This window comes from Galendromus occidentalis, unplaced genomic scaffold (assembly GCF_000255335.2).
Source record: "Galendromus occidentalis unplaced genomic scaffold, Mocc_1.1 scf7180000077469, whole genome shotgun sequence".
NCBI lineage: Eukaryota > Metazoa > Arthropoda > Arachnida > Mesostigmata > Phytoseiidae > Galendromus > Galendromus occidentalis.
Window position 1 is genome coordinate 69,685 of NW_003805457.1, and position 123,575 is coordinate 193,259.

At 52.0% G+C, this 123,575-nt stretch overlaps 5 protein-coding genes and 1 non-coding gene across 6 annotated transcripts; 3 read left to right on the top strand and 3 right to left on the bottom strand.

The window, feature by feature from the left end:
- Positions 1 to 22,501: 22,501 nt before the first annotated feature.
- On the bottom strand, positions 22,502 to 24,107 carry Sbp2 (SECIS-binding protein 2). Its single transcript, XM_029111781.1, has 3 exons — positions 23,355 to 24,107; positions 22,962 to 23,264; positions 22,502 to 22,877 (listed from the first exon to the last, which is right to left on the bottom strand). Exons 1-3 carry the CDS (start codon positions 24,105 to 24,107, stop codon positions 22,650 to 22,652), a joined length of 1,284 nt encoding a protein of 427 aa, XP_028967614.1. The 3' UTR covers positions 22,502 to 22,649.
- A 1,388-nt stretch (positions 24,108 to 25,495) lies between these two features.
- Positions 25,496 to 29,456, bottom strand: LOC100905003 (kinase suppressor of Ras 1). The gene is made up of 10 exons (XM_029111782.1): positions 29,262 to 29,456; positions 28,718 to 28,928; positions 28,506 to 28,615; positions 28,282 to 28,415; positions 27,920 to 28,189; positions 27,582 to 27,759; positions 27,053 to 27,463; positions 26,526 to 26,611; positions 26,141 to 26,424; positions 25,496 to 26,043 (listed from the first exon to the last, which is right to left on the bottom strand). The coding sequence occupies exons 1-10, from the start codon at positions 29,454 to 29,456 to the stop codon at positions 25,496 to 25,498; spliced, it is 2,427 nt and encodes an 808-aa protein (XP_028967615.1).
- Positions 29,457 to 31,310: 1,854 nt separating this feature from the next.
- spas (spastin) lies at positions 31,311 to 37,484 on the top strand. The gene is made up of 4 exons (XM_003744489.2): positions 31,311 to 32,400; positions 36,179 to 36,280; positions 36,441 to 36,827; positions 36,967 to 37,484. Exons 1-4 carry the CDS (start codon positions 31,311 to 31,313, stop codon positions 37,179 to 37,181), a joined length of 1,794 nt encoding a protein of 597 aa, XP_003744537.1. The 3' UTR covers positions 37,182 to 37,484.
- A 1,570-nt stretch (positions 37,485 to 39,054) lies between these two features.
- On the top strand, positions 39,055 to 41,022 carry LOC100905289 (segment polarity protein dishevelled homolog DVL-2-like). Its single transcript, XM_003744490.1, has 2 exons — positions 39,055 to 39,236; positions 39,831 to 41,022. Exons 1-2 carry the CDS (start codon positions 39,055 to 39,057, stop codon positions 41,020 to 41,022), a joined length of 1,374 nt encoding a protein of 457 aa, XP_003744538.1.
- A 2,082-nt stretch (positions 41,023 to 43,104) lies between these two features.
- On the bottom strand, positions 43,105 to 43,204 carry LOC114828286 (U6 spliceosomal RNA). Its single transcript, XR_003777111.1, has one exon. It is a non-coding gene; the product is annotated as a U6 spliceosomal RNA (small nuclear RNA).
- Positions 43,205 to 49,070: 5,866 nt separating this feature from the next.
- SNF4Agamma (SNF4/AMP-activated protein kinase gamma subunit) lies at positions 49,071 to 117,061 on the top strand. Its single transcript, XM_003744475.2, has 16 exons — positions 49,071 to 49,683; positions 69,214 to 69,363; positions 69,545 to 69,612; positions 69,829 to 69,987; positions 70,091 to 70,261; positions 72,156 to 72,255; positions 92,205 to 92,226; positions 106,662 to 106,810; positions 113,360 to 113,448; positions 113,619 to 113,872; positions 114,594 to 114,772; positions 114,941 to 115,021; positions 115,131 to 115,253; positions 115,396 to 115,636; positions 115,794 to 115,998; positions 116,200 to 117,061. The coding sequence occupies exons 2-16, from the start codon at positions 69,304 to 69,306 to the stop codon at positions 116,336 to 116,338; spliced, it is 2,040 nt and encodes a 679-aa protein (XP_003744523.1). The 5' UTR covers positions 49,071 to 49,683; positions 69,214 to 69,303; the 3' UTR covers positions 116,339 to 117,061.
- The last annotated feature ends 6,514 nt before the right edge of the window (positions 117,062 to 123,575 follow it).

Here is a 123,575-nt window from a genome sequence, read left to right on the forward strand (position 1 = left end):
TCGCTGAGCTTCCTCTCCAGCAACAATGACCGAACAATGACAGAATCTCCGCGGTCGATCAATGACACTGGTGGATCGGTTGTGAGATTAGCTGTCGACTGAATGAGGTTCGGATAAGAGTTATCTCAAGCCTCTCTTCGCCTCGTCGTCGATTCATTGTCGTAGGTACGCTTGATGAATGTAGGTTAAAGCCTTCGGGTCGTTGAACTCGGCGTACCGACCTTGAGACGGGAGGGTTGCTCTAGTTGGCCGACCAGAAATCTGTGTCGAAGCCAAAAGCGTCTAGGCGAGGAGAAGACGAGATCGTCGATCATTTAGCTCGATAAGCATTGTACGACCACACATCGGCAGTCAATCTGCAAGTCAGATCGATACTAACATCCTCGGGTTCCTCCAGCGGGTACTACAGAACGGGATGGAATTCCGGAATGTGGTACGATACAATTTTTTTATTCAGAAGTCTACCTGCCCGGAGACGCTGCCCTGTGCGCGATTCTGCGTTGCGGATCGTGTTCCGCTCGATTATGGCAATCGATTGGCGTCGCGAGAGCTGAATGAGATGAAACATTTAAGACCGAAGGACCCCGCCAGGCGAAACACGTATTCATGAAATCTTTGTCTCATTGAGAACCGAAATGAATTGATGCGAGTGCCGCGTGCCGATTTCTTCGTCGATTCGACGGGGAAGCAGAGAACGTTCCGTGGCTCGAACCGCTTTCGATCGCGAGAAACATCAGCTGCTGACGTTCAGCAGGACGAGCAAGCTGAACTCACGTAGTGCATTGCGTGCGCCGCATCGTCGGACCGAGTTGCGTGCCCTTTCTCGTGGACCAGACCGTTTCCAAGACCGCAAAGCCGATGAGAGTCTTCCCACAGTCCCCAATTCCACTTCGGACTCTAGCACAAACAGTGAAGGCGAATTCATTCTCGAAACACCTCGAAATCGCCGACGACGGTGGAAACGCTGCGAGTCGGCAACGGAATCCTCCGTGTCGGACCCTCTTCAAAAACAAACTGGGCAAGGAGAGCAGTCATTAGACACAGCGAGGAGGAGTTTTTCGTTTACAGACGAAATCAAGGATGCCAAGCGCCTACGTACGTGCTCCAGCGTCGGATCTCGCAGCAGCCGCAGTAAGGGCGGAAGACACTCGTGAGAGTATTCTCGCGGAGTGGCTCGCTGGCGGTCGCGCTTCGGCATCTTGCGCTGAGTAGGCCCAGAAACGGGACGATGTCAAAGGATTTTGGAATCCATGAGGGTGACCTCCCTGGCTGGGGAGCATGAGGGCTTAAGGTAGCGACCCTGCAACCGGAGCTGTTTTGCGGAATCCCGGACTCCTTGGGATCTTTCGGAGAAGATCGCGGACCGTCGAGAGACAGAATCGCATAATGAACCGATGTCGAGCAAAGAAACGAACTACATAATAAATATCCCGATCGTCTCTTGCTCCGTGAACGCGCTGCAGACTCGACGCCGGTAGAAAACACAACGAAAAACACACAGACGCCAAACTTTCGGCGCTTAATGAAATCAAAGGCTGGGCCCAGAAGCGCTGCTCGGTCGCTGATCTGAACAGTCTACATGTTACCCGTAACAAGTTTGTTTCCCATGGTCGAATCCGAGAAGAAGAGCAGCAATTATTCAAATTCGCTCTGCACTAGCCACGTTTCAACATTCGGTATCGGTTAACGATCAATGATCTGGATGTCATCCGACCCCGCGAATCATCCTGCCCTTGCTTCAGTCAACATTTGGATGGGGGGAAAAATGATGACTGGCGCAAATTGGAGGAAGAGCGTTGTAGCCGCGAGCACGAGGAGTTTGAGTTAGGGGTTCTGAGAAACAGGGAATCGTGAAGCCTCGATCGATATCCTCTCCGGATAGCAACGGATCCCAGCAATAATCTGACTCAAAGAGAACCACGGAATCATGGCGGTCGATAAGATGGAAGGACCGGGGAGCAGGACTTCCTTTCAGCACGACTGTACGATCGTCCCGAGCCGGTATCGGGGAAACGTCGTGGAAAGCTAGGGAAAAGTAAACGCACTTACGCAACGTCACACGAGATGGCGTGAGCAATGCGGCAGCGGAGAAAAAAGTCGGGCGCCAATGTGACGGCTCCACTTCTCTTTAGGCTCCTGCCCTCTCGGCCCAATTTGCCAGAAGACCGCTGGTGATGAAGAAGTTGAGAGAGGAATCCGACGCATCGGATCGCCCAGTGCCGCTAACTTCAGCACACAATCAGAAGATCATTGCTCACCTAATTCTACACACTCAATCCGGCTGTCAGTGTTCCGTTTACCGAAGGCGCATCTGCTTTTGCCATTTAGCAATGTGGTGCTGCTGCACCCATCATAGTAGTCTTTGTACCGACCATTCTTGTCGCTGAAAATCGTGTTCGAAGTTCGAGCTCGCTCACCCTCCTTCGAGTCTCTCGTCCCCGATCGTCGTTTCTCGGGCAAATGGAAGACCGCTCGCTATAAGTGCTCGTTACGAAAAAAAAGAAGAGCAGGCTCTGTTTCCATTCGAACCGAAGTCTGAGCTCCCAAGGGAAGCGATGCAGATGGCATCGATTTGAGATTCGACCTCTTGTATAGTCTTCCGTGTGTTCTGTACGTTTTCGTATTGCCTGGAGCCCGCTTGCCCGGGACCTCAGCCAGCGGCTCCGCACTGGGAGTCGCAATCTAGGAGTTGGTGATCCTGACGAGTCGGGACGGGAACTGATCTCTAGAGGGTATCTCCTCGACGCTGTCCCGCTCTGGCTTCGGTTTTGATGAGTCATTCTTGGAAACTGGCCAAGAATCCTCCCGCACTACCCGGAGCTGTAGACTGGCCTGCAGTGAAAGTGAAAAGCTCCTGCTCCTTCACTGACTTTTCAAAGACAACTCTCTGATTTACTGCTCTCGCCCGACGCTCGACGGTGACCACCGACTGGGACCCGGCTTCTGTGAACTTTACAATATGTGTAAGTGGTCCATTCTCGCGCATTGAACATTGCTTCATTCATATGTGAGATAAGAGGAACCATTCGCGCCTGTTTCCGAGTTCCCATATTCGTTTTCCCTCTGGCTGCATTAGTCAACGGCTTATTCCGGTATTGACGCAGTTTTTGAATCTACCGTGGAAACTGACTCATCCGCTGGGGAAGCCCACCGGATTCGGATGAATTAGTAGCCGCAAATTGGTCCCTGTGTCTCATTCAATTACTAAAGCGCTGTCGGATGACTGATTGTGAGATGAATCTCTAGGTGAGAGCGAGGTTCGCACAGAAACCCAGGGATTGGCTCATCTTTCGGAATGTATATGTTGTGGAACGTTATTGATTCTCAAATATTAGAGAAAGCAGGAAATACATCCCCGAAGATGAACATCTAAAGCGATTTACGGCTCGCTGTTTCAGCGAATTGTGGCACGCGTTCTCACACATCGCTTCATTGAATTCGGAACATCTCTTGGCTCCGTTACAGGTATCCACGCATGGTGCCAACGATATCCGGCCATCGCCATGAAGTTTTTCCGCCTTCGAACATCGAGGAAAAGGGTCCGTACGGTCGAACTTCCTCAGAGTCAGATTCGGCTTTCGAGGCGAAGCCAACAAAGTGGGACATTGGATCCAGACGTCTTTATCGAACTCGTGTGCATCCAGACCCCATGCGTCTATCGTTCGACAATCCGCGCGTAATCCGATCTCGACAGAAGAGCGGCCCGGGAGATCAAGAGGGAAACGTAATCCACCGACTGATTGTCTGGTGTGGACGGACTTGTCAGAGGGGTACGACTTCGGGCATCGAGGAATTTATTAAATGCAATGGGATCATCGAGATGAGATCATCGGTGCCGACGATCGAACTTCGGTACCAGATAGGCTCTCCGAAGGTCTTGTTAGCTTCTCACACGGTGATGTCAGCGACGAGCGCGCGCAGGTAATCCGCGCGCTGATGATGATAATCTCTTGGCTGTGAGTCAGCGTACACCCTCGCAGCGCACTCACTGAATCTGTTGTTCAGCTGTGAGAATTGATGAGAGGTTCCGTCATGACGAAGGCAAAGGTCTGCCGAAGGTCAACCAAAAAAGCGGTCCAGGAATCGAAAGCCAAACCGCTGAGTCACAACAATCGCTCTCAAGACTCGACGATCACGAGCGATTCGGGAGGCAGAACTTCCGATCACATGATGTAATCGATCGAAGTTGAAAAACGGAAGCTCCTCTCTGAGCCTCGACTCCGGGGAATGAGAAATCGACGCGAGCGAGGTTCTGAACGGTTTTCATTGATTTGTATCTTTGACGGAGGCGCGGGAGTCTAAATGACCGGCTCACTGAGGGGATACACATATGTATGTTGAAGACCTTTGTCCCGAAATCACGGGAATATTCATTACGGTCGGTCTCTATGAACTCGACTGGGTTGGTGAGCGTCGACCTCGTCCTTAAGGGCATAATAATGAACGCTCCGAGAAGATATTCTGGAGAATCTGGGGACGATCCGTCGCGTCGGTAGTTTCCGCGACGATGCATCTGATGTCACTGTCTCGAGCGTGGATACCTTATATATGCTTCCCGTCTATCGGTTGACTGTATCCCTGTTCTGTGGCTGCTCGAGGAAACAGCGAGCATTCGATCTTGTGATCTTCTACTCCTCGATACTGTCCTGCCTGCGAAAGTATAATAGATGCGAAGGACCTTGTCTTCTGTCGCACACAGAGAAACGGTTTGTGTATTTGATTTTCGATGAGGGGAATTTCGGTGCTCGGGATGCATTGACGGAGGGAGCTCATCACCGGGGAGCATCGGTACTCGCTCTGGAATTCCGCCCGACAGTGCCCGCAGTATCGACATATCTCAGAAGCCTCAGAACGGAATTCAACGGATCGCACGGAACAGCAAGTAAGTACGAGCGACTCCGAGCTCGGAGAGAATCGAAAATCGATACGCTGAAGGGCAGATCGCAGATGCCCGCTGAGGAATCCCTCGAGGATCGGTCCTCATTAGCTTCCTGCGATCATCTGCTGTACGCGCGGCGCCTGAGCTATTTTCGATTCTCGTTCAACTTCCACGGGAATCTACTGGACATCTCGAGACATCTTCATCGGACGCTTAGGCGCCCGGTCAGATCTTTGCTAAAATCAATTACCGGGCCTCAACGGGCCAATGGCCAGCGTACGACTGGCCGGCGCGCCGATCGTCAATATTAAAATGTCATATATTATTGAACAAGCGAATCGTACTGAGCCAGCTGCTGCACTTACCGCCACATCACGTGAAATCCCCTCCTTAGAAACGGTGATTAAGGACTGTTAGGTAGGCGTTACCTATCTCCTTATTTCACCGGGAGCGATTACGACATTTTTCTTTCCGAAGATAAAACCAGTGCTCTATGCGGGTAACTCGAATGGGTGCAAGATGAGACAAGTCTCAGACGGTACCTGGCGTACAAATCGATGGCGTTCTTCTTCCACCAGGCCCGAATGAGACCCAAAGCTCCTTGGCATGTGTTGGGTGTAGTCTTGCCGTAGATCGGATCTCGTTCGGGCTGAGCTTCTCGTTCAGGAAAGCAAAGGCGGAATTCATAGGACGAGGACTGGGACTCCAGTAGTCACGCTGAGAGAATAATGGATCTGCAGGATTTTGAGTTTCTTTAAGGAGTCCATTGAGCCCACCGGCGGGGGATCAACCACCCAGGATGGAGCATACGAGAAGTCGAAATCATCCATGGGGAGTTCGCTCCGAGCGAAGTTTCTGACCCGCGTGGATCTTCTCGAGAACCCCAAGCGAGAAATCTCTACGCATAGAATCCTCCGCGATCGCGCTAATCGTTACGTAGTACAAGTGTACGAAGCATTTCTTGATGACCCAGCGCCGCGTAGACGCCATGGATACAATTAGTCGCGTATTAAAGAGTACAGTGACCACTTCGGACGAACACCGCGGTCCGCCGTCGCTCCCGTTCGTTGGCTCGAACGATCGATTCGTCCGTCCATCTATCCATCAATCCATCGATCGTCCGTTCAGTTTTGCAGAAGAAAAGCTCCTGACCTGCTTACGACTGGCCGGATAATATGAGGATGAGGCAGTCGAAGGGTGAAGCGCTCTTTCCAATCGACGACGCTTCATCAGTGGAAGCCTCCCGCTCGGGAAATTGATGCTCGAAAGTCAGTTGAACTCTTACGACGACGTCGAGCTCAAATTGAGCTATTTTATGTCGGCCATTTATGTCAGCTGTGAGATTTGTTGTTCTTCTTTCGATCTTCGGAAAACCGACCGGATGCCCTCACCCGGTCAATCGTGACCCTTCAGTCTTTTACTTCACTGGATTCGCTTAAAGCTCTCGGAATAATTACATAACGCAACGTTTGAAGCTCACCGATGCAACTACGGCTCGGAAGACATGCGGTCGCGGAGAGATCCTTCTTGTATAGCGTACCTGCACGCAGAGTCCACGTATCGGCTTAGAAAGAAGGAAAGGTGACCTTCTGGGTCATCAACCCTTCTACGACGCTATTTCCGACGAAGCGACCGTTATTATCGGATGACGGATGCAATTAAATAATTCCCACTCGGAAGGTGACTTCTCAGAAGCGGCGCAGTAATATGTCCATGGTAGGTAGTACCGCGCCGCGACATTCGGTCCGCTCCCCAAATCGGTCGGCGAAACCAACATCCTGATCATCGATGGCCCCCTTGCCGGCATCGGTAATCGTGCCGAGTACGGGAATCGGGGGATGGAGCCGCAGAACTGAGATTTCCAGCCACACGCCCGTTCACGTCCTTCCGCTCTCTATCAGTACTCGATGGTCACGAATTGAGGTTTGCTATCCTGAAAGTCCAAGAGCCAGAGTCCGGTCCCGACGGACCGACATCTTCCCTCAATACGTCCATCGATGTACAGAGCTCCGCGTCAAACTTATTCCATATCACGATTTAGTGTGAGATAAGGCACTCCTTCGCTCGCGGCGACTGTTATTCAATCGACAGATTTTTAATTGGTCCGTAACAGAGACCGAATCATGCTAGCCATTGATAGCCTGGCGGACTGACGGACTGGGTGTTATCGTTCATGACACAGTTACCCGTAGTTCCGTGGAAGAAGGAGATTCCGAGCGATTTGTTCCCGAACACAACAGAAGTGCTCTCAGAATTCCCGGATAACAGCTGATAGTGCTCCACCGACTCCCCGGACTTATCGCGCAGCGGTTCGGCCAGGGCACCCTTCCATCGCCCGAGCTAAGCCGTGAAGTACACATGTATCTCTTGATTTGATCCGTCTTTGGGTAAGCATCTGCATGTTTATTCAGATCGACGCGCGAACAGCGACGGACATCCACTTGAATTCACCGTGCTGCCGAAAGTCAATTCGGATGTTCCTCTTCAATCTCTCCGGGAGTTCTGCTTGCCAGACGAAGACGGACTACCGCCCAGTCGAATGACCTCGGGAACCTCTGAAGGTGCTAAGCTCGGGAGCTTGATCTCCCCATTCCTCGGAAGGAAAGGACAGATGTATTCATGAGGAAGAACCAGCGAATCTTCTTTTTAGGAGGTCATTCTGTATCAAGCTTCGACAAGGGAACTTCCGCACAGCGTCGCTACGGAATATTGTCGTGTAAAATTATTGCTTCATTGTCAAGGGCTCTCCGGAACCGTTACAGACTCAGATCGTCGATACGCAGAGTGAGACGATTCCACCAGTATCTGACATTCGGTGGATCGGTCTTCCCCGATCGACCAGCTCCGAACTAGCTCCCGGGCGTGTCGGATCACGACACTGCGACTCACCCCCGTCGTTCGGCCGCTAATTGATCAATATACTCCCGTATCGGTGCTTATTAGAAGAAATCGATGACATCTGATACCGGCCATGACAGGCGGGGCCCGGGATTCCCCGTCCAGACTGGAATCAACGCATGGACGAAGGTGTTGATGTAGGTCGCCTGGTCGCGACCAAGGCCTAGTTCTTCGATCAAAACAAAAATAAAAAGGCCACCATTGCCGAAGACAAGCGAAAATTCGAACTCGTCTTCTGTCTCTCGCGACTCGCAACGTCGACAGCACCGGTCATCGATGACAACGATTCTGGGCCACTGATGGTGACAAAAAATATTTTCCTATTTTTCCGTCGTGGCCCCTGCGCCATCGACGAAGGCGATCGAGGAACAACGGGAAAATTCATGGATTGCTCTGGAAGGGAAAAATCGAAGATTTTCTTCTGCCGTTGAAGTTGAACGAGTCCAATCCGAGTTCTGCATTTCTCTCGCGGCGCTTCATCCCTCATCTCTTTCTTTGCATTGTCCTCTGTGTGTTTGTGGTTTCTGTATAAATATCGTCATTGCATAACGAATATGATGACCTCTGAAAACGCGAGTAGAATACTCAGGAAGTCCTCATCGATAATAATGGTTAATAATAATCAATGGTTCCGAATATCGACTCGGAAGATCTCTGACTCGAGAGATCTGATCCCGAATTCAGCTGACTGGGAATGAGTCTTTCGATTTTCTGTCTCTTCGAACTGACTAAATACGCGCTGCGACCACCAGCGTATCGATGTCAACGATTCTCGGACTACCGGACGACACAGCCGATTTCTCATGAGCTTCTCGGCCATTACCGTCGGTTGCAAGCTTTTGGGCCGATAAAAATTATACCATAAAATCATAGCTGTGGCTGAAATGATGAACGTACCACTCCCGGGTTAGGTCCCAGTAAGCCGAAAGTTCCTCGCCGAAACCCGGGACACTGGGCACTGGGTTTCGGGTAGACGAATTTCGGCGTTCTGGATTTCGGCGTTCCAGGTTTCGGCTTTCTGGGTTTCGGCGTGAAAGTTTCGGCTTACTGGGTCTATACCCCACTCCCGAACGGCGATGAACCAGTCGAGCGGGCGAGCGAGCAGACAGGTCGTCGGTGCGCAAACGTTTCGGAAACTCAGGCTTTCGATTATATTTCGTTCAATGCTTCCACACTCGGAGCATGAAGTGCACGTCAAGAGAAGTCCCATTGGGTAAATTGGGGAAAGAATGGTTTCGGCGGGAGAAGGAATTCATCATATGACAGAGTGGGCCGCAGTGGTGATCGCATGACCCGGGAAGATGCGGAGAACTCTGACGACAGATTCCGACCCTCTTGTGTTCTTGGTTGTCTTCCATCAGTGAAGTTCTGGAAAGAATGACGATGAGATCATGAAAAAAACTCGGACAGATCGTGTCGAAAGCCAACAGGAGCAGTAACCTCACTCAATGGAAGAGTTGTGATCTCAGCGATTAATTCGCGGAGAAAGAAACAAGCGGTTGGGTAGAGCAACTGGGTATGCATGCAAGCGACCGAACAAATCAACCACGGACTAGAGGAATAGGCGGGCGGACAGCGGCCGGTAGCGATCGCGGGAGATCGGGCGTTTAAGCGGACACACGAAAAACGGACAGCAGAGGTTATCGCTCTGCTGCGAGAGGAGCTGCCACAGCGGCCATTTCTGATGGTGCCTGGTATCTCTGCTTAGAAATGTCGATCACGGTCCAAGATAAACATTAAGGTGTATGTTATGAAGGATAAGTGGCGATGGTACTGCTTTAGTTGGCGGCAATTTGATCCTAATTGCCTCCGAAAGCGAGATGGTATTAGTGCGGGTCACCTCCATTCGATGGATCGTCCTATGAGGGTCCTCAACTTCGGCCTCAAATCGAAATTGAATTCTCCCGCGCCGGCAGAGCTCAGACTGACAATGAGAGTCGTCCCAGAATTTCAAGTTCACTACTAGAGTTCTTGGTTTTTCTTCATCCTGAGTTCGCCGCTTTCGTATCGGACTTGTCTCGGATCCTAGTTCGAGTGGTTGATGCGACGGATAAATGATCACCTCTTTTCCCGACTTCCCTCTGACTTCCTCTGCTCGATTGCAGCTCGAAGACGCCGGCGCCGTTCTGTTATCATTTCATCCTTGTTTTGTTGTAATTGGGTCCCTCTCATAATGACAGGCCGAGAACGATATTTATTGACCCATGCAGAATTCGCGGCGGGGTCGCCGTAATGTTCACAACCACATCTTCTCGCGTCTAGAAATCGCAGCTGATTTTTCATCGAACTTTCGGACTACTCTCCATCATACGTGTGCACCGGAATCCATGCGCATGGGAAATTCTCTGTGCCCCGAGTTCTCGCGGAATGGAGAGACATCATCCATTCACACCGAATGTTTCGGCGAAGACTTTTTCCAATAGCTCAATAAGTCCTGGCTGTTTTCGGTGACCGATGAAAATAAGAGTAGGGTTCAAACACCGTCGAGCCATGAAGCATGGATGGGCCTTCAGAGAATGAAAAATCGCTGACGCGAGGTAACGGACAAATCAATTGATAGTTTCTTGACTTAATTGCGGCGCCGGGAGCCAACTCCGGTACATCGAGCCGTCGCGTCGGGGAGCCGCGGCTAAAGACGCACAACTCAATTCGATGTGGGCGCGTTCCGCGCACTCATGCAAACACGGCGCCAAACCACACCTTACCGAACTCGGCTTTGCTTGACTCCAGTCACACAAGAAGTCAGCCATTAGTTCCCCTACGGAAAACTTCTTTTCCAGCTCATTTGGTCCTCTGAGAATTTCGGCGCCCGGCGAATGACACCCAAGAACTCTTCGACGGAGCACCTCGCGGCGGTAGATGATAGTCAATACCTGGTGGGGACATTTTTCAAAGCGAAGAGGAGGCGAGTTATTAATTTTGCTACTCTAGCATTATTCCACCTAAACGTGTTCTCGATTTATTGCTCGGCGAGGGACAGCGGAGGGAATCGGAGGGGATAATATCAATGATTGAGGTCATTGAGTTTTATGAGCTTGAAACGCTCCATGAAAAACGATCCTGTTCCGTCTTTCGAACCAATCTATCAGAGCTCATTATATTGGATTAGAAGTTCTGTCGTGTCGCGTCGAGCGAGGGCTCGACTTCGCGAAATTATGTTGCGACAGGTTCCCTGATGGTAGCCACGGAGTGGCGAACGGTACTTGAGAGTACACAAACGAAGCATGAGGGATATTTCGGGGATTCCCAGCACTTTCGACGCTTGTCGAAGAGAGGAATAATTTTGTCCGGAATCGGGATGAAATTCCGAGAGGGTATGCGGGCGAAAGGTTTCACATTGTTTCGGTTATGTACTGTCCAGTTGGCGCGCTTTCGTCGTACATTCCCGCTGTGCCGACTTCTGAACTAGAATGAGGCACTTGATAGATGCTGCGATTGATACCTGTCCGCTCGATAGAACGGCTGATCGATCGAAGAGGATTATCGGGACCTATCGCGCAGCGTCTCCCAACGGCCGGTCCAGCCGACCGACGGAGGTGCTAAGAGCGAAAACGCTCGTCACCCAAGTAACGGATTACGAGTCGAATTAATGGTCTTGCGTGGGGGCGTATCGATCTGAAGACGCGCCAAAACTCCTGAACACAATTTTTTCCTCGGGCCAAATTGAGCGAAGGTTAGGAGCACGAGTTACCGGTATCGGAAATCTGGTGATTGTGCGCGAGGCTGCCGTGCCGCTTGCCGACGAAGGAGGCATCGAGTCGGCGGTCCCTGTACGAAGTGAAGTGAGAAGTAAGCCGAGGAAGACGAAGACGACGACGAAAAACTTCGGACGTAACACAAGGTTCGATGACACTCGGACCGATCGCATTTTGTTTGGTCATCGAACAAAAGCCATCGGAGTCTCAATAGACAGACAGCAAGCTAGGAGCAAGTAGTGGACGAAAGAGCCAATGCGAGCGAGGGGGCAAGCGAAGCTGACTGAGCAAGAAGAGTCGAGAATCTCAAACGAAGGAAGTCTTCTGGATTTCTCACGGAAAACGAGAAAACTCATTCGGGATAATTAACAGTGAGCAGATGGGGCTGACTGTCGCAAACAGAAGTCGTGGGCCCTGAATGAAGATCGATATATATACAAGGCTTCGATCGTCCCCAATATGGACTCGCGTGAGTGCTCGGCTCGAATCAGTGACGTAAAACAGCCATCGAATGGAAATATGAGAGCCAATGATTCCGCTGCCGCCGGTAGTCGGTCACTGAAGGAAAAGACCCAAATTCTGGAAGAAAGGAAGGGAAAAGTGGAGACAGATGAACGGACGAACGGACTGATGAATGAATGGAGGATTGATAGATTGATGTACCGATTGATGGTCGAATTTCGTTTCGGAATCGCGGTCGCTGCTCACAAAAAGTCGGAACCGAAAGAGCGATTGAATCGACAGAACCTTCATCGTTACGCTAAGCGGCTGATGGCAGCTGCTCTGTGTGTGCGATCACTCATCGACATGGAAGACAATCGTTGTTGTTGTCGCCGTTCCGGTATCGGAGAGGCATTGGACGCGGAACGTAGGAACGGGGAATGTTTAGGACGCAGAGTCCGAGTCATTTCCAGCAAGCGATGGCCGATCGAACGAGCAAACTCAAATGACTCGCTACAGATGTTACATTCCTTGAAAAAAGGGGCCATGAGAGACACTGTGATGACCCGCGCCACAGAAGACCGTTATATTTCGCTCATACTTGCCTTCGAATTATCCCACTTTTCCAGCCGGGATTCCATCGACGATGAGAGAAACCGATGGAATTTTTCCGCCTGCCAGTGCATTGATTCCCCTGTTTCCAGCGCTACATTCTTCGTCGTTGTCGAGTTTGCTCCTCTCACATGACCAATCAGAACAGCTGAAAATCAAATAAACGAATCCGAGACTCCGACACGCACCGTGTGAACGTTGTTCGGCGTCGTCCATAGAACTCCGCTTAGAGACTGCAGTCATTCGGAAAGGAGCTGAGGGAACATCCCGACCGACAGAGAATGTCCCTTGATTCTGACATCGGAATCGCTATCAGAAATTGTCATCGAAGCTCGTGAGCGTCGCCCCGGATATTTATGAGATGGATCACATAAGTGAGTCATCTTCTCACACCGATATTTGGGTCAATTGACCATCTTATCGGAGATGCATCGAGACTGTCGGATTGATTCCTGCTCGACTTGGAATTTCGGGTCACGCGACTGATTGGACTCTCTCCGACCCTAGTTGCGCCCGGTATGAAGGGAACGACGCGAAGCTTAATGAGAGGAACTCAAATTCCTCAGGGCCCTCGAGGCGCTCGTCCCTTGGAGTTCAAGATTCATGATTGGATTGAAGACGTGTTCCTCCGGTGCGGTGCTCACTCAGTCAGATCCTTGATTAGTTTGGTCGAGCGTTCGTCCGACCGTCCGCCCGCCCGCTCGCTCCGGCTGCTAGGCGATTTCATTAGATCGGGACCGTTATCAGCTACGTGATCACAGTAATCGGTCAAAATTGTGTGATTCTCCCGTTTTAATTCTGCGGCTCGGGAGTGAATTTAACAAGCAACACTTCCAACAAATGACCGGCCTCGTAACCAAAGCACCGCTCATAAGCGAGTGCCGACCCAAAAGCGTTGCGGCTCGGAGTAATGCCACTTCTGTGACTGATCGACTGATGTAATCTGATCCCTTGGTAATCATTTATCTATCCGATGATAATATCTTCATAATCGTCATCCGTCTGTTGAACTAATCAATTCGGAGACGATGGACTGAGCGGCCGGGAAACATGACAGCGGCCAAGCCCCTACCGAGTCGTGTATGCTCTGCGAACCAGAATCCCAATTATGAACTTAGAGAACAGAGATATTAAATCGTGGGAATCTTCACTAACGTAATACCGTCTTGAAAAAATTGAGGCTTACTCTCGGGTTCCCAGACAGCCATCCGCGGCGATCTCAAGTCGAGCTCATCCGGTATCGGCGTCGAGAATCCTCCTGGGGCTATCGAGCTCGGCTCCCTTCATGACGAGCTGAGATCGTGTGACCTCAAGTTCGCTGTTCGCCCTTTGCTCAGAAAATTCTGAGGATCCGCAGCCGGCCATCGATCCGGTCTTGCCACGGCTCCTGAGAGACTGCCTCCCTTTTTTCCTGTTGTTCCGGCCGTCAAATAAGAAAGATTTGTTGGCATTGCGGATGGTACTCATGGAGGCATTTTCTGTTTGTGAGTCGCTCCTCGAGGGTCAAACCCTGATTCGTCCGTATTATTTATATGCTCTACGTGTGTTTATACGGCACCTATATTTTCCATTCGTTTGTTCGCTCTGCCGCTCGCTCGGTCATTACACTTGAGCCGGAGATACTGCTAACGAAAGAAACCCCAGGTAGTCGGTTAGATATCCAGCTAACTTAATGGTTATGTAGCTGAATCGTAAGCTGTAATCGCTGTGATCATAATGCTAACAGCTCTCAAAACGCCTCCCTTGCTTGCTTGTCAGAAGGTGTGCGCTGGTGAGAGTGTGAGCACCTGCTTCTAGCGAAGTCCACTCACTGACTGACTGAGCGTCCGACTGATTGACGACCTCCAATTGCGGGATTTCTAGCCGAGCGACCGCATCGTCGAGTTCCAAATGGACGCCGCGGAGCGATTAATACTAAGTCAGGCTCGTATAAATGATACTGCTCTGTAAATCAAGTTTTCCTGAAAGGTAAAGGAAGAAATGCCTCTGCACGAGACTACAGTCAAACTATCTGTATGCCATTATTTTGATCGGTGGACCTGCTCCGGATCGAATCCCGTGTCGAGGGTCCAAGTCTCCTGAGCACGAGGTCTACTATTTGACCTGAACGAATCGAGGAATGAATGTTTCGCGATTGAACTATGTCGATTCTTTGTATCACTCCTGACCCAAGTTTTTTGAAAAGCTCGGAGTCAGTAACTAATCTGAAGACGGTTGATCAGATCTCTAGTTGACCGAATCGATCGTTGTGGATCTCATCAACTGAGCTCGGGTTCTCAACAACGTGATCGCTTCTGAACGATTCCCGTCACTCGAACATCGAGTGGGCAGATGAATATTCTCGAAGAAATCGTTTCGACTCCGAAAACGATCACATGGAAAGCGAATATGCTCTTGGATGATGCTCTATCATCAGAATGCTCACAGCTAATTCGTTCGAATCACCAACGTCTCGCGAACGGATTAGCGCGCAGTATCCTCGTTGATGGAGTAAGTCTGGGGAACCTTCGGCCGTCACTGCGGTCATTTGAGTGAGCACTTCGAATTCATAATGCACTTGAACTTCATCCAGCACTGTGGTTTTGGTACATCCGGCGGCTCGCTTGATCGTGGAGATTTTTCAGCCTGGAATATTTCATAGTTTCCGAAGATATCGTTTTTGAGATTTGCCGTAGACTTCCTGTGTTCGGTGCATTTGAATGCGCTGATTGAAAAGACGGTGACTCCTTGAAAATAAGTGTCAAGACAGTAGATTTTTATTGAATAATGCTCCGAGAGGAAAACGATAGACAGGCAGGATTTTACATCCACAACACTCACGGTAGACTTCTTGTTCACAACTCACTACTCATTCCTCTCCGAATCTATGCGCATACGCCCGTAGCGTGACGCGCCTCATACGCGTGTCGCACAACATCTCCGACCGCTTCACAATGACTGCACGCTCGCGCTCACGTCTTCTAAATAGTCTATAGCATCACATCGAAAGAGTCGAAACCTGTCGCAGGGAATCAACTGGGTGCCTAGGGAGTAAGTACTGCCAGCTTCATGAGTACGCGCCCTCTTCTGACGGAGGGAAACTCCCTATTGAAATAGGCCGCGAGCTGACCGCCGCAAGCGATTCCAAATACTACTCTAATGAGCACCAACTACGAGATGACCTTCTCTCAAATATCGGTGAACATTCAGCAACTCTCGCTTTTCAGCTTCCCGGAATAAGTTCGCTCTGTGCGCACGAAAGAGAACTCAACTCAGAGGATCAGAAATGTAGCACTCCGCTCCACGTCTCGAGGGGAAGCTCCAAGGATGTCAACAGATACAATAAATAGCTCAGTTTCTCCTCTCATGAGAGAAAGAATATAACATGGTACCGCTGAGTACCAGGCTCAAAATACAAAAATGTCGTCAAAGTAAATAATGTAAACGTCATCGCTACCTCAAGCATGTCCGTTCTAGCTCACAACGCATCCTTAGTTCCCGAATAAGTTATCTGCCTTGGTTCCCTGCATTGTCTAGATCACGTTGGATTGCGTGAAGGTATGTCAATGTACGTATGTCGGTGTCGGTCATATGTTTTGTGCTCGATGCGTCAAATGAATTCCGAAAGTGCCTGAAGTCTTCTATCCACTCTACAGGGGTACAGAGCGAACAAAATCCCCCCAAACCCGATTGGAGGTCCGTTCGACGATACTCTTCTTCAATCTGTCCACCGATCGAGGAATCACGCTTCCATATGATCATACACGGTTCTCCCTTTGCTTGCGGAATCTAGGGGGTAAACTGTCTTGGAAAGTCGAGTATTTTTTGTTCTGAGGGCCACCGTATCTGTCGTATTGGCGACGATCCTTCGAATCCTGATAGCGTGGTCCGGGTGATTGCGCGCGACGATGAAAATTCGAGTTATTGAAATCGTCTTTCGGAGGCGAACGTCGTCCCCCTCGTGGGCCTTGGTTTCTTCCGTCTCGTCTGAAAAATAATCAAGAATCAAACCTTCAATCATCGCGCTTTCGGGTGTCATCCGCGTTCCCGATTATCGTTTGCCCAAATATCGTTTCCGCGATTATCGTTTCCCCGAAAATCGCTCCCCCGATGATCGTTTCCCCGAATATCACTCCCCCATTGTAACGGGCCCGAATATTCGCCCACCGGTCTGGCGTGTCCCGAAGGGCGCCCGAGCTGAACTCGTGTCACGAGTCACGAAGCCCGTACTGCTTCCTGAGTACGAGTCGCGAGAGATCTCGCTCATACATTGTTCATCCAGGGTTCAATCTCTTCTCGCAGAAATAAGAAAGGTCACATCAAGCCGACCTAAATATGTGAATAATCATGAGAATGATTACTGTCGAGCAAATAAAAATTGCGCCAAAAGGTTATCCCAATAGTTCGACTACTACTGAGAAAGTACTACGATTTCAAGTCATCGGGGTCGGATGGGAAAAGAAAAACCACTCACTGGCGCTCCCACGGCCTAAAGCTGCCACCGTTGCTCATTTGCCCGCTGCTGGACTCGCTGGTCTGGCGGCTGCGTGGGTTTCTCCATGAATCCTCCGGATACGCGCTCACCCTAACATCCACCTCGGGTGGCACTGGCGTCGGCTCGGGGATCGCAGGAGTCAGACAGAGTTCTTCTAGAGGGGGTGGGGTCGGGCACTCGCTCCAATCTATGCGCGTCGTCTTCTCTGGAGCTTTTCCGGTGATTTCGGCCACTTCTGTTTCTTCGGGCTCCTGAGCTGCTCCGCTGCACTCTTGTGGCGAGTCTGAGCTCACGACAGCGCAGTTGACTTCTGCGGGCTCTTCGGAAGCCATGTCACACCAGTCTACTTTCGATGTGCTTTGCTCCACGGAATCACTACGGACGTCGAGGGGCCGAGATCCATCCTGATTCTCTTGCTGCGACCACTTTTTGCTCTGAGATCTACTGCGCCCCCTCCGTTGTTCACGTCGCGGTCTGTCGGACCATTGTCGCCGACCCGAGGGACTCTCGTTTCTCGATTCCTTTCTGTCCGCGTCACTATCGAGTCGCGGCGTACCTCGACCGTCGGGCTCTATCCAATTCTTCGGACAGTCCGCCGAGGACTCATTCCGCGATTGGTGCTGAGGATGGTGGTCTGTGAAGGAGCCGCGTCTGATGCGAGAATCATTCGAGCGGGCGGAAGATACACTATGAAGACTGTCGCGGGAGTCGTTCAGGAAGCGGCGACGGCTATCTTTGAAGCCGCCTCGCTGGAAATCTCCCTGCTGGGGGTTCGGACCTCGGCGCCAGCTCCCTCCGTCGTTTTGGCGCGGACCATTCCGCCAGTTGCCTTGCCTGAGGGAAAAGATATTTAAGATATCACAGCGAAGTCATCTGACGAGAGGGAATCGACACGATTCCTCTTGACCGACCTCTTATTTCTCTCCTCGTAATCGTGAGCGTTGAGGTCTCTCGCTGCTGCTTCCCTGAAAGGCCCGGGAGCTTTTTATCCGGAGCGCTCTCCGGAACCTCTAGCTCGGGATGCTCTGTCCCATAGTCAAGACATACGAGTCACGAGTAGAACTCCTACCTGTATCTATCGGAGCGTCCACTGTCAAAAGTGCTGCGAGCGTTCCGATCTTCTCGTGGTCTGTCACTGTAATCGAGGAGAGGGCATTGTGTTATTCAATACCGCATTTGATTTGAAGGGAATGATCCGTCCGCCTCGAATAATTTCGCGAATTACCCGTCCCGAATTATCGACCTAGATGAATACCTTCCATTCTGTGAGTTCGCCGAGCTGAAGCTCCTGTGGTCGTCTCCGTGGGAGTCGTACCTGCTGGAGGAAACCGATATTGAGGAGCTCGATACTGAATCGCTCGGACTTCGTGGGGTCTCGTTGAGATTGAGGCAAAGCATGCAAAGTCGCGGCGCGGGATTCCGATATAAGAACAACTACTGACCTCTCGTCGTTCCTAGGACCCCTGTCGAGACGTCCTCCATTTGACATCGAGGAGTGCCTGAAATCCGTCCAATGAGAGACTTAAGCTTTGGCCTGTTTGATGCGAGGAGCCGGAATGAAACTTCGAACGGCCATCTGCAATTAACTCAGCTGAACGGACACGGACCTGTCATAGGAACGACCGTTGTCGCGGGAATTCCAGGAGTCTCTGGCGCTGCAAATCCATTCGGCATAGATCTCAGTTGAGAGTGTATGCGATATCGAATCTCGGGAGAAAGATCTGGAAACTCACCCGTTGTAAGTGTTGAATCGTCCGCCGACGTGGTTCCCGCCGTTCAGACCATTCGCTGATTGATGCCTGAAGATGAAGACCGGAGAACTTCGATTAGACGATTTCTCATACCACGGGAGCTTCGATAGGAGCGCCCGAAATTCTAGCAGTATGTACCTATTCACCATTTTCAAGCAAAGATCGAACCTGGAGAATTCGTTTGGGTGATTATGATTGCTATTCCGGTCGTTGTTCGCAGAATAATCACTGATCTGATGGTTGTTGTTCTTCATGTGGTTGTTGTTCCTGAGAGGACGATTCTGGAAGTTGTTCATTTTGTCGCTCGAGGAGCGGCTGAAAAGTGAAAGTTAAGTTAGCTACAGACAACGGACTTCGGGGCATGAGTCATGGTCATCACATGATCATCTTGCTCAACGACTAGTTCTCCACCTTATGTATCCCGGGGGTCCACGCATAGTCATTTCGGCCAGTTTCTTCTCGACCGCCTCCATGGGATCAATTTTTTCTGCGGGGAGAATTCCAAGGGTTAAAACTCTCCGCAATGACCGGAAAGGCGATTGTGCGGAGGAGGAGAGAAAATCATATAACCTGCATGCTCCATCACTGCAGGTGGGGATCCAAGTTTCACGCTGACACTGGAGGTGGAGGTATCACGAGAATGTGTCAGCTTTGTTCTCTGCTCGTTTTTCGGTCCTGCTTGGTACAGTGGTCGCTCCTGCCTGGTAGAACGCCTTTGACTCGAATCTGTGGAGGTTGCAAGATGTTATGATGAATCAAAACGAATAATCAGCTTAGGGTCAACGAAAGATCGTCGCCCAAAACAACGGACAGATTGCCTGCGAATGAATTATATAATTATATAATCGAGAATAAGTGTCGCTGTGTCCTTAAGACGGGCGAGCTCCGTGAATTTCCCATGGGGTACCGCTCCGTAAACTAGGACGACCGTCTTCGTCGAGTTCCCTCATGTTGGATCGACCTCGTTACTCGCAAAGCTCGGCGGGAAACCCCGGGCGGGCGACGGCGCGGATCCCTGCCGATCAGAGATGGAGAACAGCGATACAGTTGGTCGGCCGGGAGGACTGACTCAGATTACGACGTCGGAGAGCGACCGAAACCGAGCGAAATTCGAGCTCACTTATGCTCAGAGTCGGCGCGCGAGTTGGTGCCTCTCTTCTCACCGATTGTGAGTGAGATCAAAGAGCCGGATCGGCGAGACTCTCACCGAAACCCTTCATTTTAGGGACGAGGACGTCGAACATCGATCCTGAGTTTCAATCTTCCACAGACTCGTCGAAGTTTTTCGCAAAGCCACAGTGATTGAATCATCATCATCAGCCGAGAGGATCCGAAAGGAAGTTCTTAGCTTGAGTCAAGACAAGAATGCTCGATCCATAAACGACCAGCGCCAAGTTTACCCGAGATATGCACTCATGACAACCAGTTGGTCTTAGACTTGATTGCTCGGGATGACATTTCCGTTTTACCTTCCCCGTTCCACATGAGATCCATCATCTGTAGACGGGATTAGACGACAGCGGAGCGTATTACCATCGGAGTCGATTAAATATTCACAAGTCCCGCCCAGGCCAGCAGTCTCCCCGTTCGGTACAGTGTTCCTCGCATCTCGTCCTCGCACGGAGAGCAATCGGACACTGGGAGTCCGGATCTCGGCCAGACGTTCACTAGCCATGAACTCCTGGATTCCGTTCACCTGCCACCTACACCTGCTCGCCAAGCTCCCGGTCGTCGACGCTGAAAGGCGACGCTCACCTTTATCGGCCATTGTAGGCCACTGGATATTCGTCTGCGAAGGACGACGGATGTTTTCCGTGTCTGCACAGGGCTTCACTGTCACTGATTCGCGAGAGTCTAAATTTCACATCGATGCAGTCACATTATGGCGATGATCTCGGGTGATGTTTTGGAGGCGACGGCAGCGTCGTCTGGCACTCGGCGCGACCACTGGACGCCTTCGCCCGCGACGCAGTTCGAGAACAAGGTCTGTCGCGCAGGGGACACGTTCGCCCCACCTGTGGCGTAATTTGCGAGGATCCTCGTCAAAACTCCATTGAGCCACGCTGAGCTTACTACGTCGTTTTCGGCACCGAAAAAAGGCTCACGGGGGTCCCGGGAGCTACTTCGTCGATGAGTCGATTCCTTGAGGAAGTGGCTCGATAGCTGTCTTGAGGCGCTTAGATGTCCTGAAGCTTCTGGTCGCGGGGCACGGGTTGACGAGCCTTTGACTGCACTCAAACAGTTGGTATGGCTTGTTGTGGAGACGGCGGCGGGCTGCTTCTCACCACTGCTGATGATCTTCGTCGCTGTCCCTCAGTCGTCGTCGTCGTCGCCGTCGTGAGTAGTGGGTAGTGGGCTGGTTGGTGAAGGCAGCTGAACAATGAAACCTCGGTCGCCGGCCGCATAGGTTGTGTTGCTTTCACGGGCACGGTGCTTTCCGGGTGACGCAGAAATTTCAGTATGTATCGCCACAGGACATGGAGTACAGGGAGAAGAGGGTGAAAAATACAAGAGAAATAGAATCTCTTGATGGGAGAGGGTCGATACATTGATGTCGATGATCTTTGCTGCGATTTATTGCGGGGTCGGGCGATACACTTGGTGACTGCTTTGTCGTTCCCCTATCCCCTACGTTGATGCGTGTCATCGTTATTCTCCCGGGTCGAACTCCCAGTCAGCGAAGAACGGAGCGACCGACGTTTGAGGAGCCTCAGGGCGATTCACTAAATGGTCTCCGGATTATCTTCCCAGCCTTCTATAACGTGAAAGCGTCTCTAAGCTCGGCTCAGGAGGGTTACTCTCCGGGACGGCTCGGAGGTACGCTTTGCATCGTTTCGGGAAGCGCGAAAACACACGAGTCTTCCCAGAACTACCTGATGCCGAAGATGACCCTTAACGGAAGGATCGGCAATGGAGTCTATCGGGAGCCTAAAAAGCCGCTTCAAGCAGTTACTTCCATGTGGTCGGACCAGGGTGATTCCCGCTGGCTCGGTCGGAGAAAGTCCAGGTTCATCTTTGCCGTTAGCAGTCCCTCGGCATTTTCTATCGGAACTCAGAATCCTAGGATATTACAGAGATGGGATGAGTGATCCGCGAAGTCGAAGAATTCCGAACGTACAACTGCTGCGACGGCGGAGTGTGGCCGAAATGACGGGCTCAGCTTCTCGACGACAGGTTGTCTGGATCTGTACTCTGGACTGGCGCCCTACGCTTAACGGGTTATGGGAAACTTCCGTTGTGTGGATGGACGGAAATTCTTCACGTAGAGGAGCAACGAAATCTGTAGTTCTTCGCTGTGCCATTGATCCGTGAGATCCCGTATCGTGGTTCTGTGGCGATCGCTGCGAATTCACTTTCATGACCCCGTCCCATAGTTCAGACGCATCATAACAATGGGCCCCTGCACCGATCGCTCGCCAGAGCTTGAGGACACGCAGGACACCCTGGTCATCGAAACGTCGCGAGAAGTCGAACTCACCGGGAGATGAAGTCCGGTTCCTCATTCAAGTTATCTACCTCGACGGTTTGACCTTGATTGGAATCTACGAGAAGTTCAGTGACAACTCCAGCACTCGGCATACCTCGACCAGAACGATCCGCAGATAGATCGAGGCGTTCGAATTTATGTCGATGATGGGCGAGCTCTCTTCCGTGCCAGCGCAATTAACGAGATTTCTTCACGGTCCGTACGGTAATCGTAAGAACCTAGCGCGAGAATCGGGAATTCCCGAGCTCTTCAAGAAACATAACATCTTCAAGCTTTTCATTTTCATGAATCGACTTCCACAATCGATCTTTCGAAGAGCGCTTGAGGGGAATCATCTGGCGACGCATTCCGTAACGGGGCCCAAATTGCCGGGCGTTATGTACAAAAGATTGTCGATTCCCTGTGCGGATCTTCAAGTTGAGAATAGTCGATCAACTGAAAACTCGAAACGACCTCGTCGCGTCGTCGACGTCCAAGTTTCCAGATCCTGTTGAGCTTTCCTCTGTTGCTCCTCTTGTATCTCTGTCTGACTAACTCCTTCAGCGAGGTTGTCCAGGAGGCCCAGTGGTTTGACAATCTCCATAATTTTTTCGAATTGCTCGTCTCGACCACTCGGATCCGTTATCGCGATGCACGCCACCTGGAAGCCGAATCCTCGGTTCGTATCATGAGCCTACGCACATTCAGAGCTCGATATCGAAGCCCAGCAGGTCTCTTTGCAAACCTTGGATGGCTTCTGGGAGAGCCTCTTCAATTTGTTGCGGGACAGCGCAACCACCACAGGCACACGATATATTTTAGCTTTCGCGAGCAGATCTTCGATGAGTTCATCGAGTCCTCCAGGGCCAGCTTCGAGATCTCGCGCCATAATGATCATTTTGACTCTCTGGCCTTGCATGAACTTGACAGATTCCTTCAAACCGAAGTACATGCGCTGCCGCATTCTAGCCTTGATCTCGTCTTTGCTATAGAGCCGGTCCTGGAACCTCTTGAGCCCGATGATCAACTCGGTTGCCAGTTTCTCCACCTGCGGATTCCGTGAGCGAAATTTATTCTGATGTGAGTCCTACTGCGGGATCAGGAATTCCTCAATTTATGAGTCGCGGCCAAAGTTTACCTCTTTGAGAGATTCACCCTGGAGATCTGCCTTCAAGCGATCCATGGTGGGCGTTCGGGTTAACGGTTGTTCCTCCGATACCGTTGAGGATTTCACTGAGCAGCTCGCGGGAGCCTCGGACTCTCCCTCGCTGGTTCCTCGGATGGTTGCCGGATCAGCGAGTGGCACGTCACTTCGACAACGATACGATTGAACGTTTGCCGCAGTCGGGGAGGATTCCAAGCTCCTCGATGGAGCACCTTCGGCAGTTCTATCTGTACCGACATCGGCTCCTCCTGCACCTGTCTTCGTCTCGGGCTCTGACCTCGCCTCACACAATGGATTGTCGATTCGAACACCGTCGACTCTCGATAAGGCGGGCAGGTCCCCCGTCTCGACAGCTGCCTCTCGGGCTTTTTTTTCGCGGTGATTCACAACAGACTTCTTCAACTTTGACAGCTTCCTGTTGGCATCGGAAGGCCGGATGATTTTCTTCTTCCGTGTCGCACGCTCCACCTTCGCATGCGGAGCATCCGGCTTGCCGGTCGGCAGCGGTCGTTGCAATCTCGAGAGAGCGGTATCGATGAGAACGGCTTCGAGAGAAACGTCGTAAGCTCTGCCGAACTTGGGTCGACTCGACTTCGGTACTCCAACTTCCATCTTCGCCATGCTCTCAGATAAAGCCTCCGTCTTGTTTCTCGGGGGCTTGCTCAGCATACTCGCGTAAGTTTCTTTCTGGACGAACTCCGCGGCGTGAGGGGACAGGGACGACATTTCCAACAGCACAGTGTGCGCCGGGCACACAGAGACGGACCTGTGGCCGGTATGGACCCTTGCGAAGGGAACACAGGTGATTAGAGGAGTCGAACGAACTTGGCAAAGCTTGACTGGAACTTCGCAAGGGCATGGAACAGGCTTTCTACCGTCGGTACCTGCTTGTTACGCGAGAACTTTGTCGTAGGTCTCCATCACCCCGCTCAATATTTATGTTCGAAGCGCGCGACTTCAGCGTGGAGCGTTTCTATGTGTTCCAGGTGCACTTCTCCGCCGTAGCCTTGAATCCGGCGAGTGTCGAACGAAATGACTACCGAAGGGAGAACACACCGGAGAGCCACCGTAGAGCAGTACGTACGTAATGAATTCTACATGGAGTAAAACTCCGCGAAAAAGAAATCCGTGGTCGAAATGATCGAACTTAATGATGCTGGTGATTTTTGCTTGATGTAGCAGTTCGGGCGGTCCCCCGGTTCTTAAAGTTCATTTTCATTTCCTTGAGAAATCAGGGATCGGCGTGGAGAGTTGAACTGGATTACCTAGACTGACGAAGGGTTCCTTGGGGCTCAGGAATGCCTAGTCTGATCAACCTCCGGAGGGTACACATCCTGACTAGTCGCCCCGCCGTATACAATGCGCTGGCGCCTCTGGCGTATTGCCTACGGCGGCCGAGTTGTTCCCCTCCTTGATCTTTGGAGCTATTGTCGGCGACTGATTCTCGGTCAACATCGACGTCATGATTCTGCCGCGCGCCCGAGCGTTTAACTCCAGCTGTATCAGAAAACTAAATCACGGGAGCCCTTCCTGGCAATGCTCCCGGAAATATCCGGGACGCAGCGCCTCCGGGAGGATGGTGGGCAGATCCCGACAGCAAAATCGGATAGATTGTCATCAGATGCGAGAGGCTGAGGAGACCGCTGAGCAACCGAGCGAACGACAGCCGCCAGTCGCCAGAGCTCTATTTATCGATGATCCGCTATTCTCTTCCGAGGAGGATGATGGAATTAGCTGACTCTGAAGAAAACTTAAGCGATTTCAACTGTTCCTGCTTTACGTCTGGATGGTTTCATTGACACGGGCTCGCTCCCATCCAGAGGACACATCAAGGTGATACTCCTTGTTGCTCTGGGCTCCGCTCCCTTAAACTGCGATTGAGTGGCTCTGATGATGTACAAGTAATTCCTTTCATTGATCCGTGCGGGAAGGTCTCCGCTTCAGATTCACAACAATCACTCATCATATTATTACAGACGCGTATGTTGAGTTGAAGTTTCCGTCTTGCGGTAAGTCACGCCTCCTATGAAATTCCTTGATGACGCGATACCGGCTGTTTGTGAACGTGGCAGATCCTCATGCTCATTACGTTAGATTACATTACAATAATGATTTCAGAATGTCGACTCGTTCGACCGAGTCACATCGGTCGGTTGGGATGGACTTCGTGAGAGTTTCCGTTTAGGAAGTCTTTCGAGATGACTCTGAAGTCTAGTGAAATCCGGCCGGTCGTGATCTTGATACGCCCAGCAAGACATCAAAATATCTTTGTACTCAACGATAGAATAGAGATTAGCTAGCGGGGGCTTGATACCCTTCGAAACTAGATATATGATGCTTTCCGGAGGTTGATCCTGGAATGGCCAGGTACCGGTGAGCAGCTCGAAGAATACAGTTCCGAAAGCATAGACATCACTCCGAGTCGAAAATGAGAGATCTGGGTGCTCGATTCCTGGTCGAAGGTCCTTGAGGAGTTCTGGAGCCAAGTAATAGAGCCATCCGCGAGGTATGGTCAAGTAGTTTCCTCTGCGGCCTTCTTGACAAAGCTTCGCTACCGAGAACAAACCGAAATCGGTGATGACCACCTTTCCGTTCTCGTAGAAGATATTTTTTGTCTTGAGATCCTTATGCAAGATACCTCTCGCATGTAGATAGCCCATGCCTGCAAGGAGATACCCGTCGACGATTCTGTTATTGAGTGCCTCGATTGAGGCTCGAATTACTGGAAATCGGAATGTCCAAGTCGCTCTCGACCGTACCCAAACAGATTTGCCGAGCTATGCTTCCGATTCGGTTGTGATTGAACTTGTCCGTCTGATAGTGTAGATGCCGATAGAGCGTCAGTCCTTTGCACAATGATGTCACAATGGCTAAATTCGGTGGTTTCACGCAAGCTCCCATGAACAACACGAGGTTCTCATGACGCGTTTTCCGGAAATTCGCAACTTCCTGCTCGAACGTTGCCATGATCCCCGCTTGTCTCCGAGGCGACGCTGTTTCCATGTTCAACATCTTGACCGCTACAGCACCGTGCCAATTGCCTCTGGAACAGGGGTAATCGTTTTCCATATTCCCCGCCTCTAATCTCCAGGGGAACGAGACGAAGCGAGCAAATGAGTGGTGCACTCTTTTGAAGCTACTCACCTATAGACGACTCCAAACTGGCCCTCCCCCAGTCTCTCTTCCAGGACGACCTCATCAAGTGGGATGTCCCATTCGCGGGACGACAGCTGTGGAGATCACGAAGAATTATATACATCAACAGCCATCTTCTCTCGACGTAGGAACTTCGAGAGGAGCTTTCCATCGCATCGAAGAGCAGCAAGGGAGGACCGTATAATATATTCCAGCAAAGGAGACGTCAGCCATCTAACGCGTTTCGACTCCAGACATGGATATCTGTATGAGTATTATAACATAGATGATCGCGGCATCAACAGAATAATACACGGCTTCACTACGGAAGTTCCGGATCGTTCTCCACTCGGGACAGAGGGTTTGTGGGAGGTGAACTCGAGTAGACTCACAGCGACCTGAGACCGAAATTCCAGATATCCCGCATCTGATTCCGGTACTATTGTGCCCTTAACCATCACGCCGGAGATATTTTCAGCCGCGTATAGGGAGGTTTTGCTTAGTGCCGTCCGAATTCCTGCCAGAAAAAAACTCACACAAACGCTTTCGGAATTCGAGTTCCCAGAAACGATGGTCTGCTCTGAGTCGGTGATAGAGCCATTCTTCACATCTCCACGAATCGAGAGGTCTCCCTGACTCTGGCGCTCTTCGCTTCCTCTTCTGAGATTTTCTTGGACTGGAAACTTGAACTTGCTGCCTATGAGTCCCACCATCACTTGTGGCGAACCGGGGGCCGAGGAAGCGCAGGACGACGTCGTGCTCGAAGAATCTCCAGCATGCTGAGAAGACCATCCTCGTGAGAAACCCGCGTATGCGTGCTTCGCAAACCTCCCCGCCGACGGAGAATGGCTTCCGAGCGGGCTATTGAGATTTTCGAATGCGCCTTGCTGGTATCTTCGCGCGACGGCGTCGAGGAGCTCATTCAACAGAGCACAAGTCGGGGGCACCTGCGAAACATCATTCGATTGAAATCCGACGAGGTCAGCGCAGTACCGGAGGAACTCGCGGCAGAGGGGCTCCCGATGAGTACATGCAGCGGGGCAATCGTCGGGCTCCGGATTCTACCTTTTCTACGCAGTCTCGATGACAACGGAACTTGCACTCTCTGCATTTGTACCCGAAGAACATGGGTTTGTCACATTGTTGACAATTGGTCACCTTCACGAAAGGCGAGAAGCGGTGACGCATCTCGTGGTTCATGCTCGGGAGTCGGGGAGAAAGAGGGAGAGACTGGCTGGTAGGACTTGGAACGAATTTATCGGCTGCGGGAAGAGGACCCATGTAACGACAAATCCGGCCCAGCGAGCACTAGGGAGCGCTTCAATTCACAAATATTGATGGGACAACAGACTTAGACGGTCCGTTGCGGGTCCCGTTTCGAAGTCCGAAGGGACCGCCAAGACTCACATTGCTGTGAAGGATGACGAGTTCTCTCGGAATCGCTGGTGAGGTAAGCGTCCGAGGAAGCATCGGGCGAAGTCGCATACGATGGACTCCTTGACGGCGAAGATAGCTCAGTGGAGCCCGGCGTGGGCTCGGTCTGGAGCCTTCTCCGGGCGTAACGATGACCTTGTCCTCGATCGGATCGGAGCTGATCCAGGCGAGATTTCGTACCCGTCACACCTTCGGCGAAGCCTGGATAAGCTGAAGTTTTCCGCGGGATCGGAGGCGTCCTGCGAAAACACGATCGAATGATATAAACACTTTCAGATCCGTGATCGTTAGGAATGCCCGTTGCAGATTGCCACGGTGTGCGGAATCTCACTTCGTTGCGCAACGTAGGCTCGGCTCCGATGGAATTTCAGCTGCCGTCGCGTTGAGGGGGATCCCAGGCTTGGCTAGCGGATCTCCTGTCTTTCCCAGGTATTCCCAGCTGAGGTCCTCTTCGTAATCTATAAACTGGGAAACATGCGAATCATCCACGCTATTCGTGATCCTCCACATGCCGGTTCGACTTTTGAATAGAATTTCGTAGGCTTGCGCCCGAACCTTGCCCGCTGGATAGTCCGTGGTCAGATATCGATTTTCGATCATCCGAAGGTTTCTGAGAGCGACAGTAAGATGTTCCCGGTCCTTTGCCCCTGCATCGCAGAGAGCATCTGCAGAAATGGGACAGCATAAACAGATACTGTCTGGATTTCGGAGATCTTCGGTAATTATTCTTTCGAACTCAAGCTCCACGGATTGGAATAGCCTCCCACCTCTTATTTGGTCATCCGTTGTCTCGAGCAATCGGTCGAAATTCCCAGCCGTCAGCTCTTTGATGCTCTCTGCTCCATCGTTGGTGAGGCCGACGACTTCGAGCCAGCACTCCAATTGCGGGTAGCTCTCGAGCTCATCGTGATAATCACCTTGAGATGCTGCTTTCCGGCGGTGATAAATTTGCCGGGCTGTGTACTGAAGACAGACAGACTGAAAAAATCGAAGGGAAGGACTAAATCCTTCAGGAGGCGAACAAGTTCATTCTATGAGCGAATTAGCTGACTGGGAATTCCCGCTTTCAAATCAATGTCGCAACAACTTCTGTTTGTCATGCGGGTGAAACTTCACCAGAGATGCCTCGAGATTCGGACCGTGTACCCTCGAGGGCCTCGAGACGCACATTCTCTCGATTTTTAACGACGGTTCCCGCTTTCCATGCGTCGACAAGACTTGTTTGGAGTGGAAAAAGAACGCTTGACCGCGATCCCAGCGAGGAACAACTGATAGAGTCCGCACTGAAAAAATCCGTCTATGGGAGCCCACCTGAGCGCATCGAACGGCTTTCCGAACGATTTCGGATTCGGGACTTGAATTGGTTCTGAAGTGCACTATCCGACGGCGCCAGAGATCGATGGAGAACTGTAGCAACTTGCAGGCCTCGAGCGGTCTGTATTCATAATCGTATTTGATTATGCGAGTGTTTTTCACTTTTTCCAACTGTTCTCGGTGTTGTTCCATCGCACATCGAACTCTCAGGGTCGGCAGACGTCAGCCGGTCGCGCAAACGCTTGGTTTTCTCTCGGGTCGTGCAAACATGCGTCGCAAACATGCCTCGGACGGCATAAGGGGCGACTTCCATCGATAGCAGAATTGGTCCCGTAGATCATCTTGTAGACTGGACCGAGAGACCAGTGTCTGCTTTTTCCTTGTTCAAATGCTTTCGCTACATACTTATCAGCTACAGCTTACGAATCCGATAGCTTGTAGTACCGGTAGAACAATTGCCCGATTCCCATTCTTTCATAAGTTATGAGTGTGTTATGCCTGATGTTTCAATTTATGTCGATAGCCAGTCATAACTCACAGCTCGAACGCGCCAATGGAGGGAAAACTAGCGGGCAGACCCAGGCAGCGCGAGCTGCCCCAGGATCGCGCGGCGCGGATCAGCATATAGATCGCATTCGACCGAGGTCGACAACACGGAACCGAAACATGTTGTCGACAAAAAAAGAATGTCACCGGCGGGGCAATTAGATTACGTGAGCTCTTCCGGATATCTGGAGCCTCAAGTGAGAGAGCTAAAACTATCGACTCTCCAAAGGCTCCGACTAGCAACGGAGGAATCCTGCAGGACTGTGAAGGATGGGATTTTCTAATCTCAAGACATCGAGAGCCGAAAGTCGACCCTCTGGAGTTTTCTCACCATCTTCGAGGATCAAAGATCTCAGCCGAGTTTCGTCGAAACCGACTTGGGTCTCGGGGCAACCAACGGAAAATCCCTCGAATATTTATTCGCTCATAAGCAAAAATCATCAACAGGAGCGCTGGGGCGGATATTCTGCGATTCCCGATGAAGGAGCTCAACTTGAGGATACTAGCTCGCACCCTGCTCCAGCTCTGATCGTTGTTCGGAAACCCCCGATCGCAGTGGGTGGGACTTGTGCTGCTTGACTTCACGCTCTTCGGTGAACTTGCCGCAAGAAGCGCGCGCTCCCGCGGTCTGGGTGTAGAGAGTGGGTTGTATTTTACCGTGAACTTGACTCTGAGTGCGCGGATGGCGATACAATCGATCGACGGATCGATCCCTATCCCCTGTCTGAGGCTGACTCGTCTCTGTTTCTCCCTCGAAGCGAATATTCTCTCCCGAGCCGCGACCCCATCCTGTTGGCAGCTCCTTGAGGGACCGGTCCTGAGGGCCAAAGCGAAAGAATATACGCCGAGTTCGATGCTGTGGCCGAAACGAAATGGTGTCAGCGGGAATAGAGTCTCGGAATAAGCAGCAACCTCGCTCCGGTAGAGCTTGTCATGAGTCCTGAGAGTCGGCCCAAAACTGTCGATAGACTATGAGCGTTAGGGGTTACCTTACGATCGAACAATGAGAATGTCTCGGTAGCTACCAACCTTCGAAAACGGGGAGCGGGGAGGCTGCTCCGTGGTGGGAGAGTGTAACACAGGATAACAACGACCACTGCGACGACGACTATCCTCTCAGAGGAGAAAGGGCGAAAGCTGGAATGCGTTCGACTGTAGACTAGACGTTCGCTGCCCGGATCAGATAGACTTTCTTCGTTGGAAACGCAATTAATCGACGTTTTTCGTTCGTTGGTGTTTTCTGTCGCGTCGTTGTTGAGTGATTTCAACGTGTTTCTACTTGTTCGTCGGTGCTCCACTGACACTCTCCGCTGTTTTGAGAACTCATCTACCTAGGTTCAGGCAACAGTTCGGCGAGCTAACGAGAATCAGCTGGTCGCGTAGCGAGGGAAGATCGAAACTGACTCCCCGCGTGTGCTTTGCGATTAGGTTTTTTTCGCTGATCGAGAGACCTGGCTGTAGAGCATCGCTCCGATGGCGTGTGTTGCAAGCAGCGCGCAGATGAAGCCTACAGCTGACGCGGGACGATCATTTCCAGCCGTTCTGTTGCACCTCTCGAAAATTGTGCTTTACTACTCGTTTTGTGTGATTCGATACATCGTGACTACCTTGTGGCGCGTGTTGAGCCAGCGAGGCGAAGCACAACAGGTTGTGGTGCCTCGCGAGAGACTTGAGGAACAGTTCTTCGCCTACTATACCCGAGGCTATTCCTATTTGAAAGAAGCGATTGAAGCCGACGAAGCCGATTCCGATGGAGGAGGTGCTCACGAGGAATTCCGAGAACGAGCCATCTACTTCTATACTCAGGGTATCCGAGATTTCCGCAAGGGACTCATGGCCGGCGACGTGTTGGCGAAAATCGCCGAGTCCGGCGAGGAAGTCACGACCACCCATCAGAAAATGTCCAAGTTCGTAGTGCTGGCCGAGGAACGGCTGAGTTTCCTCGAGACAGATGATAACTCTCAACAAACGAACAGCTTCATTGGGCCGATCTCCGAAGGTTCCCACGTGAGCTCCCGACGCAACTGGGAGAAACCCAATCAGCTCATGCGGATGTCGTCAGATCCCCATTCCGGACCGAGTTGGCTGCAGAAGAATGAGGCGAACGAAAGAGAACCTTGGAGACCCCCGGGAAAAGTTCCTTCCAACAACAAGTGCATTGTTGGAGGCACACTAGTCCGTAAAAACAGTGTGCCAAGGGAGCGTTCACTGGGCCGAAGCGCCGAAGCCACCGGTCGAACGAAAATCGACACCGGCTCTCTGCCGAGACGCTTCGTGTCAGCTCCGAAAAGAACCCCCTCGACTGCATCGCTCGGTCTCAAAAACCAAGTCAGCTCTTCAAGGAGTCTGCCTGGAACGCCGAGCCGACTCAGTCTGCATGGATCGATCAAAGGCATCGAACCCAAACTCGTCTCGATCATTGCTTCGGAAATCATCGACAATGGACCGAAAATCCGCTTCGATGATATTGCCGGCCAAGAATTGGCAAAGCAAGCTCTCAGAGAAATGGTTATTCTTCCGACGCAGCGTCCAGATCTTTTCACCGGCTTACGGAAGCCCCCAAGGGGTCTGCTGCTCTTCGGACCGCCAGGTGAGAGATCGGATCTTAAATTCCGTCTTGGTTTTGATGTTCGTGGCTCGTGTTTTGCTCTTGTTCGCATCGAGTTCCGGTGTTGCGTAAGCCATGGTTTTCCGTTCGAGTGGATAGTCGTGTCGTCTTGCCATGAGTCGAATTTCAGCCGACTTGATTTGTTCTGACCACTTCATTGTCATGACCGCTTGTAACGTCCGGATACGGTTGGTTGGCGATAAAGTCGCTCATTATTTAGATGGGAGGCACCAGATTAGAGCTCGTGGACCATCGAGAGATTCTGAGCGCAGCACTCTTTCAAACTACGTGACCCTCTGTATCTGATCCTTCCAAGAGTTTCAGGAAAGTTATTGGGAATACTCCGAAGCGCTCCAGCAGCGCAAGCGCTCATTCTATCAGACGCTGTGAGCTTCACAATGCGGGGCCGGCCGCGGAGCCCCAGAGCAAGTTTTGTGCCCGACCGAAGGCCGCTTAGCGTTGGCTGGCGGTGCGGTGGTGATGTCCATTGAAGTCAAGGGCAGAAATGGCTGAAGTTTAGATCACAGGAAAGCCGTTTGCATTGAGAAACTCAAATGATTCCTTTTGCGCGTTATAGAGACGACTTCGCGGATCATGTAACTCAGTTGCGTGAAGATGACGACGCGGACAGTCGCATGAGGGGAGGGTTTCGAAAGACCATCTCGTTCACGTTGTGAACTTACTTCTCCCGAGGAGCTCAGCGATACTTCTCGCGTGAATCAGCCCCTCGGTTTTCGACGCGGAGCGAGCCGAGGGCTTCACAAGAGTTCCACTCGCGACGGAGAAGACATGCTGAAGACTTTGCTCTGGAGCAGTTTCACAGCTTACAAAATTAGTTTCTGGGAATCGAAGTGTTTATTGGGTCCAGCTTGCGAGGCTGCGCATGGAGGCGGTTCGTACCTCGTCAGGAACATTCCTCCCCACAGAATACGGCATTCGTCCACATTTCGCAATCCAACACGCCGACTGAGAAATTTCGCATGAGGAGAAAAAAAACTCCGGTGTTTCCTGAACTTCTTTTGTCAGAGTAGAAGAGCTGAGCTGTGTCGCAGAAGCGAGCGTCCCATTCCGCGCCAATGTTTTCTGTTCGCCGAGCCCAGATGTTGTTCTGGCGTCAGTCCAGTTTGTCTCGCTGCGTCCGATGAGCACGCCGGTGGTCTCGGTAGCTCGTCGAGAGCTATCGTCCACGCAACGCGATTCGGCGGGCAACAATGCTAATAAACATTAGTGCTGAATTCTTATGAGGAGCGGACGTAAGAAGCTTCCCAGGACGATATCACGATATTCGACACAACCCGCGACACGGTCGTCCGCGATTTACGTCCATCAGCACCGACCACCACACCCACGTGGGTCGAATGACTGGCGAGTCGCAAGTGAGCTGTTCCGCGGGGATTATCCCCCCCGCCCCGCAAGGAATCACTACGAACCAAGAGAGACATGTGCCGTTTGCAAACGATGATCGATAGCGTACGGAATTTCGTGGCGCTAACGGTATTCCACCACCACACTATCGTGGTTCCCGGCCAGATCTGGAATGTTTCTTCTCGACAATGATGATGTTTTGTTGACTCTGCTCGCGTGTGGGTTGTTCTAAAATTTTGAAGCACCGCCTCGGACCGGAAGCGATAATAAAAAGCCATCGACTATTGCTGTTGTTGTCTGAAACATATCTGGAAGCTAGCTCAAGAAAGGGATACCCTCATTCAGATGAGTCCGCGGGAAATACGTGGCAAACGATGCCCCAAGTCTGTCGGGACCAGGGGAATCCTCCCCGAACGAGGTGGAACATTCTCCTCGAACCAAGCGGTCCACTCGCCGAGAAAAGTTGCGCAACGACGGCTATTTGTTCTTCGGTGACACCCCCTTCCACGAAGACGACGATAGCGGTTGAACCCTTTCGCTTTGATATCGTCTCCCATAAAATGGCTGGAGGAACCGCCAGCTACCAGAGTCACTCCTCCTGACATTGTGAAACAAACGCGATTCATCTCGGGAATGGTGTTTCCAGCCACTGGAAAATATTTCCCGATGTCTTCGTATGTACAATTCAAGCAATCAGACGTCGCTTGCAGCAAAGCTTGGCGGAATGCCTTCCGCAGCTTTGTTCAGTGCGTTTCGCCTGCGCGTTCGAATCGATACTTTCGGTCTCGGCGTTCTCTAGTACCCCCATTCACTGCCGATCCCTTGCGGATAATAATCGAGGCAATTCAATCTTCTTTTAGTCCGAAGTTGAAAGTTCGTCTGGTGGTGCACGGCTCGAATCCGAACGTCGGCGTCGGGATCGCAACTGGTAAGCGGGTCGGCAGAGACCCGGCTCGAAGCCAGCGGTGCGAAAGTTGTTCTCTTGAGTTGTACGCGGCTGTTCCCCAGAATGATTCCAGATGGTGATTGAGAGCGAGTCTTCATCTCGAAAATCTCCCTCAATTTCCATGATAATTGCTCGAAGCCAACGGACCGGTCGGTGTTGTTCCAGCGCTGATCAAGCATTCCGAAGCCTTAATTTCTGGGATTCCATGATGTTGTCTAGATATTCCGGGCAACGTAGCTCTTCCAAAGGGCACTGAGCCCTGGAACATGAGGAGCGGCCGGCGGACGGGGAAACATCCAGCGTTCGCCAATGCTTGAGCAAGTCGAGACATTATGCTCAACCGAAGTGGAAGACTTTCCTCAAGCTGGAACGAATGACCGACCGACCGACTGACTTAGAAGCTCTCTGTCTGCCTGATGAATTTATAATGACAGCCGACGTAGTCCGCTCGACCGCTAGATTTTCGGGGATCCACACGATTTGCAGCTGTCTTCCGCGTTGAGATTTTCAGCTTCCCGCCAGGAAGCAGGAGCTGCTCGTTCGTAAGCCCAAGAGGTAATCTGAAAGCTCGAGTTCTCTTTATCCATGGGCGTGGACATCGTCTGGCCATTCCCCTCCCACGACAGATTTACGCACATGTCCAACCTGATCGAGCCTCGCTGTCTGTGGGCGCCATAAAAAAGATCCCGACCGGAGCTCGTGAATCTGAGACAGCTACTTGCTCTCCACATAGAGAGTGCCGTGAGTGCTCGGCGGAATATGTACGCCGTAGAGCAGCGCTCGAAAGGATTCGCCCTTGACAGAAGTGAGCTCGAATGTAGAATCGATCCTCGGCAGCGTCTGACTGACTCCACCTAACGAGACGATTACCGTTGTACGGAGTTCTACTCCTCGTATAATGAATGCTTCCGAGTGACCTTGACCCGACAATCTCGTGCGTGTCTCTGCGCAGAGTCTGCGACCCGATTGAGCCAGAAGCTCATCGAGATCTCGCGATAAGACCTCGACCCTACGTTCCCGGGGAATCGACACTGATCGTCGCGCGATGTAGCTGAGGATCCCACCGCAATCCTATGTCTTATCGATGTAGATATCTCCGGCGTTTTCCTGATTCCCTCCATCGGTCAGTATTGATCGGCGCCGCCGGTCGTTTTCCGGAGGGAAACGTGAAGTTGATGCTCTGATCGCGTAGTTCACCCGATCCCCTATGGAAGTGCATCCTAATACCGTTGAGGCATTGTTTGACGAGAATTCATGCGATTCCACACTCAGCTGATGCGACGCCATCGAGGACGGAAGGTCGTCATGGGTTGAAACAGCTGAGACGCCCGGCGGAATATATTTATTCACCCTGAACGACATCAGTCGAGTCAATGGATCCGCCTGTGCTGTTGTAGCGTGAAAAGATCAAACATAGTAAAGTCTTTCAACAAAACCATTTCGTTACAGGAAACGGAAAAACGATGCTTGCTAAGGCCGTCGCTCACGAAAGCTCGTCAACTTTTCTCAATATATCCGCAGCTACGCTCACGTCGAAGTATGTCGGCGAAGGTGAGTTAGAGCCGTGCGGTCCATCTATTGTATTTACGTTTGTGAACGCGCATGTAAACGCTCGAAGGGCATCATGTCCAGCTCGCCGTCCTGGTGTCACGTACTCTCATGCCCCATGGTTTCCGCTCTCAGGATCGTTGACAAAGAACTTCATCCACAGGAGAGAAACTAGTTCGTGCATTATTCGCAATCGCTCGTGAGTTGGAGCCATGTATCGTGTTCATAGACGAGGTAGACTCGCTGCTCTCTTCGCGCAAGGAGAGCGAGCACGAGGCTTCACGAAGACTGAAAACAGAGTTCCTCTGTGAGTTCGACGGACTGCACGGGTCCGGAGATGAACGGGTGCTCGTGATGGGCGCCACCAATCGACCCTTTGAGTTGGACGATGCGGCCCTCCGTCGCTTTTCGCGTCGCGTTTACGTGGGTTTGCCTGATGCGACTACTCGGGAAACGCTCCTGCGTCAACTCCTGAGAAGTCCTCAGGTATCTTCGTACCTTTCCGACGAAGATCTCCATATTCTCGCGCAGTGGACTGAAGGATATTCAGGTGGGGTATCCCCTAATCATCATTCGTTCGAATATCGGACTTCTCATATTCGCTTTCCATTCGTTCGTAGGCCTCGCGTGACTGTTCCCAGCGATTCATTCCGGCAGCCGTAACTGACGTTCTCTCTCATTGTCCTCAGGAAGCGACCTCACAAACCTCGCGAAAGACGCCGCGCTCGCTCCTCTGCGAGATTTCGAGCCTGAACAGCTTCGAAGTCTCGATCTTCACCACGTCCGCGAAATCTCTCTCGTAGACTTCCGTCAGAGTTTGAGCAAAATCCGAAAATCTCTCGATGAACGAAGTTTGGTCACTTTCGAGAAGTGGAATCACGAGTACGGAGATGTGACAATCTGATCAGAATCCTGCGTGCGGCGATCTCAGAGTATAGAGCCGTTGGCCTACGCACACACCGAACTATTCAGAAGAGTGTTCTCGAAAATTGCGGAGCACAAATATCCCCGGACGACACGACCCCCTGTGATCCCTAGAGAGTCTTTCCGAAAGGTCCAGTCTGTGAAACCTTCTGAAAAGCCAACAGACCGAGGAAAAATTTTCGAAATCCAAGCTCCCACAACAATCAAGCAATCACATCAAATACCGCTGTGAACAAATCAGATATGAAGTGGAGGAAAACGTTGGTGACTAATTCAGAGCGAAGAAAAAATCTCGAATTGGTTGGAATCTTCAGATACAGAACATAAACATATATGTGTGTATTATCTATCCGAGAGTCTTCAACACGGCTGGAGACCAAAATGCTCATCGCTCTCGAACGGTGGGGCGGATCGAACGATTAATTTTGTAACAGATAGCTTGCTTGGAAACCGTGCTTCATAGTGCAGACTAAGCTTTTAATTAAAGGCGGGGAATGATTCCTGGAAACCAAACTATTTACATTTAAGTAGTTGACGGAGACGACACGAAACAGCTACGGAATCGCTCGATGAGTGCTGCTGAGCTATTAATCCCCATTTCGTGGAGTATAGACCGTCGCATGTCATGTTCGGGAGTGTCAGAATCCCGGATGAGGTTTCTTTGGCGTATAGCGATCAGCGCGGACCTAGTGTGATAGAACTTGCGTTCTATTGAACAAGTTCATTTGCTTTAAGAGGCTTACACCCCAGGTCGAGAAGTCGGCAATCAGAGAGAGGAGAGAATAAACAACGGGTTATATTTTGGAAACGATTTTCAATTTCCAGTGTCTTGAGTATATGTTTCGAATCTTTCTTTAGGAGTATCCGGGTTTCTCTCGAGACGATTCGAGGCGACGATCCCGTCTCTGCCGTGGATCCAATCGGTAATTCTTCAGAGACGGATGCCACACCGTGCACTATACGATCTCCCAGACCGGTGCATCTCGGAAGTTCGAACCGAGAGCCGTTTCCCCTGCGGGCAGTATCTCCCCGGGATCGTGGCTCCGGGAGGGTACAAATGGATACTTGCCCCTTTTTTATATTATGAAGATGCCGTACTATGGTACTATGCATATCACACTCTGTTACTGCATCCGTGAGCCCATGTCCGTCTTGTTCGTAGATGGTGCCCGTCAAATACAGGAACTTTCGAGGGGGTCCGCCGGGCCTCCGCGGAGCTCCAAAGCATCGTTCTCCAAGCTATTCACCAGAGTATATTCCTCTAAGACAGCGAAACCATCGATTTCCATCGAGTAGGGTACGAAGGATGTTCTGGAACGCAAGAATGTAGTTCAATCCGAGAGAAATCATTTTCCGGCAGAACGATAAAAGGCTCACGGAACCCCGAGAGTTCCGCGGCGCCCACTCAGCGAGACACTGAACTTTAGAGCAAGTCCGCCTGAATAAGATCACACAGACAATGCACGCTAAATGGAGTAGGCTCGGTAATCAGTAATCAGAGCGTGCCCTCCTATTGGAGGCAATACGGCAATATGGTGTTCGCGCTCCTTCCTGACTCGAGTGCCACTCGGTCAGCTCGGCCGAAGAACTTCTTCCTTTTTTTCGCCTAGAGGCTCGGATAAGAAAGAGCCGCCGAGAGAGAGAAGCCCCTCACAAAAGATGAGCGAATGGAACCCCACGCTAGAACCCCAACAATTGCTAGAAGGAGTCGTCAAGCGACCCGAGCTGCTCTGGAGGCCATCGAAGCTCGGTTCTCGGCTGGTCGTCAGACCTCAACCTGGATCCGGATTTGTTCGAATACCAAAACTTCATCGAATTTTAAGCTGTGGAGTTGAGGAGCAGTTATTCCCGAGATGGCGGGAACTAAAAGGCGGAAAGTGGAGACGAAAGTGTGTTTCCACATCGACGAGGAGGAAACGCCTTATCTGGTGAAGTTGCCTATTGCGATCGGAAAGTTGACGTTGAAGGACTTCAAGCGAAGCTTGCCAAGGACGAATTTCAAATTTTTCTTCAAATCGGTCGATCCGGAATTCGGGTAAGTCCAAGATAACTGACCGTCTCACGCGCCATTCTAGTCCTCGAGCGTCGAGCGTTGCAGCGGAATATCGAATGCTAATTAGCGCCGAACTGGTCAAGTCAAGAAGACTCGATGAAGGGCTTTCCGATGCTCAAATGCCCCGAGGGAATCTCGTTCGGAAATCTGCTCGTCGAGTTTCCCTCTAGTGAAATTCCGACCGCTCGAAACTCTTCAGTCTTCTGCATACTGTGAATTTCTCGATCATGAGCGTATCCACGAGACAAGGGTCTCTCAGGCTCTCTCTGCCGAGGCACCGAGATCAGACGCCGGAGACAACCCGGTAGATGATTGTGTTTGCACAACATGCTCGCCGAGAGTGGGAATACATCGTAAAATCAGCGATTCCTGCTGTGTCTTGGGTGTAGAAAGCGCCGAGGAACGTCACCCATCCGTCCAAGGGCTGTACTCTGCGGAACACCTACGCAGAGCGATAACCTCCCAGGGCTGAAGCCAGGAATCCGAACTTTATTCCTTATACACATAACCTCCTGCGCTCATTCCGCCCGAGAATCGTGATGACCCTGGAATTCCTCTAAATTATTGATTTTTCAGTGTTGTGAAGGAAGAAATCACCAATGATTCTGCGGTACTACCGTCGTTCAAGGGTCGCGTCGTTTCATGGCTTGTCACGGAAAAGATCACGGAGACGCTAACGCGCCACGCTCCGCTACGTGAGAGCAAGCAGCTGGGTCAGAAGCAAGCCGCGAATAACATTTACGAGAAAATCCAAACGCGAGAGAGGCTTCGTTCCGTCGGCTCCAGCACGGATTCGGAATCGATCGAGTTGAGGAACATTCTAGAGCCATGCAGTCCAGACCTCTCGTCTCGGATGACCACCCGGAGTTTAGAGACTGTTTACACCCACAGAGCCGGTGATTATGAGAACTATCCCACGCTCGGGCGACACGAGGTGCTCATGCCCAGCGAGGCTACGAGTACTCTAGGCGCCACCGAGGTGGCCGGAGACGACCAGAATCTCATCCTCGTCGAGCTGACTCTGACCGAATCTACACCCAGCCTCGGTATCCATGTTGCGGATTCACCGGGAGGGGATCTCTTGATCGACAGAATAATCGAGGGCAGTCTGGTGTGCCTCGATGGTCGCATAGGCGTCGGAGATAAACTTTTGAAGATAAACGGCACCCCGCTGCAGCATCTATCAAGCTCAGAAGCGACTAATGTGATGCGAAGCATCACGAGCACAACTAAAGAGGTGGCGCTCCTGATAGGCAAACGGAGTCAGAGCCCTTACGGAAAGTTCATTCGGCCCATCGACCCGGGCGCTTGGGTCGCTCATACGGAAGCCGCTCTCCAGGAAGGAACTTGGGAAAACGACTTTGCGCAAATACCTTTCGCGGCTGCGACATCCACGATGGAGCTGACGCCCCCATCGTCCACCGTGCATAGCTGGGGACCTGACGGTACGGACGAGAAGTCCGTCGAAGATGCGCTTTCAGAAATAGTTAGTGCGATGGCAAGAGCGAACTCTGGACTCAGAATAAAGGATAGGAAATGGCTTTCATTTCACTTCAGAAATGCTGCTGTAGGTACTGAAATCGTAGACTGGCTCCAGCGATATGGAGCGTTTGAGAGGAAGCACGCGAAATTGCTCGCGGAGAACATGTTCAAGGGAGGTCTCATCAGGAATCCATTGGTGAAGAAGCGTTTCAAGAAGAAAAGCATCTACACCTTCTGTGAAGAGATCGACCAATTATATCAAAAGTCTTTGGACGAGCGGATCTAGCAGGAGAGAAGAGAAGAGAGCTCTTGCGGCATCTCTCGATCAGTCCTCAGTCGAATTTAGTCCTCAGACTGGCGCTAACTGATGTTCCCTTTATTGGTGCTGTGATTTTAGTTATAAATCAATGTTTATGCATGGCAAAGTCTATGTGTCTTGTCTGACAGAGATATAGACGAGCGACGCGAAAGACGGTCGAAATTGTTCATCATCGTAGACTGGATCGCCGAATGTGTGAATTGTCTTCTGGATTCCCAAAAGGATCTAAGATCTCGCTCGAACCTGGATCGAGAGTATCTGATCAATGGCATCGGACTCAAAATCAAGAAACTCTGAACTGCGTCCCGACTTATCCGCGATTAGTCTCGATCGGTCACTCTTCGCCCGGCGACCTCGTGTGTCGAAGAATAAAGTCAGGTTACCTCTGGTACTAAAGTTGCTGATTTCTCAGTCGGGGTTTCTCCGTACTCGAGTCGGAAAGTCGTAGTTTAATAGTTCCCTACTAGTCAGGTCGTGTAGCAGTTAAGTTTTCCACTCATTCTCTCACTGTTCAGAGACAGCATATTTTTGTCCTGTGCCCTAGCTCTGTCATCGAGCCTGTTCAGCTCCCGGCAAATCCTCGCCCAGGACTAGAGGGATCAAAAAGCAACCACCCAGGATCGTTTCGCAGAAGTGATCCACGGGTTTCGCGCGGTTGCCGTAGATCTTCAGCCAAAAGCTTCATTCAAAGTTCCGCGAGTCGCAAAGTGAGCACCATGAGCTTCGTGTCAAGGGGTCTGAATCTTCATAGGGATCAGACTGTCTTGACTTTCTTCAAGGCATTCTGATTCATCTAGACACCAGCGTATTTAGGGGGTGGCATTTCAGGCCCGTGCCCCACACCAAGATTTTCTGCTTCATACTACCTCCCCTCGCTGAGGAATCTGAGTGTCGCGACTTCATCAATCGTCTCAGAACGGAATCAAACCACGTTGTGCTTAGTAATTTGGCTCAACCAACATGATTTTCAAGCTCAAACCCACCGGCCGACGACCTGCTCCTAATCTGTTGGAATAAGATGGCACCGTAACGAAAGCTGTGTATTTCTGCGTCGCCCCACTGAAAGGATTCTCTTCAGCCATCAATCTGGGAATCGTATCGTTTTGTTCAGACGGACTTCTCTCCAGGATGAAGGACGAAAATTCGAGGAGCATCTATCGGCGATTCCTCAGGTGCCCCTAAAGGTCTGAGCGATGGAGGAGCATTCCCAGAGACTCAAGGGGAGAACCTAGGGAGTTCCTAGATCTCTGTCCGCGATCTAGCCCCGGTCTGCCACCGCGCAGCGACACCGAGAAGCAATCCGAGACACACCGATGCTCTCTCGAATTCTCTGCCATCAGTCTACCGTCGAAGTCTCACGCTCAAACACTCGAAAGCCTCCTCGAATTCTATGCTGTAAGTTCACCAGAAAAGTCCCACTCCCGATGCCGTTTCTCTAACTCCCCATACTTCCAACTCATGCAGAATGATCCCGTAGCTAATGAGGCAGACGTTTTCGGCTCAAATATCAGCTGGAAAGGATTTATATAGGTAGCACCTCAAGGAAGCACAGAGCTCTCGATCGCATGTCATCGCAAGCCGCAGTCCGTCATGCTGGAACCGATCCCAGAGTTCCTCCACTCGATCCGGACTGACGCGGAGCTGTTGCTGACGAATGTATTGCCGAAAGCTCAGAATTGGGCGCATATCACGACATTACTTGCGAAGCATCAACCGTATCCCCTTGTATCGTGAGGGGGGAAGGGGGCTTCGATCCCAACGACCGGCTCTCTGAAGCGTGGGGTGTCTATCATCGCCCCGCCGCGCCGTAGGAGATTCTCGCGGAGCCGACCAGATTGTGGTACCAACGACCGCACTTGCGGTCTGGAGTCGAGGGAAGAACTGGCCGTCCGATCTCGACTGCGTCTTCGAGAATCGTCGCGTGGTTCGAGCCACCGATGCCAGAGTCGGAAAAGATATCATCCGAGAATCAATGAGGTGATATCTCGGAGCGGGCGAGTGATCGCAGTGTGTCGCCCAGGACTATGCGACCGGGATGAAATACTGAAAAAAAATGTGGAACGCTTCACGATTTTGCGTGTCATCCTTGCGCAGGGGCCATGCTAATCTTCTCTGTATCGTTCCAATTTTAGTATGTGTACCGAAGTACGACTAGTAGAGAGCCCATCTATCTATATATACTCGCCTCTGCGGCTCCTTCGCCGAATCTCCCTCGAGACGAGATTCGAGCTCAAGTTCCCGGTGGTCGATGCCGAGTGGGACTCGGATTACCCTGCCGCCGGATGATCGAGGATCTCTAGTGAGTTTCTATAAGTATTCTCAGGTTTTAATCACACTGCCAGATTGGTAAACCGCGTTTTTTTACCTCCCGGGCCTGCGAGCTGTTCGTCGAGGATCGTCTGCTAGACTCGTGTTTGGCGCGCGTGTCGTCGGCTCTATGCACCTCAACCAAGAGCCAACACGACCACAGGCGGGACTCGCAGTGGAGAGCATGGCGCTGGCGGTCAAATAGCCGTACCACGAATGTGATTTGATTGAATACGGAGAGGGCGCTACCAGAGAGCTCGGGGGCGGGGCTAGCACATTCGGTACTCAGGCCCCCTTTCAATGTTCAATGTTGATTCGGCTGCCGCGATTTCTCAGCTCTGGCGCATCTAACACTGAGCCCCTGCCTTCGTGCGGACACGGGCATGGAAGTGCTCGTATGCGTGATCGGAAAAAAAATTGTCAAATCGTCACTCAGGGGGAGCAGAATGAATTCAGGGAACCCGATCTGGAAGTTCGAGTCTGTCACCTTCGAGCAGGGTCTGTCTGCCTCTATGGGTCGGTTTGGAGGGTTCTCCAATGGGATGCGGGAGAGACAAACGTTCCGGTCTCGGCTCTCTCCGTCCTGAGCGTGGCAGAGCGAGAGAATCACTCGGCTCCATAGGTGACATCATAAGCTCCTGCTCAGAGCCCGGGATTACATCGAGGAGCAATCCAGTCGAGCGTGATTGGGAGTTCGAATGAGCCCGCATCTAGGTTCGGAAGGCAACCATCGCTTCCAGCCCTTATGACGGTGGTTGAGAAGTCCAATCAGCTCGCAGCGGGCGTATACGTGAAATATATGGGTAATAACTCCGCAATCGCGGATTGTGATCACGCTGGAGCTGGTGGTGACATTGTTGAACGCGACAGAGTCGGACCTTCGACCTCAAAAGACACCCAGAGCGCTTTTTCGGTGTTCTCGTAGAACGTGAGCTCGCGGATCCCTACAAAAGGACATGTGGGATGTGCGGAGAATCGACAACACTGTCAGATCCGGTTATTGTGGCAACCGCACGGAGTGCGGTCTGGATCACAACGACCGAGATGTCGTGCGGTCGACGGGTTAACGTTTTCACTGGTTATGAGCTCGGAAAGATTCTCGGATACGATCGATAGCTTCATGCGTGCATAGAAGAGGAGGAATGCAAGCACTGGGAAGAAGAAAATGCACATGCAATCAAGTCCCAGCCCTGGCTATGGACCTTGAGGACTGGACTTATTTGTTCGGCGTTTTCTTGACATCTTTCGTCCGAAATCACTCCGGAGACGGGAGAACGCGCGGAAGATGTTCCCATGAATCGCCATGAGCGGATGTCAATCGAGAGTGGTCATCCGGGCGCATTGGGAGGAGCTCGCAGGCCGAGTTAGGGCGCGTCAGATTCTCCGAAACGACATCGGACCGGTAGCTTCGCATTGCTATCAGGTATGCCGGCTAGTCAAGAGCGAACACGCTCGGAAACGACTGCAGCAGTCAATTCCATCGAAGAAGCGAGAGTAGACCGCCACCTTCTGGGGATGACATCATGCTCTTCGGATGGATATTCGGAGATGGGCCGAGGATACCATCGCTCGTGGATATCAGAACCCGTCCACTATGTACATAGCCTGCGAAGATCCCGCTGTTTTCGCGATCATGAGGAAAATGGGGAGACCGACTTCTTCGTTGGAAGAACGCGGGCAGTGTGTGACTCACAGCGATATGGACGACAGGTAGATGCGCGTATTTTCGACCGTTCTCCATGAAGACGGATGGAAAAAAATTTCGATACTTTCCTCTTCGCGGTTACGTGTTTTTGATTCCGCCGACGAGCAATGCGCTAGACGGCTGTCTCTCCTTTATGGTGCTTGACTCTTGTTACGCTTTCGACTGAACTTCCGTCAATGCATTGCTTCAACGATTGTCGTGATGGTGTGACATGCCGGCTCCTTCTTCCTCGTGGGGAAACTTGGTCGACATACGCTGGAAATTTCGATGAGGAAGACTCTCGTTACGCTTTCGACTGAACTTCCGTCAATGCATTGCTTAAACGATTCTCGTGATGGTGTGACATGCCGGCTCCTTCTTCCTCGGTTTGATTACTCCCGGGAAACAAGGACGGGAACCGATGTATTGCCCCGTCTCGTGTAAACCCACTTTCCATTCGAATCTCGAGACCATTCAAGACCCTTCGAGAATTCGACATCCCGTCTGCTCGCACACCAGGTCGGATATCCATTCACAGAAATCGTTGCTGGAACGAGAAGTCGTCCACAGCCCCGCGGCTCCTCCAAGGTCCTCGAAGATCGGCACGAAGATAATTATCGATCCTTGACCAGAGTCTCCGGAGAACCCCCCACGAATGAGTTCCGACGTTCCGAGTAGACCCATGGAGGACTCGTGAAGCGATTCATGCGGAACGGGCTCATTTACTTCTCGGGCGCATGAACGACCAGCTACGAAAAATCATCGAAGGAAAAAGTTGTTCCCCCACGCGATATCCCATTTATTCGACTTATTGAAGGGAGGGCGAATCCCGGGAACTTCGGTTTCTTCAAAACGAGTTCTTCGGTTTCCCGTCACCGATCGGTCTCGTTTCCTCCGGATCACACCGCTTTCATTTGTCCCTTATGTCCCTTATGCCGGCAAGAAAACCAGATCTGGTTCTCATGGCGGCAAGACCCCCGTCGGAATTCGAATCTCGGAATCGAGGAAAAAACTAATCTTGCTGGAATCTTCGATCGATGGTGCGAGAGCATCAAAGTCTGATGCTCTCCCAGAAAGTTACTCTCGGTCCACCCAAATGAATACTCCTGACTCAAGAGAGACACTGCTGCCTGTTTCTGAGCTCCGAATTGTGGGCTCCCTTGACCTCCGCTGAGCCATTGCTCTCGAAGAAGGCGTTTCCACGGACGCTCTATTCCTTGATCGAATTTCGAATTGTTTCCGACGTAAGCGATCACTGACATGTAGTGTAAACATCTCGGTCAACGACCGAGCTCTCGAAAGAAACAGCGCCGGAGAACGCTGAAGCCAGCACGGGGAGTAGTCTCGGGAGAAGCATCAAGTCATTCCTCCCACCTCCGAACTCTGAACCTCAAAACCACAGTTTCCTTCGAGAAGTATTCCTTGCGGTGTCATGGTGAGTGCTCTTATTTCCAGACCGAAGTTTCCAAAGATTCGAATAGAAGCGATTTCGCTCCAGCCGTTGGCCGAGCCCGTTCGGAACAGCGTCAGTGTGCGCAAGCCGTGCGGAGAATGAGTCGCGACTAAGCTGAATGATATTCCCTGCGCGATGCACGAAACATTCCTCGCGCGTTTGGTGCGACAAGCGGGATCGCGACTCGGCACGTTCGGTCCGTCTTCAGCAACAAATTATAATTTGAGGAGACGTCGAGCACGCTAATATGAACGGGACGGTATGCATCGATTCCTAGCGACCCTGCGTCTGTCCCGGAGTCTGGGTATGTGACGTCTACGAATCTGGACGAGCAGGGTTCTTTCGCGTCGACCGCAAAAGCATTGAAGGCATTCTTGGGCCATGATCTTCGGAGAGAGAGAAGGTTGATCGTCGCAACAGGGAAACGAATGAAATATGTTACGGTATCGTAATACAGCTCCGAGGAAACTGAAAGAAACGAAAGGACAGAAAACTTCAGAGGACTGTGCGGTACGATGATTTCAGGCATATATTTCGGCTCACTAAGAGTTTTCGTTGTGGAAAAAAAGGTAAAAAAAAGTGGGTGCGTCAAACATTGTACGAAGCTTTCATCGACCAAGGGCAAACTCCGAAATTCCATCCCAAGGGCGACCGACCGCCAAGTGACAGATTTGATCCTGATCCATTATTTTTTCGTGTCGACAACGATAAGCCGCATCAGGAACACTTTATCCGACGACGCCTCGTTCGACGTTTTGTTGACAGGGTCTCTCTCGAGGCCCTTCGAAGAATTTAGTCGTTCTTCTTTTCTTTGAATACAAATCTTACGCAATCCAGTTAGGTCAATATGATCGATATCCATTTTTTCGATCTCCGCGCTGCTCGCGATTCGATTCGCCATCGGGTAAGTCCATGGTCGTCGCGATGAGATGTGTGAGCGAGGATTTCCCCCTCATGATTATTGCGATCATGTATGACTATTCACCATCAACGCGAATCGTGGTTCTATCATAGAATTGAGCGATATCGCCGACCATCCGAAGGATCAGGCAACATGAAGCGGCCTGGGAATCGAATCACCGCTATCTATGAAAGGAATACCGAACACTGGTCCGATCAATGCATGGGCAGCTACACATAGTCGGCGGAAGCTGTCTTCTCTGAGGAACATGAATCAGTGAATCTGATCCTTTGATCATTGATGATGGGCAAGGCGTGAGAGCACTACCTATTCACAATCGTCAGAAGCTTTCCGAGAGCCACCCTTCACGCATCCCGTATAGCTTGGGCTATCGCGAAGTTCAGCACAACTCGGGCTCTACACCTACTCCTGATCCGGTCGTGTCGAATCAATTTCATCATGGCTAGGGCAGCTTGCGACGCGATGCTCACCACAGTATGTTAATTGCCGCGAGCGAAGCGGGTCGGAAGTTTTTCCGACACCAATGATCTCGGAGGAAAAATCACGGTCGCGTATCCGCATCATACCGTGGAAGAGCAGGGATATAGCAGTCATTAACCCGTGATGTATCGCTGGAGGCGACGCTACCGTCTCGGCAGAGAGACGGGCTAGCTATTGGGGCCGTCAACTAGGCAACCACCTGGCACGTCGCTAGAAGCTCTACCTCGGATTATATCTGCCCCCAAACAACGGATAACATCTCTGGCCTCACATGATTTATACTCGGTCGAGAACACATATTTTCTATCGCAATGTTTACGAAGAGAAAGTATTCAAGCCGTTTGCCGATCGAATGAATTAGGAAGCGCTTTTCCATGAGTCTGAATCACTCTCGGGTGGGAGGCTTCGCAGGGGATAGAAAGCACCGGTGGCTCCGCTGAGAGCCCGCTGCGGAACCTTCCTCAGACATTCCGAGAGTAAGTTACGGTCTCCTAGGGGAGTCGATAGAAGTCCGGATAGCCCGGCCGCTTTCTTCGTCGTGGAATATCAACTTTGAGGTTCAGCGAGGAGAAAGGGGGAAACTTAGGAAATTAGAAGACGGGTGCTATAATGACCAGAAGCGGACCAAGCCGTCTTTGCTCCGGGAAGGGATCCCACCGCTAATCCGCTCTACCCCCGTCATCTCGCTCCTAATCAACATTCGTAGCGGCGAAGCCCTGGAGTTCTCCGAGCGAGACGCACCTGGTGCGCCCCACCCGAGAGCAGAAAAGGTTCCCTGACTTGGCAGACTTCGACAGATAGCAAGAATTGGAAAATCTTAGTAAGTTCCCAGCTAGTGTCCAGTGCTCCGACAAAGCTGTTGGACTAGTGAGCGACAGACGTTAGCTCGGCCTGGAGAGCGCAACTACTCAACGACAGACTCTCTCAGGAGACGCCAAGAGGCTCCGTGAGAGGAGGATAGCGTTCATTGGAAAGGGCCTCCAGGGCCCGGTGTTATTGCCAAGGGTTTAGGCAACGACCACAGATGGCGCTACCGAAGTCCATGCCGCGTTGTTTTGTTCGCCAGGTCTTCTCTCCCGCGATGGCTTCCCTGGCTCGTGCTGCTGCTGGTTGCGCACTACCATTGGATGACTGACTGACTGAGTGACTGACTGACTGACTGACGAAGCGCTTGACAAGCGACCGCATTACACGTTCGGAGCCTGTACGTCTCCCAAGCTGCCAGATAGTAAGCTAGGAGGTCCTCTATAGTGGAAGGTGCAACGCGGCAAGGGGCCTGGTCGACAGGGCCCGTTCATTCACCGCAGTCTACGGTGGCGGCGGTTGTCTCCTCGGCTCCATATAGCCCTTTCCTTCGGTAGGGAATCCCCGACGTAGCTCCTCCGGCAGGCAGCTACGTAGATTTATTGTTAGCTGACTTCGAACGTAATTCCTGCCTGTCTCGAGTTTCATGGAGCTCATGTCGATCGCGCGGTCTTCGGAGCTCTAAATCGGATGGTCGGATCCTTTCGTTCGGACCCCGGAACGGCTGTCCGCGCAGCCAAACTGAAAGAAGCTACGAACTCACAGCCGATCGATCGGTGGACGCATGTGGGGAAGAGTGCACGAATGAATGTCGATGTGGAGTAATTGATCGCGAGAAAAAAACTGTCAGCTGTGCGGGAGTTTCTGGTGATTCGAGTGATTCAACTCATCGGATGAGCGCTGGAAGTTTTGGGAATTTGCGTGGATTCAAAAAGTGTGATCTCTGTTGCGGACCCTTCGCCGAAAGTCGTGAGCCTCGTGAGTATATTTCGACGTTAAGACTTAATCCTCCATGAATCGCCCCGGTGGGTCTCGGGCGTGATTCGAGTGAGCGCCCGTCTGTTTTGCACGGTCAGACATGAACGTTTGTCGGAGTCTCCACATTTTTAGAATCGGAGCAGCTTGGCCTCAAGCTCTCGACCTGCACTCGATGCGGTATCCCGATACCCAGCCTCCGATTGAAGATGAGAGCCCCCAAGCATTCGACAGAATCACTCTCTAGCTAGGAAATCGGAGAGAATCAGGAGCGCGAATCCATCGGTCGTTCACAATGAACTTCCATGGAGAAGCCTGCTTCCTGCGAGTTGAATGCAGTTTTTTTTATATTCATTCCATTCTCAGAAATCTGTGGCTAATGCTTTCTCATCAAAACAATGATCTGTGGCACAGCTGGCCCCTTCCGACTTCCGCGCATAGAAGGCACTGATGCTTCATGCGAGCATATTGCTCTGAATGCTTGGAGTGACGGTCTTCCGGAATCGTATGCGTTGGAGAGACAGGTTCCTGCTGTCCTCTCTACTCGGAAGTGGTTGGCCACCACATCATTTTTTTATTCCGCTGGCTCGTCATATGACTTTCAACCGGGAACCAGCTGAACGTGATCCCAGAGAGAACGAGAGAGGCGTTCACAAATCGTACGAAAGTAATTGTCACCCTCATCCGTGGACGGCTCTTCCATTTCTTGAAATATGAATCACGCCGTAGGTCTTATATTTCATTCCGGAGCCCATGCGGTCGGATTTCTCCATGTCAGACAGGCTGACTGATTGGGCAATGGATGTCAACAACCGGAGCGCGACGATTTTTCGTAATATTATATCATCCTGATCTGAATGATTCTCTGCGTTTTGCGGTGAACTCGTGCTCTGCGGATCAGTGGGATATCTCTCGAAGGAAAAAAAATATCCTCGGTGTCTTCCAATGATGGTGCCGATGGCCTCGCAGCTGTGTGCCTCGTGATCGAGGCCTAGCTACCGCCGGAATGCCGTGCACGCGGCCAGCAAGCTTGTCCCTACTATCGATGGGCTCCTTCGCCCTCCTACGAGCTCTCTATACGATCCCGCTCGGCAATCACAGAACCATGTCGTCGATCCTCGCCTGTAGTTGTTTCTCTCCCTTCCTCTGATACGTGACATACACGTTATATACACATGATATATAACGTACCCATATCCTTCGGCGCCGAATTCACGTTCATCTTTGTTTCGAGCTCCCACATCAGAACACGGCGATGACCGTTGCGGGTGGAGCCGATCAGCGCTCATATGTCGTCCCTCCCCCCCCTCCGCATGTTATTTCTTCATATGCGATGGAGAATCACGCACTCCTTCGCACTCATGTCCATGAAACCTCAGATCGAGCCCGTCGAGTTCCCTGCAGGGAGCCAATAAGCCAAGATCAGCCAGACATCGCGCACCCAAACTTGGCGGTCTCTGTGTACACGACTGAGGCATTTGTGTTCCCACCGTATTCTGGCATCGCTTTTGTTTTCGTTGAATGCGTCTGTCTGCTCAGACGCTCATTTTTTCGTAATGTTCTACGGCCACACAATCAGACCATTGGACCGCCCCTCGATCTCCGGACACGCTTCGTTTTAGGTTGCGAGCGGTCGACGTTTGTGCTCTCTGACCACATCGTCCGACCGACAGATTACAACCTGACCGAGCGGACGATCGGCCGCTCGACCGACCGACGGAACGCGTGGAAGAGTCAAGCTACGTCGACTGTTGAGCGGCGACTTTGTCAACCCCGAACCATCCCGACCCGAGAGACCTGACGGCGTCTCTCATGTTTTAATATGCCCGATCGCAACTTGGTTTTATTGTTCGCGCAATAACTCAGCTGAGCCATAACCATGGCATGCACGAAAGCGTCAGAATCAATTACGCCGAGGGTCCAACTCGTTGCATCGGAGCGTCGTTACTGCTGATAGAGAGGAGACATTCGTTTTCGTTTGGTGTGCGGTTTCTCCTGCGGTGGCGGAAGACCAACGTAAGGAACAGACGTCTTGAGACGCACATTTTCTGGCGCCGTGGATCTAGTTCGGTTTCATACGCTTTGCCGGTCAAGTTTTCCGCCCGTCGAGTTCTTCCGTCGCCGCCGCAGAGTCGTCGCTCGGCTCCGGTCGCCCTTCTGTTCTTTCTCTGCATTCTGTGGACGACAGCAACGCTGCGCTGCCAGAACTTTTCTACTAATGTGAGTGAGAGGATCCGTCTTTTCGGAGTGAGCTCCGCAGTCGACATACGGCCTGTCGCGAGGTAACCAGCACTCATGCTGTCGGCCGCTACGATATCCCTACCGCCAGATATCTGAGCCCCGACACAGCGTTAGCCCGAGGGCATCGATGGAATATTCTGCCTGCGCTCTCCCTTCCTCCACCATCCAGTCTTCTCGCTTTCATGACGCTCTGCGTTCTGCGTTTCGGCACAACTATTGCTTTACCGCCCGTGGTCACCTTGGATCTGTGGCGCCGGAATGATAAGTTTACGTCTACGACGTTTCCTCTGCGAGATGATCGGAATAATATTTTTTTCACTGACTGAGATGGAGATTTTTTTGAGGAGTGGTATATTTTTCCCGGAAAAATGTAGGGAATCGCTTCCTGAATTCGCTCGCCACCCTGGGTCCGACGGAGCTTAGACGCCACCGTCACCGAGGTAGATAAGAGGACAGTATCGAGAGGCGTACCGTGATTCTAGGCGAGCTGAGCGGTTGGTATCCGAGAAATCTATCGATATCTCATGTAGAGCTAGATCGGATACATTCACTCATACCCAACGCAGTGTCACGAGTGCGCCATCCCATCGGTAGTCTTGTTGACTTCCCGAGGACGGAATCGGAGAAGCCTTTGCTTTGCGGTGTGTACGTAATCACCCGGAAGCTTGCTTGTTCATCCACCAGCGAAGCGATGCCTCGTGGGAGGAATTCGATGTCGACGCTCTCGCGGTTTGCTCCCAGCTCCACAGATGGAAAGACTCGAATGATATCACGATCGAAAGGAATTACCTTGTTCTTCGTCAGTGCGAGGGGATTGTCCGGGAATTTCCTAGGGCTCTTTCCATCCTCAAGCCCGAGATTTGGATATGCAGACATACTGTGGAAGAATTTCAAAACTGCTTCATTTCATAACTCAATATCGAGCCATAGTCACTTATTCATCCGCGCTTTTTCGACTTTCCAGAGAATCTTATCGACTTATTTTGTTTTCAAGTCACGGCACACGGAGCCGGTTAGTCGGTAGAGGCATCGAAGCAGGGCGGCGCGGTGTCCGTCCCCACAGAATCGAGAAAGAAATATATCCATTCTCTCTAAGATGTCGGACGGGATTACTCGAGGATCAATGGGTCAAGACCTCTGTGCGCCAGTCAGAACACAAATGTTTTCTCTGGGGAAGTCTGTGCGACTCGCTGCTGGGTAGCTACTTATAGCCGTTCGATCACTAAAATCAATTGCTCACAAATGAATCCTGGAGCGGTCACTTCATGCTGTGGATCAGACTTCTGACGCCCTTTATATTTATCAATTCCTTAAGCTCTCCCGCGAATCGCTCTCGAATTTTCCGCGCCACTCCAGAGCGTTCCGCTGGATTTGGTGAACAATCAAAGCAATGGTGTCTCGCATTGACGATGTCGTTGATATGTCCTCGAGCCCCGCATATATGATCCATTGCCACAAGTCGTCGAGGTCACTTTGAACAGGCGGTCAACTTCCTCGAGAACGAGCGGAGATTGTCTGACAGTCGCTCCGAGCCCGGCGACGGCATCTGCTAAAAGGCGATTTTGTACAAGTCAGAATCAACTGGATCGGTTCTATCACGAATCACGAACATCAAAGACACTCCTTGACCCGAGAGGAAGAGATACAGCGTCATGCTTCAGCCGTTTCTGAAAACGCGAGGAAACTCGTCACAGCTTTTCCTCCATGACACACGCGACAATTACAGCGATTCTGAGTCTCGCTGAGATGTCAACGCGTGTGTGATAATTTAGCGTTCCCTTTCTGCTTGTAATCTGAGTGAGGCTCGGAAATTAAGCTCCTCCGAGGCCAGCTGTTGACGAGTCCGTCGTCCCTGTGGCGTTATCAAAGTATGCACTGAAAAAATAGGCACGGCAACGACACCCAAAGCATCAGCAGACCTTGAACTTCGGCGAGCATGAACGAAGTCGGGAGCGAATGCTGGCTTGCATCCGAATCGGTGCATTATTCGTGGAATGCGTTCGATCGGACGACGTTTGCGGAATTCGACTGCGTATCGAAACCTCTATGAAAGCGACTGCTTAGAACTTAGTGGGACCTTAGTCCTGTCGCCGGCGTCATAAATTATCAACTTCGAATCGTTCGGACTAGGAGGCGCGATAAAGCTCCAATCTGTCGGCCGATAAATTCATCGCCGGTTAGCCGTGACGATGTGAGATCCGGCGGCCGCGCGGCTGGCTCGAGTTACTTCTCTTTAGCATTCCAAATCGTATCGGATCGGCAATGTGTGCGTGAGAGAGCTGTGTCGCGACAAGGAACGAGAGATACCGGACTAAGCAAGGCTACACGGCAGATTTTCGGGTTCCTTTCCATTGTTCAGTGGCTCCCGGTGTAACACTTTCAGCTTCTCCCGCGGGCTCTCCCTGTAGCAGCGGTGTTGTTTTTCGATAGCTGCCGGGGAATGGAATTTCTCATCCTCGCGATGAGCGAAGAGAGGGCCGGGAAGGATCTTCCTTGCTGGAGCCTTTGTTCACGATTCCGATCGGCCGTGCTCCTGCGGCAGCTTCCTTGAGGCCCTTCTTGAGACAAAAACATTTTAGATATTATTTATGGAACATCCTGAATTTTCAAGTCGCTTGGAGCGCTTTCTCCGGTCTCGGTCGGACAAGTCAAACGATTTCGATAGCCTGCGCTCGTGTCGGTCTGCGGATGCCATCAGGAAAGTCTGGAGTGGAAGGCGCCGCCGTGGTAGTTGTCCGGTAATTCTCCCCAGGACTTTGCTCCAAATGTCCGCCCAATGTCCTCTCGTAGATCCCTCTTACGGAAAGAACGTACCTGTCAAAAGAAGCTGAGCAATCGGGCAGAACGCGGAACGAGGGTAGAATGAATTATTTCTACGTGGTAGAACATCCGAATCGAGTTAGTGTTGTTCTCCAACGTTGAACGATTGTGATCGAGTGCGATGACGTATTGACAGGTTTCCGCGGACTTGGAACTGCCCCACACGCGACGACGGCATCCTTCGGATCGGCAGGAGCTACCTTCTATGGAATCAGGCAACTTACTCGATTTAATCAGTCCACGCTCAGAGTGAATTCGGATGTCGTCGGAGTTGTCGGGGCTGCCCTCTCGGGGAAAGAGCCGACTCGTAGCTGGCCTTGGAGGGGGGGATAGCTCGAAGGAAAGCGAAGCATATATTCTCCTACGAGCCTCACGGAACGGAGCCCACCAAGACGCCTACGATTGGCTTCGTGACCCCTTAATGAGAGAGGGAATTTCCAGACTCGCAGACGGAAAGAAATCGTCCGTTCCCCAGAGCGTTCGCGATGGACCATGCACAGAGCTCGTCAGCTAGCGACCCGCAGCCTTATCTTGGGAAGACACCTTTAGCAGCATTCTGTGTTGTTCCTCAATTCCCGCTTTATTATTTCGTCGCGGAGAATTGGATCCCATCTGTTTACCGTCAGCTCGCCCCGAGATCGTAAGGTCGGGAGATATCCGTCCGCGGATGCTCCCGCAATTTTCCCCGCTTCCTGGAGTCGGGGGTGATTGGATGCTCGAACTCTAAGCGTGCCAAGACCTAATCGTTAACTGCCGACGGGTCTGGGGGGGGGCATGATTTTCTCTTTCAGTGATGAAACAAGTCACAGAAGAACTCGTCATGTCCAGTCAGGTCCGACGGTTTTCCGGTGGAGCACCATTTATGGGCTGCCGTAAGCGACGCTTTCTGTAAGTATCGCTAGTCGTACAGAAAAATTCGACCTCGAAGCGCCGAACGGTTCTTTTCTCGAGCTGCATTAAGGCGTCACCGGGAACACACCTTACGTCATACAGAATAGAGCGTGTGCTTCAATCGTCGAACACCTTTTCGTGAGTGGCTGCCGCCGCTGCTCCGGACGCGTGAACGAAGGGTCTTATTGCACAGATAAGAGACGCTCTACAAAGCGCTGCCAAACTCATTGAGAGCGGAACCTGCCAAAATACCATCTCGAGAAGCGACCGTGTTCTCTCGTTTTCGAGTGGCTGGTCGGCCACCGAGATGAATGGCTGACAGTCGACCGATCAGGTTGACGCTCACCAGTCGAGCGACAGTAGGTATACGCAATTTCCGAGCGAGCAATATCTCACCTTCCACCTTGGACGTATCGATCTCTCTTGAGGACGGTCTCCGCGACGCGGACGTTCAGAGCAGGAGTCCTCGATTTCACCGCGTGGAAAACATTGTTCCAAGGCCATCCGATGAGGGGAAATTCAGGCACCGAATCGAGTTCCAATTTCGCCCTCGATCCTCCCGCTCCGAAAGAGGGCTGTTCTGGCAGATCCGGCTTCACTACGCGGATGCCGGACGATCCGTTTTCAAAGATTGGCGTACACTCCTGCATCTCTGCCCATCACGTTGGTTGTGCTTTGCTGAAAACATGGGGAACGCGATCGAGACGATATCCGACGATAAACACCCACCGAACAATTACAGTAAGCGGGATCGGCTCGGCGGATTCCTCGAAAAAATGAATCGATAACATTCCGGGGAATCGAATCCACACCAGCTGTTTGCGATCATCTGCGGGAATGAATCTATTTGGATGTTCTGACCGCGCAGCACTGACCGTAACTATCGGAAGTCGGATTCTCTCTGCGGTTCCCCGAATACTTCGGAACAAGGCTCGTCTTTGTTCCGATCCGTCTGTGGGAATACTGAAATCTTTATGGGAAGGCTGTGCTCGCTCTCAGACTGAGAGACGGATACCAGGATTCGAGAAATGTAATCCCTAGAAGCCGCCTCTGCAATCTTTAGATTAAGCAGCCGTGAAACTTTGTTTTGAACGGTCTCTCCGCTCCCTCGTGGCTCGCGTAAATAAAACCGTCCTCATGCCTATGCCGGAATTCGTGACGAGAATCGGTTTGTTGTCATTTCCGCTAGAAGGCCTCAACGGGAGACGTCACGGTCGGCAAGAGGAACCCAGGGGAAACTCGCCCGGCAGAGAACTAAAAATATGAACCGCTTTTGAGCTGTGTCTCTAAATAATATCGATCGGTCTACGTCATCACGGTGGGATCGAGAGAAATAAGAAAACAGAGTTGCGAGGCGGCCGACGGATGTCATTGCCAGCGTGCTTCCGATCTAATCATGTTCGGATTTTGCTTGGGATTATCGCGAGGCTCAGCGCTCTGAGGCGTTCCAGCGCAAAGCCATTGGCAATGAGAGCGGCGTCAGATTAATCCGCTAACCTAGATCGTCGTCGGGTTCCTTGAATCGATGAGCAATCAGAGAGATTGACACATTCGCAAAAATAAGTCGGTGTCGTGAGTGAACGTTCTTCGTTCCTATCGTCGGCTGATAAATCGTTCAAATCGGTGGCCTCGGCACTGCGGGTGAGAGCCGACCCGGGTAGAGGAACGACAAACGCATGGATGGATGAATGGATGGATCGGAGGGTCGGTTGGCCGTGGCAGCTCCGGAGAGTTTTCGTTCGAATCAGGAGATCGGTATATAACTCTTGCCATGTTCGCTTCAACGGATGTTGCCGCGCGAAGCCACACCCCTGACAACTCTCCATCCAATCTCTCCGCAACGGAAACTGCGTCGTGGTCGGGGATGGTTTCGGCCACCGGGCAGCTACGCGGATCACGCTTTTTGCGGTTGAGGAACAACCTTACGTTAAATATTTGTATGAGGGGATCGGCGTATCCCTGTGACTCGCGGAGCTCAACGCGATGTTCAAGCTCCTCGGTCAGTGACGTATATACATAGATGGAAAGATTATTCTTCCCAGTTGGAACGAGCATCGTGTTCACGGTGGCGCATGGCAGTTCTTAAGATTAAGCTGAGCGAGGATCAACGAACGGACAACGCTCGAGCTTCTCCTTCCACTCGAGCTCGGATTCAAGGTCAACATTGTTTGTTATTGCTGCGGCGATCACTGCCCACGCTCCGAAACCGCTGGGTGCGGTTGACACGCGGACTTCTCCACTCGGTTTCCCGACAAAGACGGAACATCTCGTTGAAATCACGGGGAAGCTTTGCATTTTTAGCTTGAGTCACCCGTTTTCCATTATGAACCACCCTTGATTCACAGATACATCCGCAGGCAGGCAAACAGCCAGCCTGCCAAGCAGGGAACTCGAGCAGCGACCGAGCGAGCGGGCGGGCGGTTGTTCGGTGGAAGTGATCTTCATAAAAGAGGTGATGGAGGTAGTACACGTTATGACGTTCCATCGAACGGAGACGGGATCGCGAGAACTTTATCCGACGCGTAATATCATTTGATATTGTGACTGCCTGGAGAACGAACCATCGGGCAGTCAGGAGCGCAGCTCTGATCTAATTTTGCTTCATGAGCTTTCTTGTGGTCGACAATAATTCAATAATAGGGTGTCTGAGGGCATGTACCGTCGGTTCTTGAACTTTCCCCGAATTCAACGTCAGAATAACGTCTCTCGGCAGACGGGCGAAACTTGGACTCCAAGCTCTCCAATTGGCTCGTCTGGCTTCCCTTTTCACCATTTCAAGGGCAATTCATGCTGAGATAACAAGCAGTCTCTACTCTTGACCCCTGCTCGTGAATGGGAGCCCCTAATAGACAGGAGCGTCCCTCATTCGTTTGATGCTACACTCTGCTTGTCTCGAGCAGGTGCGGTCAGGAACGTGTGAGAACAATGTCAACAGATCTCTGGGTGGGATGAGCCGTGCCGCAGATTCGAGGACCTACTCGAAAGCGATACACCACATGACGTGTCTATCCTTCTGTGTTGCCATCTTATCACCGCGGCTGTACTTAGATCTCCATCCTCGGCGTAACGGGGCTTCGGCGGCGGCTTTCAATGGCGGTTTCCGTTTTGGGTCGTCGGTGAAAGCGTGACCTGGCGGAGGTTAGCGACAAGAAAAATGCAGTGCTGCCTTCTGCATCGGGTTCACGAGTCTCTCGAAGCTCCGCGGAAAATTCGCGACGAAGTCAAAAAGTCAGAGAAGCGGTTTTCGGATTGATTGCCCTGACTATGAGAAGCCGCCATGTCTTCATTATACTGGGACATACGCATCCAGAGCTCAGAGTCCAGGCTCTCGACGTCGATGTTGCGTCGGCGGACGTCTGCTCCGGAAATTTCTGTCTCCGAAAAATTCGGGGTGCCGAAAATCGAAAAATATTCTTTCGGAATGACCTCGGAATACGTTTCGGTGAAAGAGAGCGATTCCATTGCAAAATTCTGGGCGATCCGCGACGTGTTGATCCCTTTCGAATTTCAAAGTCAGAAATGACAGCGCTAGATCCGCCGTCGACTATTCTCCGGGCAACGTGTACGCAAACAGAGAAGGGCTCCAACGACGCAGTAATTGCTTTAACCCTTATGCTTGTGATCGTGCGTCGTCCGGAGCGGCGGAAAATATGTTCGTACCATCGAAGGTCCTCGAGAAATAGCTAGAATGAATTGATTCGACCTAGATTCGGCCCCAAGAGAACACCGAATTGTGGATTTTCATTCCATTTAGAGCCGACCGATTCATCTGCGCCACATCACGAAAGCCGGGGAATCTGCCGAGCTAAAAAGTTCTCTCCCGAAAGCAGAGGTCGCTTTCGCTCCTGCCGAAGGGTGTCTTGGAAGCTCCGACGGCGGCCGTATTCTGTCTACTTTCCCTATTCCCGTAGACGTGGTCAAAGTTCGTGAGTGTTCTGGTTAGGAGACGAGCCGACTCGGAGGCCACTGTCTATGTCATCAAGAACCAATGCTGACGCTTGCGACTATCGACTTGAGTAGGCTTTGCCGACGATACCGGCTCGACTCTATTCGGCAGGACTCGACCAGTCGGTCGACCAGCTTAATGGGCGTTTGTGTGCATTATAGAGCAGTGACCGCTAATACGAGTCTTTCCACTGTTGTCAGTGACGCCGAACTCTGTAAGGCCGACGTGCCTCCAGAAAGTGCGACCCAAAAACAACGTAAGGTCATGATGATAGACTCCAGCACCGCGCTCACAATATCATCAGCCTCGTTATCGGACAGAGCCTGCAGTGTAGCGAAGGACAGTAATTAGGTCCAATCGCTTAATGAAAAGGGGCTCGCGCTACGCGAACTCTCGAACCTAGTTCCGTCGGATGCCATGATTGTTGAGTTTTCCATTTTTCCCCGGAGACATTCTGATCTTTCATCTCCAAGAGGAGACAGCAGTGCTATCCGGCGATAAATCATCCGACCGTTGTCTCTTATCGCTAAATAAGTTCTCTGTATCATTCGTTTCCGCCGCTGACTTAGTCGTTCACTTCGTAAACCGATCAGCTCGCCCCGCACCGAAGTCTTCCCTCGGTCAACGGGCAAGCGGTCTTCGATTCACGTGACCAATCTCGGCTTCCGGCTCGTCACGGACTAGCCGGGCAATCCTATGAGAGTTCGGATTCAGTTCAGTGTCGGCGGTGGAGAGACTCCTTCGCGTGCAATTAATTGGTGGAAACAGGCACCTGGCCCTCTCCGACAAGATTCCGGTCATCGTCGCGATGAGGATTGGCGGCAGCGTGGCATCTGCTCCTCGCTAGCTGCTCCGTTTCGGTATTCCTCTTGCTGATACGGATCGAAAGTTCGGGAGTAGGCGAGTACAAGTTTTTTGGAAGTCGCTCGCTCCCTATCATCCCGCGCTCGAGCCCCTCACCATCTCCACGACGATCTGTAAATTGTCGCGGTCGATGTTTTTCCATTCCTCCGACAGAGGAACACGGCCAAGGCCGGGACAATGGCGAAGCTCTATTCCGTAGTCCCTGAACACTCGCGTAGACACTCCCGTCTGCGCTGCGTTGCCGGCGGGGAAAACAAACTCCGATCATGTCGGGAGCAGCTTGTATGCTTCCCAATCTACGGATTCTGCTGGAATTTCCCGTTCCACGGACAAAATTCGGCTACAAGCCACGCATAATTAGGGTGCGACGTAATCACGTACGGTATCCGTTATTCGCTACCCGGGAACCCTCGCAGCATTAGACCTTTCGCCGCCCTCGACTCAAAGCGAACTGCTACAGAGTAATGAACATCCGGAATCCCTCAGGCGATCAAAACCAAAGTTCCTTTCGGTCCGCAGATACCAACGATTCACCTCTGGAGAGAGTTCAGGGCCCGACTAGCGATGAATATCTCATACGATCTCTGGAAGCGTTCTCTGGAGTCTCGGAGAGCGCTATCGTGTCCTGAACTTCCTTGAGATATGCGCGTCTAGAAAGCCTCGCCGACCGAACCCTTCTGAGCACGTTCCAAAATTCTCCTCTCCGGCCCTTCTGTCGATCAAACAAACATGATTCGCCATGAGGCCCTGCTCCATCTAAAGACGGCCATGAGGAGCTCCGGTGGAGGGTTCCCGACGTTAAGTGTGAGCTGTCTCGTTCTATCTCAGCGATCAAAGTTATATCTCCGAACCACCTACCCAGAGGGGGTGGACTTCAACGGTGGACGGAATCCCAAAGAGAGTCCCCAGAGCTGTGGCTCGCGTGTTCTCATGATCGGAAGACATTAAGATTGTTTACGCCATCCCTGGATCAAGTCCCAATTGAACGTTCACTGACGACCCCTGTCCAGCGAACTTTGGAGCCGTCTGTGCTTCCCAGTGTTTGTTCCTAGCGGCCGAAATGAGGGCAATTCGTTCCGCTCTGAGGTCTCTCCGGTGGCCTCGGATGGCCTTCATTTCAAGAAAACAATCGCCGACCTTTCACACTGGTACTTTGCATTTACAGAGTTCTCTGTATGTCGAAAGCTTCGAGCGAAACTGATGTCAGGGAGCGGATTCTGCCCCCTAGAAGCTGACACGCGATCGATGACCACGTGACTGTGTTTTGCATTTCGTCAGCCTCGACGAAAACGGAATTAATCAGAACATGATACAAAGCAGACCCGTACGCACTAAGTGAATTATGAACGGAACAACAGGCGCGCCGTGTGTCATGAATCTTGAATGTCTCTTCCATCATCAGGGTTTTCTGCCTTCCCTCACTGAATTCCTCGGAGTGCCGACCGAGACAGTCTGTGTCGGTAACTCAGCGTCGCGCGAGTATGGCTCGCGTTCAAAATCAACGAATTAAATGGAGCTTCGGAGGGGTATGGATCTCCCGGAAAACTTCAACCCTGACGAGCTAAAGGAGCACCGTCACCCCAGCTCCGACGATCGATCCTGCCAATGCAGAATTTCAGGAGCGTGACTCTACAGAAAGTTCCCAATGAGCGAGGCATCTCTCCCGGAGCTGTTGTCCTCGAATCCGCACAACAAGATTCCCGAACGAATGCGAACAGGAGTCCTGTTCGTTTTCGTTTATCCCAACGACCGGAATCTTCGACGATACCGATTCTAAACCGAGACGGCGAGGACTTGGTCGCGGACGCATTATAAATATGCGCAGGTGAACAAGTCGAGATGATTTCGCGTTTCACCTGCCTTGAACCCGGAGTTGCTCAATCCATCCGCCAAATGAAGTGCAGGTTTAGTCCAGATGATCAGAGCTCGAACGATGATCAGAGCTCGGGCGTCCAGGATTCGATTGTCTGGAATCCAAGGAGCCCCGGAGAACTCCGTTGTACTTCCTGCATTTCAATCGGCTGCTCAACTGATACAAACCCCTCGAGAGCCCGACGGGAGCCGTGACTATCCGACTAGTCCGCAATACCTTCGGACGCCCCGAGGCGAACTGTCAGCTCGACGATCTCACCCAATTTCGCTAGTCGATTGAATTGCTCAATTATCGACGCAAAAATACCTCGCAGGAGCGAGGTCCCTCTCAGGCAGGAGGGTTGACCTGGCTCTTCCGAATCGTTCTCTTCATATTATGGATTCCTAAACCGCCTCATATCCGAGTGCCCCGGCGCTGGAACGTCTCTCATCTTTGTCGAGATAATTCGCACATACGGGTATGACGTGGCGAAACTTTCGGTCGTGTCTTTTTTTTATCACTAGTGGCTACACCGATTCTTCATCCGTCGCCACTTGAGATCGGAGCGTGGAATCGTGCTGATAACGCGGAGTTCCGCTGTTTACCCGTTCCGGAGTGCGATTCTCCAAACATCAATACGAGCACAAAAACGTAATCTGCCCTCTTTGGAGATCATTGCAAGAGCAAATATGGACGCGGAGCTCCCTCAAGCGTATAGAAATTCCGCGCAGGCATCCGAGTGCTATGTCGGCTCCCGAGGAGGGACTCGCCTATCCGAGCTGGATTCGGAGGGTCTTCCTGCTCTGTTCATAAGGAGTCCCGTCGGAAGTGAATTCCATTGTCACGACGTGAAGTCCGGAATCTGCGAACCATCCCTGACAAAATTCGCTCCATTCCGATGAGCCTCTGCGAAGTTCGCGCTCTTATCCCACTATTTGGCGCGGCTCGAGGAATCTTCGCAAACCGCTTCCCATACGCAAAGTTGCGTATAGGATCGAACTCGCCGCTTGCGAAGATCTCCACTTTGAGAGAAGGAACGCAGTCATTTCGAGGGTTCGAACAATCACTCGAACTTGGCGGATCAAGTTCCGGCACTGATTTACGGCTGTGGAGAGAATGAGGAGAGTTTTGGATCATTCCCTGAGATCCTTGAGGAACCTGTGTCCCGGGAGACGGATCTCTCCTGACTTTCAGGGGGAGAACAGGTTTTTCCGAAAGGTCCTCGGGACGCACGCCACCAAATAGATAGGAGCACGAGAGAAGCCTCATTCGTACAAGAGTCAAGAGTGATGCGGTCTCCATCAGCTCCTCCGAATACCGTCCGAGAGAACTCCTCGGCTCTTTGGCGGATATTCGAGTAACTAAAGTCGTCGATATCCGAAGACTTCCTAGTTAACCGCTAGATCATGAGTCATGTGGTTATGTGTACTGAGCAGTGAACTAAACCAAGGAAGACAATTTTCTCTCACACGCTCCCCGACCTCGGAAAAGCGCTCGGGAGCCTAATCTGAACCCGGGATCGAAACTTCGTTTGCTCAGGACGGAACCAGGGGGCGTCGTAGTCTCATCTCCAGTCGAGAACCCGCGACTATTTGAGTTTTGGGAGAAGTGCTCTCGCAGCGCAACGAGACGGTCCTGGTGGGAAGCGATGCGCGGCCCCTGCCTCCGCGAAAACTTCGTTCTAATGTGACGTGAATGATCGGTTGTTCCTCGTGAACCGTAGAAATGTGACCCGGAGTGATTTACCAGCCATCGGTGTCGCGTAACACTGTTCGCTTGGAGATAATTGCCCATCATGGTGCTTCCTTCCAACTGTGGAGTTCCTCCACAAGACACGACTTCGGTATGCCTAAAGCTGTGGAGCTTGTATCTGAAAGTCGCTCTTTACCCTCCCCATTCTGACCCTAGGAATCACTCGCCCTCGGTGAGCCCAAATCTGAAGTCCTCGGAAAACAGTCAGCCCAGATCAGAGGTCCTCAGAAAACAGTGAGCCCAGATCAGAACTCTTCTCCAGCCAAGAATGAAGTTTTCATTGAGAAGCGAGGGAATCATGGACATACGATCAGTGCGATTGCAGGCGCAGCCTCGTCCGCACCGAATCGTATCGCGCGGCCTCCTTTCACCTGTATGGTTCTCTCAGGTGCTCCCAGTGTCTGTCGAAGACACAATCTCGGTGATCACCGATCTCTCTACACGATCGTCATATCATCTGAGGAGAAATTTTCCTCACGTTGTTCATGTTGCTACTCCGGTGTTCAATGTATAGGTAATTATTTGTAGCTTCCCAGGCTTCGCTTCGGAATTCGCCAGCAGGACTGCGTTCGAGCTCAGAATTCTTTATGATTTATCTGGCCAGTCGCCGTGAGTTTTCCTTGACGGACGAATTCAATGTTCGGGATCATAAAACATTTTCCATCCGGGTCACGGGCGCACGTTCTCGACCACGGAGGCAATCTCTCTGTCACGCACGTGTCTTTACACTTGAAGCGTGCGTCCTGAATCCGAGCGTTTATGTCTCCTCCTCAAGCGCGCTGCTCTCTCTGTCATCCGCTCATTCTTCCGACAAACCTCCCCTTGAATCGATTATTATGAAGGCTCACCTCGGTTGCAAGGAGTGTTCCGGAATGACACGTCGGGTACCAAGTTCAACCGCGAAAGACCTAACCTAACCCAAAATATACTCTCTAGCTCGCTATTGGCGTGATCGGAAATTCTCTGGCCGAATAGCTGATGGATTTCACAGCTGCGCCATTTGTCGAAGCTCTTAGCTTCTTGTCGGATGGCGGGGTCTTGGTGACGCGGATCATTCCCTTCGAGACACGATTGTTTGTTTAGAGAATCGACGAGCCCTCTGACCTCCAAGTGATGTCACAACGCTTGGGGAGAATCAACCCTAGCGTTTTGACAAAGAATTCGAGAGGGAAGCGTCGAGCTGAAAGCTCGCTGCGAGCATTTGGTAACTCGGGGGGGGGCAGCTTCAGGAGACAAATTTCTAGACATTCCACCCGTGCGTCTCTCCTATCCCAGGGATCTGATCGCGTAGCCCAGCAACAATCCTTCAGCCAAGGGAGCTGCTTCCGCTCCTTAGGATTCCTACCGCGTCCGAGGCCTAAATTCACAGCTTGCTCCCACTTTATCTCGGGACTGAACTTTCACAAGTCTGGTTGTTGCATGCGGCGGCGGTGGAAGTTCCGCTGTGTGACGTCTCGAGCGCTGATTGCACCTCGTGCATCGACTTTCCTTTTCACCGACGAGCGTGACATGACGGGCGATTCGCGGCGCCGGCGCGGCGAGGGGCGAGACTCGGTCCGGGGAAATCGACGGGCAGGGCAAGTAGCGAGTTCCGCTCTGCATTGGATTGTCGTTCGTGCGAAAGACCAGAAACGAGCGGAAATTTCAGCGTCTCGGGGACGTTCGTGTGAGAGACCAGGACAAGGTCTTGAATTTCGCGGGCGCTCTTCGGCCTCTTCAGTGAATTAGTTACATTTTTCTCCCGAATACGCAAAAAATTTTCGCTGAGTTTTGACTGCGGCAGCGCCGTGAATAATGAGTCTCTATCCTGCGTATGCGTTTCTCGCTCAGAAGAAAATCCCCCCGGACATGCGCCGCCTGTGGCGCGAGAATATTCCTCTGAGTAAGGGTATGCAGATTCCTTGCACCAGGAGAGGCTGCGAGGATTCCCGTGTCGGCGGTCTGGAACACAAGCGACTCTCTCCCTGCAGGAGATATCAATCGCCAGTCGGTGGATCATGAGCAAGCAACTGCGGAAATCCACCGCAATGTTCAGACCGCGTTTTTCTTGTTTTCCCGGGAGAGTTCGAGAATGTGTTTCGATCTTCTGACTCCAGCGCTCGGACCTTCCCTGGTGCCAAATGAAGCTGAGCTTTTGTAAAGCTTCGCGATCAGTTCTTCCAGCATCCGGACTGTTTCATCATTATCGGCCCTCCGAGATAACAGGAGCTGAGGATTGCCAGGACGGATCGCCCCTCCGGCGAACTTTCCCAATCAAGCGACGGCATTGTTTTCGAGTTGTTGCCGACAGTATTAACAAAAGGACATCCGAAGCGGCTGTTCAATCAAGGCTGTAGATCTCTCCTAAGTCGGAAGCTTTGGTCGTCGGTGAGCTCGAAAGATTCGAGTCCAATTAAGCGGGACACTTGGGTGGGATTAACCGAGTCAGAGAAACAAAACTGCTAATCTAGGTAGAGGGGCACAGAGCCGAGTCACTTCGTCACAACGCCTCTATTAGGAGTTTCTTATTCGTTCGGATGGCTGGCCGCTCAACCGCTCGCTCGGTCGAACGCTCGTGAGACTTCGCTGAATGATCCCCTACGAGCGAGCTATCGAGGTCACGCGAAGGTTTGACGAGTCCTCAATCAATCAGGGGAATGAGAGGCGGGTCTCCGCCAAGACTTCATCATCAACACTTATAGATTGGAAAGGCTTTCCGTCGCCGGACCTGAGAAATCGCCGGGACCGGTTCCGACGAGGATCCCGCATGGGATACGGGCGCTCCGATTAAAATCTCACTTGCCCTGGATTCGACCGCGAGACGAGGCCCGGAGACTGTGAGGCCGGGTAGAACTGTTCCCGGATCAACGCTGCGTGGTTTCCTTTCCGCTCCAAGCCGCTGGGTTTGTGGAGCGGAGATGACGCGGAATATGATGTTCTCAGGAAAACTTCCCTGGCGCACAAAGTTTCCACCAGAGCTGACCAGAGAGATAGTGACTGGCGAGAGCAGGCCGCACCAAGCTCATATTTGGGCACTCTGACGGAGGCGCTGGGGGCCGGCAGTTGATTAGCCGATTGGTTCTCTATCGATGCGGATTCGAAGATCGATATCTGTCGCGGAACGGTGGGATTCCACAGAAACCGATTCATTTTTTAATACATACTCTAAGATTCGGCGTCGTTCGACGTCTCCTTAAGCGCAACCACTGCTCTGGCGCTCAGCACCTCCCTCCTTCGTCCGGGACAGAAACGAGCGGATAATAATTCGCTCCCAGCCAGCGAATTTGTCCGAAATGTTCCCTTCCTGGACTCGCAGCGATGTCTGCCATCCCAGACGAGAAAGTCCTCTCTGACGAGATTTCATGTTTCCGATATTGGGGGAACTAGAGGAGAGTCGGCCTGTCCCGAAGTTTCGTGCTGACGACGTGGCGTTCCGCTCCGAGAGCGCGATTCTCGCCGCGGAGATTAGCTCGTGGCGGGCGCTGGGGAGAGCGGGATAGTTTAGGAGGGCAGACGTAATTTCCTCCTGAATTGTCTGCGATCCAGACCCCACACGACGAAAGCAGCGAGGCTCCAATCAATCGATTTCGATGTAGGACTTTCGGACTGCTCATCTAGTCCCGACAATCGAGCGGAAATATTTGAGCATCTGGCAAATATCCATGAATACATGAGATGGTTCCCTTCCAGCTCAGTCGCGGGCTTGCGAAATCGTAGATCGACTCATCGCGCGCTCTGCCTGATACCCGGGCTACGCTAACAACGTCGGCGTCGTTGCGAGCACTCTGGAGCCCGTGCGGGCTCATTGAAAGCCTTCATATAATACTTATAACGACTGTTTCCGCTAATCGAGAAGCTGTTGAAGCCGGAAGCCTTGCTGGCGAGGCCCACGATCAGAGTATTGCTTATTTTTGTCGCTTCTCAATCTAATCCCGAACGGCGACGCATTCGGTCACTCACATGGGACGGAGCGGTCGTCTCTCAAATAATCTCTGTCTGAAGGTCGCTTGGTCGTTGTACATAGACGTCTGCGAGAGGAACGTGAGCTACGCCGCCGTACGTGGCTTATGATGGAAACGTTGCCAGCGACGCGGGGTAACAAGAGTTTCGTAGGGAGGAAAGCTGTTGGTTCCGGGCAGGATGTCGCGCAGCTAAGTGTTCGGACTCCTTGCGGCGTCAAACGATCGTAGTCCATGCTCGTACCTCCCGTACTTTCGCTTATGCCCCACTGGAAAGCTGCTGCAAGCGCAAGTTTCCTACGGGGCTCCGATCCGACCTTTTCACTGTGGAACAGCGACCAGTCGACGTTATCCTTAGCCTTCCTCTGCAGACAACTACCACCCCGAAAACGTTCGATTCCGAAGTCAGAATTCTCTCGTCATTGAGGATTCGAAGGCTGTGTTCTAAATGACGCCCTCTAAGCCGACTCGCTGATTTCGATTGGCTTTTGAGCTCGGTGCTTCGATGCCAAGCTCGTCGAGGATCGCTTCTCGGGAAGAGCGAATCTCTCGTTGAAAGATTTGAGAGAAGAGCAAATCCGACGATCAAGACGACATCAGAGAATATTATTCTCGTAGGACGCGCATGGTTTTCTCGACTCCGGGGACAATCGTGCAGCAAGAGACTCGCGGGGTTCGGAATCGCCGAGAGGAATTCCCATGGCACTCTTGGAGTCTTGGACAGAATACCTCTCGGATACTCACATCGGTCAAGGTCAACATATTCACGACTTCGACCAGGATTATGCGTCGCTATAGCCGAGAGTATCCCTGAGGGTGAACAAGTAATACGTTTCGTCGTGACCAGGGTCGATGACGTTTTCTGGGTCGTCGCTCCTGTCCCATAAATACACTGCGTAAATCGCTATCATTGAACAACTGCCTAGCTCATCCTGGGCTAGCTGATAACAACGGTTCTGTGACACGATCCCTGGCAGTTTTATAAGCAAGTGAATCTACCTCGCTAAGTATCGGGACACCCCTGGGAAAGGTCCGATGTCGTGAGAGTTCGCAAACAAAAACACCATTGAGCGAATCGCGTTGATTTCCTACGACCTTCGAAGGATGATAGACCTTAGCGGATATGCCCTCGGCTTAGATGGTCAGGGCTTTCCCAATAGCTCTTTAACAGAGGGCTTCGGAGGGATTTTCGTGACAGTTCTGCCAATCGACATTTCTTGCCCTTCCAGGATCAGAACACGCTCGTTATTCCTCGAATAATCACTGAGGATTGCTCATCATTATCATCCTTTGCATCGACCTCATCATCAGACGCTTCAATGGCGGCGGCGGCTGCGGATGCTCACTACTATCACGTCCACGCTGTGCACGGGAAGGCGGTGCGTATTCTCGAGAGATTCATATTCATATAGGAAATATGCCCCGCTCCTGCTCGGAGCTGGAGTCTGATAATCGAGTTGGCGAATGCCCGCCGGCTCCGACCTCCCGGCTTCGTGAGCGTTTCCTGTCCTGTACAATCCGATCGGGTATTGGATGCTTCCAACGGCAATCCTTTTTCAGAGCACACCGGACTCTTCCGAAGAAGACTGCCGGGATTCGTACGGCCGGAATCGGTCTTTGACGCTGAGGTATTTCCATTTCAAAGCCATTCCTTCTGAGCAAAATTTGATTCATTGAATTCGAGGATTGAATTCCCTCCATCCTGTCAGCGATGTGCCGCTGTGTTTTTCTCGAAGACGAACATGATTCGATATTTTCCATCGAAGTTATCATGTCGAGCAAAGGCATCCAACCACGATTCCTTCGCAGAAGAAGATTTCCAAGTATTACATATCGTATTTCAGAGAGATTCCCGGTCGCGTGCGGCACTCGTCCTCGACCGAGGAGGATTCGCCCCTAGGAGTCAGCCCTTCGAGGAGACAGAACATCAGCGATTCCTTCAGACCGCGCTCAAAGTCCGATTCCAAGAGCAAGAAGCCTACGAACATCATGTCCGCTATAAGGTTTGGATTCAAAAACCATTGGAGAGGTTTTCACCAATGTATTCAGATGTTCGCACTCAGAGCAAAGCCGTCACAAGCGTGTTAAAATCGTTTCCGATTTCAGGAATTCCGTCCATGGACACCACTGGTTTTCCAATAATGGGGGCCAACAAAGCCCTTCGTCTTCCAGAGCAGCTCTCACACCGCCATTATCGTCGCCTACGGGCCACTCTCAGTGCCATTCTTACGCGACCTCGCCTGATGGTTTTGAATACCGCGCACAGGGCAGACCAAGGTGAGAGTCCGCGGAGCTTGGAAGAGTGTCCAGCGCTTTCGTTCGGACACGCCAGAATAATATTTCGAAGAGGATCTTGAACTCGCAACGATATCGGCCTAGAGGGGGAGGAAGGTTTCGAGGGACGATCGCAGTCACTCGTGGTCAAGAGAGTTTTTTCTTTGTCCGCGGGGACGCTACGCTTCAGGGAAATCTACCGTTCTCTATGAATGTGCCCCTGCATCAAGCAAGCGAGTTCATCGAATCCCTCTCGGGACTTGAGTCAGGATGGAAGTCGCCAAACTCGATAACGCTGTTTCCCTGGAACGTGGTGTCTCTCCGGCTCAAGCTATCCGCACATCGGGAAGATGCGTTCCACGTTCTATGCTATGCCAGCTCGAGCAGTGGGCGGAATAGAACCAATGATTTGGTCATTCGAATTCGGTTTCGTGGAGAGATGCGGAGACCGGTCCGACAGTAGGTTTCAGGACTCGGCGCGTAACCTCGAAACGGGAGAATAATCCATAAGCGAGGCTTGATCTCCCTTGTGTTCCATGAGAGTCAGGGAGAGATTATCTCGGAGAACTTCCGAACGACGAAAGCTTTGAGGGTTGACCTGTCACCCGTCAGCGCTCGGTCGTAGCGATCCGCATTCCCTCATCCTGGCTTCCGCGACTGAACAAACATTATGTTGTTGTCCGAGTGACGCCCGTTTGTTCATCATCGTGGAGAACGTTTCGAGCTGCTGGGTTACTAAGTTTGGGAAGAGCCATCCGACTCCTGGCCAAAAGTCACGGCAGAAGAACTCTTGACGCTCCCATTACCTAAAAATTTCCACCGACATCTCGTGACCTTCTGTCGCGTCGAAGTTCAGCAGTATGGAACTCGCTCGATCGCATCGAGCCTGGCTCATCCGATGTACTGAAAATGTCAATGGACCCGAACATATGCGCCCAGAGTCGGAATCGAGCTCCGGGAGTCTTGTGACATATTCGCTCCGGATCTTTGTGAAGCCTTTGTGGCAGAAAGCGACTCTACAGTCGCCCCTCGGAACTGATGCGGGGCTTCCGAGAGACTTCTCGTCTCGAAGGCAGACGGATATCAATGAAATCCATTCTACTCGTTTGCCGATCCCTCGCTCAGGTCGGACCAGCTTGAATCGCATCGATGCTTCTGGACACGTTTTTTTCCTTATTCCTCTCTACAGTTCAGCCAGGTAATTGAACGACTAACATCAAGTCATTCCTCCGATGTCACAGCCCGGAATCCAGCACAAGTAGATGTCGTATTGTTGAATCGTGTAAAGGCTGAATAGATTTCAGCTTGAGCGTTTTGTTGACACGGATTTCCGGTCTCAGCGTTGACCGTGTTCTCGAGTTTGTTTTCCTAAGATGCAACTCGACGGATCGTTCCAAGCGGTGGTTCTCGAGCTCAATACGGGCTGTCGATGATGGGTCCCCGGCGTTTATCGCAGGGGATTCACGATCGAAAAGAACGTCTTGCGAGGAGCTTCGGCTCCTGATAGAACTTTATCACTTCAAGAATTTGGAAAAGGTTCAGGGAATACTTTTCCGTCGCCGGATTCCCCCGTCGAGGCGAGATCTCAATCGGAAGCACTGGGAAGGAATATCCCACAATATTTTTATCGCACTTGTGAGGGGAGAATCTGCGGCCTCGCGAGTCGGGACCTACTTCACTTTCGATCGGCCCTTTTTCGGTTTGCTGTCGCGTCCTCCAAACCTGGGAGAATATCGCGGCTTGATTTCGGCAAAATCCGATCCGATCACGCTCCTAGTCAGGGACGGTCTCTGGATCTGACTCCTGCTGCTCCAATGAAATTCATCCTTGCGAGCGAATGCGGACCTCGACCAATTTACATCTAATTTTCAGTTCACCTCGATACATTATTTTACAGATCGGGCTCGGAGTCCAAGGGAGGCGCAGTCGCCAAAGTGATCGACATGTTCCGCAGCCGATCACAGTCCATGAGTCTCACACCTGAAGCCAAGGCCAAAGTGAGTAAAACCTCAGTTTCATCATGGTAGAATGCAGCTGCTCCATGGAAATCTTTGTGCGCCATCCACGCGTGAAGAGGAGCTCCAGGACGTCTCTGGGGCCTGAATAGCGAGCTTTGGAAAGCCTGTGGTTCCGTTTCGCGAACACGAACAAAGTTTCAATGAGCGGCGTTTGGAGGAAAATCCGTGGAATGCTAAAGCAGCTGCGAAACTCAAACAGAGCCCCTCGGAGCGATATATGAGCGGGGATGATGACAGGCTTCGAGAACTAGCGCTTCGCGTGACGTTTCTAGTTGTCCTCAAAATCAAGTGTGCTACAGTGGAACTGTCCATTACTGAGCGAAGGTTCCGTGTGGTCGTAGTCTCGTGTAGAGTATCAAGCTCTCTGATTAACGCGGTTCTGTACCGCAAGACGGTCGTTCGAGCGTGTGAGGAAAATCCCTCAAGCAGCTCGGAGCGTTCAAGCAGAATCTCCGACGGGATTCGGGATGACTCCTTTCAACTTATCCCTGTAAGGTTATTGAGAACGTTCCCCCTACCCCTGGGAAGGATTTCTGTCGGAGCAGCTGTTTGTTCAATCACGTAAATTAGATCCAGCGGTTCCTTGTCCTATCGACGACCTCTGATGCGGTCTAGCCACCGGAGGCAGAAGTGGATTTTCTATCCCATATCCGTCAGTCTCGAGAAATATGCGGCGGGACTCTATTTCGGATCCGGAATCTCGATGCCGCTTCGAGTGACTCGGGAGTCGGACTTCTGCTGAGCCTGCTCGCAAATTCCGAAACTCCGCGGTAGAAAAAGTATCCGTATCGGCTCTCCCAGATTCATCCAATCGACCAGCCCGCTCTGAGACCGCCTGGCCATAGAGCCCGTCGGAACCGTCGGAAATCGACCGAGGCAGACTCTCTATTAGGTAGGTGTGCTCATATAGGAACCGTACCCATGCGAGCGATCATTTGCATGCGCGGCGGGGCGCACGTGTTCGCTAAAGGCAGAGTTATGGACCCGATGAATGTTTCGAGCTGACGAATTAAATCTCAGACGAACGACAGGCAGCAAAAATCCAACATGTAGGTATTTGGCAACGAACGGGACCGACGCAGCCGTCGAGTTTGCGTGCTCCGCTCCATCACGCACGGGATGGTGCACAGCAATGGTAACATGCAACATCAGGTTCGTCTGTTTTGGCGCTCTTCTGCAACTTTCATCGTAGCCATCCTCAAGAACTCGAAGGTTGCCGTTTCGGTGCAATCGAGTTTTTCGCCCCCTTGGACCTCCTCTTAGTGAGGGAGACGTACGAGCTCTCAAGGGAAATTTCGCGTCAAGTGGACGAACAGTGAGCCGTGGACGGGACCAAGCCGCGTCCTGTGATTGCTTTCTACTCTAGGCGACTCACAGGGGGAGAGAGCGAATATTCCCAATGATCGGAAAGCCTCGTTCTCTCCGCTGTCGGGTGTGGGCGGGCGTAAGTCAGCCTTCAGCGACAGATCCAGAATTGTGAAGTGTACTGACCTGGTCTTTGTCGCGAGTCTCGGCAGTTCCCTCAATTCATTGCGGGTGTTTTCCGATCTTCCCTCTTCTAGAATATTAAGCGTTGTACGGATACGCTATGGTGTCAGGACTGAATCATTTGAATCGCGCCGAGAATTTCCAGCTTTGGTCTCGGGCTCATCGAGAGTCCGCATTTCTAGATCTCGCGAGATTTCGTCGATCATCTCAAGTTAGGCTCCAGACGGTATGGTGAAACAACTGAGGCCCGACGTGACCGAGGTGCCCTTTCGAGATATTGAATTCAGAATTCGCTTCTGCAAATAAACCCTCGCTCCGGACGACGATTTTCCCTTTACGGATCTCCGTTCTGAGTCTGAGCGGCTCGATGTTTTTGTTCCGTTCCCTGAGACCGTGCCCATCTGCCCCTTCGTGTCGTATTTGAAACAATACGTCGAAAATTATGGATGTTTTGATCGCTCTTAGATGTCGGGAGGGTCTGAATCGGGAGCGATGGAGTTGCGAATCATAAAGAAAATGATCTCTGCACGGCAGATTTCTCAGGTTTCTCTGAGGTACCACCGACGTTCGAACTTTGGGAAAAAAATGAGGGACGCCACCCTGCGCTGCCGAATGGCGGTTATTCACGTTCCGTAATGCGTGCTTTGCGTGGATTGATTCGAGACACCGTGTGAAAAGTGTCGACCTTCGTCGCTGAAAAGCAAATTGTTCTCGGTGACCTTGACGACATCCACAGAGCAACAAGTTGACCTTGTCCCTAATCGAAGACGCTGATCGTCAGCGAGTGTAGTCAACCCGCTATCGGTGATGTCGGCAACGGTCCACGACACAATAAAAGATGAGCCCGAATGTTTGAAGAGGTGATTCTGCAGACAGTCTCCGACGGCTTCGTGTAGGCTCTACACGGATACTTCACGAGGACCATTTATTTACTCCAACTCCTCATTCCCCGCTCCGAGTATGTGGTTCACATAGAACATTTCCATAAATGGCTCCGCTCACCTCGCTCTTTCGAGCTGAGAGGTCATGCAGGAGCTCGTATATCGTGATTCTGACGCAGGTTTGCTGTTTCCTGGGACCATGCATAAGGCGATTTCGGTAGCTGCTACGACGTGGAAGAGGAAACATCGGATCGTCCCGTTGGCTCGAGGGATGCATTTTTGAAATTTGTTTTGCGGTCCCTCTTCGGCAATACAGAATCTCGGGCTGCTCCACGGAACATTGTTCCGACCCAGGAGACTGATCGAGCGCAGCAGCGCAGTCACGTCTCTGGACTGCAAGTTCTTAAAGGTCATGTTTCATCCACTTCGATCATCGGACACCGCCGCGGAGGGAGAACCCATTCGGGAGAGAGAGCTGCTCAAGATTGAAAATCAAAACGTTGCCGGGGAACTCGACGGCGTGACCTTCGTCTTGTCGGAGTGATTTGGGGATGTTCAGCCGCTCCAATCGGATCGGCTCTCGAAGCCGTCACAAGCCGCGACTTCAAAGCGTAGCGGATGGATTTGTCGACAAGCGCTTGTCGACAGCGGAATCTCTTCGCCACGGAAACGGCTCTCAAATGGTCTCGATATGATTTCCTCCGGACATTCGCGCTGTCCCGCGTAGTCTAGGACCTACTCGGACCTACTACGATGAGGTGAAGGATTTTATTTAGCATCGGAGCCGAATCGAGTCATTACGTCATCACCTCGCTCCTTCGAAGCCTAAGGATGGGAACGGCACTTTCCGGGAGTTCTCCGAGGAGCTCGGGCGTCTCAGCGTTTCAGATTTGAGTGCCCCCGCCGTTCGGAGCGTGCGTCGCCTCGGCAGGCTCTGAAAGTTTTCTATGTCCTCGAAAAACGCCGTCGACTGCCGGAAACAGGAAAAAAAGCTCGCCCGACAATGCGGGAGATGAATCTCCAGGTGAGCGACCCTGAGCTAAGCGAGCTACACGGTTTTGGACGGATGAAGCGCTGCAAGCTTCTCAAAAAGGGGGATCCAGGGCTCTCCATGAACTCGGGAATAGGAGCAACATTATACAGACCCTACTCAAGACAGTCCCAACATAGAAATGCGTCCCGGGTCGGGTAGAGCTCAAGCCAGAGAGGGAACGGCAGCTTTTATCCGATCCGTCGAAATCGCGGGTTGCAGATTCCAGAGGAGCTGTCGGTGCAGCATTGTCTCCCATATCGCAAGTAGGAGTTTGACGTCTACGCTCCAGCCTGACGGCGCGGAAATCTCTCTTGACAAACGAGCTGTAGAGGCCATCGGGAACGTCTCCGGAAGCTCACGGATCGACAGGGAAGGAGAACGACGCGTTACTCCCCCTTCGAAAGGGACTTGGCAACATGCGAATTGTTGCGAATCAACTCCTGTCACTTCCGAGAGGAGAGGCGGGAGCCGGAGAAGTCTCCCGGTGAGAGTTCTGTGGAGGAATTCGAGAACGGGAGTGAGTTGCGCCAAAAATATCCCAACCTGCCACTTGGCAAGTCTGCTTGCTTGCTAATTCCTCGTCTGTGGCAACATTCTCTCACTCACTCACAGTCAGTCAGATCTGGCCAGCAGTGTTCACGCCGAGAGGCGCCTCCAGATCCCTGATTATCCCGCCAGCGTACCCAGACTCGAACCAAGAAGCAGGCGCGCGGCCGGGCAGGCAGGCTGACGTTCGGACAGACCGACGAGCCGGGCCACCTATGGAGGCCGCGAACGACTCAAATAGAACGACAGCAGCGCCCCTAGTGGTTACCCCAGGAACTAACACGTGCAAGTGAGGGAGGCGGGCTTCTATCTACTATATAAGGCTGGTTCGCCGACTCTGCTGGAGCTCAGTGCGTCCGTCAGGCCGTCAGTCGGGCTTTCTGTCAATTAGTCGGCTCCCGAACTCCGGCGCTGGTGCTGGAGACCGAAGAACGACGAGCCAGCGATCGACCACCTGCTGCTGAATCGACTCGTTCCTTGCGCCCCAATAGTAACCTTTCTTCGGCACTTGCTATCGTCGACGTCGTTGTTGCTGGTGTTGTTCCTGTTGTTGTCTCCTGAGGAAGTGTTGTCATCCGGTCTCACAACTCCTTTGATCCCTTCGGTGTATCCTCTCATTTTCTCGTGGGGTTTCCTCAACTCTCCACTGCTGTCAACGACGCGGCTGCCGAACGCCCTCGCCGCCGCTTCTGCCGCTTCCGCTTCAAGCAAGGCCCTCAAGGATGCCGCTGCTCGTGCTATTTCTATTGTGCTGTTGCATGATGTGCATTGAGTGCGTCAACGATATCCACGAAAGGTGCCATCCCGACCCGAACGCCCCGCCACCTGCCAACGCGTAAATGTTCCCGCAATGACCCGAGACTAGGTGTTAGCGAGTTTACTGTGCGTCTAGTTGTCCCGTGGTGTAGTTTCTGCAAGTCAGTCGCGCACCGACGTCGGCGAACGCTGCCGTCAATGGCCAGAAGTCGATGATGTGCCTGGAGAAGAAGAAAGACTGAGACGGCGGCAAGGAGAATACAGAGAGGGGATTCAGCGGTGGTCTTACCATCGTCGGTCACCATGTGACACCTGAACTTTCTCGCCACGCCGTTGGCAGAGACGCCTCGGCGTGGCTCTTGAGATCGAGATGATCACGTCGACTCTTGATGGGGAGGTGTTGTACTGTTGTGCTCGTCGTTGTTGTTGTCACCGCTGTTGTTTGTGGTAACAGGTGTGTTGTGCTGTTGTAGAGTGGCAGTGGAGACAAGATGTCGTCGTCGTCGTCACATCACCAGCAACTCAAGCCGGAAAAAGACGCACGTAATCGTCGCAGGGCCCACAGCCTCGACCCGGCTCGTCTCGGCAGCCAGTTGCATCAACTCGGTCAGCTCTCCTGGTTCAAAAAGGTACAAAGCGATCGTCAAGATCCCTTGCATCCTCGATAGAATGCAATCAGTGGTCATTGATGGAGCTCATCGATGACCATCCGAACCACGAAAGCAGTCGATCGGTAGTCTGTCACTCGGTCGATTAGACGCGCACTCGATTAGTCCCGACCGGTAGTCGATTCCGCACGAATGTAGCGAAGGCACCGCTTAGAGACCCCATCCTGCTCGAGGTTCAGCTGCTTCGACGCCCCGGATTGTGTTCGACCTGACCGTGTCGACTCTTCTCGGCCTCCGGAAGAAGTAGATGGAAGGACTGCGGGCGGATTCGACTTTTCCTTGAAATTTAAGAATGCCCTCGTTCCTGTAGAGCGGCGTGATCTTCCCTTCCCCCCTCTCTGGGTTGAAATGATGCACGCTCCTTGTCGTTCGTCGTTCATCACGACATACGTCATCCTCCATGTCGAGTACCTGCAAGGGGTAACTCATTGTTTTTATCCCGAGACAGAGGTCCGATTGATACCACTCAAGGTATTCGAATCGACCAGGACACGCGCGTCATTCCTTCCTCATCAGAGTCGTTTTCACGTCTCTGACCAGGATCTTCGTCGTTTTCTTTTGCCGCTCTTCCCATGCAATCCGTCTATTTGAATGTTCCACGAATATCACGGCGTCTTCAGTCTGTTTGATCGTCCTTGATGTCGCCGTCACCGCCGCCGCCGCCGCTTTACTCCCGGTGACATTATCTCTGCATCGTTCGGAGATACAGTTGACGAGGTCGTCATCGAGCTTGTTGCCGCACTTCTCGAAGCCAATCGACGCCGACGTAGGTAATGTGCCACGAGTCTACCCGTACGGTCTCTTTGCCACGGCTTCTATCTCTTGGCACGAAGTGTGAGCAGCCTTCGCGAAAAACACCCACGGAGTGAACGAAAGTACATCACGGTCAATTTACGAACGGTATCTCTGTCTCAGTTCATTCGTCAGTAAGCCAGTTAGTCGGTCAGTCGACGCAGTCAACACAATCAGAAGCCGGTAATCAATTACCGGGCGAACGACGACATTCTGTGGTCCTGAGTCCGTTCCACTCGACTCCAATAGGCGCAATGAGAGGACGCGCATTCATGAAGAGTAGGACCGGCGCTGATGGCCGAGAACGAGCCTCGGTTGGAACAGGTTCCCGTGCAGTCGAGCAATTATCGACTAGGAAAATGGAGCCTCCGTGGAGGGAGCGAGTGAGCGCTCTTCCGTTACTGCGCAATCGGAGAGTAGTTTCCTTCCTGCAGGTCCCTGGCGCAGTTTTTGTACGACTCCAAACCATCGCATTGCTCGATCGGTGGCTCGTTCATTCTCCTGCCGCACTGAGCGTACGCCCTTCCGCCTGTATTCCGCTCCCCGAACGCTGTCCCTGCTATTGTGCACGTCGATGTTCTTCCTGGAAACAGGGTGGGCAAGTAAACTTTCCTCACGGATAGAAGATCGAAGGCGAACCATCCTCGAGGAGGAAAATCGTTCCGACGGATATGGCTCCTGAATGGAACACAAATATATCTCAAGGACGTGTACCGATCTCCGGGAAGATCCCCGGTACTGCGGATGATGCATTCGGGATTGTTTGCAGTCCGCCGGGGCTCCCGCTCACACCAGAGTGAGCCGAAGACTAAGGAAACAAGCCAGAGCCCCTTCTGTTGTGCCAACGAGTTTGCAGCGGAGTTTGCTTATTCTTCGACTGTGTGTACACTTACGAGCGAGCTTTCCTTCTGGAATTTCATGGTTCACCTGAGTCAGGTGCGAACGCCGGCGGAGCCCAATCCGCCGGGTTTACGATCTCACATTCCGAAAATCTTCTTCGACGCTCGAACGTGGTCATTCCAGACTCGGAAGTCGTTGGAAGCATCGGAACCTCATGGGGGCAGGCCTTAACCGGAGCGGAACGGTCTCCCGGAGCTGCACTCTGTGAACCGTGAACGAATTTAGCGTGCAGCCCGTTCTGAATAACGAACTTCGTAGTACCCAGTCTGTCAAGCGGAGAAGGGTGAAATAACGGCCGGCCTAACGCCTCCAGAGCGAGCGGACAGGCCGCTACCTGGACTGCGGGCAAGCAGACAAGCCAGCTCGCAGGTTGTCCACTAGCACGAACAGCATCGATGCCTGATCGCTGGGTGGGGTCAGAAGAAGCGAATTTGTGCGTTACACCCACGAGACAGCCAACGACAGTGTGCGATCAGCGGAGATTGGCCTGCACTCAAGTACGGCTTGCTGTTCAAATCTTCAATTTTTCACGGATCGGCGGTCGGATCAATCATCGATGCGCTCGAAAACACGACTTCACCTTGGCGGCGGCTCCGTGATCAGCAGAGCAAAAACGTCGCGAATAGATCGACACCGAAAATGCTCGATCGCGAGGAGTCGGAGGACGCGCCCAGCGTTAGTGAAGCCGAAGCGGACTGAAGCAAATCCTCGTGAGGCCAGAGCTGAAATCGGAAGACGGAGAAAGATAGCGATGTGAAACGCAAGTTGTGAACCGGAACCGCTGTATAGAACAGGATGAGAATTCAGATTGGCTCGGTTCCGAAGTTTCGATTGGAGACGATCGCCGGACCAAGTCTTTCGCTTTGACCGATCGTTTCGAATAGGACGTGTTTGGTCGGTGGCTTACGTCCGCGGAATCGGTCAAGAGGAGGGCTGATGAGGTCTTTCGCTCCAGGGGACGGTCGTTTCTATGTTTTTTCCGAGTGTGAGTTTCGGTTCCTTTGACGGTGACGGAATTCTTCGATTGGATCGAGATTTTCTGAATTTCCGGTCCCGAACAGGGACCCGCATTACGAAACTCGCGTCAGCGAGTTAACAAACCCGGCACACACTCACTCAGAATTCGCAAGTTCGTCTCGTGCGGGAGCAGTCGCGTCTTCAGATGCTGCCTGCCGACTCTTTGAAGAAAATATTCAAGAGCACTGGAATCTTCCGAAGGGAACGAATTATAGAATATTAGTCACCTCGACGGGGCCCTCATCGAAAGTGGAATTTCGATACCGGAATCTCTGTTTGGAGGAAAGTTTTGCTCGATGGTACCATTCTCCGATCCCTTGTGAAGGACTCTCCCATATCCAGATTTCTAGCCGTCTCCACAACATGAAGTGACCTCACATTCGACTTCATCGCACGCATCGCTTGTCAAAAGCTGACGATGCGTTCCGTCGAAACCGGGAGGCACACCGAGAAACGAAAGCTGCGTGCATTCGCCACCTAATAATCCCGATGGAGCCCACCATCGCGAGTCTCATTGAACAACATTGAGCAAAGCGTCATCTCTTCTCCGAGCCTTCCGCCATCATCTCAGAGTAAAGTGAAGTTTCGCGAGTTTCTCGACGTCCGCTTCTTTCTTCTGCCGCCTTACCGTCACTCTCTGATTCCGTAGTCGCACGAGAAAATGCATTGAGAGAGAACGATCGAGAAACGAAGGATTCGAAGCGGATTCCTCGCAAGTAGGAACACAGCAGGGGATTAGCATCAACTATAACTTTGCCAATCGAGACGTTTGTGTTTTTTCGTCCCCGAGTCCAAATAAATGCTCTGTCGAGATGGACGGGAATACGCGGTGTTTACCGGACGGGTTCGCGCTAAAGCCATTGTGCAAATATGACCGGTCGCGCAAACAAACACGGGAGCAAGACGGTGCCATCAATTCAACGGATACGGACGCGCTTTTCCGGTGGCTTGGATGGCCGTCAAGCTTAACTCGAGTTGGCTCCCGTTACCTCAACGACCTTATATTTTCGTGATGATCCAATGCATCTTCGTAATGCAATAACGTCGAGAAACTCTTTGGAATGAGGGCCGATCAGCTTTCCTGTACGACTCCTGGAGCCGTTTCAAGGAGGTAGTCGAAGCGTTGCCAAAAACACGCTAGTGACTCGCCCGACAGAATCTGGAGAGGATCTACAAGACAGCCGAAAGATTCTTTCGAAAACTCGGCGGAGGACTCAACCGGATATTTCCAGTGTCGATGCGCCGTTGTTTCGCTGAAATCCCCGCACCACGGAAGATTTAGCTGACGGACCGATAACTCTTGTCTCGCAAGATCGTTGAGCGAAGACCTCGTCGCTTTGCTCCGGCGAATTAGCAGCCTCTCGGCAATCAAAACCCTTGACGTCCCGAATCAGAGAGCCGAGAACGATCGAGGCGCGACAGGTATGAGGCCCGACGATAATGGATCGATTTATCGCTGATTAATGGCTCTCCAGAGCCTGCGGGCGAGTCCGAGTCTGAGTCAAGCGGGACGGGAGTCCAGCTCGCTTTTCTCTAGAAAAGATCCATCTGCAGCCCGTCTCCCCGCGCCGGGAAGCAAACTCGTGCACTCCTAGACCACCAGCCACCGCGAGGTCAAGAGAATCCAATGCCTCCGATCTCGACTCACTTCTCCGACAGGGAGAATATTGATTCGAAGAATCTCATGCTCCCCTCCGGCAGGGGTACGAACAAGATCCGCGTATACGCATCGTTCCTGTCGTTCCGTCCTGACACGGAGAAGCGGTTTGCGCTACCTTGCCTCGGAATCCGATCTCTGCTCTGGCAATTCCTGCGAATCCGAAAGCGAAGTTTCGGTGGTGCCTTCAGCGCCCCGGAATAGAGCGTCAAACACTGAGCTGAGTTTGAGGGGACGTCACGCTACGCTTGAGAGCTGCGCTCAGCGGAGATCAAAAGAATTTGGGCGAGGAACAAAGGGAGAAAGATTCGGTTATAAATGAACAAAATGAAGTTCTGCTCAACGGATGTCGACGAACGATCCTGCAAGGTAGGCGGCGGGGGCAACGTCATCAGGCGCCGCTCCGGCGGGACGTGCGGAATAACGTAGACGTCGAGGCTCTTGTCGGCGTCGTCGTTGTCCCGGCCTTCATCGTGTTCCTCTGCTTGGTGACGTCCTATGAGTGCCGCCGCAGCGGCGGCGGCCTAACTCGGTGATAGAGTATCCTGCTCGTGGTCTGGCTTCGCTCGGGAGTTCCACTCCGCATACGAATCTTTTTCCCGCTCAACGGAAGCTGCCCTCACAAATCCGCCAACTCGACCGGGATGCTGCTGGGAGCGAAGCGATGGAACGAGGAACACGCTCAATGATATCAGATTCGTTCCTTCGACCGCGAGAGATTGTGGATTCCTCGAGGGTTTCCTTTCGAATTCGTTCCTTTCCTGGCCCCGATGGAATGACTGAGTGACTGATTGATCCGAAGTCATCGGAGGAGCGCTCTGAGATCACCCATCATATGGAAGCGATATATCGTCGCCATGAGATTTTCTCTCCGATCGGGACTCCGGACTTAGAGCCCCGGGTTCGAAAAGTGGATTCGGGACTCGACAAGCTGCGCCATTGGGCTTCTCGAGCGTTCCCTCTTGGGACCACGACCTGATACGAACGTCGTGTGACAGGAAATATTTGAGTTTCACTCGCGGGGCTCAGCTCGGCGCTGCAACACTGCCGCCGTCAAGCCGCTCTGGCGTGCTAATGATAGAAGACCGACAACTTGAACTGGTCTGCATCCCAACGACGCATTCCTCGCTCGATGGCACAACCCACGCACTCTTCCTCTGTGTCGAGTTCACCGGGAAAGTAATGGTAAACTCAAGTTCCAAGAAGAAACACACATCCTTGAATGTCCCCAAATGGCTGGCATCGTAGGCGGGAGTAGACGAGGTATAGCCCTGGATCTCGGGTGACACGAGAAGAAACACGGAGGGATTCTAGCGCTGAAGAAAACTCTTCAGCTTGGCGCCAACTTGGAGAGGGCGGGCTGTCGAGGTGGAGGTGAACATTCTATGACAGGAGCTTGACAAAGTAGCAGCAACATAGAGTGAAAAGTGCGAGCACCACTGCAACTTCGGTAGAACAGTACTTAAATAGTTCGAGCGAGTTCCACTGCCGCGCTGGATGATCGTTCCCAAGAGATGAAGGGAAAGAGTTGCGCAGCGTGGAGTAACTCGCACATGAAGTACAGCGTTTTCGACCCTGTTCTCAGAGCTCGCCAGCCAACGAACGAGCTATCTCGCCAGTTCTCCCCCGGAACTAGCGCCGACTTGAGCTCACGTCGGTTGTTCCGGATCATTATGATTTATGATCGATGACTGAGAGCTCGAGTTGCACGACAAGCGGTCCACTTATTATTTCCTCTCGCCGGCTCATTGTTCCCGGAGTTTACACGGTGATTTCGCAAAGTGACGCTTCGGGTATCTCGGGAAGGTGGCGGAGGGTTCACGCGCGGTCTCTGGGACAATTAGTGGAACTTTGCGGAACACACGATGATTGGCAACGACAAACTCAACATCGCTGTCAAGACAAGGCTGAAAGAAGGATCTTGGAACAATAGACCGCAGCGCGACGCAAACTCTGTTTCTGCACCGCCAGGTGGCAACAGGGTTTTCCGTGAGCACAGAACAGCTTCGCAAACAGACTTAATTAACAACTACAGCTAGTTATGTGCGCGCGGCCGCGCACAAACACAGTTCCTAGACATGGTGTGAGAAGCTCTTAGGTGTGGGGTCCTGATCGAAGAACTTCCGGAATGCGGAACACTGCCTCCGTCTCGATCTCGATCTTGCGGTGAGCTTAGGGAAGTTTGGGCCCGTCGCGTCGTCGGTCCGCTCGACTTGACGCCGAAGTTCGGATCTTTATTCCTGCCTCGGGGCTCCAGAGGGCTCTTTTAGATGGGCGGGAACTTCGAGACAGCCGAATCTGAGGAGACGCACCCCGGCACTAACAACTCTATCGAATCGTCGCCGTCGCACAGGTGACGGACGCGGTGCTCCGGCATAAATCCTCTGGCGGGATACTCGCTGGTTGACGAGCCTGGCTTCTGCCGATAATTCTGTCCACACCCGTCCGAGAAATGATTGTATGTATGCTCGGGCCGGGGACGCTCGTTGAGTTGCCCGAGGCTAGACGACCGACAAGACGTGCTCGACCTTGAGCCAGGCCTAGAATAGTTTCCGTAGAAAATGATAATGAGGTGATTGTCGCCATACCTGCCTTCAAAAGACGGATAACTGAGCTGAAAATTTGATGATACGAGCTTGCGATCGTCCGTCTAGTTATTTCGAACGGACCCGGCATCGAGTTGTGTGCTCGAAGAGTCTTTTCTCTCCTGTTCTCCGATTCGCCCCGGCGCACAGTGGGGCCAAACCCGATTTTAGGCGGCAGAAACTCAAATTCTCGAATCGGGGAAAAAATTGTCGCATCGTGTAATAGGATAGCTGGGGACTCCAAAAAGACATGCCTCGCCGCTAGCGGAAATCTCAGTTGGTAAAACGAGACCGTCTTTTTGGAGAGAATTTTCCGCTCGGGCCGTCTGATTTTCTCATTGCATCGTTGTTTTCGCATCGCGACAAGTCAGATCGATCCAAAATGGATTCAAACGTCGAATGTGAGTCTAAACACGCTATAAACTAGTCGATGATGATCTTTTCCGATGCCGGAACCGATTTCCGAGGTCTCTCCTCGATTTTTTTTTGCCCGTAAAAACACTCCTTCCCGCCAAGCTTCTTCATCGAAAAAAAGTGTTTCCGAGGGCTTCCCACGGGGCGCCAATGGTCAAGAAATCTTCTCCGACTCTTGGTCTTTCCATTCCTGCAATAAAAAGCTCGGCAAGTTCCGGCCATTTATGGATGCGGGCATCTTACAGATCTCCATGTCGTGGTCGATAGGAAAGAATTTGCTGAGAAATTCATAGAGGTCTGCGGCGGGAAACCCCTCGATGACATGCTCATTTTCGTCTTGAGCCGCGCAAATGTGGACCTTCTTCAACTCGTGAATCTTGAGGACCTCAGAAACCAGATCAGTAGGTGTGTGTCTCGAGTCAATAAGAAATATGACGCACGTAACCGCAAGCTACCGCGATTCTTCAAATGTGAGTCTGATTGGCTCGATAATGAGGGCTTCAAATTCGAGCTCCGAGTCAGTCTCCGCCACTTGAGGAAGAAAGAATGCTCGGGAAACCTCGCCCTGGGGGGCGCCCATTGAAGAACTTCTCAGACCTGGCGGAGAGAACCAAGAGGGATAGAGTGAAGAATCATTGCTGTAGGCTCACAATAGAGAGTACGGATTGCAATATGGTGAAATTCTAATCTAAAGTCACCATCCAAAGTCGCCGACGAACAACATGGACGCATCCGAACAGTTTTTGACGAGACCGTGACTCAATTAGGGCTTCCGCTGGGGGAATTTCCCGGCTCGAGAACAGTAGAGCATGCTCGAAGAGCAAGAAAGGGGAGGGGCGGAAACACTCGATTGCTGACCCTATCCTAGGGTCGATTGGGACGCGACAGCATGATTTACGTGGATCCCGTATCCAGAATTTCTCAGAGATGACCAGATCGAGCTCGAAGCACGCGAATATCTCGAATGATTTGAAGAAATAGTTTCTGCCGCCTAAAATCGGGTTTGGCCCCACTGTGCGGCGGGCGGAATCTATCCGGAATCAATCTGAGAATGATCGATCCGTGTCTTACGCAACCATCGTAAGACATGACGCTCTCAGCGAGAAGCGAGAAAATTTCGCGACTGGGAACGCTCTCGGGTCCAAGCGAGCTTAGCGAGTCAGAATTCTTGACTCCCGAGAATCCTCGCAGGTGTGTGGCACGAAAAAAATATTCAGAAGGGATGAGCGAAACTTCCCGGCTTTCCAAAGCGGCGTCCCAACTCTCGGAGGCCAGACGCAACAAGCGATGGCAAGCAGCGGGAGGGTCTGAGCCTTTCTCGAAAGAGATCTGTGCGGCGATGGAGTCGACCCCGTGAGCTGCTGGCTGCGAGAACGAAAGGATAGGTGTCCGTGTTCATTTTATCTGGCCGACGTTCCTGAGGCCAGGCCCACGGTGTCCTTGGAGGAGCCGTGTCACATCCCATTCGCTGGTCTGACCCCTCCCTTGACGCCCAATGGAGTATAGCCGCCAGGTGGACCATCAACTTACTGAGAGGAATAATTCTTTTTCCTATTCGATAACGCAGACGAAAGGACAATCGCGCTCATTCCCATGATTGGCTCCCGATTCCAACGTCTGGCCAGTGCGTGTATTTTTTTATGTGACTGGATCTGGGATGGTAACCTCGTGCAGATTGATGATATTTCACCTCGATCTAAGGCGACGGACATGACGGCTATGGGCTGCGTGGACGGGGCGGCTCTTGTCGGAACTACTGGAGAGGCATACCTCCAGCAGAAGTATCCAACGCGGACGCTCGTCTACGTGATGAACTCGCGGATTCGGCAGCGCATATAACTCAAGCTGAATGGGAATTCTGTCCCGCTTCGCTACTGTACTGAGTAGCGCTCCTTTCTCAGTTATCACAGAGGACGCCTTTGTTCCTGCCTCCGTTTATTATCGTTACGGTGGTCATAATTGAGACCGGAATTAGATACGGCTAATACGGGAAGTCTAGCGACATTGAGGGTCTTCGTCTGTGCCATCTGCACCGTTTTATCCTCGCGCCGAGGGCTGTTCACATTCTTCATTTCTTCAAAAACCACCAATCATACGATGATACTCATAATTCTTAATCGCCGCAGAGCCTCGATGGAGCTAGAGAACTTGCCGCTCTTGCAGATTTGATGATCATAGGCAGTGCGTTGTTTGCGCGTTCTCTGCCGTTGGCTTCTACCTCATTGCGACTGCCGCGCCCAAGGATTATCTGCTGGAGAACTACAGGCAACAGAGCGGCTTGAATAACAAAGAGAGAGAGAAAGCTACACGGTGCGGATTCTCTGTTCGGTATACTCGCATTACAACTAGATAGAGGACAAAAGTCCGGACGAAGGCTCGGTCAAACTCTCGTTGGGTCGGAACGAGAGTGGCCATCGGCGATGTCCCACAGAGCTGGCGACGGATGTTCACCCGCGGTGACAGGTCTCCCTCGGATTTCTTTTGTTTTGAATCATTTTTTGAAACAAGAGAGCTCTGAATGGTCATGAGTGTCTGGCTCACTCTTATTCAGTGTCCCTTCTGTACGGCATGCTCGATTCGAGAGCAATCAAAATTAGCGTCCACGGCCGAAGAACAACCATACTCGGGCTCCTCAAAAGAACATGACTTGGCTCGAGGCACCGGAATCGAGCATCGCGTCGAGGTAGTCTTGCATCGCACGCAGTCGGGCGCACTCGGACCGGTGACCTCTGTCTCGGACGAGAACATTGTATAATATCGCATTGGGCGTTGTCTGCAGCACGGATTCGGCTTTGTTGCGGATCCGTTCAGGAGAATTTCCTCGTTCCAACACGACAGCCCTTTTCCATGGGTTCCGAGAGGAATCTCAGACTTCCCGATGTTGAGACATTGAGTGCAAGAGAGACTCCTGGCGGGGAAGGTGTCGCCCGATGGCGAGAACGTACGAGGAATCCGCTCCGCATCGATTGTCATGCTGGAAGAATATAATCAGGGGGGGGGAGATCCTCATTAAAATGCTCATTGCCGATATTTCCCTCCTGTTCTCACCGTGCGATTAATCGCGGGAAGTGCTCTCTTCGAAGAAGGTTACGACCTCTCGGCGCATACGGCAACGAAGCGCGGCTACTCAACGATACCCGGAACGTAGAAGTCCATCAGATTACGGTTCGGTCCGGGAAATCAGTCTCGTATGTTCCTCTCGAGAGGATCCAGAACATGGGGTTTGGCTGAAGAATGAGATCCAGCTCAGCTCTCGATCGGGTTCGGCGAGAACTGTGTTGGGAGCTTCTTTTCCTGCGTTCAGAGATCACCAATTCGAATAAATGAGCTGCCTTTGCTCCCGAATCAGGGATGAGGGCGGAACGTCTCCGAACAACGAGCCTTGGGTCTCCTCAGGACTGAAAATAATGTAAAATGGGACTCCTCCTAGATGCAAATCATACTGAGACGACTCTGCGTGCTATGAAGAGAAACGATATCGAGCACCTAGAGGAGCGCTTCGTGCCGACCCACAGAGCTCTCGCTCGGAATGAGGGCCGCCGCATCCTCACGGAAACGCCGTAAATAACTCGAGCGAGGGCTTAGTACGGCGGGGGCCTTCGGTCGCCGGGGGTAGAGCTTAAAAGGATGGGAAAGGAAGGAGACAAAGCACCGGCGAGAAGCGAGCGAAGGATCTTCCTGGAGATGAACCAGAATTAGTAATCCATTAGGGTTTGCTGTTTTCACGGCTGAGAGCGCGGGCTCGAGTGATCCCTCCGGAGCCGTCGGATACTGGCGTTCCGTGAAGTTGGACGTCTGTCATTTGCCGATCTGTTCCGTTGGAGAAGCGATGATTGCTTTCCCGACTCTGTGAATACCCTTCAAGAAGAACTTGAGGCTCCACAAGGTCAATCGGTTCAGGGAACTAAGGTACGATTGCGATTTCCCAGCATAGATCGACCCCACGCGTTCGGGAATCCTCTTGATTCAAGGAATCTCAGAGTCTTAATGAGTCAAGATTTGAGGGAATAGCGTAGGATTACGCTTGACGATGGCTAAGCTCTCGAATATCGTCGATGATGAGAGAGACAGTAAACCATCATCCTGGTATTTACAGAAAGAATAAGGAGTCTCGTATCGATATTAAGAATGAGAATAGAATTTCGAAGATAATGTTCATTTGTTTTTTCTTTCTTTGTTTTCTCGAAAGCAGGAAGATGCCTTATGCACAGTGTGAGACTCGCACTCACTTGAAACCTACTACTAGCAATCTTTAGAATCGAGCCATTTTTCCTAGGGTATCATGATCTAAGGTATCGAATCTATGTTTTTCCCATCGGGTTATCTCGTTTCTCAATTGGGTGATTCCAGAGGCTGTTGTACCATAAGCATAGTAAAGGGTGAAGTCTTCTGCTAGTGACTGGAGATCATTGATCTCATTATCACTATCAAAAAAATCTACATACTACAGCGTTCCAATGGACCGGTTGACAATACCGTCATCAACGTCAATATTACAAGTTCTCATATAGAGCTGATTCAAAGCTAAGGGAAGATTATATATCAAATATCCGCTCTCAGCAGTGGACATTTTGTAAACTTTGGAGCGAGCATCAATGAATTCACTGTTATCTTCGCACCATTTGCGTGTTCGGAAACGCGATTCAATAAGGGTCCGTTCATGGATTTCGAGACGATACCCATTTCCTATCTTCGTTAAAATTGGAGAAAATTCCTTGTCGGATTGTCTCATTACTTCAACAAGTGGATAATATCTTTCGGGTTGCTCCAGAAGAGAACGATAAATGTCTTGAGTCATAGGTTCATAGGATGTTTGGTTTCACATAATTCGGATGTGTCAAGGGCCATTGCCGCTATGAAAGACGAATGATATTATTACATGAATGATATGATTCGTCTGAAAAAAGATTCCTCAATCACATGGCAAGTCACCTTACTACGCTGAATCCGGGACAGTGCAGAAATAACTGACCCTAGGTTCAGGCCTTTTGGCATCACGATCGAGCGCCAGGACCGCTAAGGAGGACACTTTCGAGAACTCGAATGGCAGCGAGCCGAGCAATCTTTACGTCAGCCCGAATTCGTACCCCCTCGAAGACGGGAATCTTGATTGAAATCCTCCGGTCCCCAGTACGTGGCGCAATATAAAGGTAACCCAACCCGTCCGGTATTCCGATATCCTGCTAATATGCTCCGAGACTTTGTGGGGCGCCACGGTTGTGGGATTCCACCCGCTTGAGGAGGCCACCTTGGCGTCATCATGACATGGCAGGGCACCTTACCACGCTGAATCTAGGCCAGTGCAGGAGAACCTGACGCTAGGTCCTGGCCTTTCAAACTCGCGGCCGAGTGCCATGCCGCTATCAAAGACACACGAATAATTTACGAATTCGGGATTCTCCCCGCTAAGGAGAGCGTCGTGGGTGACTCGAGCCTCTTGAAGTTTTGGGGCGAGCCGGAATATCAGCGAAAAAAGCGGAACTTCCGCGACGAACTCCAGGGTCAAATACGCACCGTATCATTCACACCATGACGACATCGTTGAAGCCACGAAATGTTACTGTTAGAGCATACGCCTTATATTGATTCAACTTTATTTTATGGTTACCGACATCAGAGCTCGAATTAACTTATCATCTTGTTTGGTCTTGAAAATGATCCAAGATTCCGGCGACCCTTTCCATCAGTGTCGGTGACTGCCATCGAGGAACTCTCTCATGGTGATGCATGTGAAATCGTCCCGAGCACAGCGATTGCGAGCTGCCTGAATGAGTCACGAAGGGAAACCTGGGACGAGTTTCTTTCCTCATGGCATCCCAGTACTCCGCTCGGGGAGGCTCCATGGCAGATGCCATCTCCGCACAGGAAGAGCTTCGTTCCATTCGCCATCGATATTGGTATATTTTCTGAACGAAGGCATTTGGATGCTGAATCATTCTGCCGCTCTCCCCCTCGATGCGACAGTCAATGACGTAGAGTGAAGAGAAATTGGTACCTCGACTCCCCATCGCATTTTCCTTGCTTCCTCAAAGTTTTCCCTGCCTTACGTTCGATCGGAGGCTGCGCTAGATTCGGCGTAAAGACTCCATGCGGGATTAGAATTGAGCGCAACTCACCACGTATCGCGAAACCCAATATGATGCGGTATCTCCAAGGGTGATTCCGTCTCGGAGGCGATCATCTACAAAGTTTTTGCTTGCGCGCCCGCCACCTGAGTGAACTCCGTCAAGCAGTAATTATGGAGCGGCTTGTATTCGAAGTCGGCTGCTTGAAAGCGACAGCTCTATTACCCTAATCCGACAGAACATTTACAAGCCACCTTCCACATATTTCGTGCCATGAGTTTGCCGGTCATAATTCATAGCCAGTCCCTACTCGAGTTCTGTGTTTGACAGATTTAGGACACTCTCAAGAGAGGATCTTCAGGAATTCTTAAGGCCGGATAAAAAGGTTCCGAGTGAACGGCTTGGGAATAGTATTCGGGATCGAGGGAAGAGAATATCAGCCAGCGATGAAGGCCTCTCCCCGGCGGCGAGAATCGAAACTTATCCATCAGGAAACGACGGGAACTGTTTGGAACTAAACGAGTAGCATTCAATCCGCCACGGGCGTTCCCGTGTCTAGCCCCACCGTTGGTTCTCGCGGGGGGAGGGCAGGACGCCTCTCCGGTAGACATCAAAATCCAGCCAGGCACTTTCTAGAATCGAGTACTCCGAGAGAGATTGCGCTGAGGGTATGTGATTTTCTTTTCAACGCTCTCCCTTATAGCTCATGCGGACGGAAGAGATGGGTGGTCCGATCGAGCTGCGGCGTCGTGCTACTTGAGTAGCTCGGCGAGCGCTTCACTTCGGATTCTGACGTATTCACTCTCCAAGGGCTAGTTGTTGTCTGGACCTCGAATCTAGACGCCGAAAGAAGACTTTGCCAGATATACACGCACCCCTTGGATTGGATTCGAGGCAAAATCTATTCGGGGTCCGCCCTCTGATACCTCTCCAAGAATTAACATTCGAAGCTTTACGAACGATTGACTTATTCGAGTTCGGGTAATGAGATCGTGGTCGTCGCCGTGCCGTCATATTCAATATCGCTCAGAGAGAGATTGGTAGGGCTTGTAGGTATCGTTCCATTGAACCTCATAGAAGGCCGGAGAGAGGATCGCATCTAACAAACACTTTTTTTGCTTTGCAGAAATTCGCACATAGTCATTCAGGTCAGTGAAGCTCGAGTTGTTGTAGTAGCCGGAACGGATTGCCCTTGAATACCACAGGTGTTCCGTTTATTGATCCGAACACCGAGCAGAGAACTTAGCATTTCTGTGGGTTCTTCATGGAAGGAATTCCTCTGAGGGTTGTCCCGTTTCCAATATTCTCGGAAAAATTCAGAATTCCTCTAAATATTTTGGGAACGTTTCTCACCGATCATGACGCTCGCGTATCCGCCCACGCTCACTCGGCGGAGTCAGAGACGGAGAGCGTTCCGCTCCCGTGCGAACCTGGTGCGGGACGGCTCTTGCCAGAGCTTCTCGAAGTTACGGCCGATCGTCTAGAAACCAGACTCTAGGCGTTTCAAATCGAGTTACCAACAACGAGCACGAAGTCGCTCGCGGGAGCCATATTTTAGATGGGCTTGCTTCTTAGTTGTTTCCCAAAATCCCACACGCACGAGCCCGCTGCGAGAGGATTCCGTTTTCCAACCGACTTCCGCGCGTCGAGTCCTTTCGAAACGACGGATGTGATACATACACCCGTAGGCGGCCGTCGTGCTTCCTACCGATGTCGATGCTGATCGGACGACAAGGACGACGAGTTGTCTCTTCGTTCTCGGAGTGGGAATGATTCGGTATTCGTCGAAAGGCCAAGCTCCGACGAATTGAATGTTTTCATCAGGCAGATGAATATAGCACCGACGATGCGAGCTGAAGCTTCGGGATTATTGAACCAGATAACAACCTCGTTCCAAGTCTCGAGTACGTATCGGACGTGCTAGCGTGGAGCGCGGCGTTCCGCTGGGAGAATTATCTTTCTGACTGAGATAATCATTTCGTCAAAGTCGATGATCCCGCCGTCGAAAGCCGCGGTCTGATGACTGGTTCGTATCCAGATACGAATCGTTGACAGGGTCAGCAGTCGCGGCAAGTCGGCGAATCGCCGTCGCCTTCTATGTATGTATGTATGAGCGACGATCAGTGAAGCCGGGTTGCCAGAACTTTTCTCTGAAGAGCGGGCTACAGCTACTGACGGAGCTGGTGCCTAGTGAGAATGCTTCCTACCCGAGACATCTTCCTGTCCCGCTTTGAAAAGGATTCAGTCTCTTGATGCTCGCCAGCATTCCGGGAGAATCCAATAGGAAATTCGTTGCGATTCCATCCATCAGTGATAGAAATCAGCGGAAGCCATAGGGTTCATTGAACAGCTGATTTTCCCCGTGGTAAGCCGTTCGTCTAGATTTCCATCGGCAATCTCCGCGATGGCAGCCGCCGCAGGCCTGAGTCTGACGGAGATTAGAGAGGAACGACATCTGAGACCGGCGAATGGGCGAGCAGTTAGTCGATCAGATGGTCCTACGGTACCTCAGTTGGTCAATCGGTCCACCACTCGGTCCGGCTTGCTGGCTGAGTGGCGGGCTGGCTGGCGGGCGGACTACTCTCACGCGACACTGATGTTGGTGGTGGTGGTCGCGCGCTGCTTTCTAGTAGTTGCGCGCGCAGGGTGGTACAACACAACAGCTCCCTCTATGCTCTTACTTCGACGACGACGACCATACAGCTTGTCTGCCTGGCGGCCTGCCTGTCTGTCTACCCGTTTGCTTCGTCTGTTGGTCGACTGACTGACTGGATGGTTGGTTGGATGGTCGGTCGGTCGTCTGGCTAGCTAGCGGTCTGCCTGCCTTGCTGTTTGGCCGGCTGAATGGTCGGTTCGACGTTCATTCGCTCGTTCGCTTCGAAGCAGCAGCGGCAGCGCACCACGGACAGCAAGCAGCGAGCACACGGTGGTGTGCGTGCGTGCGTATAACGAAAAACATCACCTCCGATGTGTGCGTGTGAGTTTTTGTTGTCATTGGTGTTCTGGTGACTTCAGTGGTGTCATCTCGACTCGATTCTTTGTGATGTACCAAGAAGCCGGATAACAGTGCAGCTGACTCGCCGTCGTCGCTCTCCGCATCGATTTCGCTCCGTGGATCAGATCCGAATCTTGTCATCAACTTCAAAAGTCGGCCGATCCGCGACCCTGAAACGTTCGAATTCTCGGAGCCGCGTCACAGAGGAGCAACTCGGCGGCCCTCTGCTGTTGGCAACGGATTCCGCGAACGGCAGGACAATGCCATAACTTTCACACGGCCAGGTGCCGACTGACAGACTCACTGAAGGACTGACTGGCTGACTGAACTACCGACCGGTCGACCGAACGGTCGTCCGTCTCGCGAGAATATCCCCGGAGGCTCAGACGGACTGTTGTGCAGGTCCGTTCGAACGTTTCCAGAAAGTCAGAATCCGAACTAGTCAGGAGCTCTTTAACTAGTCACGTTCAAGCGAGCGTTGTGCATAACTATCGCGTCCGGCTGGACTGACCATCGAGGAGTGTAGATTGTCGTCGTCGTCGCCGCCATCGTCATCATCATCGTCATCGTCGGTAGTTGTCCGCTTACGCCATAGAAGCAACGAAGAGCCGCTCGACGAAGCTACATAGTACGCAATCGAACTGTTGAGCGAGCGGAACTCGGGTGAAAGTTGAGCTCATTAGAATCTTCCGGGGAATCGATTCCCGAAAAGACTCCGAGAAACTCTTCCTCGCTGCCCAATTGACAGATCGAGCGCGCGAAGACTCGGAGAAGAGGGGGAACGAGTTGGCCATCCCAGAGCCATATAAATTCGGTGATAGTTCTGGATCACGCACAATTCCGCTCGACGTCTTCTAACTGAGCCCGCTTTCGCCAGCCAAAATGATGGACAGCTGGACTTGGAAGACGGCAAGGCTTTTTTCAAGTCTCGTTCGAATCTCGTCTCCCGCCAACATCGACCCCCGGCAACTCGACGGACATAGCATTCCCGGCTGACACGCTCAGTCCACTTTAGCGGTACGAAAGAGAAATCAATCTCCATCATCCGTGTACATAAAAAGGAAAATTTCTCTCGCTGTTCCTCCGCGGGAGTTCTCTAATCCTCATCAGCATCATCATCATCAATCATCATAGTTGTCGTCGCCGTTGAACTCGTCGCTGCCGATGAACCACGGGCTAGGTCCTGTGTTTAGGAACTAATTCTTCTCTGATCGATCTCTCTTGGAAGATCTGTTTAAGGAATTAACCTATATCACCCACACATCGGTGGTGGTATCGTGTCGACGGCGGAGCAGTGCAGTACTCTAGCTTTAAAAGTTGAGTGCCATATGACGGCGCGACGACGACGAGAAACCTTTGGATTCCGTCTTATGAAAGTGAGAGCGACGGGACCTCGAGCTAATAGAGTTTGAAAGGAGCCCCTTTCCAACAGATCACCAAGCCGACGTGTCAACGACATTGTACATACATACATATTGAGGGAGTCATCGCCGTTGCGAACCTTCCTCCTCATAAGGAACAAAGTAACTAGACGCAATTCGCGTAGCCCAATGATAGTAGCCGCAAAAGCAATAATACGCAACCAGTCATAAATCCAAAACCTCAAAGGTCTTGGACTCGACCCAGACGCTTCATCGAACCTTGTTCATCTCGAAGACAATGCGCTCATTGGAATCGTCAACCTCTGATCAACCATTGGCCAGTCCGTCCATAGATGAAAAACTTTCCGCTGTCGATTTGAAGAGCAAGAAGGAAAAAATGTCAGAGGACGCTAGCGCAGCAGCCGCAGAAGCGAAGAATGCAGCAGCAGCAGAAGCGAAGAATGCAGAAGCAGCAGCAGCAGACTCTGCAAAATGTGAGCCCGGGACCGTGGAGGCTCAGACTCCCCAAGACGAAGACGTTTTGGGGGAAATGCGAGATGTTCGAGTGAGGGACCGACAACGATCGAATACGTTGGGCGGCTACAGGCTCGGTAAGAAGGAATCTTCGTCAAGTTGGTCTAGCAGTACGGCCTTCGGCCGACTGTCCTCGGCGTTCAACGTCAAGACGTCGAGCAGCAAAAGAGATCAACAGTCCGAGCAGCAGCAACAGCAACAACAGGCCGAGCTGAGCAAAGAGGAGAAGGCGGCACTCAAAGCCGCCGAGAAGGAGCAGCGACAGAGAGCCAAGGCCGAGAAGAAAAATAAAGACCGAACTCGGAAGTCGAAGTCTCCCGCGGGAGCTCTCAGCGATGGAGAAACAACTCCGACTTCGTTCTTCAGCAGGGAACGGATCGTCGGAGGACGTTTCGGCTCAGGGTTCCGGTCTCCGCCCCCGCGAACCGACTACACGGTTTCGCTACCTCCTCTGGGAACCGCTGCTTCTACAGCCAATCAGCATCGATCGATATTTTCCATAAACTGGAATCAAGGTCCCTCGTCGACTCTGCCTCCGCGGTCTCCTAATCGCTCCGGTGGTCCGCAGAGCGCAACTTCGTACATTACCCGCGGACTAGGCCGATTCCAACTCAAGCGACGGAATACGTCAACTGTGCCACCTCAACAGGAAACTGAACGGAAATTGTCACAGCCACCGGTACCGGCCAACTTCCAGAACTACGGTGAGTGCATTGAGACCGAAGGTGTCCGCTGGACGTCTCTAATTACTCATTGGCAACAGCTGCGGATCCGTGTAGATCTTCTCTGCGATAGATCATGGAGCGTAGGCGTGGTCGAATGTAAACATAAAAAAAGCCATGCATCTGTTCGCCCCGATATTCTCCTACATGACCGAGAGCAAGGCGTCGATGGTGTCATAGCGGATTCCATTATAAGAACGTCACGCTGTGTAGCTGTAGCCGGCGATGTCGTTCTTGTTGTTCTGCAAAAGGATCTCACCAAAGACGGATGTTCCATAGAGATCCATCGACTCCGCTGTAAGGGCCGAATTTTCGACGGCGATGATGATGCTGTTGTTGGTGAAGAGCAGAGAGCGAGCTGGGGGGATTTTTTCTCCCGGGGAGCGAGTCGAACCTGTAGATCTCGGAAATCTGGAGATCTGGAGAGGCAACTCGTCAGCATCGTTGTCCCTCAACGCTCCGAGATTTTTTTCCAATCTCCCGAACAGAGCTGATGGAATGGACACGAGGGGAGTCCTCCGACAGCACCCCGACGAGTTCCCATGAATCACAATCACGGAAAATCTCTGCTGATTTAGTAAGCGAAAACAGCGCGCGGTCTGCATTAGCACATTCTCAGACGCTATTATCCATCACGTTTAATAATTGTACTCTCGCTCGGTGTTTCCGGACGAGCACGGGACAAAGGAAGACAGACGGACGGGCGAGCGACCGGAAGCAAATAACACTTCGGTGACAGACGTACGTAAAGAGAATCGATCACTGGCAATAATCGGCATTCGCGACCGATGAATGTGGCTGGCGAGCGCCCTGATTCGATGTTGGGAACGCTCCCTGAACGATAGTCGAGAGAGCTCTCCTCTTGCCTCGCGATGTCTGCTGGCTGACTGACTGACTGACTGACTAACAGCTGAATGAATGACTGACCGAGTCTTGGGACTGAGGACAAATGTTTATTCAGTTGTGCTCTCCGTAATTCGGGTGCGCTGCCAGCCCGTGTGCGACACACTGGTAATCAGAAGCGGCTCGGACCGGGCTCTCGGTTAAGAGATGCTGTTGCATCACGAGGCTCTGAGAGCGAATAGTTCTTGCCCCGACAAAGTTCTGCCGAAGCTAAGCGTCCGACGGTGAATGGCGGGTGACGGCCGAGCAACGAATCGCCGCGACTCACGCGCTCAGCTCTCCTCGGTTATAAAGACATTAAAGTAACGAGTTACTACACGGCGACTTTTCACCGCTGGGTAAACAGGCTTTATTTCGTGTCGTCGGCGCGCGAGCGCCCTCGAGAACTCTCCTGAGCGGCGCGACGCTGCTTTCGACGCTTCTCCCGATGATGGGGAATAATAATCGGTCTCCCGCGCTCGGACATTTCTGCTGACCGAGCGGAGAGGAACAATTTTTTTCCGCTCTCGGAATGGCTTCTGGCCACAACGCGAAATCCCCAAAAAAACTGAGGCGCATGATGGTGTTGTTGCAGCTCCGATACTTGCGACCGAAACGCCGTCGTGAGCCAGCCTTGGCGAGGCGTCTGGGGGGAACTCGCCGTCTCAACTCCATCGATCCATCAATCGCCCCTCCTGAGTCCCGCGAGCACGAACGACGATCTGATGGTCTGTAGCCGCGAAAACAGGAACAGCGATACACACCCTCGGATCAATGAACTATTCGAGACCTTGCGACCTCGATCAGCGAGGGAAAACTTTCGGTACTTCTTGAGCGCTAATATTTTCTGGAATCTCCGCTTTGCCGGAACAGAGGAAGTCACGAGACGGACGACGCTAGTCGCGTAAGCTGAAGCCGCATCGCTTCCTCGAGGCTGGACGATTGAAATGAGCAAGCGAACGACTGGGTGAAGATCGGCCGGCTAGCCGCAAACTGATGGCCTCTGTCCGACGTGAAACTAGATCCTTTCCTCTTTCTAAACTTGGTGACGCTGTGCTCATGATGATAGCGGTGGCCATGGCGTGGCGGAATGGCTGCGGTGACGGTTTTACCATTTGTAGTCGTGGTAGTGGAGGCGTTCAGACACCAGACGCGTCTCATCGCAGACGCCTTCAATGGACTCCGCCATTCGACGTCCCTCACCGCTTGGAAAAGAGCAGGATCCGTAGGAGCGCGACTCGAAGCACCCCTCCGGGATTCCTGGATCATTGGCGCTCCTCCGAGTCATGGACAGCTCCCTACGAAGACTCACGGAAGAGACGATCACCGAGGGCGTCAGGCCAGCGACTCCCGGATTCCTCCTCGCATAATCGGCTTTCCTTACCGGTCGACGTCTCATCGATCTCTTGGCCATGAGTTGGGAGCAATACGCTCCCCTCGATCCAATTCAGGCGAGATTGATAATTTCGATCTGTCGTTGATCCACCGACTCGATCATTCACCTCCGCAACAGACGTGGTCGAAGCCCGGAATTCCGATGGAGACTAATCCTGCGTCGTGACTCGTGACAAATGCCTCCCTATTTATTGGAAGGAGTCACCGCTGTGGGTCCCAGAAGCGCATCGGATTCGGATGTAAAAAAATCTCTACGTTCTGCTCATGCATCTGCAGCGCTCCATGCATCAGACAGCGCTTGAGTGGCTAGTTCGACTCTCTGAGAGAGTTGAGCATCGCAATGACCGTGGAGGCATTCGACTTATGAGGAAGAAACTGCTCACGGCGTCGAATGGGGTGCGGAACATCGACGACCTTCCCTAAATGCGTACCTCGATATTTTCCCTTTCTTCCGACTGCTCATGGCCCTTCCCGCCGGTCCTACATGCGGATCCCGCGCAGAAGGATCCTGGCTCATCTGTACATTTGCTGAGCAAGGTCATTCTTGTTTATGCCGGTCGCTCGTACAGCAGGTCGTTCGGAGTGCCGCTGTTTCGACCGAAATAACATCTTTCTTACCCTCACCCATCCGGCATCCTGTCGCCGTTCGATCCCATTGCCCGCTCTTAATTTTCCCCTTCTGACTGGACAGCTCCCCCGTCTCTCTCGGGCGCGCGGGATGATCCGAGCGGAGAGAATTCTGAGGAAGCGAGCGAGGAACTCTCGCTGGAGCAAAGAGATTCGTACCGGCTATCGACATCAAGGAATTCCGCGAGTGCCACTGCTGATGACAGAGAGCGGAATAATTCGGAGAATGTCGTTTCATGACTCTCTTTCCGGCTCTTTCTCCTCGCGCGGACACAGAGGTGACATGCTCCCGGGTTCACTGACTGACTCGAGCAGCAGAGCGCGTTCTACAGGATGAGTTTTTTTCACACAACGACTCGTCTCGGATGAGGCCTGACGAAGTTACGAATTCCGAATAGGCAGCCCTTCCCGTGAGATTCCTTTCCGATATTCTATCCATGCATGGATTCATACTCGGAGGTAGCCGGTCTGCGAGCTTGACGGAACTTTGAGCGTTGGAGCCTGTATTCTGCGAACGAGTCAGTTTCACGAGGATGCGAGTCTCCGGTCTTTCCACTCGCACGCCAGGTGCTCACACAGTTTCCGTGACCTTGACCGGTCGTACGGAGTCTGTGCTGGGGACTTGCTGGTCAGCAAGGACTGGGAGTCGTGTTGAGGACTCGAAGCGGGATCTCTGAGCGGGGAAAGGCGGGCGAGCTAGCCGACGAACGAGCGAATGAGCCAGCCAGCAGAGCTCGGTGGTGTGTACGAAAAACAAACAGCCCGGGCGAAGATTAATATGGGATAAGCAATATAGATAGAAGTTTCTATTTTTGTCGAGGAAGGCGGTGGCCAGAGTAATTCGCGATTCAACGGCTTTATCGTCCGAAAGGAGCGTTTCAAACTCGAGGGCGCGACGGTCTCCATTTGCGATGCTTGCGGAACGACATCAACATCGTCTCCTCTGGTGGATTCGGATTTTCTGATGTCGGGCCTACAAGCGTCGTTCCCTGCGTACATCTGATGAACCATGCTCCCAGGAGAATCACGATGTCCTTCGATAGATATTGCTTTGTCCCTCCCGAAATTTAAGCGAGGAAATCAGGCGCACCTCATTTACGATGTGGTTTAGGAAAGGGCGGATCCGCAGGATTGCGGACGTCTTCGAGGAGTGAATGCCCAGAAATGCGCATTACCCCCTCCAGCAGCGACTACCTTTACCCGAAGAATCGCTGAAGCTTCCTCATCCCTCACTCGATCCTGTTTAATGCACTGGACGATTTGAATCACGCGCACACGGTGCGGACTCTCTGGGATGCAACCCCGGGAGCGTGCTCTACCAGATATCACCGGGGACGGCTCCAGGGCGGCGAATCATGAGATTGAGGCATCGTTCCAATGAGTTGGGAGGAGGAGATAGCCTCGGAACTTGTACCGAAGATCCAAAAGAAAGCGCCAATAATTTCAGATGAGAACGAGAGTTGCGGCCTCGAGTCGTCTCATATCTCGAGCTATGAGTCGCTCGCGGACGAGAAATGACTTTCGCCTCGATGAGCGAGTCTGACGCTCCTCTAGTGCGGAGACCCTTCAGCCGGAGTTCTGCGGCGCCCAGAATATCAGATATGGGGCTTGGGCTCCGGTCATTTCTTCTGGTCCGGAGCTTCTCTCGAGTGGAATATAAATCACGTCTCAAAAGCTTTAACGAACCCCTCCTAATGGTTGTTCGCTCGAGCGAATGACTTGGGAGCGAGGCCGAGCGCCGCGAGTCGCGAGGAATAACCTGCCGTTCATGGGAATGCTCGGCTGCTGACGGTGCGGCGTCGGAGACTCCCGGCAGAGAGGAAGTCCGCTGTCAGAAACAGTTCCAGACGGGAGCGTGTCAAGAGCCCTCTGTTTCCCGAGAGGATCCGAGTGCAACTTCTTCCGACTCGGGGACACGGAAAACAACGACCGTCGCCGTCCGCCTTCCGTGCCGATCACGCTGCCCTTTCATTTCCTTTGTCTAAGTTCTACAGATCGCGAGTGGTTACCGTTTCTCCATGCCGGCCGGCGGCAGTTTGTTTTGATTCCGAACAAGACCGCCGAGCCAAACGTCCCGGCGCACGATCGTCGCTCTTGTTTTTCGGGATCGTTCACTTATGGGCTTTCGGACGGACAGGCTAAAAACCTGACGCATTCGCGTCTTGACGAATATCGGAACGAGCGAGCGAACGTTCTCTCGGTGGTTGTGTGAGAGCCGTCGGCTGCGGTCGGGATTATTCTCAACTAAATCTCGGCAGAGAGACCGAGCAGGTGCGAAGGATCTGGACTCGCTGGCTCCTCAGAGTGACACTGGGAGCCGGCGCGATCGCGAGCATGCTCCTGTACGAGTTCTCGAGCGACGCTATCAAGTGATCTTTCCGTGTGCATCATCATGAGCATCCGCAGCGATTGCAAGAACATCACCACGTGGTTCTACGCAGTTGCTTAGACCGCGGCTATCGGAGTCGCGTCCGTGAGAGTCGGGCCGTTCGATCGGCCGATCTCTTTTGGAGATCCATTCTCAGAGTGAGCCTGTTGGCAAGAGGAGGCTCGCATAACGAGCGCAGGAAGTGTTTTCGCTCTTTTCTCTGTCTGGACAGCCAATCGAATGCTCGAAAATGGTGATCACCCTTCGACGGCGGAGATTCAACAGCGAAGGCAGCGCTTCGAGCTCGCTGTCATCCATTTTGGGCTTCGATGTCGGTAAGCAGGACGCTCTCGTCAGACGGTCCTGGGACCACATCAACGTTCCTTTTGCGGTCCCTCGATGATGTGGTCAGCAATTAGCGCGCTGTATAAGCTATCCTCGGTCTGGGAGGGATTCGGGGGGCAGGGACAGGTGGGCTTGGATCGGTGAAATTCTCTCGCACGGGCTCTCGCCCAGATCCCCCTTATTGGACGCCAGCGCTTCGTGAGGCTCTTGTGGAAACTCTGGATCTCGGTCGCTCCCTGGCGCGTAAGATGAAAGCTGAACCATCCGAATAATTCATGGTACGAATATCGGATCTCGAGCGGAATCTTGATGCCTCGCAAATCAGAGAGCTGATCCCCCGATGTCAGGTGTCGCACCTTCAATCGATCTGCATGAAGCGATCTGCTTTGCGCCGAATCGCTTCCGGGCAGAATTATCGGAATTGATCCGCAATTGATCGATTGGCTTCGAGGAATTGATTCGCTCGGCGAGTTTTCCTCCCGTGGATTCAACCGAACCGCCGGGGGCCCGACGGACCTAATTGTAAGCTGCCGAGGTTAAACGCAAGATTTTAATCGGCCGAAACCGGTTTCGGCCGGGAATTGACCCGGGGAAAAGAAAATCCCCTCGCTTTTCGTCGAGTTTCTGGAAACAGGAGTACGGAATGTGCTGTCGACGCTACGGGGTCTCCGCTCCCGCGTGCTTGGAAGAGACCCTCGTTTCTTACCGCATGGGTGACTCGTTCATCGAGACAACATCCGCCGGAAGCGTCCATTCACTCTATCCGCTACCGCGCGGTGGAAAGCTCATACAAGGATATCGGTCTGCTACGACCTTTCGTCAGACTACGGCTTATCATATAGAGCTCGCTCGATTCCGGTTGAATATCACGATACATACATTATCCCCTCCACGGGAGGATGGGATGATTATTCGAGGGAATGCAGCCTCCGTTTCGAGGTATCTGTTTTTCTCGTGCTCATCCGATGAGTCTTCCAACATTTTGATCTGCCGTCGACGTACAGCTTGCGCGTAAGTTATTTGTTTCCGACTTGGTCCCGAGAATTACTTGCCCCTAAGCGCTTGACCTCCCCCGGAATCTGAGGGGGACCATCCGATCTCTTCCCGATTAGTTTCCTATGCCGACTTTTCTCTGGAGAGGTGCTCCTAGTCTATTCCTCGGTTAGTGCTCGCCACGAGATTTGTTCAGGTCCGGCTCGGCTTGCGAAACTACCTTGTAAGGTGTGCTTCTTTTTTAGGTTGTTAGCGATCTCCATGATTGAGACGAGTAGTGTGGGTTGACGATATCATTCATTAGTCGGTGTCTGAGGCACACTAGCGCGGCGGCATCGGTCACATGACGACACGACAAGGCGCCCTGTGTTTTCGAACGCTTCGCGAGTCACATGTCAACCAATGTACCACTGACAATTAGACCAAGATTGGTTGCCTCTCCCATTGGTTTTGATCCCCGCGATAGCTCCGAACTCCGAAGGATTTTCTTGATTCCGTCTGATCAAGAAACATTCGGATATTGAGCCCCTAATGAGCTTACGCGGAGCAGCTTGATTCGCTTTCATTGACGGATCAGTCTCCCGATCGGCCCAATTCCTAAACATCACTCCCGGGAGACCTAAGTCCTCCGAGAAAAACTGGGAACTTGTAATTAGATCAGAATAGTATCAGCTGAAGCTAGAAAAGTCACAGCGGGCGGGATAGCCTCTTAGATATTGAGATCGGTCCGGCCGGCGAAAAGTTGGAGAAACGGACTCAGAAAATTCTCTCCGGTGATTGACGAGACCGGACGACGGCGTCTTATCGCTCTATTTTCCGGAGCTCTGAGCCCCTCCGACGCCTGTCACACCGTCAGTCCGTCACGGTGCGCGGGAACCCAGGCTTAGCCGACAAAGATCCGCAAGTGCTTCGAGATCCGAGTAAAGCATGTCTCATGGAGGCGCGGGGGGAACGGGACCGCCTACGAGACAATCGATTGCGGCATATTCTTGTTTCTGAGCCGCAAACACGGTTTATTAGAAATGTCCTCATATCTTGCCCACTGCGAAGTTATCCCGGCGCAGCGGCTTTCGCGAGCACACTCACCTCGAGCTAAGGCCGAGTCTTATCGATAAACAGAAGACAGGAATCTTGAATGATTCTGTTGGTGTCATCCGAAATCCCTAGATATAACCGAATATTCAACGTCATTCCTGCATCTCGAAGTCCGCACGGACATCCCGTTCCATGCCTAGCCTACATAAGCAGTCGATCTTCGTCTTCCGGGTTCATCAACTTTGTTCATTCTCGGAAAATGGAGGTCCCGAAGAAGCCTTCAGAATGACATCGGTCGAGCTCTAGAGCGGCGGTCAAAAAACGTCAATTCGGTCCGAGGCTATGGAAGTATTTTCTTTGGCGTGGCTCAGGGTGTTCACGGCAAAGGTCAGTTCGGCGAGCTCGATGGCCTAGTCGGCTTGTCTGCCGCATGGTTGGCTTGCAGAGTTAGGGCGTCGGCCCGCGTCGCTCGCTCGCTCAGGGAGATCTGGGAATTTTGAGAACTCTCTTCATTCGCTTCATACAACCACTCGGACTGATATTGGTCGACGTGGTTTGCGGTGACCGGGTGTTCTGCTGCGGGGGAAAACAGCGCGGTGACATCCGCTACCCCGCGGGCGTACGTGATTTGTGCGATAAGGAGCGAAGACGAACTACACATTTCCCAATGGCAATGCTTCATCCTCTTTGGCTCTGACTGACACCTCCGCGTCGGAAAGCTCCGAAACTCATTGAGATGGATGGCGGTATTTCCCTTCTGATTTCGTCCCTTCGGGGTAATATCGTAATCTGAGAACTCATTGCTTGCCGAGTCCGAACATGACTCATTCTTCCCCGAGTTCGACCATTTCGTCGTCAACGCTCGGTGCCGGCCGACAGCTCGGAATCGTCGGCGAACGCACTCGCTTCGGGAAAATCTGCGATCTCGAGGTCGCCAAGCCCTCATAAATGCTTCGCAATATAACCATGGCGTCACCCATATATGCTCCACATGTTATTCCATTCTCAGTGATGACCTCGTCCGTCGGCGGAGTATCGCTTGTTATTTTATGCGCCTTATGGTCATCATCTACCACGAGTTCAGATGTGGCTGTGGCGAACATGTTTGCTCAGGACAGATTCTCTTACCCGAAACACGAACCCTCTCCCCGGAGGAATCTCCTGATGGGATTCATTCAAGGCTCACAATCGACCGAGCTCCGCCACACTAGGAGACAGCCGAACACAATGCAACACACATCTGCATGCAAGCTTGCACAGTATGACTTCTCGCCGTACGTGTTTGGCCAGCACAATAAGCTCTGCCCTCGAGGAGCATGCGGATATCTTTCTCCCTCGAAGTTCCTCCAATTGACTGGTGGGATACGAATGGATTTGAGATCTATCTTTGCACGAACGGAGAAAAATAAGGGAAACGTGGCCTGGCGAAATTTTCCGCTAGCTTGGTGATCCTGATGTTCCGGGACCAATGTGTGGAATGCGTCATCGCTCATCACGCTCCCTGAAAATGAGAGACCTTTATTCGGGCGTCCGGGATATCCAGGCGCTTCGGCGGAGCTCACAGAGTGCTCCCCGTCTCATATGACTCTCGGAATGCCTCTACCGGGCGAACTCTTGCATTACGAGCCGGCAGCCATGATCGACGATGCCACGCGATTTCGAGCGGCTGAGCGCTCGACAGATTGTTCGGAGAGGCTTAGAATGAAGTATCGACGATTTAAATCTGCGTTCAGAGCACGACCTTCGCACTGAGGTAGTGGTTGATACACGCACTGCAAACCGTAAACAACTCTGAAATCTAGCTGTCCCAAGTTCCCTGACCACTACAGTCGAACCCGCTCATAAAAAAGCTCCTGGTTATAGAGAACTCCCTCCTAAGTGGGGTTCCCTCGAATAAGAGGTTTTCGTCAGTGAAAGCCGGACATGAGAAAGAGATGGGAGCCAGTCTCTCATACGCGGTTTTCTCTCATACACCGGTCAGCTTACACTTGCTTGCATGGTCTGGCCTTCTCCCGTTGGCAGTGAGATGGTGGTACGAGGGTATTGATTGACCGGCGGATCTTTATCTCACCGAGCAGCAGACTATGCATGTACGCACAATGGTTCATGCATATTGAGATTCACGGGAAGATATTGGGCCGGAGGATATTGATGACATTTCTGCAAAAATCCCCGGCTACGAAGCCGGGGATATCGAGACGACGGAAGACCTTATCGATTCCCGCCGGGAACACTATCACCTACAGCCACGGCCATGAATCCGGTGGATCTCAGACTTCACGAGGTGTAAAGAATTTCATGAACTATTTCCATTCTTCGCTTTCAGGTTCTCTACTTAGACGGCATTCGGTGGATCCCGATCGCAGGCGTAGCGTGAACCGGGATAGAAGTCTGGACGATTCCTTGCACCACACTGCTCTCATCCACAGGGCCCATTCTCACGGTGAGAGTGCGGCTTACCGGTGCGCGTCGGGGGTAAGTTACTGAGAGAGAATCATTCTTCGGGAGAAACGCCGCTTCCTCAGCATATGCGAGAGGATCAGCAAGGAGGAGGGATGCAAAGTTTTGTTTTCTTGCCCGTCATCGTTCCTCCGATGGATCGTCGTCAGCATTTTCAAAGCTGCGGTATCGGGGATGGGACTCCTTCCCTTCGATCACCGTGGTTGGAAAACCGAGCCAGACCTGTACACAATACCGAGACGTTTTTCGATTTCGATTCTACGTTTATACCATACATACATACATGCACACGGCTTGGAGTTCGTTTCGTCGCTTCCGCAGCGAAATCGGAATAAGTCGGAGGCAGATTTTTAGGGATCGAGAGTGGGGTATTATCTATCGTGTGCACGGTTCATCCGGATCCGAACGTCCGACTTCACTACGGTACTGTCGATCCCAGTCAACACCCGTGTGTCGTTTCCTTATTCCCGTGACTCCTTATTCGATGCTTCCGCGGATGCGGTCATGAAAATTGGATTTAAGAGCGCCTTTATCGCGAGTGGTGCTCTGAGCAGCAGATCCATCTAAGATAGTTCCCTCTATCTTTCCCGCCACTTGACTGCTTGACGCGTAATTAATTACGTACTTTTGATAATAATCTTTTCTGGAGAACTTGACTCGCTATGCTCGCAGTTCCAAAAATAAACCACGATCATCTCTCTCCCGCTCTGTACCGCTGATCTCCCTCAGATCCCTTCATGCTTTCGGGACAGGTGGAATCGGGATAAAACGGGAGAAAATTCCGAGAGATAATTACTCTCCGTACCGGCGGAGTTTTCCACTCGTCCAGAATCCTTGGAGCGACTTGGAAGCAATCGGACTTGCTTGAAGGAAAATCCCGCGAACGCGATGGATTGACATTAGCCGATGAAAGATGGAGGACGCATCCGATATAGGCGAACAAGGAAACTTTTTTATCCAGCCGCGATCGGGACGGAGCGTCTGGAAGAAAGAAACGAATCTAAATGTTCGCTGTCTCCGAGATTTCGGCCTTTTCAGCGATTCTGTTCGCTGTCCGGCGTGCGTGTCCGCCTCATCGGAGCGAAATAATTCCTCCTGACACGATGATCCTTCTTACGTCCTTCTGTCCCCTGGGGCGAGGTCTGGCTTGCAGCTTCGGGGCGATTGCTCCCCGCCCTTTTTTCGGTGTGCGTAGGGTCGCACGCGTGAGATATCGACAGAATTGTCCCCGAAAAGTGTGTATCACGAGTGAATTCATTCTCATTATCTCGGCTATCCGGCAGGAGTTTTTCTCTCTCCTTGCTCGTCCGATAGTTCCGGTGGGAGTCGCCGTTAATCCAAAACACACTACATCCGGTACGACCGAGCGAGTGGAACCGCCCTTCTGGACTTCATGGCATCGTCGGTTGATTTCCAACCCCCTGAAGGGCCGACTTGATCCGAAACGTATCGTTCTTGATCCTTCCGCAAGGAGTGCCCCCCGTTTCTGGAATACGACGCTGAAACAATCGCGGACGCGGAGCCGGTAGCGGAGCGATGTACCCAAGCAAGGCTGTATCGGACGTGCGAGGCTGAATCGATCGCTTACGTGACGATCCGGGGACAGAACCATTGCAGAATATTTTCTAGACAGAACTCACCGGAGTATCCGATCGCGAGTAAATGCCAAAGGAAATCCGACAGGTTTGTCCGTCTGTTTATCTGTCTGTTGTTGACAGAGACCACCAGCGGACAGGGATTAATCCCCGATGCGCCGGTTCATGATTATTCGGTGAGATTTATCACGGCCAAGATGTCGAAATCATTCGGATTCCTGGTTGTCTCCTACCGGATGTTTAGGAAATCGATAAGAGAGCTATCGTGAAGCAGCAGGAGCATAAATCACATCGAGAGCAGTGGATTTCGCAGTTAAAGTAGGACTGCGAGCCGCTCATCTGCTGCGTGTAATCGTAAACTCTGACGGAATCTGAAATCGACTCCGGAGTCATCCGAGCGGTGGCCGGGAGCCACATCGACGACAAGCAGCTCTATTTACACTGCTCCTTAGTCAGATCGCCGGCGGTGACACATCGGAGCTGATTCCGTTGCGAGTACTCGGCGTCGGAAGTCGAAGTTGCTCGATTCCTCAACTTGCCTCCCGCCTTGGGGTGCTCTACCAGCCTGCCAAAACGCCCACCCGACGCTTGTCGTCATTGCTTCCGACCAGGAGCCGGCGATTCGGGCCATTTGACTATCGCGAGAAACGATCTATCAAGCGGCAGTCGTCCGCTCCTCAACAAACGAAGTTTCTGGTCGATACGAATGACGTTGGACAACAAACGCAAGGTCGACAGCTCTTGCCCGACAGCTCCCCTAGAGTCCCGGACACCCGAGGTTTCTCGTCTCATCAGAATATCTAGGAGAAGCCCTGTTACCGGAGATAATCGGCTCTCGAGGCGTCTCCTCATTGTTCCGCCTCGTTCCGGTCTAAAATGGCAAACTCGGCCTGACTGATAGTTTCCAACGAGGCAAGAACGTGTTGTTGGTTTTCCTCGTAGCATCCTGCAAACATCAAGGAAGGAGACAGAGTCCCTTTCCGCCGACGGAAAGGGCAGAATGTCCCGGCAAAGCGGTAATCCAACCTGTAGCAGTCGCTGGGCAGTAAACCGGTCAGGATGAAGAGTTTCAATCGAATGATTCTGTAATTGTGGCATCGGTCAGTTGACGGACGTGCGTGCTACGACGTGAATCAAGCGTGCTGAGCCGGACACGATCGGTGAGAGCGGAGGATTCGCCGCCGCCGTTGCGACCATTGACGATGGCTCCATCGATGGTGCATCCGCCGGCCGTACACGACCCTCATCGAGGATGCTTCGATTCCGAGTGTTCTCCGAACAGAGAATCCCGCAGGAAACCGCCGGAAAACGAGTGCAGTGGATTCAGATACTCCCGGAACTCGTCGGCCAAATTCAAACAGCTACCAACGACATTGGAGCAGCCGAACGAGCTCAACTTGCGAGCGCCTGTCATGCGAACTGTGAGACGAGCCGTGAACTTGCTCAAAAAGACGCTCACGGATTCCCTAACGACGGTCGGGAGCTACACGTCGAGCACGGAATCGTTGCAGGACGTCGTGCTCAGGGCAACAGCCGCCGCCAAATCCAATCCAAAGAGTCTGACGAATTCCTATGCCATTTCAAGAGTCCACAATGCCTCAGGAACCAAGGTAGGCCACCAAGGGTTATCCTGAGCTATTATCTCCTCAATGTCCTGGTTTATTCACTGTATCGCTCCGGATTCTTAGATCTAGTCCGTTGTCCGAGCACAACCCGTCGTGCCCGACCTAGTTGACTCTGATGAGGGGAGTACTCGAGAGTCGGGAGGCTTGACGACAATCTGAGCTCCGAAGAGCCGGGCCCAAAGTTTCGGCGAGCGGCTCTGCCGAAGTTGAGAAAATTCAGACGGAATTCGATTATGGCACCCTCTCTCCGCGTCCCTCGGCAGAGGCACGGTGTCGTCCGTAAAAGCGTTTTCTGAGCTTCTTTGCGCGCGCGCTTCCTGTCTCATGGTCGATAAGGACAACCGTCGGCGGGTCCGTCGATACACCGTTTGATCGGACGGTCGGTCGGGCGGGCGGTTTGCCTGTAAGCCTGTCTGTCTTTCTGACCGCCAGGTCATTCGTCGGTCAGTCAAGTCGTGTTCTCAAATGCTTCTGGTTTCCTCAAATGCCGCCTTGCTTGGTTGTGCCCGTTCTCGTTAGGTCAAGCATTCCTATGGAGAGCGTTCACGCGCCATCTGACAGAGAAACATTTTTCCTCCGGCCACGCGAGCGCTGCGAGATATCCGCTCGGCCGGAAATGAGGATTGTCGTTCGCTCTTCAGGCATCGCGTCTGTAAAGCCTATCGTGAAATCTCTCTTAGAGTTTGTCGGTCTGCCTGTCTCTTTCGTTCGGAAATTCTGGAGAAGAACGAAAACAAGTGAACCAAGCACTGGATACAGCTGGAAGCACCAGGCAGAGAAGATCTCTGCATTACGATAGAATGACCTTGAATTTCGCTTGGAGCCAATTCAAGATATTTTGGAGATGAGCACTGCGGGTTCAGGCAGATAAAATCGACTGTTCAGTCAGCCGATCGGTTGTTTGGTCAACCAGTCAGTCAGTCAGAAAGACAGTCAGTTGTCTGGATGATCAGCGATACTTTGATGGTCGCTCAAGCACACCGTGACGTTCTACAGGCTGCAATAAACCAGAAGAAGAGTATCTGCGCTGGATACGGTCGCGATGGCCTACGATCGTCCCGAAAACGACGACGGCGTCGACGAAAAAAAATCCCATCGCGAGAGCCGCGATGCTGTCGAGCGGTATTATCAGTTGAAATGTCTATATTTTTTTCCTCTCCGCTTGTCGAATGTACGCAACACCCTGGCTCCTCTGGAGTGCGCTCTGGCGTTTGCGCAATCGTTGTTCGCGCGACTCCCTCCAATCAATGCGCACGAACCTGCTCGCCGAAACCGTCCTTACATCGATGGATGCAGACACAAGTTCTTGTCCGGTCACGGATACAGAGGAAATCTTTTTTTTTCTCCAAAACATTCCGCTGCTCCATCTGAGAGGGGGATATGGTTTTTCTGCTCTGAACAAGCGAAGAAATGCAATGGTGGAGGTCATTTCGAAAGTCAACGATCTGAATCTTAACCTCGATCGATCAGCGTGAATCCAACGGATTCCGATTCTGGGAGTCGAAATTGACAAGTCGAGGTGGAACGTCCAACGGAATAAGTCGGCTTCGTGCTGCGCCGGAATTCCGACTGTGGAAGAGAATGTTTCCTTGAGGAATGGAAACAATGTGTGCTCCATGAAGAAGGAAAAATAATGACGTCATTTCCGTCTCGGACTGGCGACTGATCCTGAATGGTGACTCCATCTTCTGAAGGGGAAGGGGATTGCCAGCGCCGTTGTGGTCACTGGATACGATTCGCCGTTAAGATTTGTTTGATGCGTATATTGCGTGAGCGAAACTTGCGATCGTCAGGCCTCGCGATCCCCCTGTCGAAAGGGAACCAAGGGACGCAGGAAAGGAGATCTCGGTAGCCAACTATGTGAAATTCGAGCGCGAGATGGGGGGTAGGAGGTCCTTGCAACGCGAAACCGGTCGCAGCGAACTTATTCTGCGTGGAGTGGAGCTCGTGACAGATTTCTGGATCGGTATTGTTCCCGGCGTCGAAGATCGCAGCCGAGAAGATGCCGCTCGACGAAAGCGTCGCTCGCGCGAGCGTCATCATCGACTCGCTTCAGTTGGAAGCGTATGTTAAATCCTCTGTGACGTCAATGCGTCGAATCGCTACCGGATTGAGCCGCAATCGCTGATAAGAACACCTGATCGTGATACAGATGATCTATTCATTCGAATGTATCGCGAATTATGTTCCTCTCCAGTCGGCTGGTCGGTCGACAGATCGGTCTCGAATTTCGACGCGGAGACACGCGCTCCCGACAGAAATCCGAGCACAAGTGATAGCGGGAAATGTTTTCGACGGGGTCCTTGCAGACGCCGCGGAAAAAAATGAGTGGGAAAAATGAAATTGTGCGCCTGCACCCGGCAGAGGGTTGGTAAGCTGGCGCGCTCGCTGCGCTTTGACCTTGGATGCGTGAACAATTTCTGCCGCTTCTCTCCTTTTCTCTAGTAATGTTAATCAGCTCGGTCGATGCTTTTATTCTGGGCGTACCTTTCTTTTTTTCTCATTATGATGCGTCCGCCGCGCCGCACTATAACGCAAGATTTGCTCCTGCCGGAACCAGTCATGCACGGAAATATTGATTTTATTTCATCATTTGTTCTAAAAGCTCTTTGCGTATCTCCGTAGCGACTCCGAGCTCTCTGTAAATGCCGTGAAGAGGTCGACGGACATGTGTAGGCCATTACGAAAATTGCGACGGGGAGCCATGAGGCGAGCAATGGAAATGACGGAAAGAAATTCCATATCCAATGGGATGGAGCGACGCTAGAATGTCTGGCGGAAGTCGTTTAGCCTTTGGGCTTCGGCTCAGAGGGGGGCAGATGCTAATTCCGATTGGACTGGGGATCCGTCCAGGACCCTCTTCCCCCTCCCTCGCGCCGCCCGGAGCCGCCGAGCGTACTACGAAGGGAAATCGGTTGAACGCGTAGACATGAAAGTCGATATCTTTTCGCAGACAACGAGTTCTTGAGTCTAGATCGACTTCGCGAACTAGAAAAGTTCAATGAAGGAGCAGCGGCGAATTATTTCGCAGCGCTTCGATTATTCGGGTGACAAAGCGAAACCTTGGAAGCGTTTTGACTGATGAACGCTTCCTCATGTCGACGCAGCTTGAGGATCCCAGAGGCATCGAACCGAGAAAAACGAGTTTACCGATGCAGTCTGCTCATTTCCTTTTCCCACATCGAGACTATCATTCTTCGAGCCCGATCTCCGGAACGCACATCATCATTTACGGCGGGACAAGAATTATATGTATAAAAAATTGCTTCAGCGAACTACTACTCCAGCCGAGTCCGAGGAAAATTCTTTGGAGATCTAACGTGAATTATTCTTCCCGTTTACAGCTGGCATCATCCGAGTCTTCTATTTGTGATAGGATCGATATCGAGGATCTGGGTGTCGACGAGACCCTTCTGTTTGTCAAGTTTTTCAGGTGAGTCGGGAGTTCGCGTTCTTGATTCGTTTATTTCTGGAGGAACGGAGTTCTCCGAGTCTCTGCCGAGTTCTCCGCTCAGGGCTCTGTCGTGAATCAGGAGCGCGGTCTGAATTTCCATCATTGATTCATCCGACGTTCCAGCATGCTAAGGGAGTTCTTTCCCACAGGTACTATTATTGCTACGATCTCATCCCACTTAGCGCAAAACTGGTCGTTTTCGATTCACAACTGCTTGTGAAAAAAGCATTTTTCGCGCTGGTCTCCAACGGGGTGCGTGCAGCCCCGCTTTGGGACTCAGCGCAGCAGAGCTTCGTTGGAATGCTGACGATCACCGACTTCATCCACATTCTGAGGAAGTACCACAAAAGCCCCGCCGTTCGGATGGACGAGTTGGAGGAACACAAAATCGACACCTGGCGGAGTAAGTTCCCTCCATTGATATCGATTCATCCCTCCATCGATGTCGATATTGATAGCGAGCCATCGGGGCGGCCTCTTGACGGCATCCCGATCTGATCAATTTCGGGGAGAATTCATGAGATTAGAGAGAGACGGCGCATCTAGGGCGAGTCGTTGAAGAGACACTTACTATCAGGCTCCGGAAATATTGTGGAGCAGGTCGCCGGTTGGTGTCCACGCACTCGAGTTGAGGATTCGCTAATTGAGGAGAGAACGGAGAAAACACGATTTCCTTATCGCTCAGAACGTGGCGCGGAGCACGGGGCGAAGCGTTCCCCGTGATGTAGGCGATACTTGGTTAGATCTCTAAGCTTTACAGCAGCGTCGTAAAATAATTTTTACGGCACAGTCCGTAGAAGAGCGTCCTCACGCTCATTCGAGCATTCAGAGAAGCGTACTACGTAGATTGCCGGTCATTGTTTCTCCGTTCACACTTCCGAACTACGCTTCCTTTGTCGGAGGGAAGCTTCTCCATCGTGATACATTTCCGGAACAGTCTCCATCCTTAGAACAGCTGGTCCCCTCATGGGCGAAGCGACATTTTCTCCCGACTTGGGGGATCGAATATTTGAGAGACAAAGCACGGCGAGTCGAAGTCGATGCTTCGCCAAGCGAGTTGTTACTTCCAGCCGCGGGTTAATTACGCCTGAGAGCACAAGCCTAAACATACTTTCTTTTTCCAGCTGTTCTGACGGACATGCAGCGACCCCTGGTGTCCATCGGGCCAGACGCATCGTTGTGTGACGCAATAACTACGTTGATTCACTCGAAAGTCCACAGGCTACCGGTCATAGATCCTCAAACCGGAAACGTGCTCTACGTTCTCACGCACAAACGTATCCTCCGCTTTCTCTTTCTATACGTGAGTGGACTTTCGAATGCGAAGACGCGCAGGCTGTAGCTCGATAATATCCGCCAGAAGGGAATGACCATTCCGATGATAGCAACACAGAGACGGGACGATTGATATGTGTCGGGAGTATATGAATGGAAGATATGACGACGTTCTACATGACGATTGTTGTTGCAGTTTTACGATTTGCCACATGCGTCGTATCTCGACACGAGCATCAGGGAACTCAAAGTCGGAACGTTCGACAATATTGCCACTGTAAGCTCCGATATATTTATGATGATTGTCGTCAACCTGAAACGTCGAGCTCTCGATCGAGGATGGGCGCTCGGTGAAGAGATCCTGACTTCATTTGTTCCCTCCGCAGTGCAGCCCTGGTACCCCGTTGATCACGGCTCTAAACATGTTTATCGAACGCCGAGTTTCGGCTCTACCCGTAGTTGATGAAGACGACAAGGTCGTTGATATATATGCCAAGTTTGACGTCATAGTAAGTGTACCTCCTGTCTGATGTGTATTCTCGGAGGGAATTCTTGCTGAAGTACAGAAAGCACGATTCCCGAGGCAAGGGAGCATGCGACCAAATAAGAGACAAGAATCAGCGTGGCCTTAATCGGGGATTTTTCTTGCAGAATCTGGCTGCGGAAAAGACGTACAACAACCTCGACATGAGTGTCGGCAAAGCGCTCGAATTCCGCAACCAGTATTTTGAAGGAGTGATGACATGTCAAGCGAATGATTCGCTTCTACAGGTGATGGAGAAAATCGTCAAAGCCGAGGTTCACCGCCTCGTCATTGTCGATGAGGATGATCACGTCGATGGAATCGTTTCCTTATCTGACATTCTTACATTCCTTGTGTTGACGCCGCTTGGTGAGTACTCTGATTCCGTCCCGGGATCTCTCTACGAGCCAATATGCTGATCCCGTATCCGCCGGAGCATCGCCTGTTCGAAAATCCACTTGAAACCCGAGAACTCCTGACTCCTCTGGATCGTTTCCTGAAAGACTGAACCCTTGGTCTCCCACAGGGATCGAAAGACCTGCGTCACGTGCCTACTACACCCGAACGACTTCATCGGACAGAGAGAACGGAACTGTCGAGGAAGAACCGGAATTGGAAGCGAAGGCAAACGCTCACGGCGAGCAGGCAGTCGAAACAGAACGAGAACGTCAACGGCACGACAGTCTCGATAGTCAGAGAACTGTCTCTGAAGGCAGCAAAGGCAAATTAGGGTAAGTTCCGTCGTCTCCCTTTCTCCCGAGCGTTTTCTACTCTACATAATATTTACATATATATGTTGAGTCGTGTGCTGCCCTTTTACGGAGCTGGACCCCGACTGGCTGGCTCTGACTGGACTCGTCGGAGGCTATTCAGGTATTCCTTCGCAAGATCAGGACTCCTCGGCATAACCATGGAATCCTGATTTTTCCCAGGTCAAGGAACAATTCGGAAGCAGGCGTCCCGGAAGAAGATGAAGAAGAGAATGTCCAAAAGGAGGACGCATCACCTGCGACAGCCGATGATTCGCCTGAAAGCGAGACAACAGACGCCTCAAAGAGCTTGGACGCATAACTATCTTGGCTCAACGCACCAGAAGAGCTGACCGTCTGAACGATCTACCAATAGACCGCTTCAGACTTCCTCAAGGATTGCCCGGGCACACGACAAGAGGACAACGAGAAGATGGGCTATAAGATGAGGATCACGTTTCACTCCGAATCATAACCTCTCGACACAAAACCAGATTCAAAAACACAACTCAAGTTTTCGTCCACCTTCGTCTGGATACGTCTAAGGGAAGAACTCGGTGGAGTGATGCCGACTTCAAGGATGGACTGCCCTTATCGGCGGAACGGAATACTGAATAGAAGTGTGTGGATCGAATTCGGCAATTTCCAAGATAGACAAGGTGCATCGACTTTGATTCGTATCCGATTCTACCCTCTGTGCCGTATAATCACCCGGGCTCCGTCGATGGGAGATTCTCCTCGAGATTTTTGGTCACCTTGGCCGAGGGCCTACAGTGCGGACGAGGACGAACGGAACAGGGATCGACGACGCAGGGAGCGGTGGATTCCTCCCTCGGTACTGGATATTTTTACTATTCGATAAATTGATCCTTTTGTTCGATGCTGTGAGACTATTTACATGAGAGCATGTTATGGAGAACATTCAGCAAGAGGAACCGCTGTCCGAGTCTGACGCGGTAGATCACGCGGAAGCTGATGATAAATATTGTTGGCTCAATGTTTTTCCCCCAATGAGAACAATGAAAACAGATTGAATACATGAAGTCATGGCTGTGTACTATATTCGTAATGTAAGAGCTATTGAACGTCCACCGTGAGTTCTCTCCTTAAGCAGGGAATACAACCCTCGGCAGGTCTAGGTCAACAAGGATGAGAGGGCGGGCAGTGTTCCTCGCTTGCCTCGAAAGGCAACACTTCATGGAATCATAATCAGATTTTCGAGCCGGTCTAGCCTAGAGAATAAGTTCCCTCCTCTCCACGTATTGATCGCACAAAAACGGTATTCTCTCGCGAATCTGGAGGACGCGATCGGGCCTTAGCGTTGAAGATTGAATGAATCGCGGATGAATCGAGGTCACAGACAAAGACTAGATTCGATGTGCGGTAGACCGATTCGAGTCAGGCTCTGAAGGAACAAAGAGCAGCCTCAGAGCCAAGAGTGATAAGATTCATATGATGAGTCTGGCTCGGAGACTTCGTTCCCCCGGGAGCCGTAGAAAAGCTCTCTTCCGCCTGAACTGGATGACACGAGAGGCCTTATCAGGTTTTGGGGGACTTGAGCGCCAAAAGGCGTTGGAAATTCCATTTCCTAGTCGCGGGGGCATTTAAAATCCACGTGTGCAGCCAATTTTGGGACCCCGCTGTTCGATATGTCGGGGCCGTTTTTTTTCTAGTGACTAGCTCGACATCGGGAAATCTTCTTTTTGGGAGGGATTCGACGTTCTTCTGATATCTCGAAGAAGAATTTCAATCGCGAGCCTCGATGGGAGAGAGGGAGGAAAGTGATTTGCCGGTAAGGACTTCGTATTCGGCCAAGGTGCCGAACAGTTTGTCATTCTCACCATCGTCCACACGAAATCGACGCCGGAGAGCGTCCGTCTGCAGCTTCGCGGAATGAGGCGGGGAAATACTCTGAGCCGGTTACCAGAGCAGCTTAGATGCTTAGATAGAAGTTGTGAAGCCGACATCTTTCGGGATTGTACATTCATCGACACGAGGGTCTGAAATCTCCAATCGGGTCGAGATTCGTTCCTCGTACAGTGGGCAAGTCGATGGAGTTCCCGCGACACAGCACCTGATCACACTGGCGTATACAGTTTTCGTCTCATGAAGTTGAAAGGAAAGTGCTGAGACCCCGCGAAGAGGAAATCGTTTCTCCTCCTCTTCTGCTTATCGGCGAGTGGCATGCCGACGAAAACTCCGTGCTCATCATCGATCTCGAAGAATCAATCCATCTCGCTTCCTTCTCGCTCCTCCCGGAAAAGCTCGCTAGGCTTTACGACATGACTCGACACATGGGCTTCCAGAGCAGTGTTCTGACACCCTCTCAATGCTCAGAATTTCCTTCCTTCCACCCCAACCCCTTCTGGGCTTCTAGGATTTCCTCTCCTCCCTGACCGGACCTCCGCCCCAGACAGGCGATCAGAATAGCGAACCGTGATCCAGATTGTCGACTATCGCATTTCAGTTAGACCGCAGCTCCTGGAGCGCTTCTGTGAGGCGCCCGTTTGTGGCTCCGTGAATATTAGAGCTTCCGGAAGTGACGGTCTCTCTCGATTTCCACTCCGCGGGAAGATTCTTGCACAGGAGCCCGGCCCTCACCATGCTCGGATGAGGGAAGATGTTGAGATGCTGCCGCGTGCGGACGGAGCTCACCGGTGTGACGTTCAGCAGATAGCTCGGATGGCACCTCACTTTTAGAGGAGGATATAAATACCGATCTATGTATGTACATGATTAATGAGAGGGCTGAGAAAATACATGGCCACCGTGGCAGCACGTCAGCAATGCAAAAGAGGTGCAGACAGAGGGAATCATTCACTATTTACAATTAGTGGAAGATATTGAGGAGATCCATGCTGGAATAATGTCGAATAAAAAACTGCGACACCTTGCTACGACTCTCCTTACTCAGGCGGCGCGAGATAGTTTTTCAGGAAACCCGATTAGGTACCTCCGATTTTCCCGGGTTTAGCGGAGGTGTCATCCTCGTTCGCTGCGACAGGTTGGAGACTTCTTACGGGGAGTTCCGATACCCGGTCGCATCACTAGGGTAGGGACGCAGGTTTCTGGCCAAGCAGCGGCCCATCTCCTGCTCGTCACTCGTGACAAATGGGCAATGACAAAACGGGTATCGCGTGACCGAAGTTTTGACGAACATCCTTTCCGCTTGACTTGTGCGCACGAATGCAGTGGCTATCAAGCACGGTGGCGAAGAATCGAGCTGACTCGAGCCAGAGACTTCTCCAAATGTAAACAATGTTACTCGAGAAGATGAAGAATGGCGGCAATCAGGAGTGAGTGAATGGGGAAGCGAGCGAAGCAGGCGAGAACCGGCGAATCGACCGCGCATGCCACCCGGGAAAACGATCAAACGATTTTCGAGTAGGGGTTCAGACCGAGATCGTCATGCAGCGGTCCAGTCGCCGCGCCACGGCGACCTGCACGTCTGTTTGGGTGCTGCGAGTGGGCAAGCGTGCCAGCGAGAGACTTTTGTCTCCGGTGCTTGCAGTTCTCCGAGCCTGAGCGCGCAACAAAGAGCTCAGCGCGCTGGCCTGCAAACTTGAACGCCGCCACACGAACGCCGCGCTGGCCTCGCCAACGGCAGCGAAGTCTCAGAAAGCAAGGGTGGCGGTGTCGACTGGTGAGTGACCGACCGACCAAGCGACCAAGGGACCGACGGACGGACGACCACACGTGCTTACTCTGATAACGGTATCCTCGACCGAGCACCGCAGGATACGGCTGTTCACGTCGTCGGGTAACGAAGAAAGCCGACTTTGTGCCTGTGCCGAAAATCTCCAGTCGTGCTCTGAAATAGACGCGCGGTGACCGGAGGATTTGAGCGGACGGTTGTCTCGGAGTTCACTGCTCTGAGACATTGAAGAGCTCTGTGTGGCCGACTGACCCAGTGTTCGGGTAGTTTAGTCCGCCAAACACCTCGGTGCTACTTGTTACCAACGAATTCTCGGTATGTTGGAACCCTTTCACCGTGTCAATGTTGATTATTCTAGAATGTATTGATGAACAAAGTCACTTGAGAAGATACCTAAGCGTGGCTGAGGAAGTTCTTCTGTCGCGCCTGTAACCTGTCGACTGCCTGAACTTGTGGTGAAATCATCTTACCTACGTCAAAGAGTACCGCATACACTCACAACAGCAGACTCCGCGCGTGACAACGGTGGATTGCACGCATGCCTTAAATCTCCGCGCGAAGGTTCCCACATTCGGAAGCGATCCCTGTCTCCTCCGGATGGAGAAAGAAACCGAGAGCGCATCTCCTCGCCGCCACTTTTCAGGCTCCTGAAGCCCGTAATTTCCTGACGTTCAATCTCGACGTTCACTCCCACTCCGCACTCCCATCATCGATAGTCGTGCCCGATGATTCACTCTGTCGTGGTGCTTACGGTGCGGTATTCAGGCTCTTATGCGGTCTCTAATGGCTCAAATGAGAGATTTCGGGTGACCGGTGCGAAAGAGAGTTCTCTCGAATCTCTTCGTCTTCAAACGATTCGCGAAACATCTTCAAGGCTTTTCGCAAAGTGGGCGGCAGAGACGGCTCGAATCTGCGAGGAATCTCTTATTGACGGGATGATCTTCGTATCTCAAGATTTCCTAGTTTTTCGATCAATCGACGTCCATTTTTTAGTCCCAGCTCCTCGGGGTCGGAATGCCTAAAAAACATGAGACAGCATAGATGGCTACCACTGGCCACAGAAACCGTAGACCGTTTCGCGGAACTCCCTTTCTTGGAGCTCTGCATAAAGATCAGGCGAGGACTGGTAGGCTTGACCCGGGAAAAATTTCCGATGAGGGAGACGCGAATCACGAGGCTGGAACCTAAAACTCAGGCCCCGAATCTGTAAAAGAGCTCAAATACTGCGGGTCTCCGAGGTCGCCTGAAGCTTTGATCCGTCAACAAGGCCGGAAAACTCAGTCTTTGGGAATCGGTGAACTCTTGTAGTGAACGTGCCATGGGCTTGCATGAGCCTCACCTGAGACAGAGCTGGCTTGAAGCCTCTGACTCTCCTGGACGCGACGTTTGGTACATGAGATTTATCTCCGTATCTGATATGAAGAGCCTCCGGTGACTGATATGCTTATTTTTTAGCGCCAAACGATGGCTGCATGACTCGGACCTCCTTGGAGTGATTCAGCTCGCAGTACTTTTGAAACTTGATCTCATAAATCGGAGAGTTTTTCCTCGAATCGAGGCACGCGCCTCCTTGAGGCACGATTCTCTCGATTCTCGCCACAAATAAGGCGGGCGGTACTGGCGAATTTATGAGTTTCTGGCTTTGTTTGTCAATTTTTAAAACCTGAAAAGAATCGATTCTCGAAGGACGTATGAGGAGAATTTCAATGGTGAGCATCAAAGAGTACGGAACGCGTTTCACTCAGTCGAAGAGCTTGAACGTCTTCCAATAGACTCATCCAGCTGTCAACGCTAGCCCTTGGGCTATGTATAGCGAAAGTCCGCTCAATAGAGTGCCATCAATTGCTCTTGATTGATCTCACATGAAAAGTCGGAGCGCTCCGTCTCCCAGTCGATTTCCAAGTGTAGAAACCATTGGGTACTGAAAAAAGAGCGTTGAGTGTTGAATAAGTAATCGAGTCAAAAGTGGAATGTCTTCTACATATATGTATATGTATCTTCGTCCACACCGAGTCTCTATAAGGAATTCCTTCAGCCTGAAAGCAAGGGATACTGCGGGCAAACTGAGAATATCGGTCATTTGCTCCCTCTAGAGCTCGTATATGATATATTCGCTCGTAATTTCGGTGGATAAAAGGATTCCCCTTCGGTATCGATTGCGGACTGGCATGCTATAGAGAGAAGAGAGGGCGAGCACCGGCACGCGCCCCATATCGTCCAAGCTCCACATGATCTCTTCGACCGAGCGTCTGCTTCTGAAGTTTTCCTCTTATAGTCCCGAATGCGGAAACGCATGCTCCTTGTGATAGCGAAGTATTCGAGAGTCTCTCCAGGGGCATGTCATGGGGGAAGCGAGGGGCCATGGCTCCCTCCAGTATCTCTCTCCGGCCCTTGGGGCTCCATGTCGAGGCAAGGGTCGTCGTCGTCGTCTTCCCCCCCCTCTTGGAAAAAAGCGAGTGTTCTCTCTGGTAGAAGTCATTCTGGTTGTCGAATGGAGTCAGGGGGAAGAGGAGATCTGAGAGGCAGTCTCCGCTCGACAGCGTTTCCGGGGAGACTCATCCGGACACCGATGCAGGAGATCGATGGATCCAACCTCGGAATGAATATCGTCCTCAAACATGAGTTCCTAATGACGTCACCGAATTCAGTCCAGCAGTCAGCCGTGAGCATCGCCTTGTCGAGGCTCGTCCATTTGACGGGACTTGCTTGCTCAGGAGAAGATACCCATCGGAAAGCTGTCATGTATCTGTGATGCTTGACGGTGGAAAAAGATGCCCAAGTGGATTGACATGCTGGATATCGAGCGAACAATGCGAACACCTGTTGGTTTGCACTGTGGAAACTGACACAGTGGAATATGAGAGCTTCCGAGTCTGCGGGGACCGCGGGCGGGGAAAGCGCCCGCCCGACGCTCCAAGAATAAGCCGCAGCGGAATTCGGGGACCCAAACTACACGTATGCCGAGTTCGAGGGTGTCGTTCCACTCGCTTCACTACCGCGAACATTTCCAGCTCGTCCTCCGGCTCCTAAGGCAGCGGTCCTACTGTCCATCGAGTTCGCGGCTGTCTCCCCGTTTTGGCCCAAATACAGAGTATCGGGGGTCAGTGATTTGGAGCCCCCCATCAAGGTTTTGCGCACGGTTTAGATGCTCGATTGAGGTTTTCAGAGTGCGAAGACGATGTTCGATGGGGTCCTCGCAGAGGGAACTCCTCCCGTCAAGACGACTGGGCTGAATCGGAGTTCGCGCGAAACCATGCTGGCTGAATTGGATGCGCGATCCGAAATTCACCAATAGTCCTACATATCGGGGAGGCAGGAATGACTCGGAAAGGCGACCAAGGGAAATGCAAACGGGGACTGAGAGCGACCTGTGAGATTCGGAATCCACATCCATGGATTCGCCGTGCGCAATTTTATTCCGCAGAGAAGTCCCATAGTGTTTTCATGCGAAAGATGCGACCATTTGAGCTAAGAAACCAATGTCGAGTGTCGTCATTGGATATTTTTGCGAAAACTCCCAGGGGAAAGCGCGTTTCCGATAAGAGAAGGAGTCCACTCAAATATCGAACTCGAGTCCTAGCCCACACTGTACTACGTCTCGTGTCACGAGTTTCGTTGACCGAATTTCACTGTTGCATCAACAGCATTCGATTGTGACGATCGCGGAACGATTTCACAGAAGCCCTCACGAGAATGCAGAGATTTCCAAAACAGCGATGGTTTAGATCCGGCACGGAGTGATTGAATTCCAACGCAGAGAAAATCGGCACGCGATCTGTCGGCTGTCAAGTTGACGCCTGCAATGATTTTCTGTCAATTTTTTTTCATCCATCGAGCGCTTCCGAAGGCGAAAGAGACCGCATCCAAGCGTATCGAATAGCAACACCGAAAAACCATTGGAATC

What these genes read in the sequence shown, in the direction of transcription:
- Sbp2 (XM_029111781.1), bottom strand. Translation starts at nt 24,107, where the DNA reads ATGTCGTCCCTGTCCCCTCACGCCGCGGAGTTCGTCCAGAAAGAAACT. An exon ending in AGGGTGAATCTCTCAAAGAG is followed by an intron (nt 23,265 to 23,354) that starts GTAAACTTTGGC and finishes CGGAATCCGCAG; the next exon opens with GTGGAGAAACTGGCAACCGA. An exon ending in TCTCCCAGAAGCCATCCAAG is followed by an intron (nt 22,878 to 22,961) that starts GTTTGCAAAGAG and finishes TTCGGCTTCCAG; the next exon opens with GTGGCGTGCATCGCGATAAC.
- LOC100905003 (XM_029111782.1), bottom strand. Translation starts at nt 29,456, where the DNA reads ATGGAACAACACCGAGAACAGTTGGAAAAAGTGAAAAACACTCGCATA. An exon ending in CGGACTATCCAGCGGGCAAG is followed by an intron (nt 28,416 to 28,505) that starts GTTCGGGCGCAA and finishes CATGTTTCCCAG; the next exon opens with TTTATAGATTACGAAGAGGA. An exon ending in CATCCTTCACAGCAATGTGA is followed by an intron (nt 27,760 to 27,919) that starts GTCTTGGCGGTC and finishes ATTCGTTCCAAG; the next exon opens with TCCTACCAGCCAGTCTCTCC.
- spas (XM_003744489.2), top strand. Translation starts at nt 31,311, where the DNA reads ATGAAGCCTACAGCTGACGCGGGACGATCATTTCCAGCCGTTCTGTTG. An exon ending in GTCGAAGTATGTCGGCGAAG is followed by an intron (nt 36,281 to 36,440) that starts GTGAGTTAGAGC and finishes CTTCATCCACAG; the next exon opens with GAGAGAAACTAGTTCGTGCA. An exon ending in GTGGACTGAAGGATATTCAG is followed by an intron (nt 36,828 to 36,966) that starts GTGGGGTATCCC and finishes CATTGTCCTCAG; the next exon opens with GAAGCGACCTCACAAACCTC.
- LOC100905289 (XM_003744490.1), top strand. Translation starts at nt 39,055, where the DNA reads ATGGCGGGAACTAAAAGGCGGAAAGTGGAGACGAAAGTGTGTTTCCAC. An exon ending in TCGGTCGATCCGGAATTCGG is followed by an intron (nt 39,237 to 39,830) that starts GTAAGTCCAAGA and finishes TTGATTTTTCAG; the next exon opens with TGTTGTGAAGGAAGAAATCA.
- SNF4Agamma (XM_003744475.2), top strand. Translation starts at nt 69,304, where the DNA reads ATGGCGGCGGCGGCTGCGGATGCTCACTACTATCACGTCCACGCTGTG. An exon ending in CGCGCACAGGGCAGACCAAG is followed by an intron (nt 70,262 to 72,155) that starts GTGAGAGTCCGC and finishes ATTATTTTACAG; the next exon opens with ATCGGGCTCGGAGTCCAAGG. An exon ending in ATTCGCACATAGTCATTCAG is followed by an intron (nt 92,227 to 106,661) that starts GTCAGTGAAGCT and finishes CTTCGCTTTCAG; the next exon opens with GTTCTCTACTTAGACGGCAT.